The sequence below is a fragment of the Rhinatrema bivittatum genome, unplaced genomic scaffold, assembly GCF_901001135.1.
Source record: "Rhinatrema bivittatum unplaced genomic scaffold, aRhiBiv1.1, whole genome shotgun sequence".
Taxonomy (NCBI): Eukaryota; Metazoa; Chordata; class Amphibia; order Gymnophiona; family Rhinatrematidae; genus Rhinatrema; species Rhinatrema bivittatum.
Genome location: NW_021820804.1, coordinates 43651 through 174930, shown reverse-complemented (window position 1 = coordinate 174930; position 131280 = coordinate 43651). Strand labels below are relative to the sequence as shown.

The 131280-nt window shown below is 45.3% G+C and overlaps 1 protein-coding gene across 1 annotated transcript; it reads left to right on the top strand.

The window, feature by feature from the left end:
- Positions 1–10727: 10727 nt before the first annotated feature.
- LOC115082151 (proline-serine-threonine phosphatase-interacting protein 2-like) lies at positions 10728–100393 on the top strand (the record flags this gene model as incomplete). Its single annotated transcript, XM_029586411.1, has 13 exons — positions 10728–10805; positions 18640–18674; positions 20932–21038; positions 44111–44173; positions 45035–45133; positions 46499–46544; positions 56620–56699; positions 66459–66557; positions 72720–72816; positions 75573–75651; positions 78911–78945; positions 85911–85971; positions 100042–100393. Coding segments are annotated over 12 exons (868 nt in total), but the record flags the coding sequence as incomplete, so codon positions are not given.
- Between the last annotated feature and the right edge of the window lie 30887 nt (positions 100394–131280).

The following is a 131280-nucleotide window of genomic DNA, read 5'->3' as shown; positions in this document are numbered from 1 at the left end:
TGAGTCAGGGGCAGGCGGGAGATCAAGCAGAGTCAAGTACCAGGCAGGGAGTCAGGGCAGGTGGAGATCAAGCAGAGTCAAGTACCAGGCAGGGAGTCAGGGCAGGCGGAGATCAAGTAGAGCCAAGTACCAGGCAGGGAGTCAGGGCAGGCGGAGATCAAGCAGAGTCAGGTACCAGGCAGGGAGTCAGGGCAGGTGGAGATCAAGCAGAGTCAAGTACCAGGCAGGGAGTCAGGGCAGGTGGAGATCAAGCAGAGTCAAGTACCAGGCAAGGAGTCAGGGCAGGCGGAGATCAAGCAGAGTCAAGTACCAGGCAGGGAGTCAGGGCAGGCGGAGATCAAGCAGAGTCAAGTACCAGGCAGGGAGTCAGGGCAGGCGGAGATCAAGCAGAGTCAAATACCAGGCAGGGAGTCAGGGCAGGCGGAGATCAAGCAGAGTCAAGTACCAGGCAAGGAGTCAGGGCAGGCGGAGATCAAGCAGAGTCAAGTACCAGGCAGGGAGTCAGGGCAGGTGGAGATCAAGCAGAGCCAAGTACCAGGCAGGGAGTCAGGGCAGGTGGAGATCAAGCAGAGCCAAGTACCAGGCAGGGAGTCAGGGCAGGTGGAGATCAAGCAGAGCCAAGTACCAGGCAGGGAGTCAGGGCAGGTGGAGATCAAGCAGAGCCAAGTACCAGGCAGGGAGTCAGGGCAGGTGGAGATCAAGCAGAGGCAAGTACCAGGCAGGGTGTCAGGGCAGGCGGAGATCAAGCAGAGTCAAGTACCAGGCAGGGAGTCAGGGCAGGTGGAGATCAAGCAGAGCCAAGTACCAGGCAGGGAGTCAGGGCAGGAGGAGATCAAGCAGAGCCAAGTACCAGGCAAGGAGTCAGGGCAGGCGGAGATCAAGCAGAGCCAAGTACCAGGCAGGGAGTCAGGGCAGGCGGAGATCAAGCAGAGCCAAGTACCAGGCAAGGAGTCAGGGCAGGCGGAGATCAAGCAGAGTCAAGTACCAGGCAAGGAGTCAGGGCAGGTGGAGATCAAGGAGAGCCAAGTACCAGGCAGGGAGTCAGGGCAGGCGGAGATCAAGCAGAGCCAAGTACCAGGCAGGGAGTCAGGGCAGGTGGAGATCAAGCAGAGTCAAGTACCAGGCAAGGAGTGAGGGCAGGCGGAGATCAAGCAGAGTCAAATACCAGGCAGGGAGTCAGGGCAGGCGGAGATCAAGCAGAGTCAAGTACCAGGCAAGGAGTGAGGGCAGGCGGAGATCAAGCAGAGTCAAATACCAGGCAGGGAGTCAGGGCAGGCGGAGATCAAGCAGAGTCAAGTACCAGGCAAGGAGTCAGGGCAGGCGGAGATCAAGCAGAGTCAAGTACCAGGCAGGGAGTCCGGGCAGGCGGAGATCAAGCAGAGTCAAATACCAGGCAGGGAGTCAGGGCAGGCGGAGATCAAGCAACATCAAGTACCAGGCAGGGAGTCAGGGCAGGTGGAGATCAAGCAGAGTCAAATACCAGGCAGGGAGTCGGGGCAGGCGGAGATCAAGCAGAGTCAGGTACCAGGCAGGGAGTCAGGGCAGGTGGAGATCAAGCAGAGTCAAGTACCAGGCAGGGAGTCAGGGCAGGTGGAGATCAAGCAGAGTCAAATACCAGGCAGGGAGTCAGGGCAGGCGGAGATGAAGCAGAGTCAAGTACCAGGCAGGGAGTCAGGGCAGGTGGAGATCAAGCAGAGTCAAGTACCAGGCAAGGAGTCAGGGCAGGCGGAGATCAAGCAACATCAAGTACCAGGCAGGGAGTCAGGGCAGGTGGAGATCAAGCAGAGTCAAATACCAGGCAGGGAGTCAGGGCAGGCGGAGATCAAGCAACATCAAGTACCAGGCAGGGAGTCAGGGCAGGCGGAGATCAAGCAGAGTCAAATACCAGGCAGGGAGGCAGGACAGGCGGAGATCAAGCAACATCAAGTACCAGGCAGGGAGTCAGGGCAGGCGGAGATCAAGCAGAGTCAAATCCCAGGCAGGGAGTCAGGGCAGGCGGAGATCAAGCAGAGTCAAATCCCAGGCAGGGAGTCAGGGCAGGCGGAGATCAAGCAACATCAAGTACCAGGCAGGGAGTCAGGGCAGGCGGAGATCAAGCAGAGTCAAGTACCAGGCAGGGAGTCAGGGCAGGCGGAGATCAAGCAGAGTCAAGTACCAGGCAGGGAGTCAGGGCAGGCGGAGATCAAGCAGAGTCAAGTACCAGGCAAGGAGTCAGGGCAGGCGGAGATCAAGCAACATCAAGTACCAGGCAGGGAGTCAGGGCAGGTGGAGATCAAGCAGAGTCAAGTACCAGGCAGGGAGTCAGGGCAGGCGGAGATCAAGCAACATCAAGTACCAGGCAGGGAGTCAGGGCAGGCGGAGATCAAGCAGAGTCAAATACCAGGCAGGGAGTCAGGACAGGCGGAGATCAAGCAACATCAAGTACCAGGCAGGGAGTCAGGGCAGGCGGAGATCAAGCAGAGTCAAATCCCAGGCAGGGAGTCAGGGCAGGCGGAGATCAAGCAGAGTCAAATCCCAGGCAGGGAGTCAGGGCAGGCGGAGATCAAGCAACATCAAGTACCAGGCAGGGAGTCAGGGCAGGCGGAGATCAAGCAGAGTCAAGTACCAGGCAGGGAGTCAGGGCAGGCGGAGATCAAGCAGAGTCAAGTACCAGGCAGGGAGTCAGGGCAGGCGGAGATCAAGCAGAGTCAAGTACCAGGCAAGGAGTCAGGGCAGGCGGAGATCAAGCAACATCAAGTACCAGGCAGGGAGTCAGGGCAGGTGGAGATCAAGCAGAGTCAAGTACCAGGCAGGGAGTCAGGGCAGGCGGAGATCAAGCAACATCAAGTACTAGGCAGGGAGTCAGGGCAGGCGGAGATCAAGCAGAGTCAAATACCAGGCAGGGAGTCAGGGCAGGCGGAGATCAAGCAACATCAAGTACCAGGCAGGGAGTCAGGGCAGGCGGAGATCAAGCAGAGTCAAGTACCAGGCAGGGAGTCAGGGCAGGCGGAGATCAAGCAACATCAAGTACCAGGCAGGGAGTCAGGGCAGGCGGAGATCAAGCAGAGTCAAGTACCAGGCAGGGAGTCAGGGCAGGCGGAGATCAAGCAACATCAAGTACCAGGCAGGGAGTCAGGGCAGGCGGAGATCAAGCAGAGTCAAATACCAGGCAGGGAGTCAGGGCAGGCGGAGATCAAGCAGAGTCAAATACCAGGCAGGGAGTCGGGGCAGGCGGAGATCAAGCAGAGCCAAGTACCAGGCAGGGAGTCGGGGCAGGCGGAGATCAAGCAGAGCCAAGTACCAGGCAGGGAGTCGGGGCAGGCGGAGATCAAGCAGAGTCAAATACCAGGCAGGGAGTCGGGGCAGGCGGAGATCAAGCAGAGTCAAATACCAGGCAGGGAGTCGGGGCAGGCGGAGATCAAGCAGAGCCAAGTACCAGGCAGGGAGTCGGGGCAGGCGGAGATCAAGCAGAGTCAAATACCAGGCAGGGAGTCGGGGCAGGTGGAGATCAAGCAGAGTCAAATACCAGGCAGGGAGTTGGGGCAGGCGGAGATCAAGCAGAGTCAAATACCAGGCAGGGAGTCGGGGCAGGTGGAGATCAAGCAGAGTCAAATACCAGGCAGGGAGTCGGGGCAGGCGGAGATCAAGCAGAGTCAAATACCAGGCAGGGAGTCGGGGCAGGCGGAGATCAAGCAGAGTCAAATACCAGGCAGGGAGTCGGGGCAGGTGGAGATCAAGCAGAGTCAAATACCAGGCAGGGAGTCGGGGCAGGCGGAGATCAAGCAGAGTCAAATACCAGGCAGGGAGTCGGGGCAGGTGGAGATCAAGCAGAGTCAAGTACCAGGCAGGGAGTCGGGGCAGGTGGAGATCAAGCAGAGTCAAGTACCAGGCAAGGAGTCAGGGCAGGCGGAGATCAAGCAGAGTCAAATACCAGGCAGGGAGTCGGGGCAGGCGGAGATCAAGCAGAGTCAAATACCAGGCAGGGAGTCGGGGCAGGCGGAGATCAAGCAGAGTCAAATACCAGGCAGGGAGTCGGGGCAGGCGGAGATCAAGCAGAGTCAAATACCAGGCAGGGAGTCAGGGCAGGCGGAGATCAAGCAGAGTCAAGTACCAGGCAGGGAGTCAGGGCAGGTGGAGATCAAGCAGAGTCAAATACCCGGCAGGGAGTCGGGGCAGGCGGAGATCAAGCAGAGTCAAATACCAGGCAAGGACTCAGAACCGAGAAAGCAATCCAAGGGTCAAGGAGCAAGGCAGGAACCGGAGGCAAGGAACAGAAACACTGGAACCAGGGATCAGGAGCGAAGCCTAGGCTGAGTCAGGAACGCAGACAACTCACACTCTTCAGGACAGCAGGACCTGCTGCTGAGGCGAATTGGGAGCAGAGAGGCAGGGTTTAAATACCTGCCTAGCCAGACGTCATCAGCCCGGGCCGCGGGGAACTTTCCCGCCGCGGGCCCTTTAAATCCCGTGACTCGGCACACGCATGCGCCTAGAGCAGAGACCACGAGGAGCTGGAGTCAGCGGTGTTCGGGGCACTTCAACAGCAGGCCGGTGGGCAGAGTCCGTGGCCGGGAGTGGCGGCGGCAGAGCCAGCCTCTGGCTGGTGCAGGTCAGGGGACCCGGTTGCGGACCGGCACGGCCGGGGTTCCTAGCACTCACATACTTTTTCACCCACAAACAGCCCTGGGCTAGTTTAGCACAACCATTAAACCTGATTTTATATATGGAAATAACTTTGCAGCGTTACCCACTTAAGTATTTTTCCAATCTGTCTGCAAAATGCTAGAAATATAAAAGTGCTGTATTAAAACAAAAATATATGATACACACACATTCAGAGAACATACGGAATATGTATAAGATTTAACTTAAGCAAAGAAAATTTATTGATATATTTTTTAAATAACTTTAATTACAAAAAAGGCAACATGAAATAGTATACAAAGCATATTGGTCCTAATTGTGGCTAGAAATAGCCCCAAGCCCCAAATTTTTAATATTTTTAAATAGCTTTAATTATATTCCTTTCCAGGTCATTTATATATATATATTGAAAAACACCGGTCCAAGTACAGATCCCTGAGCCACTCCACTGTTTATCGTTTTCTACTGAGAAAATTGACCATTTAATCGTACTCTCTGTTTCCTGTCTTTAACCAGTTTGCAATTCACAAAAGGACATCACCTCCTATCCCATGACTTTTTAGTTTTCTTAGAAGCCTCTCATGTGGGACTTTGTCGAACGCCTTCTGGAAATCCAAATACACCACATCTACCGGTTCACCTTTGTCCACATGTTTATTAACCCGTTCAGAAAAATGTAGGAGATTTGTGAGGAAAAACTTCCCTTGGGTAAATCCATGCTGACTGTCCTATTAAACCATGTCTATCTAAATGTTCTGTGATTTTATTCTTTATTACAGTTTCCACAATTTTTCCCAGCATTGAAATCAGGCTCACTAGTCTATTGTTTCCCAGATCACCTCTGGAGCCCTTTTTAAATATCAGTGTTACACTGGCCACCTTCCAGTCTTCAGGTACAAAGAATGATTTTAATGATAGGTTACAAATTAATTGTATTAGGTCTTAAATTTCATTTTGGAGTTCTTTCAGAACTGATCCAGGTGATTTACTACTCTTCAATTTGTCAATCTGGCCTACTATATCTTCCAGGTTTACCATGATTTGGTTCAGTTCACCTGAATTGTCACTAGGGATGTGAATCGGGCTTTGGACGATTGAAAATATCGGATGATATTTTCAAAATAGTCAGAAATCGAGGGCTCCCCCAAAACGATAGGAAAACCCCACGATATTGATCGTGGGGGTTCTCTTATTGTTTTGGGGGGTGGGGGCGGGAAAAACGGCACACAAAAATAACCCCTAAACCCACCCCGACCCTTTTAAAACAATACTTTAGCTTCCCCCCCCCCAAAAAACCTTTTACAGGTACCTGGTGGTCCAGTGGGGGTTCCTGGAGCGATTTCCCGCTCCCGGGCCATCGGCTGCCACTAATCAAAATGGCGCTGCTGGCCCTTTGCCCTTACCATGTGACAGGGTATCCGTGCCATTGGCTGGACCCTGTCACATGGTAGGAGCACTGGATGGCCGGTGCCATCTTGTGCTCCTACCATGTGACAGGGGCTGACCAATGGCACCGGTAGCCCCTGTGACATAGTAAGGGCAAAGGCTATCGGCGCCATTTTGAATACTGGCAGCCGACGGTAGGAGGTCGCTCCCGGACCCCCGCTGGACTTTTGGCAAGTCTTGTGGGGGTCAGGAGGGTCCCCCAAGACTTGCCAAAAGCCCCTGGTGGGCGCCGATGGCCCTTTGCCCTTACTATGTCATAGGGGTTACTGGTGCCATTGGTCAGCGCGGGCCATCCAGTGCTCCTATCATGTGACAGGGTTAGTCTGTATGCGGTAACAGAGAAGGGCGACCAGGAAGGTGGAAGATCTTCATCGGATGACGTACGAGGAGAGATTGAAGAATCTAAATATGTACACCCTGGAGGAAAGGAGGAGCAGAGGCGATATGATACAGACTTTCAGATACTTGAAAGGTTTTAATGATCCAAAGACAACGACAAACCTTTTCCATAGGAAAAAAATCAGCAGAACCAGGGGTCACGATTTGAAGCTCCAGGGAGGAAGATTCAGAACCAATGTCAGGAAGTATTTCTTCACGGAGAGGGTGGTGGATGCCTGGAATGCCCTTCCGGAGGAAGTGGTGAAGACCAGAACTGTGAAGGACTTCAAAGGGGCGTGGGATAAACACTGTGGATCCATAAAGTCAAGAGGCCGCCAATGAAGAGTGGGTGACTCGCCAGAATGATGGCTACTGCCTGGAGACAATACCCTTGTTCAATAAACGTACACATGCTTACTGTGACTCCAACATCGTTCTAGCTTCAACAGCAAGAGGAAATGTGGAATAAAGAATTTGCACTCGCAAAGAGGGGAGTAGCTGGCTTGTTATGGTGGTTACTACCCCAAACCAAATAAGCCTGATACTTCAATTTCAATGCATATACAGCATAGTTCTCTGCTTCAACGGCAGGGGAGAAGAAAAACTGATACTACACACATCCAGCAGAGCTCTCTGCTTCAACGGCAGGGGAGAAGAAAAAAGGGTTCGCACTCACAAAGCGGGGAGTAGCTGGCTTGTTACGGCGGTTACTACCCCAAACCAAATAAGCCTGATACTTCACTTTCGATGCATATCCAGCATGGCTCTCTGCTTCAACAACATGGGAGAAGAAAAAACTGATACTTCAAGCATATCCAGCATAGCTCCCTGCTCCAACGGCAGGGGAGAAGAAAAACAACCAATAAGGGCTGTATAACATAGTCTGGGTAAAACAAATAAGCATGGGTGTAGCTTGCTTATTGTGGCGGCTACTACCCCTAACTAATCAAGCTAAATATTTCACTTGGATGCAGCTCCATCACTGCTCTCTACATTAATGGTGGGGGTGGAAGGGAAATAGAACCAAGAGCTAAGAGAAACAGATAAGTATGAGAGAAAAAATGTGTGAAGCTTGCTGGGCAGACTGGATGGGCCGTTTAGTCGTCTTCTGCCGTCATTTCTATGTTTCTATGTTTCTATGATACTGTGAAAATTGAGTGTGGATGCATTTGGGTGAATTTGTGGAGGAAACCTTTGAAGATCTGTGTATTATGCTCCCCTGAAGAAGCCTATTGAACCGCGAAACATTTTGGGAGTATGAATTTGTGAAATAGAACTACGAAAGAAATATAATACTGTAAAGAGGGAGTGGAACAACTGTATTGCAATATAGATTTTCTTAAAGGAATTTTTTTAATAGTATGACTGTGTATGAATGTGTTTTTATGGTGAACATTTGTTATTTACTCTATGTATCCAACGAGGAATGGAAATTAAATGTGTTTTGAAGATTTTTGATAAAATGTTTTGTGTACAATAATAAAAATGTTTCTAATGAACTTATATGTCACTATCAGGCCTATCCTGTAAAGTGCGGCCGCGTTTACCCTGCTCCTAAGCCGCTTTTAACTCACGTTCCGGCCGCGTTAGCCCTTCCTGCGATCCCGAATCCCCTTTAACCTACTCCTACCGCGTCCTAAATTCCCCGGGTAACCCCTTCCGCCCGCGGCATGTATATTGCATGCAAACGAGCGAATTAGCTCGATATTGCATGCAAACGAGCCAATTAGCTATTCCCCTAGCATCCCGTAACCCGCGCCCCGACTAACGCTACCTTTCCCTGCCGTTTTGTCGCGCGTTTAACCTGCAAACTTACCGCCTACCCTGACCCAGGCGGTAGAGGCATGGGTAAGGGTAGGTGGCAAGCTTTCCCCCAGCCCCCGCTCACCTGCCCCGGCCGCGATCATGGGTGCCGGTCTCCGTGGCAGCCCCAGTCCTCTCCCCTCCTCCCGAAGCCAAAAAAAAAAAAAGCTTTTTTTTTTTTGGCTTCGGGAGGAGGGGAGAGGACTGGGGCTGCCACGGAGACCGCTTTCCCCCGTGCAAGTAAGTTGTTTCGCCGCTTGTCTCTTCTCCCCCCTCCCGGAGCAGGGCGTGAAAAGCTGCCTTGCTCCGGGAGGGGGGGGGGGGGGAGAGATGACAGCGGCGAATCCAAAAAATAAGCGAAAAAAACTTAAAAGCTAAAAGTAAGTTGCTTCGCCACTGTCATCTCTTCTCCCCCCCTCTCGGAGCAGGGCGCGAAAAGCAGCCTTGCTCCGGGAGGGGGGGGGAGAGATGACAGCGGCGAATCCAAAAAATAAGCGAAAAAAACTTAAAAGCTAAAAGTAAGTTGCTTCGCCACTGTCATCTCTTCTCCCCCCCTCCCGGAGCAGGGCGCGAAAAGCAGCCTTGCTCCGGGAGGGGGGGAGAGAGATGACAGCGGCGAAGCTTTCCCCCAGCCCGGACGCCGGCAAAAAACTTACTTTTGTGCAGCCAGCCATGAGCAGGAACACGATCTGGCCTGCCTTAGCTCCTCCCGACAAGATGGCCGCCTGCACGGGGAAAGCGTGCAATTGGCCGCTCAAGACGTGATGTCGTGACGGCCCGGGCGGTCTGGGGGCGTGGCCGCGCCCTCCGTACCCGCCCCCAGGTCGCATCCCGGCGCGCAACAGGCCTGCTGGCGCGCGGGGATTTACTTCGGGAGGCGTAAATCCCCGGAGAAAGGTAAGGGGGGGTGTAGACAGGGCCGGGCGGGTGGGTTAGGTAGAGGAAGGGAGGGGAAGGTGAGGGGAGGGCGTTAGAGGATTCCCTCCAAGGCCGCTCCGATTTCGGAGCGGCCTTGGAGGGAACGGGGGTAGGCTGCGCGGCTTGGCGCGTGCCGGCTATACAGAATTCATAGCCTTGCGCGTGCCGATCCAGGATTTTAGTGGATACGCGCGGCTCCGCGCGTATCCACTAAAATCCAGCGTACTTTTGCTTGCGCCTGATGCGCCAGCAAAAGTACGCCTATTCGCGTTTTTTGAAAATCTACCCCAAAGAGTTAAAAAGATCCTTAATTAAAGTTGAATAGGAGCTAACACACCTGATATTGATATTGTTGTAAACAGATTAATGCATTTAATTGAATGTATTTAATTGAAAAATTATGTGAAACATTGTGCATATATATGTTTTTAAATGATGAATGTATGTGAATGTGGAGTAAATGTGCTAGTTCAGTTTTAATATGTTTATGTAGGGGAATTTGTTGTGAATTTCATTAAATGGTTACACATTAATTCATGATGTGATCTCTCTGTTGTGTGATATATTTATAGTACAATCAGAGAGTGTTTGAAAATTAATTACCCTCTGTAATATTTACCGGGTTCTGTCTGAAAGACAGGATGAAAACCAGGAAAAGACAGAACCGTCAGCTAGCCGGGTTAGAAGAATACTATGGCTTATGGTGTGAAAGGCTGAGCTTATATAGAGCAGTATCAACACATAAGAAATACCTGTGTGAAATCCTCTACGGATAGAGTCAGCATTTCTGTACGGTGATGACAGCGAAAACCAAACTGATTGGCAGGGCAGGGGCAGCGGGGAGGACTAGGACTTGCGGCAAGCCCCTCCACCCACCCTCTCTGGGTCTGACTTGGTCAGGATTGCTTCTCTTTCACAGCCACATAGGCAGTTCGGTCCTGCTGGATGAAGTTTCGCCTGAGAAAATTCAGATTTTTGTTTGTCATCCCTTAAGCGGGTGAAGGCCCTTAAACAGAACCAAGCCTATGTGCTGTAAGAGCAGGAAAAAGAAAATATCCCAGAATAACCTGGCCTTTCACAGGTCTCTGACTTGAAGGGCAGCTCTGCACCCATCTTCTCATGGAGAGGAGAGCCTTCTGTCCCCAAACCAGCGCTAAAAATATTTCTGAGCAATTACCTGAAAACTCAGGGCACGAACGTAAGGGCCCTGCAGCGTTGTGTCTACACTGGGGGAGCTCTCCACGGATGCCATTTTATGTTTTGGATTTTCTCTGATTGTCTTTCTGGGTCCTCTCTCTCCTCACCTTGGAGGCTTCCCTCTGGAGCCTCCCATCTCCTTCCCAGGGCCCACAATCTGCTTCTAACACAGGCCAGCTGTCAGGGTGGCCAGGGTGGGTTGCCAGAGGCGGCATTTCTGATAACGCAGTCTCTGCCCCTCCCCCCCCCTGTCTTTCACAACCCCCATCCACCTTTTTTTTTTTTTCCAAATTTCTATTTGAAAACAATAATAGTTCAATTTAAGAATCCTTTTTTTTTTTTTTTTGTCTGGAATCCCACAGGGCGGTTATAGAAGAGAGATACGGCAAAGACCTCATCAATTTAACGAAGAAGAAGCCCTGCGGACAGGGTGAACTGAAGTAAGTTCCCACTGATAGCGGTGTCTTGGTGTACGGTTCTTCGTGCTCCTGATTACGTGGAACGCAGTGAGCAGCGTGTGGCGTTCCCGAAACCGATGACTGGCCGGCTTGCTAATGACATCGTGTCTGGAAACAGCGGGTCGGGAGCACTGTAATTTGGTGCTGTGGAGGCGCAGTTGTGTGGGAAAATTAATTTTAACCTGAGAGCTGAGCAGGCAATTCGGGGGGAGGTTCCAGGGAAAGCAAATCAAATGAAAATTGCAATAGTTTGTTTATTTAAACATTTTTTATAATCTGCCTAGTTTGGAATCCATTTCTAAGCAAAGTGCTGAAAAACACAGACATCCAGCATATAAGCAAACAAAACAGATCAAATTAAACCAATATTAACAGTTAAAATACATTAAAAGTAACTAAAAACAGTCAAGAAAATCCTTTCCTAATCAAATGTGCCGTTTAATATTTCACAAAACAGTTTTTATAATCAGAAACAGCACAATGTTCCCGAGGAAAATCATGCTTTAGTATTGGACCTTTAATGGAGATTGCATGGCTCCGCATATTTTAAGGTCACAACTCTTTAAGGGGCCAATGCAATAAGGCCCGCGGCAAAACAGGCGCTCGTTATGTGGGCGGGCTTTCATCACTGCGCGCGGCTGAAGCTGCCACTTCCACGGGATGTATAAAAAAATAAATTATACAAAAGCGCGCAGAAATCCGCGCATGTTCGGAAAAATGTGCCTACCTAAGGCAGGGTAAGGGTCTATGTAATAAGCGGCCGCATCCGCGCTCAAAACCCGCACCGATAATCCATGCATAAAAGCGAGTGAGCGAGCGAAGGGGGTCTCCCTATTAAGTGAAAGTATAACCCTGGAAAGTGTTTTTAATATTTCCAATAACTGTGCTGCAGAAAACAGGGCAAATATTTTCATGAGTGATAATTCAGAACAATCTTGCCTCTCTTCTGGCTGTTTATCTGTCCACCCAGGGAAGCCGCCTACCTTGGACGCCATGAAAAGCTGGCCACTCGGAAGCTGAGATAAGCACTTAGCCGGGTGCATATCAGCCACAATCAGGTGCCCAGAAAGGCGCCTAGCTACCATTGCCACTTGGGTGCGACCAAATAAGTGCCTAGCTCAGTGCCTGAACGGCAATGATAGCTTGGCGCCTTTCTGGGTGCCCGACGGCATACATTTGCGACCCAGTAAAGCGCCTAGCTCTTCTGGGCGCCTAGCTACCGTTGCTGCTCGGGCGCTGAGCTAGGCGCTTACTTGGTCGCGAATCTATGTTCCGACGCCCAGAAAAGCACCTAGCTAAGCTGGCCACTCGGACACCGAGATAGATGCTCAGCTAGGTGGTTTTCAGGACGCTCAGACACCGACATAAGCCCCCTGAGTCGGTGCTGACACTTAACTCATGCCCTGACCATGGTGGTAAAAAAACCGCATTAAAAAACTAGCACTAGCGCCACTCCCTGCATTGCCTATGATTAGCTAATAGTCCCCTTTGTATGCCGTTAGAATGCATTCGCGCAGGAAAAACCGCGGGCCTGTGAGCGCGTTCATACACGCTTTTTTCCTGTGCACAAAACTCTTATTACATCCCCGTATAGGGCTTTGCGCGGGAAAACGCATACAAACCCGCGGCAGCTTCAGCGCACCTTATTACATCGGCCCCTAAATGATGGAACAGAGAGCAAATGATGGTGAGTGGAACGCAAGCAGCGAGATGGAGCATAATGGGAAACACGGTCCGCCAAATATGAGGGGCCCTCGCCTCGAAGCTGAAACTCCACATGCTGTTGCACTGGAAGCCAGTGTAATTGCTGCAAAACAGGAGACATATGCTCATTTACGGGGCAAGCCGTGACCAAACGAGCTGCTGCATTCTGCAGCAACTGCAAAGCTTGCAGAGAGCACTTCAGGAGGCCAGCATGCAATGAATTACAGTAATCAAGAGGAGTCAGGACAAAAGTCTGAATTACTGTGCAAAACTCATCCTTAGGCAATTTAGGAAATGTATATTTCAACTGATGAAGTAATATCAGCTTAAAAAAAAAACAAAAACAAACTTAATTACAGCATTTAGCTGAGCTGTAAAACTTGGTAGAGAATCAAAAATAAAACCTCAGTCATGAATCCCATCAACAAAGGGCAAAGAAAGACCAGCAATAATGAGATATATATATATATATATATATATATATATATATATATATAAAAGCTCTTTGGGGATAGGGGAGACAAGCAACCCACATAGATACTGTCGTTCCTCCAGACTCTCCATCTGATTCCAAGTTTCATACTTGTTGCTGGTATCAGAGGTTATCCCCACTTCTCATGTTGTGCCGGCCCCCAGAACCTAAGGGCTCAACCCAAGGGGAGGTGGTTGGCATAGGCAGAAGATGCCCAGAGTTCCTGCTTTCAGTGTCGTTGGCCTGGATTCACCTCTCCAGACATTAGGCCGCTCATTCCTGGGGCAGCCCATAGACGACGGCCATCACATCAAGCTCTGGCCGATATGGAATCCACTGAGCTGGCTGTGGTGTTAGGCAGTCCCAGGGTAAGTTCCTGGGGGAGTTGACCCAGTACTTGGGAGAGCTGAACCAATGCCTGATAAGTCTGCAGGACCAAGTTAATATGCTTGCTTGAAATCCTCTCCAGGGAGCCTCTGGATCACAGTCACAAGTGCCTCCTTCCTCCCCTACATCCCTTGCAGCTGTGGAGTGTACGCTTAAGGAGCCCCGGGTAGAAACTCTCCTGTACTATCCGGAGAACCTGCTGGGGCTTTCTGAATCAGTGCTTTATAGTCTTTACCCTGCAGGCCTTCCATTTTTCTGAATAGTAGTCAAGAGTGGCATACATAAAATTGCTACTGACTGGGTGGGGAGGCTTTAGTCTGGGCCTTCCCACTCTGGAAAAAACAGGACCCTTTGATTTCAGACTGTGGTGCTTTTGTCATGGCGCTTAAATGCATTTTTGATGATCCAAGCCGCTTGATTATAGCTTCTATCTCCCTTCTCTGCACGAAGCAAGGAACCCACATTGTGAAGTTCCACACGGTTGTGGCAGAGACAGGCTGAAATGAGTCCCTTGTTGCGGCCTTCTGAAATTGATGAGTGGATCAGATCAAGGATGAACTGACCTGCTGGGGGCTGCCTTTAGAGTTGGATGCCTTGATCCTCTTCTGATTATGCCTGTTTTTCTGCACGGCGCCCAGAGCTCATGCCTTCTGCTACGAGCCCTATGCCTCATGTAGTTCCATGGGCAAATCCTGTTCCACCACTTGAGAAGCCCTAATGAACTGGTGGACCATAATGGCACTCACTTTTCCCAAAAGGAGAAAGATCATAGGAAGAGGCTGGAGCTTTGCCTCTATTGTGCTGACCTTGGACACTTTAGTCAGAAATTGCCCATGTAAACCCGAGCTCTGTGAAACCAGTTTCACAGGAGCAGATTTCTTTGGACCTTGTTGAGCAATCTCTTGATCATGTGACCTAGCATCACATGATTGAGGGACTGAGGCCTGAGGGTGGCAGTTCCTCCTGGGCTGTGGAACATTGTGGTGGCTCCTCCCATTTCCAGTTCTGGCGCAGAGTAAGTGGCTCCCCACCTGGGCCTACCACAGCTAGCTGCTTCTCTCTCCAGCCCACCGAAGGAGCTGCATGCTGAGATGTCACTATGCTCTTGCAGCTCCCTGCCTTCTGAGCTTGCAGTACCTCCACAGCACCGAGACTCGACAATGTAGCCATTTTTTTTTGGTCCTGATTAGGCAGCCAGTGTGCCCGCTTTCAGGCTCGTTCACACCTTCCCTTGGAGGCTGCTCCCCATTCTGCTCACCCCTGAGCTGGACAGAGGAGAGTAGTTCTCACACTGGCCAATTTTTACCTGAGTAAATCGTTTTGAAATGTGCCCTCTATCAAGCTAATTTTGAAACGAACACGTGGGCGCCCATATGTATTGGTGCACAAGCAAAGAGCCGCTGGAAGTTTAAATCACATGTGCACATGCATGCATATGTTTCAAAATATTCCAACCGCACATAAGTATGCTCCTAATCTTGACAGGTTATTCGAGCACAGCTAGCATGCGTCTTCCAGAGGTCTTTGTTGACTTTTACACACATATAAAGACGGATTTTAAAAACATGCTTGTGCAAGGGACAACCCAGCTTTTCCAGTTAGTCCACCAGTTTGCCCCGTTAATATCGAGGTCTTCCAGACCCTTCTGGTTCTTCATCCTGCACGCCTGCCATTTGACCCAGACCCCTCACCCTGTCCTTTGGGCCCTAAAACTCGATCTCCAGACTCGCTCCTCATCTGGAGCAGCAGTAAAGTCATGCGGAGAACGAGCCGACATGCCGCAGTTTCTGTTTTTTAAAATACGGAGTTACATGCGTAACCATTGGTCCCCCACCCTAACCCAGAACCGCCCATGCCCTCCCCTTTTCCGCCCTCTTAGTTTTGGACACACGCAGCGGTAGGTCTGCGCGTGCTTCGTGGCTTTTTAAAATCTGCGCTGCTCGCACGCAGCCCACATGGGGCGGGTATGTGGGCGTTTTTGCACGAGCAACGCTTTTAAAATCTCTCTGAGTCTAGCGTTTAGAAAAAAAAAAAAAAAAACCCACAGGAGGATGAGGACGCATAAAAGTATCGGGAAGAAACAAAGGGGAGGCTAGAGAAGCAAAGCACTCAATATAAGGAAGAGAAGAAAAGCCTTCATTGGATGAAATGCCTGAACAGCGGAATAAAAATCAAATAAAATATAACTAAATAAGGCAGAGAGAATAATCCAAAGGGGAACAGTAAAGATTAAAAAGGAGAAAGTGGTGTTATTGAGGAATGACATCATTTTTGTTCTTGTTGTAATAAGCACTGAAAAATTCCTGATAAAAACGGAAAATGGAAAACGAAGGTCTCTCTATAGACAGAAGGGGAAAGTGATATGCCCAAGGCAGGATCCGGGGGGGAATAAAGGATTGTGAAATGATCACAAACTCATTGATGAGATTAGATAAGGCAATGGGACCTAGAGCTGTGAAAAAGCCGAAGGAAATGACAGCTGAACCCTCACAGCTCTGGGGGTGGTTTTTCAAGGGAGTAGAGAAGAGTTGATGTAGCTCCACTCCAAAGACTGTGGAAAGAAAGAGGGGTGGAGGCAGCTAGCTACACACCTATCAGTCTAACTTCAGTAACACAGCAGAAGGTGACCTGCTGGCTCGTCCAGTCTGCCCAGTTATTTTGGGCCACACTGCCAAGGGTATATTCCAGCTGCCAGTCACGGAATCTTGATTGCTAGTAAAGTATTGCTCGTTATTCAAGTCCGTTTTTGTCATCTTGGTTCTCTGCCACTCGGAAAATCTGCGGAAACCGTTTTAAAGAGGCTAGTGCTGGGGAAACAAGCAGACTGCATGGTTTCACAAGGCAGAGATCTCATGAAACAAACTCGCTTGAGGACCTTGATGAGGTGGCCAAAGTAGTGGATCAGAGATGAGCAAAGGATGTGACCTGGCTGGAAATCAGCAAAGGTTTTGACGCTGATCCACGTAGAAGATCAGTGAGCAAACTAGCCATTTATTAACTGGGTAAGGAACCGTTTCAGCAACAAAACTCAAGAGCTGTAGTCAATGGTTTACCACTGTAATGAGGATAAAGGGAGCAGGGGTGGATTTCAGGACTCAAACCTAGAGCAGGGCCTTTTCAACATTTTTTTGTTGGTGACATTTCAGAGGGGCTCGAGGTTTGGAAGCGACACATACATCTGTAACTGGGGAGACACCCTGGGAGATTGGAAGAAATGAAAGGGGATTTGAAAAACTGGAGGAATTAAAAGTTGTGCTTTTTGAAAAAGCGTGGAAATCCATTCATATGGGGCCAAAATTCTATTAACTAGAGCAGGGGTCAGGAACCTATGGCTCGTGAGCCAGATGTGGCTCTTTTGATAGCTGCATCTGGCTGGCAGACAAATCTTTAATAAAAAGTAAAAATCTTAACAAAACCCCCCACCCTCCTGATGCCCCCCCAAGACCTCCAAAATTAATTTACTACAACCCCCCACCCTCCTGACCCCCCCCCCCCAAGACCTGCCAAAAGTCCCTGGAGGTCCAGCGGGGGTCCAGGAGCGGTCTGGGAGCGATCTCCTGGACTTGGGCTGTCGGCTGCCAGTAGTCAAAACGGCGCCGACGGCCCTTTGTCCTCACTATGTCACTGGGGTTGACCAATGGCGGAGGTAGCCCCTGTGACATAGTAAGGGCAAAGGGCTGTCAGCTGCCAGTAATCAAAATGGCGTCGACGGCCCTTTGCCCTCACTATGTCACAGGGGTTACCGCCGCCATTGGTCGACCCCAGTGACATAGTGAGGACAAAGGGCCGTCGGCGCCGTTTTGACTACTGGCAGCCGACAGCCCAAGTCCAGGAGATCGCTCCTGGACCCCCGCTGGACCTCCAGGGACTTTTGGCAGGTCTTGTGGGGGCGTCAGGAGAGTAGGGGGTTGTAGTAAATTAATTTGGTAGGTCTTGAATGGCTCTCACGGAATTACATTTTAAAATATGTGGCGTTCATGGCTCTCTCAGCCAAAAAGGTTCCCGACCCCTGAACTAGAGCATGAACTGGCAACTACCAAACAGGAAAGAGAGCTAGGAGTAATCATCTTGGATGACTTGAAAATTGCCAGTAAGCATAGTGAGGCAGTAAGGAAAGCTAACAATGGGGCCCATTTTCAACTGCTGTCTAGCCAGATAAACGTATCCGGCTAACTTTGGAGTGCAACCACACCACTGAATATATCCAACTTTGTCAAAGTTAGCCATGGCTAACTTTAGGACTGCTTTTCGGCACAACCAGAGTTAGCCGGATAAATTATATGGCTAACTTAACTCTGCCCTGGAATGCCCCTACGTTATCGTGCTACAGTTTAGCTGGATAAGTGGCAGAAATATTCAAGAGTTGGCTTCTGACTGCATAACTCACAAGTTTGAATTGAGGAGATGCTTAAAGGACATTTTTCATCAGTAAAGCAGCACTGGCTGAAAATCTTAAGATGTTCTACTTTTGCAGTGTTTACTATGGGATAAATCTTCAAAGCTGCAAACTTGTAGAAAGGTTTGTCTGTGTGATGGTACCTGTGGATTTGTGGTTTTATTTATTTTTATTTATTTAACATTTTTCTATACCGGCATTCGTAGGACACATCACGTCGGTTTACAAGTAACTGAGAAAGGAAATTACAAAAAACAGGGAAGGGGGCTAACTGGATAATATATAAAAGTACAGATGAAGAGAGTCAAAGAGCAGAGTTACAACTGTTGTCATAGAAACCTAGAAATGAGGGCAGAAAAGGACCAGTGGTCCATCCGGTCTGCCCAGCAAGCTTGTGGTGGTACCTGCTGCACTGTGCAGGTCACCCCCCCCTGCTTATCAGTTTCCCAGACCGCAAAAGCCAGGGACCTTGTTGGTTGCTGACTGAATCCAATTCCCCGTTACTTCTTGCCGTTGAAGCGGAGAGCAATGTTGGAGTTGCATCAACAGTATGAAGGCTTGGTGAATAAGGGTAGTAAGTGCTGCACAGCAAGTTACCCCCATGCACTCTTTTCTTAATTTCCATCCTCCAGCCCTTAGGGATCCCTTACCCTTCAGTGTTCCCTGAACAGTGACCAATATTGTTTTACTCCTACTGGCCCAATGTCCAGAAACAGACTTTGGCAATCCCGGCTGCACTTTCATTTGGCGTGTGTGTGTGTGGGGGGGGAGATGTTAAAAAAAAAAAACGCAGAGAAGACCTTTTCTCAAGCTCACATGAACATTAATCATGTTTTTCCCTCTACGTTTTTCCTTAGCACACTGAAGAGGGCTCTCGACACCTTCAAACAGCGTAAGTACTCTCTCATGCTCTAGAGTTTGCATGAGATTATTCTGTGAGGCGTTTTGGGACATTGCGGTGAGGAGGAGAGAGATGTGGTGAAGCCCTGTTGAATGCGTTGGAATGGAAGAGTCTTTTTTTTTTCAGGGCAGGAGCAGGGCAAAGTGGTCAATGTTTAACCCACACAAGTGATCGCCCTTCCAAATGCAGGACCATTGGTCATTCTGCTTCCCTGTACGGTTGTGCCACTAGGGGAAAACCTGGGGGAATAGGATCAATTGTTTTAGCAACCTTATCCTTGTAATGAGAACCTTCTTGTTACAGAGAAGGAAATGAGTGATAGGAAAACTGGGATACAAGATGAGAAAACAAAATCCCTATAATTAGTACATTTAATAAATACCAAACTAAAACCCTTGAGGTAAAAATACTAAATGGACCCCCCCCCCCCCCCCGCCCCCCCTTCCACACACACAGTTGCCCATGGGCTGATATATGCCAGTTTTATACGGGATCAGGTCATTAGCTATGGACTTTGCGAGGTTTAAGTGAAACAAGACTTAATTCATTAGGGTCAAGTGTCTCCTGGTTGCTCAGCCCATGCCATCCTAACTATTCAGCGTTGTACCATTGCAGTGCCTCGTGCATCTGAAATTGTTCATTATTACCTTAAGCTCGTCCAGTGACGCTGCACAGTTCATTGATTCCTGTGTGCAGATTGGCTGCCAAGGTTAGCAGAGGATGACCTGGGCCTTCACCACCCATATCCTCTTTGAGACTGTAATGGCAATAAGTCCCTCCGGGAGTACATGATGTTGTTTTAGCATTTAAACAGAACCCTAAATCCAGGACACTTTACAACAAATGACTTACAGCAGGGCTTCCCAAACCTGTCCTGGGGACCCCACAGCCAGTCGGGCTTTCAGGATATTCACAATGAATATGCATGAGAGAAATTTGCATGTAGTATATGCAAATTTATCTCATGCATATTTATTGTGGATATCCTGAAATCCCAACTGGCTGTGGGGTCCCCAGGACAGGTTTGGGATGCCCTGACTTACAGGTACAATGAGTTCCTGCTCCAGAGAGTGTAGGATCCAAGTGAGCTCCTGAGGCAATGAGAGACAAAGTGACTTGTCCAAGGTTGCAAAGAGCATTGGTGGCAGAGGCAGAACTTGAACCTGCTCTTCTGGGTTCCTGACTACTATTCTAACCCCTAAACCAGTGGTTCCCAACCCTGTCTTGGGGACCCCCCCCCCCCCCCCCCGCCAGTCGGGTTTCCAGGATATCCACAATGAATATGCATGAGAGAAAATTTGCATATTCATTGCGGATATCCTGAAAGCCAGACTGGCTGGGGGGGGGGGGGGGTCCCAGGACAGGATTGGGAACCACTGCCTTAGACCACCTCATGCCTCATAATACACCAAAAGGATTCCTGGACCAGATCTCCATGCACACCCTGTCTCATGCTTTATTTGATGAGCTGTAAGCTTACTAGCGGGCCGAAACAGTAAAAATTGCAGGAGAGCGGGCGAGCACCCGCTCTCCTCTGCGCGCAATACAGTACTTTCATTTATTTAAATTAGGGCCGGCGGTAAAAGGAGGCACTAGGGATGCGCTATTGTCGGACAGGAACGGTGGCTGACAGCGGGTTTGACAGCCGATGCTCAATTTTGCTGGCGTCGGTTCTCAAGCCCGCTGACAGCCTCGTGTTCGGAAACCAGACGCCGGCAAAACTGAGTGTCCAGTTTTCAACCCGACAGCCGCCGGCCTATTTCAAATTTTTTTTTCTTTTTTTCTTTACTTTTTTTAACTTTCGGGACCTCCGACTTAATATCGCCATGATATTAAGTCGGAGGGTGCACAGAAAAGCAGTTTTTACTGCCTTTCTGTGCACTTCCCCGGCGCCGGCAGAAATTAACGCCAGCCTTTGGGTAGGCGCTAATTTCTTAAAGTAAAATGTGCGGCTTGGCTGCACATTTTACTTACTGAATCGCGGGAATTCCTAATAAGGCCATTTGCATGTTGTGGGTGCTATTAGGTTCGGGGGGGTTGGACGCGCGTTTTCGACGTGCTATTACCCCTTACTGAATAAGGGGTAAAGCTAGCGCGTCGAAAACGCGTGTCCAATCGCGGGTTAACAGTGCGCTCCGCCGGAGCGCATTGTACTGTATCGGCCTGTAGGATAGGGACATCGTTAGCACACAGAGAACTCTGTACAAACAGGGAACACTAGCAAATGTCTGTATTCTTTCAATTGCAGAGATAGAGAATGTGGGACAGTGTCATATCCAGCTGGCACAGATCCTACGAGACGAGGCCAGAAAAATGGAGGAGTTCAAGGAAAAACAGAAACTGCACAGGAAAAAGGTGAGAGAACATTTACCCAGTAAACACCTTTGAGTTTCCTGAAAAGGAGGTTGGGGGATGACCGGGTGGGCTTGAAGGCAGTGATGCACACCGCCACGCGACGGCTCCCCCAGTTCAGTTTCTGAATCGAGTCTTCTGCTCCCCAGGTCTGCGGGAGGAGGGGAGGGAGTGGTGTTCCTTGCTTAAGGGTGACGCTGGCTTAGCCAGATTTAAAACCTATGATAAAGGGATCCAGAAGGAGCCCCAGCCTCAGGACCATTGCAGCAGCGATCAGACTAGGAACCGTGGGAGGGAGGGTCCTATTATAATAAGGGAAAATTCCCCGAGTAGTTGAGAATGAAGGCTCGAGGTAACATGATCCTGACACTGGTATTGATGGAGCTTTATGTAAGATTTAGGTGCTACAACATTGAGCCCTAAGTAGGTATAAGAGGGGATGAGTTTTCTTGCATGGCTTGACTGGACCAACATTGATAGGACCACCAGCTTAAATTCAGGAATAAGTAGGTACTTTGCCGGGCTTACCAGTGCCTCGCACAACCAGGTGGTTGTCGGGGGGCCGTAGGTGTCCCCGCCTCTGATGAAGCAGCTGGCCGTCTCGACTGCCCCCTTCTGGCAGCCATGCAGGCAGGATTTCCCCTTAGGAATGGGGAAGATGATCCCCCCACCCCCCCCTCACTAGGCTGCAGCTGAAGGAGCGGACGGCTCAAACGCAACGTACGCGTTAGAGAGCTTCTTTACCTCTAGCTCACCAGCTGAAATCCAGCTCAGGCCCCGGCAGGGAAATGGTTCGGCAGTCCCAGGAGAGAGCTCTGTTGCGGAACAGCTCTTGCACTCACCCGCTTTGTGTGTTTGAGGATGGGAGTGTGGCGGCAATATTTGTGCAGGTGACGGAAAGTCCTCCAGCAGACTTCAGACCCCACCTGGTAGCCTAGGCGCTGACGAAGAAGTGGCGCACCGTGCACGGGAACGTGGGCAGCGAGTGGTTTCTGAGAACCGAGTGAATGGGTGGCTTTGTGAAAAGCGAGTCCCCCGGGGGGGTTCCCTGCACACCCCTGCTTTGTAGGATCTGCTCATTGTTCTGGGCCAGCTTGGATTGTTTTTGGCTTCTCAGTTACCGTGCTGTTCCCCCTCCCCCCCCCCCCCTCGAGAGCTTTCTTTCCCCTGTTCATGACAGCAGCAGACAATGGGCAGCCCAGCGAGAATCTCACCACCTATTTCAGCTGAACAGTAACTGGAGAGAGGGTAAGAGAGAGAACGATGCTGGCTGGCCGGCTGAGCATATGGTATAGCGGGACTTTTAGCAGTGCAAGGACACTTTAAAGATAGAATTTCCCGATGACACGAGATGGAGCAAGGACGTTTCACAAGTTAAAAACTCGGATGCCTAGGTGAAAGTTAAGAACTGGCTGAGCCATTCCTGCTCCCCCTCCCCTCCCCCCCCCCCGCCCCCTCTTTGATTGCCTGCATGGTTTTGTAGTGCTGTTTGTCTTAGGAAAGAGAGAATGGCAGATTCATGTGTACCATGAGCTAAAACCAGGGCGGACTCAGCCAGACATATAGAAATGGAAGTGGTAGGCGAGCCTAGCTGAGCTGAGCATCTCCTGCTCTTCTTCTTTCTTGCCTGCTCTACACCTGTGCTCTAGAATTGGGGGATCCTGGTCAACAAGTGACGACTCTAGGAGCCAAAGATGAGATGAGCTGAACTAGGTGGTGCATGGCATGCAAACAGGCAATCTCTGCCAAACTGCCATATTCTAAACTTTTTGTGACTATGGTTTGATTTGTCTTGCCTCTGCTTTTTTTCTTCTTTTATCAGTCTTCTTTCTACCTCTTCATTCCTTCTGTTTTCAAACTTTTTCTCATTTTTTGGTCTTCTGTTCATTTTTCCAGCTTCCTTTATTTGCCCCTTTCTTACCCTGCTAGATCAGTCCCACCGGGTGGGTTTATAACCATCCGACCAGCAGATGGAGACAAAGGAGAAAAACTTTTTCAGTGACATTCTCACTGGTATGGAGGATGGTATACTCCAGAAATTGCCAGTATTCTCTGTCTTGAGCAGATGGTTGCACATACTTGACTGGTGCAGCAGGATCCCCAGCTCCCAGGCTTCGGCCTATGGTCTCAGCTGATAAGAGTGAATTCGTTGCTCTGCTCTTAGGGCAAAAGTCTTGGCTGTTTCCCCTGTTTGAGCAGGATTCAGTTCCTAGGGCAACAGTTTGGCTCCCTAGTTCGGCAGTCAAAAGCCAGTTTGAGCTCAGAGAGTAGTAGGTTAGCTCAGGAACAGATCCTTTGAGCTAGGATCCCCTCTCTGGAGTTTTCTCCTCTTGAGACAACCCCTCCTCTCTCTCTCTCTGTATTTGGATCCTGTCTTTGCTTCCTTGTTAAAGTTATTTTAAGAAAAAAAATCTTGAGAGTGTGAAGCTAAAGCCAGGGCCTCAGAATCAGCAAGGAGGTGGGGGAAGGTCAGCTGGCAGCCAGCTGGCCTCTGGGATGTTGAGGCTGTCATCTGCTCTCCTGGTTGCTTTTGTTGGCTCAGGCTCGAGCACTGGTAAGTCTGATCCAGCACGGCAATTCTTATGAGTTGATAGAAAAATCCGAATGAACGCATGTCAAAGCCTACCGGAATTGCTAATTTAATAAATAGTAACACATTGCATCATTTTGAAAATGAATATTGCTACATCTGCAAGGCTAATGATGTATTCATTTATGAGCCACCCACAAATGCAGGCGCAGTGAGGAAGTCTGTTTCCATCTTTGGGCCAAGGATTATCTGAAAAAGAGAGAAACACTGTCGTGGCCCCCTGCAGGGAGCCTTAGTAAAAGAACTGTGACTCTGTCGAGAAGTAAACGTTGTTTCTTTACCAATAGGAAACGTTTTTTTCCCCTAATTGCTAAAAACGATTACTTGCATCTGTTCTTGTTCTGTTATTTCCTGTGTGCACAGCATGGAATGTCCTCCGGTCTGATCTGCAAAAGCATTCAACGCAGGCGATCTGTTTAAAAAAAAAAAGGTGTGAACACACAGTGCTAAGAGCCAAAAAATGACAGCTTGCAAAATTCAGTCTTTCCTTCCTTGTGCTGCTTGCAGGCTGTACTTCCCCAAAGTATCTGTGGCTTTTGCTGCCTGCCGTACAGCCGAATCGGCACGGAAGCAATTGTATTTGTTCACTGTTGGAAACAGCATGGGCAGATGGGATTTCTGTTCTTGAAGAACAAAAGCTCTAGGGATCTGTGTCAACATAAACTGAAAAAGACAGGGGTGTGTGTGTGTGTGTGAACAAATGTAACTCAGATTGTATTGCTAGGAAGCATTCGTAACTGTTCCAGTAAATTAATTCAGATAAGGCGGATCAGATGTTTTCATGGAGCCCTGGATCATGTTCAGTTTTCACTTCTGACAATTATCTGAAAAAGTATATTAATTAATTAATTAATTAATTAATTAATTAATTTGGAGCTTTTTTTATACCGGTATTAGTAGATACATCATACATAAATAAAAACTTCCTGCACACTTAGATTGCGAAGCCCTCTGGTGATAGGGAAATACTATACCTGAATGTAATTCACTGTATGCTACCAATGAAAATATTTGTCTCTATGTGCATCCCTTTGCTCTTGTCCACATTTCATCTGCTATTTAGGTACCCACTCTCCTAGTCCCACAGGGTCATTCTGCAGTTCCTCACAATCTGCTGTTGTTTAAAAACCTATGAATAATTTTGGGTCCTCTGCAGATCTGATCACCTCACTCATTGCCCCCTTTTAATATGTTAACAATGCAGGACCCTGAGGTACTCCACTATTTCTCAAATAGAAAACTGACCATTTAATCCTACCTCCATTCTCCGACAACTGTGAGAGAACAACCCTGTATGCCAAGTTGGAAAAGTGTCTTTTTGAGCAAAAGGAACCTCCCGTTCTTGGGGTAAATAATGTCTAGAGATGGATTCTGCATGTATCCTGCCAAAGTAAAGGCCATCAGAGACAATCCTCGCCCCAAAGGGCTCTGAGTGCTACAGAGATTCTTGGGATTTGCGAATTATCATCAATTTATCCCAAATTACTCCTCCATGGCAGCACCACTCACTACTCTTACCTGCAAGGGTGCCAACACCAAAGACTGGCCACTTGAAGCTTTAGAGGCCTTTCGGAAGTTAAACAATGCCTTAAATAATGAGCCATGCCTGTGACATACGGATCTTACATGGCCTTTTGTGCTGGAGGTCGATGCCTCATCGCTGGGCATAGGGGCTGTCCTTAGCCAGTACTCACCAGAGGGAATCCTCTGGCTAAACATTCTCCCCAGGAGAATGTAATTATAGTATCGGAGACCAAGAGCTTCTTGCTGTCAAACTAGCCCTTGAGGAATGGTGTCACCTACTCGAGGCAGCTCAACATCGAATTGCAACATACACAGATCACAAAAACTTCAAACACTTGCACCAAGCCCAGCAGCTCAATGCAAGACAAGCCTGATGGGCCCTGTTCTTTGACCGCTTTAATTTTGATCTGAGGTACCGACCTGCTCTCCAAAATCTGAGAGCAGATGTCCTCTCTCATACCTTCCAGACATAGGATGTTCCTGAAATTCCAAGACTCATCATCGATCCTGCCAACTACGGTGACCGTCCCTCCAGGAAGGACGGTTGTACCCTCCAAACTCCATGAGAAAGTGTTAAGATGGGCCCAAGACTCACATGTGACAGGCACGAATCCTTGAGCTGCTTCAGCGACACTGTTGGTGGGCGAAGATGAAGCAGGATATCAAGGCCCACATTGACTCATGTCATACCTGTGCATAGCAAAAAGCACTGTTTGGCTGATCCTGGGGGCTGATCCAGTCATTGTCAGATCCCAGGGAACCCTGGACTCACCTGCTCAGGGATTTCATTATGGACCTTCCACTCTCTAATGGCACCACCATGATTTGGGTGGTGGTAGACCAATTCTCTAAGATGCACACTTTGTTCCTCTACTGGGGCTTCCTTCTGCACCAGAACTGGCACGGCTCTTCACCCTCCATGTCTTTTATCTGCATGGCTTACCCAAGCATATTCTGTCTGACAGAAGAGTTCAGTTTAATGCATGCTATTGGCACTCTCTCTACAGGAAACTCGGCATTATGCTTGATTACACCATAGCCTGTCACCCGCAAGGGAATATACAAGGAGAGCATACCAATCACACCCTCAAAACCTTCCTTCGCTCATACGTTAACGAGTGCCAGGATAACTGGTCCTCCCTCCTGCCATGGGTCGAACATTTTCACAATTCCCATATCATCGCAGCCACCGGATCCTCTCCATTTCAGCTGCTCTATGGAAAGCAGCCTCTGTCTCCACTACCACTGCCTGTGATGGTGCCTTCACCAGCAGCTCACCTTTCCACCCAGAAATTGCATGGACTATGGGAATAGACCAAACGCTTGATTGGAAGAACCGCCGATCGAGCTAAAACGACTGCAGATGCCCATAGGAGACCAGCTCCTCAGTTCAAAATTGGAGAGAAGGTCTGGTTAAGCACACGGCATTTACATTTATGACACCTGGCCCCGCGCTACATCAGACCTTTTCCTACACTCCGGCAACTGGGACCAGTTACCGATCAACTAAGATTACCACTGACATAAAAAATTCAGAATGTCTTCCATGTATCACTCCTCAAACCAGTAGTGCCCTCTAGGGCACTACCCGAATCTCAAGATGAACCTGTCGACGGGGACACTATATAAGAAGTTTAAGTATTGGATTCCCATCGGAGGGGCAAGAGGATTGCATACCTCCTCTCATGGAAGAACTATGAACGGGAAGAAAACTCCTGAGAACCAGTTTCTAATATATTGGACAAGAGTCTTCTGAGAGTTACACCAACGCTATCCCATCCACTACAATGTCAGAAATATTGTCCCCGTTGACAAGCACCAGATCCAATATCCTTCCCTCCCATGTGGATTCCGTTACCAGTTGACAGAACTGTTCTTCTTGCAGAGAATCCAGGATCTCCCTGCTTGTAGAGGATACTGCAGTTGGGATGTACCAATCGGCATCTGGAAGATTAAAATCACCTAGCAGCAGCATCTCCCCTTTCACAGCAATCCTGTGAATATCCTCTATTATTCTCTATCCATCTCCTCTGTCTACATTACACCAACATAAATAAGTGTTCCATTCCTTTTTTCCAGATTAACTCACAGTGCCTCCTCCTTACCTTGTAAGCCCAGTAATGCTGTTGCTTTAATTCTGTTCTTTATATATAATGCCACTCCTTCTTCTTTCCTTCCTACCAGGACCTTCCTGAATAGATTGTAGATAGGTATAACTATATCCCAGTCATAGTTTTCCATGCACCAGGTCTCTGTGACAGCCACAATATCTAAATCAGCTTCTTCTATAACTGCCTCTATATCTGGATTTTTATTCCTTATACTATGAGCATTAGTGTTCATAGCTTTCCAAATATTGCCTTTTTTCCATATTTCCCATTTCTATGTGAGTATTTAATGTTTTACTTACCTTAGGGTTTTGGTTACTCATTTCCGATGATTCTAGTTTAAAGCCCTCCTCAGTAGGTTTGCCATTCTGTGTTGAAGGACTCTGTACCCTTTCTTCGACAAGTGGATCCCAACTCTGCTCAGCAATCCTTGAAATATCATCTCTTGATCCAGGAAGCCAAAATGCTCATGTCAACACCATTTACACAGCCATTCATTTATCTCCAGAATGCAAGATTCCCTGCCTGGGCCTTTATCCTTAACTGGGAGGATTGAGGAGAATACCACCTGTGCATCTATCTGCTTTACCCTCTCTCCCAGAGTCCTGAAGTGAATTTTTAAATCTTTTTTTTAATTTATTATTTTCCAAACAGACACCAACAATTACAATGTATCGTAATCTATTAACATTGGTTGAATAATACGTGCCCGCACCGCTCCCGGCTTCGGACGCCTTTCGCCTCCTCCTCCTCCTCCTCTGCCGGGGCTCCCTAAGCCCAATCGGGGCTTGAGCCCGCTCACGATCACGTGAGCTGCACAGAGGAGGAAACCAGAACAGCTAAGAACTAAAAGGGAAAACAAAAAAATCCCTACCTAAGACCAGACGGAAGTGCAGGAAATCGCAGGACACACGCGGTGAGTCAGCCGCGCCCCCCGGAGGCACTAGGCCTATCAGAGGGTGCCAAAAAAGGACTTTAAATCTCGGCACACCCTTCCAGCGTCGCACGCCGGGCGTCGCGCGTCCGAAGGGGCACGACTTAAGGGGCCTGCCCCTTAGTGAGCCCCTTTGTGAGACTCCGGTGAGGTGAGGTCAGGGTTAGACTACAAGAATAACCCTTTCCATTAATACTCAGCCTCGCCACACCTTCCAAAGCCTAGCACACCTATACCAGACAGTCAACCACCCTGCGCTCATCCTTCCACTCCAGCAATCATCCAGCGCTCACCCTTCCACTCCAGCAATCATCCAGCGCTCACCCTTCCACTCCAGCAATCATCCAGCGCTCATCCTTCCACCCAGCGCTCACCCTTCCACTCCAGCAATCATCCAGCGCTCATCCTTCCACCCAGCGCTCACCCTTCCACTCCAACAATCATCCAGCGCTCATCCTTCCACTCCAGCAATCATCCAGCGCTCATCCTTCCACCCAGCGCTCACCCTTCCACTCCAGCAGTCATCCAGCGCTCATCCTTCCACTCCAGCAATCATCCAGCGCTCACCCTTCCACCCAGCGCTCATCCTTCCACTCCAGCAATCATCCAGCGCTCACCCTTCCACTCCAGCAATCATCCAGCGCTCATCCTTCCACTCCAGCAATCATCCAGCGCTCATCCTTCCACCCAGCGCTCACCCTTCCACTCCAGCAATCATCCAGCGCTCATCCTTCCACTCCAGCAATCATCCAGCGCTCACCCTTCCACTCCAGCAATCATCCAGCGCTCATCCTTCCACCCAACGCTCATCCTTCCACTCCAGAAATCATCCAGCGCTCATCCCTCCACTCCAACACACATCCAGCGCTCATCCTTCCACTCCAGCAAGCATCCAGCGCCCACCCTTCCAAGCCTCAATGCATACTGGTCTCCCTATTCCAATTCTCCAACAAAGGTCATTTCTCATTAGAAACCCATCAGTGTTTTCACGGCCAACTACCTATAAATCACTCATTCCTATCATGATTTCCACCCTTACACAGACACTAGGCCTAGCTCTTTTCTCTCTGATTTTATTCAACGCTCAATCCCTTACCAAAAAAACACTAATACTTAATGACCTTCTACTGGACACCAAACCCGACATCTGCACAATTACGGAAACATGGCTTAAACAGACGGACACCGCACTAATAAACCAACTTCCAACGGAATCCCATGATTTCTTCTCTATTCCCAGACAGAAAAGAAAGGGTGGCGGTATTCTCCTTGCAGCCAAAAAAGAGCTGAGACTTACTCAATTCCCAATTCACTCTCCCACAAAAATTGAAGCCGGATTTTTCAAATCAGACCGGCTACAAATCATTCTAGTCTACGCCCCTCCGGGACTTCTGGAATCAGACGCCTCCCCCATTCTAGAAATAATAGCTACTAACCTAAATCTTGCGGTTCCAGCCATCATTTTGGGAGACTTCAACTTACATGTTGACGACCCCGCTCCATCTACAAACTGTGAAACTTTCCTAAATGCAATGACCGCCATGGGATTCAAGCAGATAATCAACAACCCTACTCACAGAGCAGGTCACACTTTGGATCTCATTTTTGTAAACTCAGGCATCTCGAACTCAGCACCCCCCATATGCAAATTAGTCCCCTGGTCAGACCATGCTTTAATTTCTACCACTTTTTCGCTGGCACAATCTAACATCAAACACGATCTTCAACCTCAATTTACTTACAGAAACCTATGTTCATCCGATGAACTTCACGAACACCTTGTCCTAGAACTCCTCCCACATAGACATCTCCACTCTCAACACGGCTCTCCACTCATGGTCCAACATCACAGAATCGGCAGCTAATAAACTCTGCCCACTGGCAACAAAAAAACCTAAACATAATGCCGCCAGAAGACAACCCTGGTTTAATGACCAACTACAAAAACTCAAGCTTTCCCTGAGACAAAAAGAAAATAAATGGCGTAAAGCACCATCACCGACCTCCCTCTCAGCTTACAAACTCGCTCTTCACATTTACAAGAGCTCCACACTAAAAACAAAAAGGGACTACTACGCTCACAAGATACATCACCTCATCTTCGATTCAAAAGCCCTCTTTACTTACGTCTCGAACTTAACTCAACCCAATTCTCCGGACATCCCACTCAACCAAGCGCACGAAAAAGCTGAGGAGCTGGCCATCTTCTTCAGTAACAAAATTTCCAGCCTGCAATCTCAACTAAAAACGAATACCCTAGCTCCACCCAGCACATTCCGCCATCACTGCAACGACATTGCTATACAAGCCTTCGAACCCATTGCAATATCAGAGACCAAGTTAGTATTGAAGAGAATGAAACCATCATCCCACACATTTGACCATATCCCTCCCAAACTACTGCTGCTAATACCAGATACCATCTCCAAAACCCTAACTGACATTATCAATTGTTCCTTAGCCCAAGGAATTTATCCTGACGACCTGAAAGTTGCTTCTATCAAACCCCTATTAAAAAAACCGAACCTTAATCCTAAAGATCCATCCAACTTCCGCCCAATATCCAACCTTCCTTTTATAGCCAAGGTTACAGAAAAATTAGTCAACACCAGATTATCAGAATACCTCGAAGACAACAACATATTATTCCCCACTCAATACGGCTTCCGAAAATCTTTAAGTACAGAATCACTCCTCATATCTCTGACAGATTACCTCATCATGGGCCTCGATAAAGGTCACGCCTACTTGCTGATACTCCTCGACCTATCGGCGGCCTTTGACACCGTGAATCACTCCCTTCTCCTAAATCAACTAGCGAACATCGGAATTACAGGCTCTGCTCTTGCCTGGTTCAAATCATTCTTGGGAAACAGAGGATATAAAGTCAAAATACATAACAAAGAATCACAGTTTTACCCTTCCTCGCTAGGTGTTCCACAGGGCTCCTCTCTCTCCCCCACGCTCTTTAACATTTACCTCCTACCCCTATGTCAACTATTAACCAATCTGAACCTCAAATACTTTCTATATGCAGATGACGTCCAGATTGTCATCCCTATCAAAGAATCCCTTACAAAAACTATCAAAATCTGGGAAAACTGTCTTCAAAATATTGACAACCTCCTCTCCAGTCTAAATCTAATCTTAAATTCCGCAAAAACCGAAGTCCTCATAATTTCCCCTGAAAACAGTAACCTCACCTCAAATCCACCAACCGGCTTTCAAACTTCACATGTAAGAGACCTAGGAGCCATTATCGACAATCGGCTAAATCTAAAATCTTTTATTAATCAAACCACGAAGGACTGCTTTTATAAATTACACGTCTTAAAAAGAATCAAACCACTTTTCCATTTCCACGATTACAGAACAGTTTTGCAATCAATAATCTTCTCTAAGTTAGATTATTGCAATTCTATTCTATTAGGTCTCCCGTCTTCTCATACTAAATCTCTTCAGATGGTTCAGAACACGGCGGCCAGAATTTTGACAAACACAAGAAGAAGAGACCACATATCTCCGATTCTCAAAGACTTACATTGGCTGCCAGTGCACTATAGAATCTTATATAAATCCATTACTACCTACAAAGCATTCCATCAACTCTCTCCGCTTAACCTCCAAATCCCATTTAAAAAACATACCTCCATCAGACCTATCAGAGTCCTACAGAGACTCATTACAGGTGCCTCCTGCAAAAACCTTTAACCATAGGACTCTCAGAGACAGGGCTTTCTCTACAGCAGGACCTACCTTGTGGAATTCCATCCCACCAGAACTGAGACAGGAACCTTGCCTCCCCACTTTCAGAAAAAGACTTAAAACCTGGCTATTCTTGAAAGCCTTTCCAGATACCAACTGAACCCACTCTCAACTCAAGCAACTAAGAACTCCCGTCAGGGTAATCAACAACCTTTGACAACTCAATAATGTTCTTTCTTTTTTAATTTGGCAGGTTTTATTTACCTTGGTTATTCTTTTGTTATCTCATTGTTAATCTCTCTTTTGCCTTCTCTACATTCCAAGTTGCATTTTATCCCTGTTTTATTGTAACTGCTACCTTATTCTTCTATCACATGTTAATGTTTTAAGTTATTAAGTATTTATTCTTTTGTCACACCTTGTTATTTGTAAACCGGCATGATGCGACTCCCATCGCGAATGCCGGTATATAAGAAATTTAAATAAATAAATAAATAAATACTGCAGATAGATTACACAATTGGCACAGCAGAAAAAAACAGGTCTCATCCAAATCGATTCACTCTGCTATCTATCTATACAAATAATACTTTCTAACTTCAGGAATCAATTACTTATTTCATCTCCATAGCAAGTCCAATATAGACCCCATATCTGATTATAAAATTCTGTCCTATTACGAAGCATGTAAGACAGTTTTTCAAGTATATGGCTATCTCAGTGAGTTTCATATCCCAGCAATGTCTTGAGGGGCCACATTTTCATTGATGAGCTATTGTAAATCGAGCAGCATGCAACATATTCTCAACCAGTTTCTTGCTTCCCCTCTTATCTCATTTATTTCCCCAGCAAATACAAAGTTACATTTACTGTTATCTGATGTTTGCATGTGCTTGAGATGCAGTCGGTAATTTCTAACCAAAAATTCTGCATTTCAACACATTCCCACCACATATGGAAATATGTTCCAGGTAGCTCACATCCCCTCCAGCATAACTAACTTACATTGCTGAATCTAGCAAAGAATACAGGTGTATGATACATTTGATGCAGTAATTTATAAAGCAGTTCTTGATCCTTATTACAAATAGAGATATTTCTTGCAGCTTTCTGTATGGATTTCCATTCTTGTTCATCTAAATCAGCATTTGGGTCAGTATTCCATTGCCGGATTAATTTAGCCACTGTTTCAGCTTCACAGAGCTCTTATCTAATAGTGATATACAAGACAGATATCTAATATTTTGTTCTTTTTTTGCAACATAACACCCTTTCTATGCCCTCACATTCTTCTAGATCTTCAAAATTAATTTTAGATTGTGACAGGTCTTTTCTCAACTGTAAATATAAATGCTGTGTTGAGCCCAGTATCTGAAACTCACTCATCAGTTCAGTGAAGGTTTTAAATCTACCATCCTCTATTAACTACCCAAGAAATCTAAGTCCTTATTCTTTCCACTTCTCCATATCTGGCGAAAAAATATGTTTTGAAAGATCAGGATTTCATGATGATGACATATAAGATCTCTGAACAGCCAATGTTGCAATACTCAATTGATCTCCACACTTGAAGTGTGTGGGCTAATATTAGTTGACCCCGTACAAGTTGGCAACTATTATTGGCTGTAGGCTGCATATGTAACAAAGAGCCTAAACTACAATCTCTCACCCCTCCTACATCTGTTGAAAGCCGACTCTGGGGGATCTATCCCCAGCCACCGTTCGCAAGCATGCAATCCTGCAAGGCCAATATTATCATTGAAAGTTTGGCAATTTGAGGCCTTCTATCTCTCTTGGTTTGACCATTTCATCATTTTTAAGCTGCAGTGGCTTACCCTTCCAAACAAAACTAGATATCTCTCCTCGGAGGCTTTCATGGGTACATCGCAAGGTAGATGCATAAAGGGATATATCAATCTTGGTAAAATGGCCATCTTTATCAAATTAACACAACCCAAAAGTGAAATTGGCAATGAGGACCAGTTCTATAACTTCACCTTTATCCTCTGAAATATTGATGGGTAGTTATCTTTATACAATTTCACATAAGTCTTAAGAGACCCAAATTCCCAGGTACTTGAACCCTTCATCAGATTCCCGAAAGTTATCTAGCTCTTGCTGATGTTTCCTAGTTGGGCCTACCATCAATAGCTCAGATTTAGAATTGATGACGTACCCTGAAATTTCACTAAACTGCTTTATGAGAACCATCAATGCTGGTAAAGATTTAGACAAATTAGTCAAATATATTAAGGTATCATCTGCATAGAGTGAAATCTTATGACTCATGTTATAAAATGAGAACCCCCTCTATATTTTTTAGACTTCCTTATAGCCTGTGCTAAGGGTTCTATAGCTAGATCAAATAGCAAGGGAGACATGGAACACCCCTGCCTTGTCCCTGTGCCTATCCGGAAGGAGGCAGAAAGCGTTCTATTTGATAGAACTCTGGCAGTGGGGATAGTATATAGTGCCTTTATCCAAGAGACATCTCTGGAAATCCAAAACATTTTAACACTACGAACAAGTATGACCACGAAACCCTGTCAAAAGCTTTATCACTATCCATGGATATAATTGTCCCTGCCACTTTCTTTTGAGAAGCAAAGTGCAAAACATTAAACAATTATCTTGTATTGTTGGTTGACAACCTTATGAAGTCACTTTTGATACGCTCTGTGTAGTACCTTGCACTATCATTCATGCCAACATGGATGAGCAGCATAGGATAGTGGTCAAAAACCTGAGGACAATCTCGGCAATCTCTCAGTAATGTCTTGGATTTTGGCACCTGGCAGACAGCACGCTTCTTGGGACAACGTGTCTGGTCGGCAGCTGGATGCCCCTCAGAAGCGAGTCACCAACAACCTCTACCCTCCGCCTCCTAGATGCAGTGGTTGCTGTGCCCGCAACTTTTGGGTTTGCATGTCCTGGTTCCTCCCCATCATGGGATGACATCACCTCCTCCTCTTATAGGGCTGCATACTGGTTCTTCAGTTCAAGGGAAATTGGAACTGTGGTGTAGCGTCCAGTAGCAGGTGGATCATAAGAACATAAGAAAATGCCACACTGGGTCAGACCAAGGGTCCATCAAGCCCAGCATCCTGTCTCCAACAGTGGCCAATCCAGGCCATAAGAACCTGGCAAGTACCCAAAAACTAAGTCTATTCCATGTAACCATTGCTAATGGCAGTGGCTATTCTCTAAGTGAACTTAATAGCAGGTAATGGACTTCTCCTCCAAGAACTTATCCAATCCTTTTTTAAACACAGCTATACTAACTGCACTAACCACATCCTCTGGCAACAAATTCCAGAGTTTAATTGTGCGTTGAGTAAAAAAGAACTTTCTCCGATTAGTTTTAAATGTGCCCCATGCTAACTTCATGGAGTGCTCCCTAGTCTTTCTACTATCCGAAAGAGTAAATAACCAATTCACATCTACCCGTTCTAGACCTCTCATGATTTTAAACACCTCTATCATATCCCCCCTCAGTCGTCTCTTCTCCAAGCTGAAAAGTCCTAACCTCTCTAGTCTTTCCTCATAGGGGAGTTGTTCCATTCCCCTTATCATTTTGGTAACCCTTCTCTGTACCTTCTCCATCGCAATTATATCTTTTTTTGAGATGCGGCAACCAGAATTGTACACAATATTCAAGGTGCGGTCTCACCATGGAGCGATACAGAGGCATTATGACATTTTCCGTTTTATTCACCATTCCCTTTCTAATAATTCCCAACATTCTGTTTGCTTTTTTGACTGCCGCAGCACACTGTACCGACGATTTCAATGTGTTATCCACTATGACACCTAGATCTCTTTCTTGGGTTGTAGCACCTAATATGGAACCCAACATTGTGTAATTATAGCATGGGTTATTTTTCCCTATATGCATCACCTTGCACTTATCCACATTAAATTTCATCTGCCATTTGGATGCCCAATTTTCCAGTCTCACAAGGTCTTCCTGCAATTTATCACAATCTGCTTGTGATTTAACTACTCTGAACAATTTTGTGTCATGTGCAAATTTGATTATCTCACTCATCGTATTGCTTTCCAGATCATTTATAAATATATTGAAAAGTAAGGGTCCCAATACAGATCCCTGAGGCACTCCACTGTCCACTCCCACTGAGAAAATTGCCCATTTAATCCTACTCTCTGTTTCCTGTCTTTTAGCCAGTTTGCAATCCACGAAAGGACATCGCCACCTATCCCATGACTTTTTACTTTTCCTAGAAACCTCTCATGAGGAACTTTGTCAAACGCCTTCTGAAAATCCAAGTATACTATATCTACCGGTTCACCTTTATCCACATGTTTATTAACTCCTTCAAAAAAGTGAAGCAGATTTGTGAGGCAAGACTTGCCCTGGGTAAAGCCATGCTGACTTTGTTCCATTAAACCATGTCTTTCTATATGTTCTGTGATTTTGATGTTTAGAACACTTTCCACTATTTCACCTTCCACTCTGCTTGAGTTTTCCATCTTAGATGACTTGATAAGCATGTCATCATTGTAGTCCTCATCCTACCGGATGCTTTTCAGTTTTCCTGTCTCCTCTTTGAGTTCTGCCACCTCTTTCCTGAGGGTTTCAATCTGCAGACATCTTTCACACTGAACCATTTCCTCATTGTGGCTCAGGAAATCTGACTGGATACAATTGACAAGCGGACCAACTACTTTTACTCCTTGCACAGGGCCTCTGCCCCAGTGAGATCTAAAGTAGTTCCCCTCACTTACTAAAGTTATGAGGACTTTGATGCACATCTTTTAGCAATACCCAATTCATGTCAGCTAAGCAATGTGTGTGGGGGTGGGAGGGAAGGGAGGGGTGGATGAAGTGAGGGAGTAAACTCAAAAAGCAAAATACCAAGGTGTTTATATGGTTGTTAATACTTTTATTTTGTAGGATTGTTTATGATTAACTCCAATAAAACTGTTTATACAAAAAAAAAAAAAAAGTAGTTCCCCTCCTCACTGTTTCCATGACCAGTTCCTGCATGAAGCAGTCATTTATAGCATTTAGAAACTTTATCTCCCTAGCATGTTCTGAATGGTTGTTTACCCAATAAATATTGGAATATTTGAAATTCCCATTAGTATTTTGTTGCCAATTGTATTAGCCTGTCTAATCTCTGTTAGCATTTTACAGTCTGTTTCCTCATTCTGGCAAAGTAGAGGGGGGGAGTAGTAAACCCCGCCCCCCCCCTTCCTCCACTGTATGCTTCCCAGTCACACTTGGAATTTTTACCCATAAGGATTCAAGAGTGAAGTTTGTTTCTTGTGGAACTTTTATCCTGCTTGACTCTGTATCGTCCTTAACATATAGTGCCAACCAGTTTGATTTGCCCTGGGATCACACTGTCCCATTGGTTATCCTTCTTCCACCAGGTATCTGAGATACTTGTGTTTATATCTTAATTTAATGCCATACATTCACTGTACAATCAAGAGAGGTAATTTTTAAAGGGGTTACACTTGTAAATGTGACATACTGTTGTAGCAATTTTCAAAAGCCATTTATTCGAGTAAAGTGCACTTATGCGAGTAAATCCTATGGACAATTCAATGGCATATACTGTAGCAATTTTCAAAAGCCCACTTCAGGAAAGTGCATTTACATGTGTAAAACCCAATTTTAAGCATGTAAATGCTTTTGAAAATCCGGTCCTTATCTTTTAGACTTCCGGTATTTACATATAGACAATTTAATACATTTTTTAAATTTGTAATTACAATCTGCTTATTTGTAGTTGATACAGGTAATTTGGAATCCATCATATTTGCCTACTCTTTATTGAATTCCACACGGGCAGCTTCATCCTTTACCACAACCTCTCTATCAGGATATTGTAACTTCTCTGTTGTGTATCATTAGATATCCTTCTCTGAAATATGCGACCGTCTGCTTTCCCCCTTGGTTTACTTTAAAAGCTGCCCTACCTCCTTTATAAACGTTAGTGCCAGCAGTTGGGTTTCACCTCGGATAAGGTGGTGCCCTTCCCATCTAAATAGGGCCCCTCACCATCCCCAAACTGTTCCTCAGGTCCTAACAAACCTAAAACCCTCTTCCCTGCTGCATCGTCTCATCCATGCGTTGAGACTCCGGAGCTCGGCTTGCCTCTGGGGTCCTGCGCATGGCACGGGGAGCATTTCTGAGAAGGCTCCCCTAGAGGTTCTGGATTTCAATTTTCTACCTAAAATCCTACATTTATCCTCCAGAATGTCCTTCTTGCACCTTCCTATGTTCAAACTTAGCCGGGGAAACCTTTTCAATGGAGACCTCTGTTGCTTTGAGCAAAGTACGTAAGCCGAGTCGTACTCCAAGTGCTCTCTGATGAATAAAGGGTAGTAGACAAGCTGCGGATGTGTACATTTGTAGGTTATATTTCTCAAGGAACAGAGTGAAGCCAAGCTCAGGATAGGTTGTTGAGTGCAGAGAGATTGTCAGGGCAGCGGAAAACAGGATATTCTGTAGCAATGTGGTTTGCAGTAGGAGGTGGCAGACAGGTCCTTCTGAAACAGGTTGGCTTAGAGAAACATAGCATATGACTGCAGATAAGAACCATAAATCACATCCAGTCTGCCCAGTTTTATTTCTGTTGCATTTTTTTAAATAGATTTTTCACCCATAAATTCCCAGGTTGGAAGGCACTGGAAGTGGGGCAGCTGCAGGGACCATGGCAACAGGCATAGCAAAATCGAAGCCTTTGACCTGGCGCAACCCCATGACCTAAGGTGACTGCCACTGCTTCTGCTGCCACTACTCCCCCCCCCCCTCCCCGATCCTGGCCACTCGCAGTGCTGACCTTGCAGCGCCTCTGTCAGTCTTCCTGCTCCACGGCTGCCGGCGCCTGAATAACGTCATCAGGTGCCGACAGCCATGGAGTAGGAAGAGACCCGAGGCCTTGCAAGGCCATGATCCTTTAGGAGGTGGGTGATGGCCTGGCAGCAGCACCTGGGGGGTGGGGGTGATTGGGAGAGAAGAGAGTGAGGGACGGGACTGTGCGAGGGAGGGAGTTAAGAGATTGTGGGGGTATGAGTGAAGGTGGGTGGGGGGATTCAGAATAATCAAATGAGGGGATTGTGAAAGTGTAAACGAGGGTGAGTGAGGGTAGGGAAAAGGGAGGTGGATACAAGGGGGAGAGAAAGTTTTGGGAGAGGATGGATGGGGCAGGGTTGAGTGTAAGTGGGTGTGGGATTAAGCGGAGAGAGGGTGGGCTGAAGGAGAAAAGGAGGTGGGAAGCTGGAAGAGATTGCTGGGGGCAAGAAGAAAGGGGGGCTGAGAAGAGAGGCTTGGTCATCGTTTTTGTTGGGGGGAGCTCCTCTACCTCCTCTCACTTCTGCTCTCTCCTTCTCCCACCCCCTCCTCTTGCTCTCACCTCCTTCCTTCTGCTACTCCTATCTGTACCCCTACCCCCCCACAAGAAAACCCACAAAGGCTCAATAGGCCCAACCTAGTACCATAAATTATGTTGAGGCTGCAGAGCCTTCATTGCTTTTCTCGGGGACAGACCTCTCTTCTTGGACCCCACACACCTCTTCTCTATTTCTCCTGCCTCCTCTTCAGACCTTCCTGTTTCTCTTTAGCAACCCACCTCTATCCCCATCCCCTCTCTCTTTAAGCATCTCAGCTCTCTCCATATCCCCACTCCTCCTTGTTCTCGCCCCTTCTCCCCCCTTCAGCATCTCCCCATCTCCATTTCTCTGTCCTCACTTTTCTGGTCAGCAGACTAAGCTCCAATATTCACCTGGAAGAATGAGTACATTTTTTTTCCCATTGATTTTTCTCCCGATTTTTATTCTTGTAAAAATAAACCCTGATAAATTCACAGGAAAAATAAAAACAGAAAATGAAGGTTCCTGTGCATTTTCTATAGGCTCCCAGTTGATGCCTGTCTTCCCTTTCAGTCCTTCTTGTCTAAGCAAAGTGCCCAGCTGAGAGGCAGGTAAGACAGATCTAGGGGACTCTATCAAGGCTGTAGCTGGAAGGTCTTGCAGAAAGTTACTGGCCGGGCTTTGGACACGAGCGACCTCAGGGGGTCTGCGCTCTCTTATATTTGGCTCAGGCCCCCCCACCCCAGAGCAGCAGGATCATATCCCATCTGAATCGCTCCCTTAAAGGTGCAGCAGTTAGAGGGCCTGGAGGCACTGGGATAACTGCCAGTCCATGATCCCCTGCACCTTTAAGGGAGCTAACTTGAATGGGGAATCACCATTGCCCTTGGGCTAGACATATCAAAAGGTCTGAGGCCATCAATGTCTTTGTTTACTTTTGACAGGTAAATATTTATCCCCCCTTCTCTCATGTCCTTCAAAGTTCAGGAATGCCTGGGCTGAGTGGAAGCCTATTTACATTATGGCTCTTCCGCAGCCTAAGAAATGAACACTTGTATAAAGCAGCTGCCTTAACTTCAGAGGGAGCGTGCAAAACAGCAGAGACACAGGGCAGGGGGAGAGTGCAGGGACAGGAGATACAGTGTGTTGCTAGAAACTTAAAGGGCTTTGTAGCCACTGCAATGAAGCCCCACATAAAATGGAGTAAGGGGCAGGTCTGTCTACAGTGCCCAACCACGTTAACCTTGGAGCCCCACCTCCCCAAAAAATATTAAGTTCTAGCCCTGCTTCTGGGTGTAGGTAATTGCCTAACACTTTTGTGACTGGCTTTCAAGCCTTTTATTCCCTTGGACAGAGTAACTACACGGCTTAATTCTGGATGGATAGCATTCGGCGATTGGCCTGGCCCCCTGTTTCTTTAAGGGCATCCTAGGAAGCTTTGCTGTAATCTGTGCTACATGTGATAACTGCATGGGAAGTAAACGTACAGTTAATAATAAATCAAGTTTAGACTGACTTGTTCAGCAGGAAAAAGAAATTGCCATAAGGCAAACCCGTAAATTTATTGTATTTTATTTTATCTTCTTGTTGACATTCCTACTTGCCTTTCCTCCATAGTCTCAAGGCGATTCACATAACATATAACAAATATTTACAATGCATTCATTTGACAAGGTGGACAAGCTGCATATCTAAGTGACTCTCCTAACACATATTTCCACATTTTAATCCATGGTAACACATGAGAGGGTGTCTAGGAGAGAAGAAATATGGAACAGGAGACATCTCTCCTGGGTGAAGAGGCTGCTGTTGTTTTCATGTTAAAGAAGCAGCACTAGCTAGAAGACACCTCAGAATGTTAGTCTGCCTCTTCTTGTTTTTAGATTGTATTTTTTTTTTGATCCAGCTGTTTCCTTCTGCTCCTTTGGGCTTTGACTTCAATTGGAACCTACCTCTATTGGGCCACAGTTCCATGAGCCTTCATTTGCAACTATCTGGGGTATTTCCCCTAATTTTCTAACCTTCTCTAGCTCAGCTGTTACAGTGATTATCTTTGGCTTGGCGCCACACACCATGAGTCCCTCCGGAACTGGAATGCATGAACCCTAGTTCCAGCAGTTAAGTGTTCCTGCTGAAAAATAAGTGGGACTCCCTCCCTCCCAGAGGCCATGAATGCTGTCTCCACAGTGTCCTCAGCCTCAGTTGGCCCAGGGAAGTGAAAGGCAGGTCTGGGAATCTAAGTTTTCTGAATAGCGGCGCAGAACACTACCGCCGAGCCACAGGGCCAGCCCAGTCTGCTTCTTTCCCTAGCTCTGTTACCTGCTCTTTTTCCTGGCTCTCGTTTTTGCCCCGGGAACATGCGCTGTGAAATCCTTTTAATCGGGCGGTGAAGGGCACTTTTCCGCTAAGTCACTTTACATGGGTAAATGGCTTTGAAAGTTGTGCTCATAATGTACACGGATTTACCACTTCCATTTCCTCCCTTCATTTCCCTTCCCTTACTTCTCTTTCCATCCAGTGCCTTCAGTTTGGGTTTTGAATCCCTCTTTCATTTCCTGCCCTTCCCACCCAGAGAAATACCCAGCTAAGAGACACATCGTTCAGTTCTGAAAACTCTTGCTTCATTTGTGGTAAAATGAAGCTTGAATTCCTAGGGACCAGTAATGTCTTGTGAGAGACATCTTGTTCGGACTCTTTTTCAATTTACAAGATATCTAAGCAGTCTTCCCCCAAACTCTAAACAGTTCCTATTGCCAAAGGACGTGAATAATTTGTCTTTGAAAGGTCACAAGATGAGTGTCGGCACGATATAAAAAATCGTGTGGTTTGTCCGGCAAGGAAGGCCAGTGACTTCGTGGAGACCTTTGGGGTTCTTGATCGTAGGCATATGCCACTCAGATCAAAGTTTTAGCTCAACTTATGTCCAGGAAAAATGTTTTGGTATGTGTTTTATGGAAGTCTGTTACCATCCAGTACTGTCTGTTAATAAATGCTGAATTATAATGTAGAACAGACAGATTAAAACTAATATATAACCACAAAAGTCAATCCAGGGGCAAAAACAGTGGTCTTACAAACTCAAATAATGAAACTTCAAGCACTCTTTTTTTTTTTCTGGATGTAAAAGTAGTATCATGCAAGTCGGGGGAAAGATAAGGTATCACAAATAAGATATGGGATACGAAATCCCTGATATTACAGTCCTGACTTCCCCATTTTAATATAATATTAATTCATATAAGTGAAGCTAGTGATAGTGCAGGTTCAGCAGACCCAGCCTCCACATTTAACAGTCATTACAGTCCAGTAATCAAAACCAGTCCACTACTATCTAAAGCCGACGTGTTTTGGTGAAAGCGCCGGTTTCATGGAGAAATCTGTAATTGTGAAGCACCATGGTGGTTGCAGATTTTCCATGAAACTGGCGCTTTGGCCAAAATGCAGACCATGTCAGCTTCAGAGAATATTTCCTGGCATGAAATTTTATGCTGGCTGCTGCTGTGACTGGGATGGACATCCCTTATTATAATATGTCCATCCCTTATTATAATATGTGATTATAATATCACATATTATAATAAGATAAATTTTCATTTTTCTTCTATTATGTTCCAAGTTTTTCCCCACGTATTCTGTCCCAAGTTTTATGCCCTGTTCTATGTAATTAGCATTCTCTCATGCTTGTTTTTCAGTTACAATGTAAACTGAGACGATATGCAAATTTTGCATGAATCCCGGTATATAAAAATGTTAAATAAAATAAATAAATAAATAAGTTTGCAAATGGGGGAAGTATTGGACTTCTTTTAATTAGGAGATTGTAATTACTGTTATTTGTGGAAGCTCGGTCCTGACATATGATACGCCATACATCCAAGAGGAAACAGTGCCTGAGGTTTTAGTATTTGAGTTGGTAGGACCTTTGCTTCTGCGTTTCTTGAAAACTGGTTTAATAGCTTGGAAAGGTTCTGGATGGACTGCAGTGAAGCTACTTGTGGCTGCTCGTGGCCTCTTGCTAGCTTTGACTGATTAGCAGTTTGACTGAGAATGTTTGTACCTTCCCAAGGGAGGACTTATCTGTGAAACTATGATAAATTACAATAATTAAGTTGCAGTAGCATATTAGCTTAGCAAACAGCACTCGTGTGTTTCCGCCTTCGATCTGGAGGTTGGATGTTGACTGAAATGAGGAAAACTAGCTGTGCAGTGAAGAACATTGGTTCTTTGTCCATCTCGGCAAGTCGCTTCTGCCTGTGCCCTTCTTCTCCTCTGCTAACTCCTGACTCTGCACGTTCCATCTCTCTGTGCCTTATGCCTGGAATATGACTTCCAGAGTCCATGTGTCAGGTTCCCTTTCTGGCCGTATTCAAATCCATTTTAAAAGCTCATCTTTTCCGAAGCTGCTTTTAAATCCTAAGAGGCTGATTTTAACAGTATTGCTTGCGCAAAAAAAAAAAATGCCCACACATGGATAAGTATTTCCGGCTAACTTTAGAACAGTCCTACGATGTGACCAGAGTTAGCTAACTCCAGCCCGCCCCCAAACACCTCCCACCCACCCCTGGACTGCCCCCAATTTATGCAGTTAAAATCTATGCGGCTAAAATTTAGCCGCATACAGCTTCAAATGTCTCCACTTTGCTGTTTAAATGGTTTCTGAATCTCTGCCTCCCAGGTGCTGAGGACATGGAATATTTTTGTTCCAGGATTTCCACTGATTGAAATTTGTTGCCTTCATTTTTCCTAAGAAACTAACTTCAGATTCTGAATCTGGATCCTCAAGAGCAACATTGCACTGCCCAGTCAGCCCCTCTGTCCCCTTTGGGGTCCTTGGCTCTGTGCATTAATATAGATCTTGTTCTTTTCCCAGACGGAGAGCATAATGGAGACCGTACAGAAGCAGAAATTAATGCAGTACAAGAAAACAATGGAAGTAAGTCATTAACTAAGCTAGGTGATGATCTTTTGTAGTGAGAGAGGCCTATTTATTTTGTAATTGCATTTTGTGAATATCATTTAGTTCATTTTGAAGGCATAGTAAGGAAAATCAACAAATGAAATCAAAATGGAAAAAAAAAAGTAAAATCACAGTCTGATCCTGAAGCTTGCGTCCAGCTCTCTAGGTTGGGGTGAGTGGGACAAGATCTTGTGATGTCAGCATCACCCTCCTGTAGCTTTGGGCAGAAATCTTGCTGTACAGTTACCTGCTTCAGAGGCAGCGCCCTCCCCTCAGCCTGGCTCAGAAGCCACAAGTTGAGCTGAGCTGCCTGAGGGCGGCGCAGGACCCATAGGTTCTGGTTTGGTCTGAGTTAGTGGCGCTGTGAAATCAGGGTGAAACTCTCCTGCTTTCTGCTTTGGAGGGGAAGGGGGGTGTTGGGGAAGACTTGGATCTCTCTTCCCCTCAGGCTGGGAGTTTTGTGCACAAGGATATCTCAAGGCCCTTTGTATGCACTCAACAGCCTGGCAGATGAGATTCTCTATGCTGTTGGTTTTGTATCCAAATTAATTCTACTTGCTAAGGTTAACAAATGCTTAAAGATGCAAATTTTTGAAACCACTAAGGGATCCTTTGGACATTGCCTGAGGAACTGACCTTGGTGGTGTCTAATTCTTTTGTGACTTTATCTATTTCAGTTTATAATCATGTTTTGCCACAAAATGTTCAAGCAGGGAACAACAATTATTAGTACAATTAAAATATCATTAAATCAAAATGTACAAAGATAAAAATCATGTAAAAAGCTCCGGGTTTTTTTTGTATCTACGTTGTATCATCTTCTTCCGAACTGTACAGGCAAAGAGAACCTACGGACAGAGGTGCAGAGAGAAAGATGAAGCCGAGCAGGCTGTGAGCCGCAATGCAAACATGGTGAATCAAAAGCAACAAGAAAAGGTACGGAGAAAGAAAGCAACAGCCACTTGACTCAGCCCGGAACATAATTTGTAGCTAGACCAAAAAGGACATTAGTGAGGGAATATGAGAGCGGCTTTCGTGCTCCTTTCTTTCTGTAAAAGCAGACCTGCAGATTGAACCGATAGCTGGGCTGGAATACCGCTCTCAGCGTGGCCCTGAGGAAAACACAAGCTCTGTGCATTTAACACCGCCTTTCCTCCCATTTGAGAAATGAGGGTGTACCTGTAACTACTGAGCTGAGGTGGGGGGAGAGGAGTGAGAGGGTCATCTGGGAAAGATAAAGGGTGGAAGGAGGGTGTGTCTGAAGATTTAAAGAGGGAGTGAGGGGCTGTCTTTGAAGCCTAGAGAGAGAGGGAGGTGTCTGTGGAGGGAGAGTAGAGAGAGAGAGAAGAGGCTGTCTGTGGAGGGAGAGTAGAGTGAGAGAGAGAAGAGGCTGACTGTGGAGGGAGAGTTAATGAAGTATGAAGAAAGAGGGAGAGGAAGGGCATGCCTGTCTGTGGCGGGAACGGGAAGGTCTGGATGGGTACACACTGAGGTGCAGGGATCCAAAATGCAAAGTTAATAATTAAATACTGAATTTCTTTGGGGATAGATACACTAGCGCAGTAAATTGGGAGAGCTTACTACGTGTTTCTTTTTGAGGGTAATTTTATAACAGCCCGAATGTTTACAGTGGACATCAGCGCGCAAGTCCTGCTTTGAAAACTGGCTGGTGCACGGCGGATCCCTGCATGGCCTACGCGCCCACACCTCCTCCTGCTGGGGAGCCGGCGTCTGTACATTTAGCTGCATACTTTCAAAAAGCAGAAGTGCACGGGTAAATGATTTCCCCGTCCCGCTTCCACAGGCACAACCCCCAGGACAATTTTCCAAGGGCCCTGCGGGTTCATCAAACCACATGCTATGCGTGCACATGGGAATTTTTATACATATTTTCGGGAAGTGCAATTTCTCAGACATAGTTTCTGCTAATTTTATCCAATTTTTTTTTTTCAGTTATACAAGTTTTTGTAATCATATTTGCTTTCCCCCTCTCTTTGGGATATGGAATGCCATTTAAATACTTCTGTGTCAAAAGAGCCACCGTTATGGGTTTAGATTAATATTTTCTGAACAGTGTCAAGGGAAAGAGACAGCCATATTTTGATGAAAATACCCAAGAAATCAGCTTCCTCACTACTGAGGCCTCGACCTCTTAGAAAGTTGGGAAGCTGTAGGAGTACCTTGTGTGAAGCGTGAATGTTAACCCTTGTAAAGGCTTTCGAGCGCAGAGCCACCAGGCATCCAAAGGGCTCAGACCCCGAGAGCCGTCAAAGAGTGACATTGTGTTCTCTCTGCTTTCAGCTGTTCACTAAGCTGGCTCAGGCGAAGGTGGCAGCAGAAGACTCCGGTGAGTATTAAGAGGACATCACGGCAGTCTTGAAGGGGTTACCAGCTTCGGCTTGTTGCCTTGCAATGAAATCGCTCTCCCTCTCTCCTTTTCGTCGATGCTGTATTCTGGAGGTTGTGCCATTCCTGCTGCCGCTTTTGTTATTTTCCTCCCGTGAACGGCCAATGGAAGATTTGTTTCCGGGCTTAGTGCAGCTGTCGGGGGGGGGGGGGGGGGGGGGGGGGGAAACACCTCTGAAACCATCCTCTGAACTGACCACAGCTGGTCAGTTGAGAGGTTGGTCGAGAGAGAAGCCAGCTATTGACACTCTGGGGGTTCGTACTGCCCTTCTCGTCCCTGGCGCAGCGTGAGGAACCGGGCTGGTCTATGCTGGGCTGTATCTGCCTCGTCCATGCATGGAAGACTTCGGTGTCAACTGGTCATCAAATTTAACACCACTTCCATTCCCCCCTTCCCCCCCCCCCCAAAGAGCAAAAAGCACATTAATATTAAATGGAAAAAATTGGCTTCATCAAGGGCCTGATTCATTTAAGTCTTTTCTTGTAGAGCCAGAATGGAAGAAAACCTTAGTGAATCAGCCCCTAAGACTCTTAGATCAATGGTTCCCACCCTGGGGTCCATGGAACCCTAGGGATCTCCGAGACCATCACGGGGGGGGGGGGGGGGCGGGCACCAGGCCAGAAGGGAGGCGACCAAAGTGCAACTGCTGAGAAAAAGCAGGCTGACCTCACCTCCGAGGAGCTCTGCTCTGAGGCTCCTGCTGCCTGATCCCAGGATCTCAGCGCCAAGAAGCCCGAGGAGGCAGGGAAGAGCGCAGCTGGTGACCAGCACAAGGAGTCTGCACTGAGAGAAGGGGAGCGCAGCTGATGACCAGCACAAGGAGTCTGCACTGAGAGAAGGGGAGTGCAGCTGATGACCAGCACAAGGAGTCTGCGCTGAGAGAAGGGGAGTGCAGCTGATGACCAGCACAAGGAGTCTGCGCTGAGAGAAGGGAGTGCAGCTGGTGACCAGCACAAGGAGTCTGCACTGAGAGAAGGGAGTGCAGCTGATGACCAGCACAAGGAGTCTGCGCTGAGAGAAGGGAGTGCAGCTGGTGACCAGCACAAGGAGTCTGCGCTGAGAGAAGGGAGTGCAGCTGATGACCAGCACAAGGAGTCTGCGCTGAGAGAAGGGAGTGCAGCTGGTGACCAGCACAAGGAGTCTGCGCTGAGAGAAGGGAGTGCAGCTGGTGACCAGCACAAGGAGTCTGCGCTGAGAGAAGGGAGTGCAGCTGGTGACCAGCACAAGGAGTCTGCGCTGAGAGAAGGGAGTGCAGCTGGTGACCAGCACAAGGAGTCTGCGCTGAGAGAAGGGGAGTGCAGCTGGTGACCAGCACAAGGAGTCTGCGCTGAGAGAAGGGAGTGCAGCTGGTGACCAGCACAAGGAGTCTGCGCTGAGAGAAGGGGAGCGCAGCTGGTGACCAGCACAAGGAGTCTGCGCTGAGAGAAGGGGAGCGCAGCTGGTGACCAGCACAAGGAGTCTGCGCTGAGAGAAGGGGAGCGCAGCTGGTGACCAGCACAAGGAGTCTGCGCTGAGAGAAGGGGAGCGCAGCTGGTGACCAGCACAAGGAGTCTGCGCTGAGAGAAGGGGAGCGCAGCTGGTGACCAGCACAAGGAGTCTGCGCTGAGAGAAGGGGAGCGCAGCTGGTGACCAGCACAAGGAGTCTGCGCTGAGAGAAGGGGAGCGCAGCTGGTGACCAGCACAAGGAGTCTGCGCTGAGAGAAGGGGAGCGCAGCTGGTGACCAGCACAAGGAGTCTGCGCTGAGAGAAGGGGAGCGCAGCTGGTGACCAGCACAAGGAGTCTGCGCTGAGAGAAGGGGAGCGCAGCTGGTGACCAGCACAAGGAGTCTGCGCTGAGAGAAGGGGAGCGCAGCTGGTGACCAGCACAAGGAGTCTGCGCTGAGAGAAGGGGAGCGCAGCTGGTGACCAGCACAAGGAGTCTGCGCTGAGAGAAGGGGAGCGCAGCTGGTGACCAGCACAAGGAGTCTGCGCTGAGAGAAGGGGAGCGCAGCTGGTGACCAGCACAAGGAGTCCTGCGCTGAGAGAAGGGGAGCGCAGCTGGTGACCAGCACAAGGAGTCTGCGCTGAGAGAAGGGGAGCGCAGCTGGTGACCAGCACAAGGAGTCTGCGCTGAGAGAAGGGGAGCGCAGCTGGTGACCAGCACAAGGAGTCTGCGCTGAGAGAAGGGGAGCGCAGCTGGTGACCAGCACAAGGAGTCTGCGCTGAGAGAAGGGGAGTGCAGCTGGTGACCAGCACAAGGAGTCTGCGCTGAGAGAGGGGAGTGCAGCTGGTGACCAGCACAAGGAGTCTGAAGCTGCGTGGAGAGAAGGGGGAGGCGTGCTGCTCCCAGCTCCACGTGAGCAGAGAGCACGTCTGGCCACTGCCAGCCGTGGCCCGTCCTGCTGGCCTGGCGGTGAGGGAGGGGGCGCACAGTTTGTGTCAGAAACCATTCCTTGTTTCATATTATGTTGTATACATTACAAATTGTTCTGGAGTGCATAGTAATGTTATTACATTAATCAGCTTTCCCTATGGCATTTAACTGCATGAAAAAATGAAAGAGACACAAATGTAGGGGGTCTGTGAAATTTTTGGACTGAGGTCCACACTCCCCAAAAGGTTGGGAACCCCTGTCTTAGAGGATTATGACACCTTGGATGGTGGTTCTTGCTTACGGCTAGAGATTTCATTTGAGCATTCAGCTGTTGTATTTGGCAGATCTCAGTCAGTCCAGTGTGGCAGCGATGAGCTGGCTGAGCAAAGCCCATTCTCCTTCAAGGCAAGACCGTTTGTGTGTGTTCATGTTCGTAAGTTGGGCATGGCAGAGTTAAAATGCCCAATGCCTGTTTGGCAGTGTTGGAAATTGCACTGGTCCTGTCATGGTTGAGCAACCTTGGGTTCTGATTCCCTGAGATCTTGGAGGCCTAAAGAGCCAGCCCAGGCTGTATATCTAGCATCCTGCATTCATTCTACAAGCACAAAGATATTTGGAACAGGATTGTTACTTTTTGCATTACTCTGTTTGTCTGTAGCTTGGATGCTGCATACAGTAATGCTTAAGATACTGTTATTGGCAGTAAAATACCTAAAGTATTTGGCACCCGCAGCAGATACGTCCTTTGGCACCCCATCCCATCCCCTATATATACTTTTAAAATTTCCTAAACATCATAAAATATTTCAAAACAGCAACGACATCAAATAACACCCAGTAATTAAAACGAATAAGGGTTTTAAAAATCTCCCACTCTCCATATCTATCATCCTAAGATTGTCGTAGACTGGGGACGTGTATGCACACATACACACACAATATGCTCCCTCTGACACACACATACATGCTGGATGAGAGAGAGAGGGAGTGTGTGTGATAAAGAGAGATAGAGGAAACGTGTGTGTGTGTGTGTGTGTGTGTGAGACGCACATACATACTTCCTCTGCGTTTCTTATAACACAGACACACTTCCTCTATCTCTCACCCACACACATGTTTCCTCTCTCTCTCACACATACTAACACACACACACACACACGCAGACAAAAACTGAATTGGAAACCATAACAAGCCAGATTCTGTATGCAGTGCAATAATGGAAAAGCAGAACATCACTATCCCTCAAAACAATACAATCAAGAAATATAAATCAATCAAAATAGTAAAACCATAATAAAAAAATATACATATCGAAACAGCTGAAGAATAGAATTATCAAACACTAATAAAATATTTCAAAAACAGACATCACATCTAATAATTAAAACTAACAAGGATAAAAAAAAATCTCTTGCTCGCCATACCTGGGAACTTTAGATTTCTAGTCATCCTGAGAGTGTCCTGGATTGGAGGAGAGCGCACAAACTTTCATCCCTCTCATACACATACACATATATACGGGCACGCTCTCAAACAGAAACCCACCCACACGTACACACCCACCCACCCTCTCATATATACACACACACACACAGGCACGCTCTCAAACAGAAACCGACACAGGCACTCACACACACACACAGAGGCACCCTCACACACACCCTCACCCTCTCATACAAACACCCACCCACACATACTCACACACACCTATACCCACATCCTTTCATATATACACACACACACAGGCACGCTCTCAAACAGAAACCGACACAGGCACTCACACACACACACAGAGGCACCCTCACACACACCCTCACCCTCTCATACAAACACCCACCCACACATACTCACACACACCTATACCCACATCCTTTCATATATACACACACACACAGGCACGCTCTCAAACAGAAACCAACAGAGGCACACTCACACACACCCTCACCCTCTCATACAAACACCCACCCACACATACTCACACACACCCATATCCACATCCTTTCATATACACACAGGCACGCTCTCAAACAGAAACCAACAGAGGCACCCTCACACACACCCTCACCCTCTCATACAAACACCCACCCACACATACTCACACACACACACACCCATATCCACATCCTTTCATATACACACAGGCACGCTCTCAAACAGAAACCAACAGAGGCACCCTCACACACACCCTCACCCTCTCATACAAATACCCACCCACACATACTCACACACACCCATATCCACATCCTTTCATATACTCACACACACACACAGGCACCCTCTTATACTCTCATATACACAAACACCTTCTCATACACAGGCACTCACCTCTCACAGGGCCAATCTCTTGCTCTCTCACAATCATTTTGGACCTTTTCTTCAGTGGCTGGCAGCACCGCGGGAGCTTCTTCATCTGCCGCCGGCTCCGGGGAAACACTGGCAGCACCGCAGGGCCTCTTCATCTGCCGCCGGTTCTGGGGAAACACTGGCAGCACCGCAGGGCCTCTTCATCTGCCGCCGGTTCTGGGGAAACACTGGCAGCACTGCAGGGCCTCTTCATCTGCCGCCGGTTCTGGGGAAACACTGGCAGCACTGCAGGGCCTCTTCATCTGCCGCCGGCTCTGGGGAAACACTGGCAGCACCGCAGGGCCTCTTCATCTGCCGCCGGTTCTGGGGAAACACTGGCAGCACCGCAGGGCCTCTTCATCTGCCGCCGGTTCTGGGGAAGGGCCGGTGGCACCGCAGGGCCTCTTCTTCTGCTGCCTAATTGGAGGAAACGCCGGCGGCACCGCGGGACATCTTCTTTGGCCACAGTACCTCATTTTTGCTGGTAGGGAGTAGGAACCCCACCAGCATATTACTCCTCCGCACCGCTGCGGGACCTTCGTATATGCTGGCGGTAATGGCGCCCCCCCCCCCTTAGTACACCACTGGTTATTGGTGATATTTGAAAAGAATATAATGGCACAGATGGTGCCATGATTGTGGGATGGTGATTGTAAGCCTTTCCGTGCCAGATTCTCGCGTTATGACCTGATTAGGTATGTTTGTTTAGTGATTTACATAAACGTAATGTTTTTGTATTGTGGTTTTCCTCCCTTCCTCCCATCTTATCTGTTTTTCTTGTATCGGGCTATTCCCACCTCCAGTACTGTAGCAGTTTAGTGCCTAAACACAGCAAGTTCAAAGCCGGGAGACCGTAATACACACAGCTGCTTCCTGCATCCTCACATTAATTCAGAACAGCCTTCAAGAACACCACTCGCAAGTTCTCAAAATGTTAATGTAAGTGCGGCCACCGCTACTCCCACCGTGCACCTCTGCTCCTCCCTTCCAGGACTCCTCATCTGATTACCCGATCTGTGTCCTGGAGAGATGTGCAGGGCGCTACCCTCGGCGGCAGCAGCAGCGGCTGCAACTTTCCATTAAATGCGGGACCGTGAAGCTGGCAGCGAAGCTTACGGTCCTAGTTGCAGGCCTGTGCACCTCTCCTCCCCCCCCCCAAGCCACGGGTTTCCTCTTTCCAAAGGGAAAAGACAAAACAGAGGTGAGCGGAGCTGCCGTAGGGCCTGCGCGCACGCGCTGGCTAACCCCGCCGCCTCTCTGAGCCCTGAGAGCAGCGCTCAGCCCTGTGGATCCTCTCAGCAGCGTGAGCAAAGTCAGTAGGTTTTTTTTTTTTAAATGTAATTTTTGAGAGTTGTTTCAGAATATCTGCAGTTAAGTGACCCCGGTGGCTAGAACTCGGAATGCTTACTATGGATCAGAAAGCAAAAAGGAAAGAAGAGAGTCAAAGCAGAAAGAATAGTAGTGGGGTGGAGTAAAGCAAGAGAAAAGGCACCTTTAGGAGGGAAAAGGACAAGCATAATGAGAGAGGGCATGAGAGAAGAGAGAAGAAAGAAAGAGGCATAGAAAATAAAAAAAAAAGGTAAAAACTGAAATGGAGAAAAGGAAAGAAAAAAGAGAATTAAATAATTTATCAAGATACATTAGGAAGGCTGCTAAACTAATTTTATAATGCAAACAATTATATTATATCATGTAAATCATATGTAAATTTTTGCAGATGCACCACAGAATTGCTGCAGACGTTTCTGACTCTTGCCGTGGAATCGAGCCCCGGAGCCACCGCAGGAAACGGGGGGCCTTGGCTGCGTGGCCAGCTAGCCAGGGCTTTCAGGCTTCATAGCTGCGTGCCTTAATCACTAAACTAAATTGGCAGCCCGATCTCTACGTGCAAGCACAAAGTACAAGCCTGCTGGCCCGGATCCAAGGCTCTCCTCGCTCTGTTTTACTGCCTCTTTCTGTTTCTGGTTTTTATGATTGTGGTGGCACAAGACAGAAAAAAAATCCAAATGCTCCAAAGATATAACTAGTACAGGAGAGGCAGGTGTTTTCCAGGAAAAAGGAAGTCATGATCAGGGCCGGTGCTAGGCGAATCTTCAGTCGTTTTATCTATTTCAAATCGTTTATATCTTGCACAATCCAATGAGTGTGGGAGGTTACAGAATGCACGTTCATGATAAAACAAAATGCCACCCCTCTTCCAACTTACCCTACCTTGGCGGTGGGAGCTGTGGCACAGCTCCCCTTTGGGCCTCACGCTGGCAGGATTTCCCTCCCCCCCCCCCCCCCCCCAATTTTGGTGCTCTAGACCAGTAGTTTTCAACCTTTCTTCTGTTGGGACGCACCTGATAGATGGTTCTCACATGCATGACACACTGAACACATGACAGTCAGAAGGCTACATGTAAATGTACCCTTTGCATCCACAGGAATCCCCGCCCAAGCCCCTCAACAATGGGTATAAAACAGAACTAGAACATTCCCCATACAAGTCATCGTACAAAAAGGATATTCTGGTGTTATCTCAATAACAGCAACACAAACTCCCTCTGCTGCAAGGCACAATAGCCCTACTTTAAAAAGACAGCAGTTCATCACCAATGCATGTCCTATTGAGAAAACACAACAAATAAGGTGAGGTAGTTTACTAAGCTACTTGCTAGTTAAATACCTCACCTCAGTCATTCACACAGAACTGACCTTCACCAAGTACAGAAAGACCACAGATTACAAAAATGGAGACAGAAACTGTAATGGAAACCCAAAAAAGGCCACTCTGCATGCAGTACAAAACTGGAGAAATGGAAAGAGAAATATAGCACCTAACATAGTACCAGGTTCTGCAATAATGCACACAAACTAATCCACACAAAGTTACACCTGCATTATGGAACTCACTCAACAGTAACAACTCCTATCTATGAAAAGGCAACACTACAAATATTTAATCAGGCCCTAAACACCAATACACCTCCAGTTAGAGAAACAAAACAAGCCAAGCTGCTATAGATCCCCACACAAAATAATTGTAAAATATACTAATAAATGTTTCAAAACAGCTGATGAACAGAACAACAACTAACAATTACAAACTCTTAAAAATATATTAAAAATTCTCTAAACACCAATAAAATATTTCAAAACTGCAGACGCATCACATAATAATAAAAATGGCAGTCAATGAAGAAGCAACAGTAGTTGCTGAAGCTGTCCTCACTGTCCTCTACCTTAGGGCCTAAATCATCACCCATAGGCTCTAAATCATCACACACATGCTCTCTCTATCTCACTTACACACAAGCTCTCAAACACACATATGCTCTCTCTTTCTCTCACTTACACACTTGCTGTCTCTCACTCCCACTCCCTCCCTCCCCCAAAGCACAAATGGTAGCTGCAGCAGCCTCCTCCTCCAACCTCCACGGCCCAAGAAAGAAGAATCCCATTGATCATGGGGGCCAACGCTGCGGTCTCCCTTGCTGATCGCCGGCTGCTTCTGATTTTGTTCCTGGCCTGAGCTGTTACTTGGGGCCGCTACTGCCGCTGCTTTTCAATGCAGCATGGCCTTTTCTTCCCACATGCTCCGCTACACATCACTTCCTCTTCCAGACCATGGGGGTGGGAAGAAGAAAAGGCCAAGGGTGCAGTTGCCGGCTTCAACGATTCCCACTGCCCTTCCCGTCCGGCCGGGTTTGAATGTTCTGGTAACAGCAGCGGTGGAAGAATGTCTGCCTCTCCCTTGGTGGAGGGAGAGGTGAGCAATGAGAGGCCAGGTAGTACGCGCCACGCATGACACACCGGTTGATGATCGCTGCTCTAGACGGCCGCCTGGTTTGCCTATTGGAAGCACCAGCCCCAGTCTTGATATAGGGCAGGGGTGGGGATCGAATTCAGGAATAAACTAAAATATTTTTTCTTCAAGAAAAGGCAGAGGACTCATGAAATGGCCTCTTAATGAAAGTGATGAGGGGAAAAATGGTATTGGCATTAAAGAAGGCCTGGGACAAGCCCAGAGGATTCGTAGTGGTGGGATGCCAGTGATAGGATGTGAGGTATTGTTGTAAGTAGGACAAGTGGGCAAACCACAAAGGCCTACCTGTCTTTATCTCCTATCAACTTCTCTTTTCTTTGTGCGTTTTATGGAGGTAGCTCACACGGAATTGATCTGTAGAGTTGCCAGTGATGAGGGAAACGTGAGAAAACGAGGAACTGCCTTTCTGGGTTGTGGAATTTGTCTGTCTAAAGTATCTTGATGGTCTTGGCTGACTGTAAGACATGGGTGTGTCTGCACTAGGCTCATAATTTAGAAAACAATTTTTTTTCTTTGTGAAAGATTTATTCCGATGACTTTTATTCATGCTCTAAAGGCCAGATTTAAGTTTCAGGAAAAGATGGGTCAACAAAGAGTGCCGAAAGCCTGCAAATCTATTTGCTTGCAAAATCTTGAAATAATAAGCAGATCTTTTGCCCAGGTTATGTAATTTCCTGCAGCTTCCGGAAAGAAAAATAAATTGCAGAGAAATAACTGTGCAACAAAAAATATTCAACCAGCCCCACTGCGTGACCTGGGCTTGTGCTTTGCGACCTGATCAGCTCCAGTGTTCCCATCTCGTGGAACATGTGATCCGTGAGGTCAGAAGAAAGGTTAAACCGAGTATGTAGTGATAGGGAAATTATCTCACTTTGCAAACGTTTGTACGACTGCATAGAACAAGTAATGTACCACTAGGTGCTTACCTACAGATTATAACCCAGGGCATTTCCTCATTTCTAAAGGCTGGCAACACCTGGTTTGATTACACTGCTTTCCTCATTCATTCTGTTCCTTTATTTAAAACACTTTATATGCCCTCCTTCCACAGCATTCACGGTGTCTTGCAGCTGTTACAGGGTAACCATAGGCAATGACAATAAGAGTTAGGAAATTAATCTTAACTAATTGGAACCAGCCAGAACATCTTCATGTTTCAAGTACTTATTATTTAAGGCCAGAGCCTCTTGGGGACTACTAATTTGGGGCATGGAATTAAGCAGCCATCACTGGAAGGGAAGAAGTGATGAACCAGTGCAGCAGCTGATCGCTTCTTAATGCCATTTGGCAGGGGGAAAGTGGATAGAACGGGAGTCCAAATGTCAAGGCGGAATTTGTTTCAGGTACTGTCTCTGGAAGAAAGCTTGGATCCCAGATTTGAAAAGTGAAAACTGTAGCCAGTGTTGTATGTTCACAATGTCTTTTTAAGATTATTCTTCCAGTCATGGGCTTTTCATGTGTGTTGGGTCAGGTCATTGATGAATGGAAACAAATAGCTGTTTTCATTATAGATAAAGCGTACCAGCTGAATATAAACGTGCTAGAGAAAATCCAAGAAGACTGGCAGAATGAGCACATCAAGGCCTGTGTGGTAAGGAGTTTATATCTTATTACAAAAGGGACAGTTTATAATCTGGGGAAAGAGAGACAATGACGGCTGAATGCCCCTTACCTCCCCAATGACGCCCTCTGGCCACAGGTTCCTCCAGCATAGCTCCTGCAACCATGCTGCATCCACTGGCTCAGACTAGAAGGCAGATCGTAATCCCCGAGCCTTTATAGGCCCTGCATCTGGAACTTCCTGTGGTGCTGGCTGATGACATCATCACTGCCTTGATATATAAGGAAGCTCAGTGCTCCTAGTCAGTGTCTCAACAAGTCCTTATCACTCCTGACTGTCTCCTCGGTTTCCTGCCTGCTCCTATCTCTGTACCAGTCCTTGTTTACCCGCCTTGCTCTGCTCCTGACTCCTCGCCTGTCCTGGTTCCTGCTAGCCCTGCGCTTCCTTTGCCTTTGGCCTGACATCTTGTTGCTGACCTAACCCTGGCCCTTTGACGATGCTTCACTTGCTGCTTGCCCTGACCTCAGTTTAGCTTCTCATTTCTCCCTGAACTCTGCCAGCCCTGACCTTAATCTGTTTTCCATCTCTGCCCTGACACTGGCTGTTCTGACTGTAGCCTGCGACACCTCAGCGGCTGCCTGTTGGGGCCTAGTCCATGTCTGCACGAACAGAGCTGCACCAATCTGACAGTGGTCCTAGGATTTACCTTCCTGAAATGTGACAATGGCTCATAATTTTTGCGATATGGAGACGATGGCTCAGAATCTGGGAAGAGGGAGGCAACAGTATCTGGACAACAGTACGACAATGACTTATTATAATCTGGTGACAGGGAGATGATGGCTTGAAATCTGGGGACAAGGAGGTGACAGCAGCTCACAGTCAGAAGATAGGGAAATAATAATGGGTTATAATCTGGAAATGGGTTACCTTTCCAGTATTTGCTCAGCCTTCAAACCAGTGTAAACGTCCGCCTATAGAAGGGGACCACATATTAACTCTACCTCTCAGCTGTATGATTTAGACTGGGCACGTGCAACATGCCTACACAATTAAAGGGTCTCCCAGGGATGGGGAGGAGAGGCTGGAGCAGAAAATAAAAGTAACATAAAATAAAATAAACGTGCAATATTATTGTTGTAAATAATGTAAGCAAAATCAGTACAATACACATGTACATAACACATTTAGATTCTTATTCTCTATAGCAGTGATGGCGAACTCCAGTCTTCGAGTGCCACAAACAGGTCAAGTTTTCAGGATATCTACAATGAATATGCATGAGAAAGATCTGCATCCAGTGCATGCTCGAACAGTGCCTGCAAATCTTTCTTGTGCATATAAATCAACTAGGAAAAATTCACCTGATTTCTGTCACGCAGTGTGAGCTTATAAACAACTCTGAACCTGCACAGGAGACATTTTGCTTGTTGTTGTGGGCAAACTGACGTCAAAGAAGCCCAGAGCTGTGCCGCCAAAGATTGGGCAGCAGATATGCAAAGAGCAAAACCCCCCAAAGCTCTCCTTGAGTAGCTCAGTACAGTTCTAAACCCTGACAAACCTTTACTGTATGAGGAAGGCGCTTATTATCTAGGGAAAAAATATGCAAACCTCCTGCATATCGGCTCAATAAAATAACAGGTTACAATAGGGAGCTGTGTAGAGTACGGATGCAATTCGAGAGAGGGTAAGAAAGTATGCTTCCACAATATTTCCCTCAAAGCTTTCATGATCATCATCATCATTGTTTATTTATATCGCACCTTTCCTGGCAGAGAGATCAGTGCATGTTACAAAGTTATGCTCACAGTGGTTGCAGCATGTTAGAGTTAGTTAAATTTATCTAGGAGATCAACATGGTATAGTTTTAGAGGGATTGCTTTCATGTGTAGGTGTTTTAGATTTGAACATTGAACTTCCATCACTGATTAATATTTGTATTTATCTGGCCATAAATAGTCACCCATTCTTGGCTGTTTGTGCTGTGGAGTTTTGCCAAAACACAATACAAGCAAAAACTCATAGCGTCACGCTGAAAAGGGATGTGAGCCCTTGGGCCACTGCTAGGTTAGCACAAACAAGGACCAGGCCCTAGCAGGCAGCAGCTGACACACCACGAGGCAAGGTTTTCTGCCTGGCTGGCTCCCTCCCCCTTGCACTGAGTCTGCAGGTTCTGGTGGCTGGCAGGACTTCTCTGGTGGGGTTGCAAGGATCATTGAGTCAGTCAGGACCGAGGCAGGCTGAGATCAGGGCCAGTGGAGATTAGACAGTGTTGAGAACAGGCAAGGGTCAAGGCTGGCAGAGAACTAGCAAGATCGGTGTCCAGGCAGAGGTCAAGGTAGGCAGAGAACAAGCAAGTTCAGAAGACAGTTCGGGTCAGCAACAGAACAGTCGGAGTAAAGGCTGACTGGAAGGCAGGGCAAGGCAAAACAGGGCAAGAGAACAAGGCAAGGCTGGACAAGTCAGGACCCCACGGCAAGGCAAAACTGTGACAACAGCAATGCAGCACTGGCAACTAGTGCAGTAGGACTTGTTGCTGAGGTGCTGGCTGGTTGCAAAGGATTTCCTTATACATCTAGACCGTATGTGGTGTCGTCAGCCTGTGCTCCAGGAAGTTCCACCTGCAGGGCCTATCAGAGGAGCTCCAGGTTGCAGGAAGTACCAAACATGGTCGTTGGATGCAGCACGGAGTAGGACACTCTGCCGGAAGTGCTTGGAGGCAAGGGGTATTACACATAGGGCCCTCTCAGTCTCCCATGTCCACCTTGGCTATATGCTGTTGTAACAATCAATCTTTGGAACATTTGAGCCACATTATAAGAACATCTTTACAAGAAGGGGTCTTCCCATCCGAGCTTAGGCAGGCATAGATTTGTCCAGCTTTTAAAAGGCCCTCCCTATCAGTGGATGAGACATTAAATTTCAGGCGAGTTTCAGATCTCCCCTTTTAGGAGAAAATTATTGAAAAATAAATCATTAAATATAAATCATTAAATAGCACAAAAATAAATCATTAAATAGCACAAATCATTAAATAGCACAAACTCTTATTCAATAACTGGACCAAATACAGTTCAACAAACCATAAATTGACACTCATCAATACCTGCTGAGCTTTTATCATACCATTGTCGTATTTATGCATCTGCTTATTTATGTACCGTTTCATAGTGATGTATCGCCACAGTTACTCACATATTCTTATTTACTCACTATGCTACTCTATTACATTAATAGGCCAAAATGTAAATATTGCTCTGTACAATTTCTCCCCTTTTCCAGTTCCAAGTTGATTTCCCTGATTTATTGTAACTTTCTCACATCCTTTATCTGATTCACTGTATTTAAAGTTCAAGGTTCTTATTGAGAACATTGTTTTACGTTATGTTATGCTTTACACACTCTGTTAATTGTAAACCGGGTTGATGTGATGCCTATCATGAAACTCGGTATAACAAAAACAATAAATAAATAAATAAATAAAATAATAAAAACTATTTATAGATCCACCATCCTCACCATGAAAAAATATTTCCTGACATTGTTCCTGAGTCTACCCACTTGGAGCTCCATATTATGACCCCTGGTTCTACAAACTAGGGATGTGCATTCATTTGCAATGAAATAGGAAATAAAGACGATATTGTTGCTTTTCAGGGGGCTAACAAAACGATAGGAAAACCCACGAAATTTCGTGTGGTTTTCTTATCATTTTTTTGGGTGGGGAGAAAGGGCACATTAAAAAACAAACAAACCCCAAACCCACCCCAACCCTTCAAATTTAATTAATTGCACCCCCTCCCTCCAAGACCTGCCGAAAGTCCCTGGTGGTCCATTGCTCCTACCATGTGACAGAGGCCAGCCAATGGCACCGATAGCCCCTGTCACATGGTAAGGGCAAAGAGCCATGGTGCCATTTTCATTACTGGCAGCCAATGGCCCGAGAGTGGGAGATTGCTCCAGGGACCCCCGCTGGACCACCAGGGACTTTCGGCAAGTTTTGGGGGGTTGGGAGGGTGGGTTTAATTAATTAAATTTGAAGGGTTGGGGTGGGTTTCGGGGCAGCTGAAAAAAATCGGCCCGAACCACGGGAAAACGAAATTTCCTGCAGTGGGCCGATAACAAAGGCCGAACCGAAAGGTTCAGCCGAATCACATCTCTACTACAAACTCCTTTCCATTGAAAAAGCTTTGCTTCTTTTGCATTAATACCTTACAGGTATTTACATGTCTATATCCTATTCCCCCCACCCCAGTTTTGATTCTCTTCTAAGTTATAGATATTAAGGTCCTTTACTCTCATCTTATAGAACTTTTGGTACAAACTGCTACACCATTTTCTCTGGACTGTCTCTAGTCTCTCTATTTGCTTTCTGAGATACAGCGTTCCAGAACTAAATATAGTATTCTTGCTGAGGTCTCTCCAATGACTTATAAGAGACATCACCTCTTTTTCAAACTCCTTATGCTTCTCCCTATGCACTTGAGCATCCTCTTAGCTCTGGTCATTGTCTTATCACACAGTTTCACTACCTTGAAATTATCTGACATTATCACCCTCATATCTCTCTCCTGGTCAGTGCACATTAGCTCTTTGCCAACTACTGCACACTGCTCCCGTTGATTTCTACACCTCAAGTGCGTATGACTTTACACTTTTTGGAATTAAATCTGAACTGGCATATACTTGACCACCCATCAAGATTTCTTAGATCCCTTTCCTTCTCATTTTCTCTATTCCCTCAAAGGTATCCACTCTGTTGTATATCTTTGTGTTACCTACAAAGAGGCAAACTTTTCCCTTTTTCTCCTCCGCCATATCGTTCACAAAGATATTGAACAGAACCAGTCCCAGGACCAATCCTTGCGACACTCCACGAATTTAACTCACCTTGAGCTACCAATGGAAAGGCGAGAGCTACATACACAGAGTACAGGGCGCTATAGTCCAAGAAGTATAAAATGTATGGCTGCCCTTTCTAGGAGACCAAACTGATCTGTGGCCACTCTTTCAAAAGAGGGTTCCTATAATGGGAAGAGGAAGATATAGATTAGGGGCTGCATGAGTTGAACATGCTTCCATCCATTATTTCTCTTTTCAAGTATGGCATTTCAGCACGTCATAGAAGAATTTTCATTAAGCTGCAGAAACATAGATGATATCAGAAGAAAATTTGGTCCAGCCACTCTGCCCATTTGTAACTACCTACTGTGCTGTCACAGCTCTTACGTAATCTGTGGTGTTCTCCCTCCCTCCGCCACTAAGGTGCCTTTGTGTCTATTCTAGAAATTGCATAAAAAAGGGACCTGCCAAACTCTGCACCTGCTTTTTTTGTATGGATGCTTTTTTCCAGGTAGATTTACCTGCATACTTTACAAATTTACAGCTATGTGCACACTTGCAAACCCTTCCCCACCCTGTCTCCAGGAAAGCCTCCTTCGTGGCAGGTGGACTTTCATACATAGCACTGATATGTGCAAACTATTGTCCACAGGTAGGGTGGGCCATTTCAAAGGGATTTGAAAATTTCCCTCTTAGTGTGTGCTAAATGGTTTTAGAGAGCGTTAAAAAAACATTTAATGTGCATTCAAAAGGGGAAGGCGAAATGAAAATAACAAACAAAAATGAAATGGAAAAAAAAATCCACCAACAAAATGAAAAAAACCAAACAAACCAAAAAACAACTCTGCACACCCCTATTGAGCTTACGTGTTCCCATACTTTATTTATTTAAAAGATTTATTACTTGCCACACTCTACAAAGAACAAAGCGAGGAATAATAATAATACATTTATAAAATTTCAAAACACAAAATAAATAGGGCACTATCATCAACTACATACGGGCCGATACAGAAAACGTCGCGGGAGAGCTGGCGAGCGCCCGCTCTCCCAATGCGTGCCCAGGCCACTCTCCTGGGCGCGCATGTATACCCCTTTCTGTATAAGGGGTAAAAATAGCGTGATAGTAAGAATCATAACACGAAAAGGAGCTGTTGATGTCATTCAACATTCGCCCTGCATCATGATGTATTATTCCTTTTGTGTACCGTTGAAAACCATAATAAAGATTTGATCATAAAAACCTAGAAAGAGAGAATAAGAGCCTGACTAATATTTAAAATCAATACAATATTCTTAAGAAGAAAATTGTTCTGTCAGGCCAAATCCCTCCTGGAAAAGTTGACTTGAGTGCTTTTTTTAAACAGCGATGTGCCTTGACATCAAGCAAAGGGATTCTGGGAGAGGGATCCAGACTATTGGGGCTGCAACAGAGAAGGCTTGATTACACGTTTCACTTTAATATGCGAGCTTTGGAGAGGGCACTTCCAGCAGTCCTTGATTAACAGATCTATGTGATAGTAACATGGTAATGTCTGCCGAAAAAGACCAAAATGGTCCATCTAGTCTGCCCAGCAAGCTTACCAAGGTAGTAACTGCCGCTCCGTACAGGTTACCCCCCTGTTTCTCTTAAGGGTAGTAACTGCCGCTCCATGCAGGTTACCCCCATGTTTCTCCTAAGGGTAGTAACTGCTGCTCCGTGCTGGTTTAGCTTTTTTTATTTATTCCCATTCTCTAGCCTTTTAGGGATCCACAGTGTTTATCCCATGCCCCTTTGAAATCCTTCACAGTTTTAGTCTTCAGCATTTCCTCCGGAAGGGCAGCTTCTAAATACGCAAAATAGTTAATCCATACTGGAGTTCCTGTATTCTTGTGTTAATGTATTCTGCCTTGAGGCGACTGTTTTAATGTATTTCCGCCCTGGAGGCGACTGTTCAGTTCCTTGTAAACCGGTGCAATATGTATTCTTTACAGGAACATCGGTATATAAAAATTAAAAATAAATAAAGAAATAAATATATCAATTGATGGATTGACATTGATATTTTAAATTTGACCCGGTATGGGACAGGCAATCAATGCAAGGCCAAGAGTACCAGTGATACGTTGCCGGACCAGGGTGCCGGTTAAGATGCGCTTGGCACAGTTTCACCCTGTTTGCAGAGCTCCCAATTTGCTGGCTGCAAATTGAAGGAAAAGAGAATTACAGTAATCCATTGTAGGTAAGATTAAGGCATGAAGAATGGTATGAAAATCGGAGAAATCAAGCAGTGATCATAACCTCTGTAGCATTCACAAATGACAAATGATGAGGGTAAGAGGTGGCAACTCTGGTGTAGTCACCCTCTACGGCGGCCCAAAGGAAGGCCATCTGCCAACGGATGTACCATGCCTCCAACGAAGACGGGGGCGCCCATACACATCAGATTCAAACCCAAGCGATTCTGGTGAGGGTGGTAATCATTGCCTGCACGGGTAGCCAGAGAACGATACCCTATACAGGCGAAGGAAGAGGATCGACTTCACAGATGGCCTCCAAGAAGCAGGGCTCGTCTGGCAGGAGATAGGAGCCTTCAAACTCTGAATAGCCACAGCTTGTGCAGGGATTCCACAGTAAATGGATGTGGTGACACCTTACTCCTGATAATGGGAATCTAGCACGCAGTGGCAGGATACCTCGTCAGGTGGGGGACCTAGTACACCTTGGTCACCAAAAGCAATAGGGAATCCAGGCTTCCCCCATCTGCCTACACAGGCTTTGCCTAGTATAAGATGTTTCCCTCTTCCCAGAGATGAAGAGACTACCATATACAACGAAGACCACTCAGAGGCGAAGTTTGAATAGGATCATAATACACTCAGGACCTCGATGGTCCACAGAGACTGTGGGACGCTTACCTGGTTTGTCCACCCATTAGGAAGCTAATGCCCATGGACGTACATGAGACTTGCTTTCAGGAAGGGTGCTCCTTCCTCCACCCAATGCGCTCCTGCTAGCATCCAACATTGGGGAAGTTGAAGGGCATATCAACATACCTGAACCTACCGATCCAGAAGCATAGCGTAAGGGGGTTTTCCAGTAAGTACCCTGCCTGAAGGACTATCATGGTAATTGCGCCAAGCACACAAGGTGGCATGGAGAACATAGATCAAACCTTCTCTGCTACCCAGGAAGTGGGTAGAAGATTTTCTTCCTCATGCCAAGCAAGAAGGGTGACGGCATTGAAAGGGCATGTCAGCACCATCGCAGCCTATCGTCTCCTCAGGATGACTCCCTGGTGTCATACCTAGTGTTGAACTCCAGATTGCCGAAGGATCCCTCGGCTACGCCAGCACTCAAGGAGAGTGGTCCTGTGAAACTCTAGCTTGAGCCTGACTCAACCCAGGTTTCTGCTATATGCATCGTCGGACACCTATCACCAGGGACATCGTGCCGGGGAGAAGTCTGCCTGGGTCGCCCTCAGTTCAGGAAAGAGAGTCAGTGAGCGATGGGTGCTTATCCACTGCTTTATCATATCTTGAATCTTGCAGCGACAGAGCAGCACTATGAACAAGCCCTCTCCTTCCTGGGGTTATCTCGGCTCTCCATCTTACTCAGGCGATAACTGTGCCAACCATCTCCCAGAGCCGCTTAAGGCAGATGCAGAAGGTGACTTCACACGTTGGATCCCAAATATGCCCAACCTACTATGACCGCTGCATACACTCAAAGTCTAGCACTTCCAACTGGGGTGTCCTTCAAGATGAAGTGCCTGGGCTCTGGGTCCTAGTGCATCCTGTCTTGCTCCAGCAAACAAAGCATTCTGATGCTACGCTGAGGCTACCAAGACAGAGCACTTGTGGCATCCATCACACTTCGAGGGATGCGCTCACCATGGACATTTGCGAGCCGCCATGTGACCGTTGTTGCATGCCTTACACATTACATCGCTGCTGGTCAGCAGGTGGCCACAGAGGGTATAGAGTATTGACCCATCCTCTGTCAAGGACAAGTGAGAGACTGTCCCCGACTATGGGTCAGGTTGATCGCATCATTGGAAACTGGAAGAGGTGGTACACTATCCCCAGGGGGCGCTGACACTCCAACCTTCCAGCTTGGGACTCTCCAAAACCATGGCATCTTGCTTATCTGGAGAAAAGAGCAAGTTTGCTTACCGTAAACGGTGTTTTCCCGTGGATAGCAGGATGAATTAGCCATGTAAATCCCACCCACCTCCCTGGACAGTCTCCTTTTGGACTCCATCCAGAGCTTGAATAACAGATTTAAGGCAGGATGGGAGTCACATGGGAGATACTCCCACAGGGAGTACAAAACTTGGCAGGGGACAGAGACGAGCAAGATTGCTTACTGTAAACAGTGTTTTCCGTGGATAGCAGGATGAATTAGCCATGACTTTGGGAACGTCCTCCGGTCCTCTAGGTGGCGGAGCTTTCTCAAAGCACAGCTCGTCTCTGTCCCCTGCCAAGCTTTGTAATAATGTAAACAGTTAGCAAAACTAGTTTGGCTACTGCCCAAAAACCTGGCCACCTAGATTTTGCTGGCCTTGCTGGAGATACCCTCTAATCATCAACCCACTGGGAGTTGGACTGACATAATCCACTGTCGTACATTAGTTTGCAGATTTCATGGGTCCCTAATTCAAAAGTTTGTCATTCAAACTAATTGGTTTTACTGTACAGAATGGTGGGGGGAGGGAGCAAAATTAAACTATTGTTCTAAGGTGGGCATTCCTACAGGAATAAGAGTGTTTCACAGAATACCAAGAAAGAGATTAATGATCACCTTGTTAGTGGCTACTTAGTACTTTCTGCAATTCTCAAAGTACAGTAAGGTAGAAATAAGTATGCTTAACTGCTGATCAAAGGCATATTTGATATAGCAAATGGGAAATTCTCAGGGACTATTTTACCTTTGTAAAATCATTTCAAATACATTTCTTTTTGCAGTTCTTTGAAGCTCAAGAGTGTGATAGAATAAACTACTTTAGAAACACAGTATGGACTCATCTGAATCAACTTTCTCAACAATGTGTCTCTAGTGATTGGGTAAGAATTGTACCTGTGTATGTCTACTGATGGGGTGAAAGCCCCAACCACATGTATTGAAGCATAGTGTATGAGCTTCAGTCATGGTTGTGTACCCCAACCATGGATCTCTACTGATGGAATAAGAGTTTCTAGTGATGGGATTGAATCTCAACTATGCGTTTCTAATGAAGAGCTAGGAACCTCAATCTTAGGACAACAGATCTCTAGAACAGGATATGAGCAAACATTTTCTCTAGCATCACTGCAGAAATAACTCCAATATCCTGTAGTTCAGTTTATCCATTATAGTGGTAACATATTCAGTAGTGTAGGAGTGCTGCTGAATTTCTCCAGCTATCTTAAAGTTAGCTGGATAGGTCTGGTCACCCCTTATCTGGTCAGAAAGCCTAACTTGAGTACTAAAGGGGTCTAAAAAAAAAAGGGCCAATAGCAAAGGGGATAATGGGCAGCCTTGTCTGGTTCCATGGCCAATTGCAAAGTAGTCCCCATATCCACCATTTACCTTTACCCTGGCTTCTGGAGAATTACATAGTTTTTCAACTCAACGCAGAAAAGAAAGAATCAAACTGCATTTTCCATAGAGTTTTAAATAAAAAGGACCAGTGCACCATTTCGAATGCCTTTTCGGCTTCAATAGACAGTAACGCTGTCAGTATTTTCTCCTTACAGGTCCACTATAACAAATCAACAGTCTTTCACACATTATCTGCTGCCGAGCTGTGTGGAATAAAGCCCACTTGATCATAGTGCAGTAATATCTTATTAAAGAGCTCCGCCAGAACTTTGGCTAGGATTTTGAGGTCCAGATTAATTAAAGAAATCGGATGGTACGAGCCACAGATGATAGGATCTCTGCCAGGCTTCATAAGGACAGAGATGCCTGCCACATTAGTTAGCTGCGAGTGATCCTCTAACTCTCAAAGAAATGAACATGTTTCTCAAAAGTAGAGATGTGAATCGGAAACGGAATCGGTTCCGGTTTCGGATTTGTGGACCATCGGGAAATTATTTTTCTCGCGGTCCAATTGTTTGTTTTTTTTTATCGGCTGTGCCGAGCCAATTACCCCAAAACACAGCCAGACCCTTTAAAATTAGTTCTTTAGTATCCCCCCACCCTCCGGACCCCTCCAACCCCCCTCCCAAAAAATTTTTTAAGTACCTGGTGGTCCAGTGGGGGTCCCGGGAGCATTCTTCCGCTCTCGGGCCATCGGCTGCCAGTAAACAAAATGGCGCCAATGGCCCTTTGCCCTTAGCATGTGACAGGGTATATGTGCCATTGGCCGGCCCCTGTCACATGGTAGGAGCAATGGACGGCCGGCGCCATCTTTAAAAATGGTGGGTCTGTAAGGGGACCCATTAGGGGAGGAGAAAAAAGTGTAAATTCGGGAGCATGGATGTCTTTGTCTCCAAATATCTGATACAAATTTGTTCAGATTAGTTAAATCACAAGCAGATTGTGATAAATTGCAGGAAGACCTTGTGAGACTGGAAAATTGGGCATCCAAATGGCAGATGAAATTTAATGTGGAGAAGTGCAAGGTGATGCATATAGGGAAAAATAACCCATGCTATAGTTACACAATGTTAGGTTCCATATTAGGAACTACCACCCAAGAAAGAGATCTAAGCTTCATAGTGGATAACACATTGAAATCGTCAGTTCAGTGTGCTGCGGCAGTCAAAAAAGCAAACTGAATGTTGGGAATTATTAGAAAGGGAATGGTGAATAAAACGGAAAATGTCATAATGCCTCTGTATCGCTCCATGGTGAGACCGCACCTTGAATACTGTGTACAATTCTGGTCGCAGCATCTCAAAAAAGATATAATTGCGATGGAGAAGGTACAGAGAAGGGCTACCAAAATGATAAAGGGAAAGGAACAGCTCCCCTATGAGGAAAGACTAAAGAGGTTAGGACTTTTCAGCTTGGAGAAGAGACGACTGAGGGGGGATATGATAGAGGTGTTTAAAATCATGAGAGGTCTAGAACAGGTTAATGTGAATCGGTTATTTACGCTTTCGGATAATAGAAAGACTAGGGGGCACTCCTTGAAGTTAGAATGTGGCACATTTATTTATTTATTTATTTAAACATTTTTCTATACAGTCATTCAGTGGGTACCGTCACAACGGTTTACATTAAGGCACATAAAAATGATGCTTAAAGTATATTAATTTACACAGGTGCCATTAAGGATCGGTAACATAGTTTATAAACAATATTAATTGGTAAGTGTAATGAATCATGTCCCTTTCTCATTGTATCGGTTTAGGATACGAGATTAGCTTTATCATTGTACTTTTATCCTTTATTGATGAGCTACAAATGAAACTTTAATTAACAAATATCATTATAATAATCACATATTGATTTTGGTTATGTGTTTGTTGTTCAATTGTTTGTACCTGCATTCCCCTGGGTACTATTCTGCTTTCTCTTTTGATAAGCTTGTTTAAAGAGCCAGGCTTTTACATTTTTTCTAAAGCTGTTGTTGTTACTTTGTAATCTTAACTCCAAGGGCATGGTGTTCTTTTTCACTCAACGCACAATTAAACTCTGGAATTTGTTGCCAGAGGATGTGGTTAGTGCAGTTAGTGTAGCTGTGTTTAAAAAAGGATTGGATAAGTTCTTGGAGGAGAAGTTCATTACCTGCTATTAATTAAGTTGACTTAGAAATTAGCCACTGCTATTATTAGCAACAGTAACATGGGATAGACTTAGTTTTTGGGTACTTGCCAGGTTTTTATGGCCTGGATTGGCCACTGTTGGAAACAGGATGCTGGGCTTGATGGACACTTGGTCTGACCCAGTATGGCATGTTCTTATGTTCTTAATATCCATAATGCTCCATTGAGAAATCACAGAACAGAGCAGTTTCCTTGCCCCCCTGTAGCTGCTTGCAAGTCTGGTGTGAGTTATCTATCGCTGGACTTTTGTTAAGATTAAAAAAAACCCCTGTAACCCAACAGCTCATCCATATGAGAGAGTAATACAATATCCAGCATTTTGTAAAAGGAAACCTGATCTGAATTAGGGGAATATAAGTTTACTAAAGCCAAGGTATCACTACCCACTCTGATTTTTACTAAAAGATATCTACCACCCGGATCTGAAAATTGAAAAATTACTTCATTGGTAAGGGAATTAGAAATTAGGATAGCCACATCAAAGTATTTAGTACCCATAGTGCTAGCTGCAAAGAATTGATGGGGATAATCTTTATGAGAGAGGAGACATTCATGTTTTTTTCATAAATGGGTCTCTTCAAGGAAAGCAATAGCTGCATTATGCTATGTGAGTTCTGCAAATAAGCGTTGGCATTTCCAAAACACATTAAGACCTTTTACATTCAAGGATAAGATCCTGGCCGTCATTCTAACTTACTAATACCGAGAGGCAGAATTTCATATACTGTAACCTGGTTCCACAGGCAAGTGGACGAAGCAGCCCTTTCAAAGGAAAATAAAATGTAAGTACCCTCCCAACAAGTTCCCAAAACTCTGAGTTTGATCTACCTCAGTAGATCCACCAACTCCTGGGGGACATAAATGACCAACCAACATTGAAGTAGAGCCTAGCCCCCCCCCCCCCCCCCCCCCGATCATCCAACCATAATATTGTGCAAGAAACAGCCAGCACTAAATTCCAACTTAAGGACTATAAAATTACAAAAAGAACTTTGCAACCTAATCACTGCACATTAAACTGTATGCAAAAGAAAGAGTCCAAGGTTTTAACAATTAGACTCAAAAGTAGTCCAAATAAGCTGTAAAAAAGAGAAATCTGTGATGCCTAACATCCCTGGTCAGACACAGTTGAGCAGGAGTTCTCCTACTGCCTGTGGAATCTCCTGTCCCCTTTTCCAGCATGCTGCCATTTCGGAAAGGTATCCATCTTTGTCGCTTCAACCGCCATCTTGTGGGCAGAAAAATTAAAGGAGATATTAGCTTGCTTGAAAGCATCTACCACATCTATTATTGTTTTCACCCAAAATGTCGTACCTTTAACCACAAAGAGCAATCCAAAGGGGAAAGTCCATCTATATCAAACGTGTGCATCTCGTAGCACACGTTTTTTTTTAAGCAAAACTAGCTAGGTAGCACTATATCTCTGACCCAGTTGTCAATTTTAGAGCCAAACGTTCTATGGGCTCTCTCAATCTTTACTTGAGAAGGATGGCTGTCGTCAGACATGGCTGTGTTTCCTTGTAAAGAAAGTATGTAGGTGCATATGTTTTTCACCACTGACGTCGCGTCTTTATAGTTATCAGATTCAGGGACTCCCCGAATCCTTAAGTTGGAACACCTGGAGTGGTTCTCAATGTCCTCCAACTTCTCTGTCAGTGCTGCCATTTCAGACTGAAGAATCTTCTGCTGCGCCATGAGATTATTTTTGGCGTCAGCATGGCCTTTGACCCGTACATCCATTTCAACCACGCAGTTGCCCAGGGCTGCTAACTCCTCCTGCACCTCAGAAACTGAGTCGAGAAGATCTTTTTTTGTGCTGTTTTAAATCTGTCCTGATTTCCAGGAACCAACCTTGTAGTTCATCCCCGGTTGGCAAATTGGTGAGGTCAGAGGCTGGGAGGAGTGCTGACGCTGTGTCTATCATGGATAGGCCTTCAGGGGAGTCTGTGGTTGGTGTGCTTTCAGGCCCAGAGAGATCAGCAGCTTGTCAGCTAAACGAGAACTGCTTTAAATCGGCAATTTTACGCTTGGACACCATCCGGAGAATGCAGCTAGGAATATTATCGCTGCAGATGAGAAATATGCAGGTAGTTAATAGGAGAGTTGGCTGGAAAATGTGATCGGGGTTGCAGAGTTCTTTGTTTAAACAGCCATCTTGGTTGATCGCCGAAGAGCACCCCCATACTGGTCTGTTTTTAAAAGAGAGGATTTGGTGGGCTGCTCCAGTGGTCTATTGCTGCCACCTGGGAGATCCAGGTTTGATCCCCACATGTAGCTCCTGCTGCTCTGCCTCTGCAATATCCCCAGCCCCTGAGAGGAATGACGTCTCTGCCACTGTGAAACAGCAACACTTGTCGGAATGCTTCAGATGACATTTGCAGCAGGTTCCGAAGGAAGCCACAGTCTGTGCCTCTCCGCTAAGAGCCATCCTTGCGACAGCTGGGTGGAGAGTTACAAGTCAGTGCCAAAATCTTGGGAAGTTGCATGTGACATTAGCTCTGTTAGGATAGGTGCTATTAAAGCTGAAATGAGCAATACTGAAAAGTATCTGGGCCCAGACCTTTGGAAATGTAAACTGCTTTAACATTTGGCTTACTATTTTGGAAGAAGGTGAGGTAGGAAAATCAGTCAGTATATGCTATACTGTGGAAATTTTACAAAATGGGAAAAAGAAAGCTAATAATGCTTAAGGTTCATCCTTTTTAGTATTAACCAATATTTGTCACAACATTAAGGTGTTAATTTGTAGCTGGAATTGATTACATTAATTTCCATTGTTTAAAATTTCTTAGGCATTCTCAAGATCTATGTTGGTCATATTCTCTTCCTCTGCCACTACCATTTATTCATTCTTTCAATCATTCAGTTTCCTCCCAATTCTCCAGGGTTCCAACTCAATCAGAACCAACCTCTGTTGGATTATGGCCTGAGGAACCTTCATTCACAACTACTCTCCTCCCTACTTTATATGCCCCCCCAACTCAGCCCAGTCATCATTGCAATAGTTATTGGCAGGGATCACAAACCACAGTTCCTTCTGGAGCCAAACTAACATGGACCCCCAAATATGGCCTCTAGGTGTCAGTGTTGCACAATGAGCGAGACTCCCTCCTGACAGGGGGTGTGAATACTCATTCTGCAGGATCCCTAACCCCAGCTGATTTGGGAAGCAAAAGATCTAACCTGGGAACAAACAAATCTTAGTCTAGAGGGAAGTGCCCAGCACTACCACTGACCCACCAAGCTGACCCCTGTGCTTCTTTATTGTCCTTGTAAAACCCGTTTTGCATTACTGTTTGAAAGGCACTGGGTTAAATAAAAATGTGTTGTAAGATCTGCTTTGTAGTAGAGAATCTTGCTTCTGAAATGCTATTCAGCACCTTATGCTTGAGAACTTGTTTACAGATTGGATGCAAAGCTAAAATGGAAGCATTTTGCCAGTGAATACTTTTTTTCCTCCCTTTTTCTTAGATGTACGAAGAAGTCCGTAAATCTTTAGAGCAGTGTAGCATTGAGAAGGATATTGACTATTTTGTAGAAAGACGAAAAACTGGAGACACCCCACCAGGTAATCTCTTAATAATGAGCTGTGATGATCAGATGCTAATGTCTATGCTGTCTGTTTATATCTCATTTATTTAGATTTAGCAGGAACTTCAAATTTTAATACTTTAGTTTTAATTTCTTTTGTAGCCTTTGAAAACAAAATGTGATTGGTAGTATTATCTAATTGTAATTGTAGGAGAGAGTGGGCTGAGAAAGTGGCAGTTCAACCCCCCTAACCCCAACCCACCTCCCGAAAACTCACCCAGAATAAAAGTGCCCCCTTACAATGGTCCATATATTGAATGTCAGGCTGAGCCTTATAAAGAGCCTTTCTCTCTCTCTCTCTTGATATGCGTGTAAAGCTGCTTGAATGGTATTTTATAACCTACGCGTATACTTTATAAAATAGCGCGTATCTTTGCATGCGGCAAGATACGTGTGTTTAAGGGCACATGTGCGGCCCTTTTAAAATCTACCCGTTAATTTTAAAGTGAAATAAATCCTAAGCTTGCTTGATCAAAGGTTCAGATGCAGTACAACAAACAATTTTATATGCAGGTGATACCTTTTCATTAGTGTAACATAATACATTTGAGACTAGCTCCTTTCATCAGGTCAGTGCAAAATAAGCTTAGGATGCTGATTTTTTAATATAAAAATGACCTGTAGGTAGGATTATGGGGAAAAAAACAATTTTCTGAATGACTGGGTATAGGAAGAGATGGATTCTGGGCTGGATATACCTGGTGTTCTGTTGTCATTCAGAGCAAGTGAGGAGAGGCAGAAGGTAGGGTCACACAGGTTTATTCACAGGTGAAGGCCTATATTTGGTACTTAGCCATAGAGTCAGAGAACTTGCAGCACAGAGGAGAAAGAGAGGTGCTGTTGGGTTTGTGGCATAGTGGACTCTTAGTCGCTGTGGAGATGACTCCTCCCTCCGGGGAGGGGCCCCGTGGGGAACCACAGCGATAGGCTAGACTCAGAGCAGACACTGGAGATGAAAAGCTTTATTGTACTGCTGTAGATAGATGGTAGAAATGCAGGAAGGAATGGCACTGAAGTCCAGCAAGGTGTCAATACGTTCAGACAGCCTCAGATGTAGAAGTCTCACCCAGATGTACAAGGTTGGTAGTGTTCCGCAGAGCAGGATAAGCCGAACCTGGTGGGTGGTATGGAGAGCTGGATCATAAAGGTACTCACTGAAGAGTAGTGCTGGAATCCTCCTGGTTGATGGTGAAGGCGAACCCAAGGTCCGTGATGCAGGTAATACTGAGCTGGATAGGCCCTCGAGGAGCGAGTACCTGGAAGAGCAGAATCCTGAAAAAGAAGAAAGACCCCCGTGGAGCGGTTGTCTAGTTTGTAGAAAACCCCGAAGGGTAGTGGGAAGCGAGAGGCCCCCGAGGAACGGGTGCCCAGAGCTTCTTCAGGAGCGAGATACCCCGGAGGATAGTGAGGAGTCTAAGCGTGCAGCTTAGAAGCGGTCAGAGTAGCTAAACCGAAGTCCTTGCTAACTCGTTTGTTGGAAGTGCAGCGGAGGCTTAAATACCCAGAGGTATTGACGTCATGCAGTGGGGACGCCCCCGAGGTTCTCGCCATGATGTGTAGAAAGCGTAGGCAGCGTGTGCGCGCATGCCCTAGGAGGCCACAGGAAGGATCATGGCGGACGGGGACGCCCATGAGGAGACACCGAGGGTTTTGCCACTCGGCACCGGAGGCAGCCATCTTACCCATGGAGGGAAAGGCAAAAAAGAGGTGAGGCAGAGCGGCCGCAGCCGTCTGCGACCGACGGACGCAACAGGTGCTCTCTGTGTGCCCTTGGCTGGCATGTGCTTGACTGCCACCTAGCTGCCAGAGCTAACATTCACATACTAGACAGAGTAGGTAACCTTCCAGCTTTACATTTCTCAAGATCTATTGGTTGGTTTGAGCGTGCAACAAATTTTGAAAGGTGAGACACCTGACAGAGAGGGAGGGAAGCTACAGAATTTGCAATTGAAGGAAAATTATGTGGGGTGACAAATAGGGGTGTTCCAAAATTTTAAACATGAATACATTTTTTAGGAATGAAATCAAATGTAGCTCTTCATAGTTCAGTTTTAACTCCCAGCTTTCATGCCTAAAAAGAACTGATGTATTGATAGCATTGTTTTAAACTGGAAGCCATTTTAAAACTTGGGAGGACTGCACGGTAATATGGTTTGAAGCCTTGACACTGGTGCTACTGCTTACTAGTTTCAGGTGGGTACTGATTCAACCATTTTCCAGATTCTTAGCATTATAAATCCGGAGGACTGTGCAAGCTACTAGGCAATATTTATGAGAAGTGATGCCCAGAAAGTAGGGTTTTCTGATGGCTCCATGTCATCCAGTACAGGCTGACACAGTTCTGGTTTTGCCCATCCGGCTTTGCTTAGAGAAATTGAAGCTACAGATTTCAACTGGGAAAACCAGTTCTGGTTTCCCTGCCCCTAATGACTTGGGGCCATCTGGTAAACCGTATCTGAACTATACACAGTAAGTAATCCTCTTGCTAATTGTTCCAGCTTAGAAAGTTCCAGAACAAGGAAACACTCTTCCCAGCACACCGTGTCCCCAGGGCAGTCAAATGGGTACCCTTTGTAGAAAACATCCAAAAATGTGTGTTGTGCATCGCCAGGACAGTAGTGGGTTATGGAGTGATTTGTTTTATTTTGTGTTTGTTATTGTCTATAATAGTTTTTGGCTTGTCAAGCATTTACATCACTGATATCAAACCTGCCAAATTTGTTTCTTCTTCAGCGCCAGTTCTATATGAAAACTACTACAACTCCCAAAAGAACTCGGTACAAGGAAGAAGTCACGCATTGGCTGCTCCAAGGTAAAACCTGAGGCCCCAGTCTCTTGCAAGCACAACATATGACGTACATGATGCAGGGGTGCAAGAAACACACTTCTGTACAGGAGAGCTGCTCTCTTAGCACCCCTGTGTGAGGTTTTTCAGTTCTGTTGCCTCTTTCCTTTTTTTTATAGCACTTTCTGCCAAATCTATTAATTGTGTTGCACCTAGTTCTGATACCAAGTTCGAGTATAATCAAAAACCTGCTTAGCAACCATTTCCCTGAACAGGTGCACCAGTAAGACACTGTTCTTTTTTTTTCCCAAATTGTAAAAGCCATTTCTGCAGGTAAAATGGACTTTTTATCTAGAGCATGAGGACGGATAAAGGCCATTCTGCCCATCCACATCTCCTGCTCAGCTTTATAGTCCCTTCCCCGCAGTGATTCACTGTGCTTGCCCCATGCTTCCTTTACTCCACCACTTCCACAGGGAGGCGATTCCATGTGTCCACCACCTTTTCTGTAAAGAAATATTTCCTTAGATTACTCCTGCACCTACCCCCTTGTACCTTCCTCCCATGACCCTTCATTCTTGAGCCTCCATTTCTTCCCTGGAGTATTTACATGTCTCTGCCCTATCTCCCTTTCCCTCTTTTCCTCCAGGGTGTACATGTTTAGATCCATACGCTTTATCAGGGGTGGGCAATTCCAGTCCTCGAGGGCCACAAACCTGCCGAGGTTTTAGGATATCCTAATGAATATGCATGACATAGATTTGCATACAACTGAGGCAGAGTGCATGCAAATCTCTCTCATGCATATTCATTAGGGATATCCTGAAAACCAGACTGGTTTGTGGCCCTCGAGGACCGGAATTGCCCACCCCTGCGCTTTATGATGAAGATTGCTGACCCTGAACCAAGACTATTTGGTTAATATCTTTTTGAAGGTGCGGTCTCTAGAATTGTACACAGTACTCCAAATGAGATCTCACCAGAGATTTATACCGAGACAACATCACCTCTTTTTTCCTTCTGGCTATTCCTCTCCCTATGCACTCATCATCTGGCTTTTGCCATCACCTTGTCCTACTTGTTTGGCCACCCTCAGATCCTGCTCTTGTTTTGTGCACAGAAAAAATTCACTCCTAAACTGTTCTGCTCCCTTGGGCTTTTCCAACCCAAGTGCATGATCCTGTACTTTTTTAACATTTAATCTTAGCTGCTAGACTCTAGCCCATTCTTTAAGCTTTACTAGATCCCTCCTCATGTTTTCCACAACTTCCAGGATGTCTAACCTGTTGCAGATTTTGGTATCATCTACAAAATATTGCTTACAAAAATATTGAATAGAATCGGACCGAGGATTGATTGCTGCACCACACCAGTGGTAACTCCCTTTCTGTGGTGTGAACTCTATTTACCACTATCCTTTGTGGCCTCCCACTCAGTCAGTTACTTTAGAGCCCACACCTAGGGTGCTCAGTTTGTTTTATAGGTGATCTATGCGGAACCAGGTCCAGGGCCTTGCTGAAATCAACACACCATATCTAGCTGCCTCCCCTAATCGAATACTCTGTTCACCCAGTCTCTCACACTGCTCATGTTAAACTTACTTCTTAACTATGTATACGCAGTGTATACCCAATGCACTCACTTCCTTTAACTACCTAATGTACCCTACTTCCTATTTACCTCATCTCTGTATATCATCCATTAGGGTACTTAGGCACTTAATCCCTTGATAGTTTGTATAATCTGCCTTGGACCTATAATTAGGAAAAGGTGGAATATCATAAGATCATAAGAAGTTGCCATAGTGGGTCAGACCATCAAGCCCAGCATCCTGTTTCCAACCTTGGCCAATCCAGGATACAAGAACCTGGCAAGTACCCAAACAAATAGATCCCATGCCACTAATGCCAGTAATAGCAGTGGCTATTCTCTAAATCATCTTGATTAATAGCAGTTTATGGACTTCTCCAGGAACTTATCCAAACCTTTTTTAAACCCAGCTACACTAACTGCCCTAACCATATCCTCTGGCAATGAATTCCAGAGCTTACATTTTCGTTGAGTGAAAAAGAATGCTTATACATAAATCGATTAGATTCATCTGACAAAACCTTTTGGTAAACCATGCTGCCCCAGATCCTGTATTCACTGAATTCCAGAAACTGCACTATCCTGTGTTTTAGCAGCGATTCCACTAATTTACTCAACACTGAGGTCAGTGAAAATTGTTTGAGGTATGCCTCTCTTCCATTCCTATTTGTGGCAGTCTTCTGTGCTGCAAGCCCTTCCTCAGTGAACAGAAATTCTATTTTCTCCTCATCAGCATTTACATATTCCCCCATCCCCTCTCACCCCCAGCTTTTGCACTATGTATGAGTACATGTGTGGCATATATGTGCATACTTTTACCTGTAGTGACAAGGGCTGGGTTTACACTTACATGTATAGTTTTGCTTTTTGAAAAGTATGCGTATGTTTTTTTTTCTGGAAACCTACCTGCACAAGATATCAGGTGCAAATGTTTGCGGAGAGATTTCCTGAGATAATTTTCAAAGTGGAAATGCACACATATTTGCATTTTGAACTACTTTTTAAAATCTGCAGATAAAAATTATCTGTGGTCTTTATAGCAATGTGGGCTGTTACAAAATTACCCCCTTAAAATACAATTTCCACAATGAACAACATACAGAGTATAAATAAACAATAGCAAAAGCAACAAAAACATGCAAAAATAAGTTATTTGATTACACACCTTTATGTCAGATGGTTAAAACATGGAACAGTGAATACCACTAAGACAATTTTATCATCAAGTCAATGTAACAGAATAAATTGCTAGAACACTAACATAATACAGTGATATAAAATGTAACAGTTAAAAAAACAGAAGTAAAAATGTATGTAACTTGGAAGTCAACCATCAGATCGGTTGATGCTGGAAGGGTATAGAAAGCATTAAGGCATCCCCCCAGTGTCTGATATAGATTCGAATACATAGAATATGGTGTCATGTAACTCACTCCTTTCATCCAATCACTTACAATGTTCTGTTGTGTGTGCAAAGGTTTCTTGATGGGTAAAACATAAGAATAGAGATGTAGGAAGATAATTGTAGGTGCGATAGTGACTTGCAATTACAATATGTGAGCTTTGCCTTCAAAATATTCTATAAAGTGCCAGCAGCTGTAGATGAAAAAATCATGGAAATGTCTTTGTAGGGGACAACAGCTAACAACATGTAACCGGTAATATAAGTGGTTTGATGTTTTGTTTTATTTTCCAGGAGAGGACCTATGCCAGTTCCCTCAAATGTATCATGTAAGTTCCATGAGGATTTTAAATAATTTCTTTCTTTCTTGAATTGTGTACTGGCAGCAAACTGGGTAATGCTCAAACTGAAGCTAGAGAGAACAACTTGTGTTATGGGTCCCCAGTCCAACACTCTAAGGGATAGCAGCTCAGGGCACAGACCCTCAGGATTGGCCACAGGACTGGCTGATCTTCAAACAAAATTACCTAGTCTTCCTGGAAGGGGCAGTCCATGTTCCTGGAAGCTCCCAATTGGATTAACCTTGGATGTGAGTCCTGATTGGAATCTATATATAAGGAGACCCTGCTGGACAAACCCTCGCTGGTCCAGTCTATTGAAGCCTTGCATGTGGAAATGTCCAACCGGTCCCTGATTCCTGATCTGCATCTAGGCCCAAAGCCTCAACCTACCTGCATCCTCAGGCACTCTGCAGACCATCAAGTCTCAACTGAGGCCTGCACCCATGGGCTCAAACTGGATGGTGATGTTGAATGAAGACACTGCCTGCGTGCTGGGCATGCGAGTTTACTTTCCAAGCCACTGCTTACCAAGACCCCTGGCCTCCTACGTCCTTGTCCTCCTTTGGAGAGAAGCCCCCTTGACAAAACCATTATGCACCATAGAATTTTGAAAACTGTAGAAAACCAAATGGTGGCGACGTAACTTCTGCTGCTAAGAGCTGAGAACATTACAGTATGGATCCCTCGGTCTAAACCTACTGGTAAAATGTTTTACCGGAGTGACACAAAACAGAGAACTTGAAAGCAAGTGAAGGTGGCTAGGCCCAAAACCTAACAAAAGATGTTGGTTGCCTGGAACAGACTCTCAAAGAAAATGGATGCAAAAATGATATTGGAAGAAATGCAGAGGGTAAATCTAGGGATCAAGCAGAGACTGGCAAGCCAAAGTAGTGGCATTACTCAAAGCTGGAAATGACACATTGAAGGCCAATAGTTTTCCCTCCTTACCACATGTGTAGGGACCTTAATTTTTAGTTTTTATTTTATTTTTCCTGGGAATTTAGTGGAAAACATATTTTTCCGCTGATTTTTTTCTCCTGTGTGATATAACTGATTATTTTATTTTTCCTGGGATAACAAAAAAATAATCATATCATACCACATGTTAAGAGGGTACCCTCAGAATAAGCAGGATTTCACCTGAGTAAATCATGCACGAGCTAGTTACTCAGTCTTACAATACATCCAAAAACATTTAATTACAGGAGATCTATTGGAAGCCTACAAGATTGTCAGTCATCAGGGGTTACTTGTCATATTGCTAGAGATGACTAAAGAGCTACATCTAATCAAACTTATTCAGACTCAATTCAAGAACCAACGATTCTTTGTAGAATTAGAAGGAAAGCAAAGTTACAGGTGCCAACAGAGGAATGACCTTCTACAAGTTAGCATGCTTACACTAATACTGTTTAATATTTACATCAATGACCAGCCAGTCCATCTAGACACCAAACGTTGTTTATGTGGATTGCCATTGCATCAAAATGACCCTGTTCCCTGTACTTACTCGGATCAGTCCAGATGCCTGGGTTTTACCTCCCCTCCAGCAGATGGAGACAGAGAAGTTTTGAACTGACTCTGCCCCATATCCTGAGGTGCCACCTAGAGTCATCAGTATTTCTGTCTCCAGCAGATGGTGGAGGTGCAAATCCCTTCAGTCTGGATTAGCTAGAATTGGTTACATTACTTAGTTAAATTAGTTAGATTAGTTTTGAGACTTAGTCGGCTAAAAAAAAAAAGAGCTAAAGGACTTTAAGCCTCACAGGGGGGTTGTCAGGTCCTGGTGGGACCATCCCCCCTGGTAATAGAGGCTGAGGAGCAGAGAGTTGAGAACCCTGTAACCTGCCCTCTTGGCAGCAACTGAAGGTGATACCGGGAAGCCCGGTTCACTCACATAGTCAGAACTTGTTTTTTGACTGAAAAAAAAACAAACAAACCGAGCTCCCATGCTAAATTTAGACTGCTCGTTATGCCACGTGGTGCCACCTGTTCATCTTGTGGGAGCGCGCGGGGCTCTCCAGAGCCGGTATTTGTTTGGAGTGCCTCCCCGAAGGGGAGGGCACCTCGGGGACGGCTGTAAATGATTTTTCCTGAGGTGGCGGTTCCCGAGTGCGCCGCGTGCCTGAGAGGCTCGATAATCAGCGTCAGCCCTCAGACCTGTTCCCATTCAGTGCGGGAACGGAAGCCATTTTACAGACATTCAGGGCACAAGATCAGGCTGCTTTAGGGGAAGAGAATTCCCCACCTCCACTTTCGCCGTGGCCTGAGGCCTCCGGGGGAGTGCGATTTACAAGCTGATCAGGAGACTTCATCAGGTGAGAGCCCTGGTGGGGCTTCTGATGATTCTTCTTCATTGTTCTCCTCAGAATTTGTTTTGCTGCTCCACAAGGCCTTTAAGGCCCGGAAAGCAGCTAGAAGGCATGGTAGCAGGGTCCCTCGTTCAGCCCCAGCGCCCTCGGTTGGGGGCAAGGGCGCCATCTCGACCCACAAGTGCCCCAAGTCCCTGGGGGGGGGGGGATCCACAAAGCCCAAACGTCCACCTCAGATCTATTTCTTGTCCAGCGGACAGTTCGTCTTCGGAGCATTCGGATGGAGAGGAGCCCCATTTTTTTGAAAGGGTTAATAAACATGTGGATAAAGGTGAACCAGTAGATGTAGTGTATTTGGATTTTCAGAAGGCGATTGACAAAGTCCCTCATGAGAGGCTTCTAAGAAAATTAAAAAAATCATAGGATAGGAGGCGATATCCTTTCGTGGATTACAAACTGGCTAAAAGACAAAAACAGAGAGTAGGATTAAATGGTCAATTTTCTCAGTGGAAAAGGGTAAACAGTGGAGTGCCTCAGGGTTCTGTACTTGGACCGGTGCTTTTCAATATATATATATATATATATATATATATATATATATATATATATATATAAATGATCTGGAAAGGAATATGACGAGTGAGGTTATCAAATTTGCGGACGATACAAAATTATTCAGAGTAGTTAAATTACAAGCAGATTGTGATACATTACAGGAGGAACTTGCAAGACTGGAAGATTGGGCATTCACATGGCAGATGAAATTTAATGTGGACAAGTGCAAGGTGTTGCATATAGGGAAAAATAACCCTTGCTGTAGTTACACGATGTTAGGTTCCATATTAGGAGCTATCACCCAGGAAAAGGATCTAGGCATCATAGTGGATAATACTTTAAAATCGGCTCAGTGTGCTGTAGCAGTCAAAAGAGCAAACAGAATGTTAGGAATTATTAGGAAGGGAATGGTTAATAAAACGGAAAATGTCATAATGCCTCTGTATAGCTCCCTGGTGAGACCACACCTTGAATACTGTGTACAATTCTGGTCACCGCATCTCAAAAAAGATATAGTTGCAATGGAGAAGGTACAGAGAAGGGCAACCAAAATGACAAAGGGGATGGAACAGCTCCCCTAAGAGGAAAGGCTGAAGAGGTTAGGGCTGTTCAGCTTGGAGAAGAGATGGCTGAGAGGGGATATGATAGAGGTCTTTAAGATCATGAGAGGTCTTTTACGAGTAGATGAGAATCGGTTATTTGTACTTTCGAATAATAGAAGGACTAGGGGGCATTCCATGAAGTTAGCAAGTAGCACCTTTAAGACTAATCGGAGAAAATTCTTTTTCACTCAACGTACAATAAAGCTCTGGAATTTGTTGCCAGAGGATGTGGTTAGTGCAGTTAGTGTAGCTGGGTTCAAAAAAGGTTTGGATAAGTTCTTGGAGGAGAAGTCTATTAACTGCTATTAATCAAGTTTACTTAGGGAATAGCCACTACTATTAATTGCATCAGTAGCATGGGATCTTCTTAGTGTTTGGGTAATTGCCAGGTTCTTGTGGCCTGGTTTGGCCTCTGTTGGAAACAGGATGCTGTGCTTGATGGACCCTTGGTCTGACCCAGCATGGCAATTTCTTATGTTCTTAATGTAGATGACCATTGCATCATATTGGCAGACAACAGAAGAATGATGGACAGCTGTGCAATACAGTTGTACCAAACCACATACCTAAGGTGTCGCTCTACCACTCTACATGCACATGCTTGCTACCCGTCAACTGAAATCATGTGGGAATTGTATTGCCGCTTAAAACTAGAAGCAAAGGAGAGATCCAAGATGGCTGACAGTTAAAGAGCAGGAGAGAGATGCTCCGTCATTTGTTTTTCTTATACTGCGAAATTTACCTCTTTACACCGCATACCATGCCACATACTAAGTGGAAGGCAAAACTCCGCGAACATTTACCTTCTTTGGGATCTGCGGGCTCTCTTCAAAAGAAAATCGACGGGTTTTCTCTCCTCCACGTTGAAACTACCATGAGCAAGGGCCGCTGAGGCGGTTGCTGAGGAGCGAGTGCCACTTCCTATGGCCGATGAGATCTCGGTGAGTCCCGGTGCGCCAGAAACACCGTCCCCACCTTGTGGTTCTTCGCTGGAGACCTCTTTGCCGTTTTCAATTTTTCCGCTGATGAATAGAGGAGATTGCTTAACAATGGGAGAACTGGCAAAGGACCCAAGCTTTGCTCTTTAGATGTGGCCTCCCCAAGTAAGCAGAGGGAGGATTTACATTTATTGGATGTCACATCAACCAATGCCTCAACCCCAGCACTGAGACAGAAAATATCTGAGAATGAAGGAGGTGTTGCATCTTTAATTACAGGTACTGCATTTACATTACATAAACCTGAAAAAGTGACTTTAGAAGCTGTTTGGTCGGCATTGATATCTATAGAATCCGCGATCACCCCATTGACCCAAGTTTTTATGGAGCGGGGGAAGATCATCAAGAATAAAGTTATTTTACATGAGGAAAAATTGGAGGAAATCGAAAAAAGAATTACCCAAGTGGAGAAAGTACAGCATAACTTGGTACAATCAGAGGCAATTGCAACTAAGAAACTATAAAATATGGAGAATGCACTGAGGTTTTTGAACTTAAGGAGTATACATTTTCCAGTAGTTTTTAAGTTACCCTTAGTGGATTTCTTTAAAAACTACCTGTTAAATATTCTTAAATTCCTGCTGAAGCAATGCCACTGATCACGAAAGCTTTCTATATGCCCCAAAGAGTTTCTCAGACGATGGAAAACGGAAATGAAGAACAACAATCCCTCAATATAACGGAAATATTAGAAATGACAAGAGACTGAGATATGGTAAAGAAGGACTTTAGTAGTATCGTTTGCATTTGAACAGGATCGTAATAATGTTGTGAAATTCTTCTTTAAATATAGAAATTCGCTATTCCATGGCCAGCGGCTATGCTTATATCCGGATATTACTAAGTCCACACAGCAGCGCAGGAACAAATTTCTTGCGATGAGACCAGATGTTGCTGCAATTGGGGCACAATGCATATTACGATATCCTTGTAAATGTATCTTAAAATTTCAAAATGTGAAGTATGTTTGTTTATTTTGACCCAATACAATTAAGAACATTCTTAGATGCGCACTCCTAAGTACATTCATGTTCTGGCTTGGATAAGGGTTTGGAGGGCTCCTTATTTCTTATTTTCTTTTCTTGATATTCGCTCAAATTACTTTGGATTTCTCTCCCAATTTACCTTTATAGAGGGGAGACTAAGGGGATATGTATTTCAGAATTTTGTACTATTGCCTATTTACAACTGGATTTGATCTTCCCTTTTCTGTAACAAGTTTGTGTTATATTCATTTGAAATTATAAAAGTAAAATAAAAAAAAAAAAAAGAAGCAAAAATGTGTTCCTGCTCTGTTACCTGACAGCAGAACATTCATATATACTAATACCCAACCAAGCCTAGGGAAGCAAATTTAATCCAAATATTTTTCTTTCTTTATTTGAATTTGTTATTCCTCCATGGCTCATGGTGGTGAACAATACATTCAGCAGTAATACTATATAACTTCACACTACCTAAAACATAAAATCACAAGCCTGTACAATATAGTGCTATGGTAGCTTTAATTGTCTATCCCCGGTTATGGCAAAACAAGGATTTTATATGCCAGATTTAAAATTCGGATTTACAAGCATAAATATTGGCCCCGCCCTGGAACATCCTGACACTCCCTGACTCCGTCCCCCCTTTTTTTTTACTCATGTATGTATGTATATATATATGTGCACGTAATTTGCAGCTTTTAAAATATGTGTAGATCACACGCGGCCCATATACTCTCATATATCAGCCTTTTAAAGCGAGCAACGCTTTTAAAATTCACCCAAAGTATTGGATATACAGAGATTTATTCTGTAACCTAATGCGCTGAACCACCTCAACCAATGGGCTTTGGTCATTTGAAACATCTTGGGTGATTGTAGATTGCCGGTCCGGTGATTTGGAATACATTGCCAGAAAAAATTTGTCTTTTGGGTAATTATGAAGAATTCAAAAAAGCACTGAAAACATGGTTTTTTAGTGAAATTTTTCAAGAATATTTGAGGGGGTGAAGATTGATTTTTTTTAAATAAATAACATTCTATGTGCTGAAGGAAGAACCCAGTGACATATTAGAACTGGAGTTTTGTTTTATTTTGTGTTATATTTATATAACATTATGATTGCTACTGTCTTTTTGTGATTGCCATTATGAATGTTTTAAATTTGCACACAGTTTTGATTTATTGATAAGTGGTATATAAACACAAAATAAAATAAATAATAAGTATCTAGATCAGTGTCTGCTTATATTCATTTGAAAGGAACTGGTTAATGTGGTTGGCTTATGTAAAGTGGATAAGTGGAAATATTTTTCCTGTGCTGTAACACAATTACATATTTAGTTTAAGTATAAATGCTGGCATTATTATAGTTATGCTGGATTTCTTTCCTGTTCAGTACCCATATGGAAGATGCTTGATGACTTAGTCCCTGTGACTTCTCCTGGAACATATTGTGCATTGATTACATATGTGACTCTTTTGGTTCTCTGTGTTTTATAGGTGACTCTGATTATGCTTCTGTTGAGGAGTATAGTATAATACATCACTAGGAGAAAAGCAGGTAAGTTTCTCTAAGTGTTCTGGCTTAAGTGACGTGTGATATTCCTTTTGAGAAAAATGTTGATAATATTAAGCTTTAGATCTGAATTGGGAAAAACCATGATCTCTGTGCACAGGATTCCATATCCAGTGCTCACAGAGACTGTTCCAGTAAGTGCACAAGGTTACTAGGGTTGATGTACAATAAAACTTTGGCTAAGTTCCCCCATGGCACCTGGACACATGAATAGCATTGTATAAAGGGATTGTGCCAGCTTTGAATCGGAGAATGACCGCTGGCATTAATAGCCCCCCCAGATATTAGAGCTCCGAGTCTGACAGCATCCCATTTTCCCCTGAGCTCCTCAGCATCTTCTTCTGAATTTTCATGGGACTGTGGCAGGAGTCAGCAGGAGATTACGGTAGGGGTGATACAAAGGCTCCTATTGCAGCTGCTGCTGAGCGGTGGCAAAAGATGAAGGAAGCGGCAGAAGCGGCAGCAGCTGCATTGGCAGTGGCGGGAAGTAGTGGCCGTGAGCAGGTAGCAGACACAGTTTCTTCTGCACTCATCTGGCTCCTGGCTTCTGTGGTGTTCTGTGCCTGCACCAAAAACCAAGCAGACATGGGAATAAGGACACAGAAATCAAGATAGTTCCCATTGGCTGATTATCTGCCTTCCCTGCCCTTGGATGGGTGATTAGCGTATGATTATTGGACACCTCAGAAAATGTATGCTGCCCTGCTCAAAGTTGGTTGGACAATGGTCCATGTTGGCCCACTGTGTTTTGATGTCTACGGGCTGAAATAAAGCTTGAAAGCACATTGAGGCCAATATTAGCACTGCTTAGATGAATAAGTTTGGATTTATTTATGCATTTAGATATTTATTATCCATAATAATATACATCTATGTGAACTGAACAATTCATTGTAAATCACCCACTTCCCTGCTTGGTAATTCTACCATTTTACGGGTTAATATACTATGTTAAAGTTACTATCTTCTCTTCTTCTTGCTCCTAGTTGTAAGCCTCCTTGTTTTATTGTAACTGCATCTATTGTATGTTTAGTACATATTATCTTGTTCTCTGTTCCGGTTATCACCCCACTGTTTATTGTAAACCGGCTTGATGTGATATTTTCACGAATGCCGGTATAGAAAAAATTTAAATAAATAAATAAAATAATATACAAAGTTATAAGCTGAGTGCAGGTAAAACAATCATAAAAATATAAAACAATTATAAGATACTAAAAATACACAAAAAACATACTCAAAACAAAGTAAAAATAACAACATTCAAAAGCCACTGCAGAAGATGAAAAGACAGTCAACCGAGTGCCAAACCAGAACTTTAGTTGGTATAGATGTTACTACCAATGCTAAATAGCCTTCAACCAGCAGACAACTTCAGGAAACAATTCCAAGAGCCAGAGGCCTGGGAATACAGAAATGCTTTCAGTTGTTTTTTTTAAAAACTGAAAAGATGACTCTGCACTTAAATTCTCTGCAAGCTTGTTCCACAAGGAAAGGCTGCAATGGAAATAGGCCTCTCCCATGTTTCCGGTTAAGTAGCGCCATTTCAGTATTTGGCCATGTTTAGTGACTGTCACTTACCTAAGTAACATTATATCCCATGTAAGTACCTTGGTACAACTGGTCATGAACTACTTCACTAAATGACTATGTCTATTGATATATTGTAACCGAACCTTTGATGGCACCTGTTAGAATGTACTATAGTACACTTTTACCTACATTAATTATGTGCCTACATATAAACCGTTGCGATGGTATTTAACGTAGCAACGGTATAGAAAAGTTTTAAAATAAATAAATAAATATCCAGCTAAAAGGTTATCTGGATAAGCGAGGAGTGGGATGGGGCGTTCCAGGGTGGAGCTACTTATCCATCTAACTTACCGACAGGTTCATTAAGCCGCGATAGGGCTCCAATGCATGTTAAACAGTGTACATTGTGCAATATATGCTGTTTATCATGTGATATAGCCCTATCGCGGCAATATAGTGCAATATATGCTATTATTTGCATGGTCCTGCCCAGATTTCCTCTCTTATTACAATGAACTGCTTTGCATGCGATTTACTTGCATGAATTTTGCAAATCTATGCAAAGCAACTTATTAATAGACAAATTTGATGTAAATAACTTATCAGAGCTGACTTAGAAAGTTATCCTCCCTGATAATAAATTAACAACACTTCCTTGAAATGATAATTAACACGGGAACCTTGGGACCCTAATGCAGGTCCCGAGGCTCCTGCATTAGATTAAAGGGCCATACAAATTAAACTAAAAGTCCCGCGCCAAAAAAGACTCAAGGCGGCCCCAACAACAAAAAGGAAAAAACAAAAATCAAATAGTCATGCCATGACCACAGCCCCTTTTCCATACAAATAAGCGCTACGGCTCCCCCCTCCTCACCCTAAAGGTCAAACAAAATTGTTGGGGTTATAGGGCCCCCCCCAATACCCAAAGTCTTGAAAACAATCATTGGTGTCAAGTGGCATCTTAATCCCCAAACCCTCTGACCCCCCCCCCCCCCGCACCCCAAAAGGTGAGGGAGGAATACCCCCTAGCCCTGGGCTCAGTCAGTGCTATTTTTTCAAAATGGCATCAACCTGACCTTGCCCCAATCATGTGAAAAATGGCACCAAACCTGGTCAGGGGCTAGGGCGTGCTCCGGCCCACATTGTGGGATTTCTTTCTCACTTGTAAGGTTTGGGGGTGCAGGGGGGGGGTGGGGGTGGTGGTGGAGGATTAAGGTGCCACTTGACACCGCTGATTATTTTGAAGCCTTGGAGGATGGGGGAAGGGGGAAGTATTGAAAGGGCCCTCTAACCCCAACGAATTGGTTTGACCATTGGGGTGGGGGGACATTTTATTTAATGCAGACAGAATTGGGTGGTTGGGGGTGGCATTGTTGGGCAACTACTTGTTGGTTTGGTTTTTTTACTTGCTCCACAACGGTTTGCCGTGAGACCAAACAATGCCGCGATACAGTTGCAATATTTTTGGGGGGGAGGGACCCACTATTCTGGGGAAGTGTCGCTGTGAAAGTGGGACCGCTCCCGCAAAAAAATATCACGGCTTAGTGGTTCTAGGCCTTAGCTGGATAAGTTCCGATATTCAGCCTTATTCAGTTTAGTTAAACCTGCTACTCAGCTGGTCTAAAGTTAGCCAGGTAAATGTATCCAGCTGTTAGACAGCTGAGTACATTCAGTGGCATAGCCGTGCTGCTGAGTATCTCGGCCAAGTTAGCTTGATAAATCTGTCCTGCTAACTTGCTCAGCTGGATAGCAGATGAATATGATCTCTAGGAGGTCCATATTCAGGCACAGTGCAGATAACAAATTTAGCCGGATAAACTTATCCAGCTAACTCTGGAGGCATAATAATCAATAGTACAGCTGCATTACTGAATACAGTCAGCTATCTTAAAATTAGCCGGCTAACGTTAGGGCAGCTCTTTGTCCCGATCAGACTTAACCAGCTACATCATCTAGCTAACTCTGAATTTTGGAGTTAGCTGGTTAACTTAGTTGACTAATTCAGCTCCTCCCAATTACACCTCTGAAATGCCTCTAATATATCCGGCTACAGTCTAGCCACTTAACTTTTCAGCCAGCTAAATGCTTTTGAGTATGGTCCTCTCTGTCTACAGAAGCAAAGAGGCAAATTCACCACCAGCCCCAGCCAACAGTTTATTGTTTCCACATCTATCAAAACGAACCAATGCTGAGTAGCAAAATACATACAAAAGAGCATCTAATGTACAAGGGTGAGCAGATTAAAATCTGCCTGGATTAATCACACTGCACATCAGAAAAGTGAAGAAAAGAACTGGTGAGATCCCGTTAAAAGTTGTCAACTCGTTAATAACACAGCCTTATAGGGTAGTGCACTATAATTATACTGCAGTTCAAGCCATTTTATGAGGCGTGCATAGAAGCAGCAAAATACATCAACAGTATTAAAGAGCAATGGCTTTGTGAAATTTAGTGTAACGTTAGATAAAAGTCAAGCTAGGCAAACTTCCATGTCCTATGAATTCTTCAAAAAGAATGAAAGATCAATGCTTGTGCGAACAAGCTGCGGAGTCCTTTGAAATATCAAAGGACAGTGTTTATTGTTATTGATGATAATATAAACAGCAAGTATAGGCTAACATAGAAACTTACCAAAAATGTTGTTTTGGCATTGTCTTATTTCCTGAAAGCTTAGGTAGCCCCTGCCAAAATACACGTCACTGTAACTGTTATTCAAAAATGAAATCCTTTACTGATGAACTTGGTGGCAGGAAACAAAAAAAAAATAAAAATTCAAAAGCAGTACTCTATAGCGTTAGTGCACCATTCAGAGCAGAAAAAGTAAAATCCAGTAGCACAAAAAAGAAATCCTCTCATACAGAATCAAGTGCTGCATATCCTTGCAGATAAGCTCTCTGGGGAAGGAACCCTCCCCTCTGAACTCTCCCCAGAACCTCTTTCTCTGGTTGCATTCTCTTTCTTGTTATCTATTTTCCTTTCTCTTCTAATAATAACGAGCAGTCTGGCTGATCCCCTTTCTTCAGTCAGCAACTCTTAGGTTCTTCCCTCTGAACTCCAACAAAGGCAAATCCTCTTTCCTGTTCATACCGAGATCAGTCCAGACAAGTGGGTTTTCCATCCCTACCAGCAGGTTGAGGCAGAGAACAAAAAACTTTGAGTGCCACCTGCAGTCCCCTCAGTATTTCTCTGTCTCCAGCAGATGGTAGAGGTGCAAACTTGCAGTTCTGTCTGAAAGTTAAATTTGGGAGATAGTGAACATTTTTTGTTTGTTTTGTTTTTGACTTCAAGAAGTTGGATTAGCTCCCCGAGGTGCTAGGTTCCTTTGTGGGCCATCCCTAAGGTTAAGCTGGGTGACCGGCGGGTTGGAAACTCCTGACTGGAGTAGCCCGTTACCTCCAGAGGCCTTGACAGCCAGGGGACTGGCTCCCTCGCTGCCTCTGAAGTCTCCTCCTGCTAGCCGCTGTCTCTGATCAGGGAAGTATCCTTTTGTTCTGGTAAATTAGGTTTAAAAAAAAAAAAAGTTAATAAGGACCTAGTGTTGGAGACTCGGTCTGCGGCTCAGTGACCGGGGCAATCGGCAAGCAGGAGCTGCTGGGGTCTGCAGGAGGGAAAGGTGGGAGAGTCTGTGGGTGATTTATTTTCCCTGGCAGGGACAGCTTCGGTGTTAGGCAAGGCCTGTTTGCACGTCGCTCGGATCGCCGCTATCAGCCGCGCACTGCTTGGGCCGATGCAATTGCATGACTCAGCGGGGCTGCTTCGTGGTGCAGCCTACCTTTGTGTCGGTGCGCTCAGGCCCCGTCGCGTTTGGATCCGTGTGACTCATGGCGCCTAAACCTCACATGGCCACTTGTAGTAGTTGTGGGCTTTGGTTGGCCCGGCTTAATTCCCGCTCCCTATGCACTGGTTGTGCATCGGGGGAGGAGGGGACCTCCACAGGAGGATCAAAAGAATGGAGGGCTGCGATTGTGGTCCGGGGGGGCCACCTTGGGGAGATCACCGTTTCAGCCGTACCCATGGGGGATTGCATCCAGGGGCCTCCACCCTGCCAGGTATCTGGTGATTCCCCACCTTCCCTCTCACCTGTGGTGCAGAAAGCTGAGGAGGATCAGGAATGGGGGAGCAGACTCGGAAGGCAGCCTCCTCATTCAGGGGGCTAAGGATCCGGAGGCGTTTCCTCCAGAGTTTGTCCTGCTGTTGCATAGAGCCTTCCTGGCTAGAAAGGGTGCAGGAAAGATGAGATCCAGAGAGAGGTGGCCAAGTGTCCCTTTTAAGCAGCCAAGGATGGCATTAGTAGGAGGTTCTGGAGATCTGCTGAAGTGCCTGGGGTTGCGACGTGCAGGTTCTGAGGGTGACCCCAGGGAACTAGATGACTCAGATTAGATGCAGGAGGATCCTGCCTCACCACAGGGGGTGGACCCAGATGGGGGTCAGAATCCTGATCTGATTCGAACAGGGATAATTTTGACCCTCAGGTGGTCCACCTCTTTAAAAAAGAGGAGCTGGGCCCTCTCATTCCTCAGGTGTTGGAAGAATTGGGGGTTAAGATGACTCAGGAAGAGTCTGACAATGGTAGGAGTGAATCTGGTTCTGGATGGACTGCTTGGTCTTCCCAGTGCCTTTCTGTTTCCTTAGAAGATTCAGAAGCTGATTAACCAGGAGTATGATTTCCCAAAAGCAGTCTTGAAGGTCGGTAGGGCTATGGTGAAGCTTTATCCTTTGACGGAAGAGAATCTGGATTGCCTAAAGATTCCTAAGGTGGATGCGGCAATCTCAGCAGTGACTAAGAAGACTACGAATCCAGTTGCGGGTTTGGCTGCTCTGAAGGATGTTAAGACTGCAAGTTGGAGATCCACGAGGTGTCTTCCTTAAGTCTGCGGGCCTCAATATGTGGCAGCATGATGCAGCGTGCCTGCTTGTGCTGGGTTAAGAAGGCACAAGAACAGGCATCTACTGGGATACTCAGCCCCATGCTTTCAGCACGTTTGGAAGCTGGGCATATGTGGCAAATGCGTTGTATGATTTGGTGCGTACTTCTGCCAGGAGCATGGTCTCGGCAGTGGCTACACGCAGGCTTTTGTGGTTGCACAATTGGTCGGCGGACATGTGGTCCAAGTCCCAGCTGTGTAATCTTCCCTTTAAAGGGAAGCTTCTATTTAGGAAGGATTTGGATCAGTTGATGAAGTCTTTAGAGGAATCCAAATGGAACAGATTGCCTGAGGATAAGAAGAGCAATAAGAAGGTTTTCCCATCCCGATCCTCTTTTCAGGATTCGCAGACTTTTCTGTTTCGGGGCCGAAACAGTCGTCGGGATTCAGCAGTCCTTTCAGGGTTCCCACGGATCTTCCAGGGTCGGTGCCAGTCAAGGAACCGGAGTAGGAAAGTCCTCGCAATTAAGCCAGGCTCACCCATTCCTCTGTGGAAGCGGTAGGGGTCAGATTGTCCCACTTTTATGAGGAGTGGGCCAAGATTAGCTTGGACCGGTGGGTTCTGGAGGTAGTAAGAGACGGCTATGCCTTAGAATTTTCGTACCCAGTCAGGGAAGCCTTTATAGAGTCCCACTGCTTGTCACGAAGCAAACGTGAAGCAGTGAAGGGGACTCTGCAGAGATTAGTAAGCTTAGGTGCGATAGTTCCTGAAATGCTGAGCGAGCAAGAACGGCGGAGGTACTCCATTTATTTTGTGGATCCAAAGAAGGAGGGTACCTTCTGTCCCATTCTGGATTTACAAAAGATAAACATAGTCTTGTGGGTTCTGCATTTTCGTAAGGAGACGTTGTGTACAGTGATAGCAGTGGTCTGCAAAGGAGAGTTCCTGGCATCTTTGGACCTGACTGAAACTTACCTCCATATTCCCATTCAAAAGGAGGATCAGACGTTTCTGCAGTTCATAGTGCTGGGTCATCACTTCCAGGTTCGAGCTCTCCCTTTTGGGTTGGCTATGGCTCCCCAAACTTTCACAGAGGTGATGGTGGTAGTGGCGGCAGCCTTGAGAAGAGAGGGGATTCTGGTCCATCCATATCTGGACAATTGGCTCATTCGGACAAAGACAGAGGAGGAGTGTGGGCTGTCCGTACAGTGGGTGATGGATACCCTGAGTTCTCTGGGTTGGGTGATTAATGGAGCAAAGTGTCATCTGGTTCTGTCTCAGTCATTGGAGAATCAAGGAGCCTGCTTCAATAACCAGAAAGGCAGGGTGTTTCTGACAGTGGACAGGTTGTTGAAGTTACAGGCGCAGGTGATGCATCTGAGCCTAGGTCTGTGATTACTTACAGGTGCTGGGTTCCATGGCCTCAACATTGGATTTGGTTCCATGGACTTTTTCTCAATGTGTCTGTTGCAAAAGGCACTTTTGTCTGGGTGGAATCCATTGTCGTTGGAGTATCATCTACCATTACCTCTTCTAGAAGAATCCAGGTCCATTCTTTGTGGTGGCTCTCGCAGCACAACCTGGAAAAGGGAGTGGATCTGGAGGCCCCAGACTGGGTGTGATGAACCACAGAAGCCAGCTTCAAGGGCTGGGGGGCGGTGTGCCTGGCTTGTTCTGCCCAGGGTCTTTGGTCTCCAGTGGAGGCATTCTGGTCTATCAATCATCTGGAGATGAGAGCAGTGTGCAGGGCCATGGAGGTGTTCCTGCCCTTGATTGAGGGGTGGATGGTCTGAGTGTTTTCAGACAATGCGATGATGGTGGCATAAATCAACTGCCAAGAAGGGACAAAGTTATGCAGTGGCTCGGGAGACTCAGCTATTGTTTGTGTGGGTGGAGCACCATCTCGAAGGGATTGCGGCATCGCATGTCACGGGAGTGGACATCATGTAGGCAAATTTCCTCAGCAGGCAACAATTAAATCCCGGGGAATGGGAACTGTCCCTAGAAGTCTGGAATCACATCTGTGCCAGGTGGGGTGTTCCTCATTTGGATCTCATGACGATGCGGGCCAGTGCAAAGATGGCAAGATTTTTCAGTTGTAGAAGGGAGTCCAGTTAGTTAGGGATGGATGCTCTGGTGTGCCCATGGATGGGTTCTTCTATATGTGTTTCCTCCTTGGCACTCATTGGTTGAGCTTTGCGGTGCATAGAGATGCACTCAGGGACAGTGGTGCTGGTGGTGCTGGAGTGGCCGCAACATCCATGGTTTGTGGATCTGGTGATACATGGGCCTCTTTGGTTGGCTCACCTGCCAGGATTTCTGTGACAAGGACCCATATTTTTGGATCGGGAGGATAGCTTTTGTCTCCAGCCTAGCTTTTGAAAGGCGGAAGTTGTGCCTAAATAGATATTCGGAGCCAGTAATCTCCACTCTGCTCCAGGCTAGGAGGTCTTCTATGTCTGTGGCATATATCAGGTTTTGGAAGGTGTTTGAATCCTGGTGTCTTCGATAGCGGCTGGACCCTCTGTTAGTGGGAGTTCCTCACATTTTGTCTTTTCTGCAACAGGGCTTGTCCAAGGGCCTAGCCTATAGTTCACTCCGTGTCCAGGTTTCAGCGTTGAGTTGTCTTAGGGAAAATTAGGGGCTTCTCATCTCAATGTAGCTCACTTTCTGAATGGGATTAGGCAATTGCGGCCTCAGGTTCAGAAAGTCTGTCCAGATTGGAACCTCAACTTAGTTTTGCGGGTTCTCTGTGGGGCGCCTTTTGAGCCTTTAAGACGAGCTTCTTTGAAGGACTTGATGTTGAAGACAGGTTTTCTGATTGCCATATATTCAGCTAAGTGGATTTCTGAGCTTCAGGCACTATCTTGTCAGGATCCTTTTTTTATGTATTGCGAATGACAGGGTGACCTTGTGTACGGTTCCCTCATTTTGCTGAAAGTTGTGTCTTCTTTCCATCTGAATCAGACAGTTGAGCTTCCGGCACTTCCGGAGTGGTCTAGAGTAGTGATCCCCAACCTTTTTTGCACCAGCTTCAAGCAAGACCATTTTTCCATGGCCCGGCAGGGCAGGGTGGGGGTGGAGTAGGGGCGGGGCTTTGGTCATATGGGGGTGGGATTATGGAGGGGGTTGGATTTTAGTGCACACTTATCATTTAATTATGACATTTATAATGTGAATGTGACTCAACTCACCATAGGTTCTCACATGCATGGCACACTGACCCATGATCGTCACGGGGCTAGATGTAAAAGTACAGTTTGTATCCACGGGAACTCCCCTGACCCACAATAATGGATGTAAAGCAGAATTATGACATTCCCCATACAACTCACCCTACAAAAAAGATATTCTGGTTCTGGTGACAGCTCAGTAACAGCAACTCAAACTCCTTCTACTTCCAGGCTCAATAGCCCTACTTATGAAAAGACAGCAGTTTACCACCAATGCATGTCCTCTGAGAAAACACAACAAATAAGACTGATACAAACGCTTACATGTTAGCAAAATATCTCATCTCGGTAACAGACACAGAACCGACCTAACATTCTCCCAGGATCTGTAGTAATGCACATAAACTAATCCACACACAGTTACACCTGTATTATGGAATACACTCAAACAGGAGCAACCCTATCTATGAAAAGGCAACACTACAAATATTAAATCAGGTCCTAAAAACCAATACACCTCTTATTAGGAAAACAGAACTAGCAAGCAGCTATAGATCCCCACACAGAAATAATTGTAAAACTATACTAATAAGCAGAATACATGTTTCAAAACAGCTATGAACAGAATAACATCCAACAATTAAAAACTCATAAAAACTATTAAACATTCTCCAAACACCAATAAAATATTTCAAAAAAGCAGACATCACACAATTAAAATGGCAGTCAAGAAAAATAAATTAAAAAAGCCACCTTTACTTACCCCCTCCAGCAGCTCTCCTACTCCTCTTCCCTGCAGGCCGTGGCACTCACCAGAAGCAGCAGTAGAAGCTAAGCTCTATACTTATGGTCCTCTTCCTTAGTGCCCATGTCTCTCACACACACACCATACCAGTCATGCCCCCATGACCAGTTTCTGTCTCTCACACACCAATCATCTCCCAAACAGTCTTTGGCACACACACACCAGTCACCTTCCTGAACAGTTTCTCTCATGCCATACACACACACAGGCTTCCCCCTCTCGTGTTCTACTTACATATATGGGCTTCTCACTCTCATAATCACTTTCTCTGTCTCTCTCTCTCACACACCCACACACTCACTCACCAGTCTCTCACTCCCATGCTTGTTCTCTCCACATGCACAGGCTTCTCATTCCCTGAATCACATTCTCTCACATTCACACACACCAGTCTTTTTCTCTCACACACACCGTCACCTTACCAAGCAGTCTCTCTCATGCATGCACACTCATCCAGGTTTCTCACTCCCATGCTTTCTTTCACCCCCACAACACCAGGCTTCTTACGCCCATGCTTTCCCACATACCCAGACTTCTCACTTCCATGCTTTTTCTCTCCTCTCACACACACACACATCAGTCACCTCCCTGACTAATGTCTCACACTCTCACATACACATCAGTCATCTCCTTGAGTAGTCACTTTCATTGTCTCTCACATACACACACACATCAGCTCTCTGACCAGTCAATCACACACAGGCTGGCTGGCTGCTTCTCTCTCTTTCTCTCACTCACTTCCTTTTCTTCCCCCCCCCCCCCCCCCCCCCGAGCACAAATGGGAGCTGCAGCAGCTCCCGCAGGCCAAGAAAGAAGAATCCCATCGGCCGCGGGAGGCTCATGCTGCTGTCTCCTTTCTCGATTACCGGCTGATTCTATTGCTTGGGGATCGACGCTGCAGCCGCCGCTGCTACTTTATCACGTGGCACGGCTCTTTCTCCTTCCAGCGCACCGCTCCGTGTATCACTTCCTGTTCCGGGTCACGGGAGGGGCAGACGCGGGAAGAAGAAAAGGCCAGCCGCGGGTGCCACAGCTTCTTCTAGCACCGCTGCCGTTCCCACTAGGCTTGAACGTGCTGACAGCCCGGTGGCAACGGCAGTGGGAGAGACCGGGAGCGCGCGACACACCTGCCGGTGCTTGGCGGCGCCGCGGACCGGCAAAAAACTCCCACGGCCCGGTCCCGGTCCGCGGACCGGTGGTTGGGGACCCCTGGTCTAGAGAGTCTCTGCAGGATAGAGATCTTAATCTTCTGGATGTGCATTGCACCTTGTTATGTTGTTTGAAGGTCACTAATGGCTTTCGGCGGTCGGATCATCTCTTTGTGTTATTCAGTGGAGGAAAAAAAGAAGAGAGAGCTTCTAAGGCTACAATTTCTAGGTGGCTGAAGGATACCATTTGCTCAGCTTATTTTTGTAAGGGTCACGAAATTCCGACGGGCCTCAAGGTGCATTTGACTAGAGCGCAAGCAGCCTCTTGGGTGGCATGTCAGTTGGTGTCTCCCCAAGTCATATGTAGGGCCGCAGTGTAGTCCTCACTTATTATTTTCACCAAACATTACCAGTTGGACATTGGGGTGCAGGAGGATGCAATCTTCGGTGAAAGTGTGTTAAGGGCGGGTCATTCGGGTTCCCGCCCAGTGAAGGGGTGCTTGGGTACATCCCCCTTGTCTGGAATGGAAAATTGGTTCTTACCTGCTAATTTTCATTCCTGTAATACCACAGATCAGTCCAGAAACTCGTCCCATTTGCTGCCGAAAGACTGAATTTCCAAGAGATTTTTTACACCATATATCCGAAATTTTCCAATCTATTTAGAAATTGTGAGTTTTTTTGAGTTAAGCATTTTGGATGTATGTGAGCCTCCAGCTCAGGGGTTTCCAACCCTGTGTTTCCAGTTGGCCCTGGAAGGGGGAATGGTATCTACTCTTTGACTTGGGTACAGGTCAATACTGAGGGACTGCAGGTGACACTCTTGGATATGTAGCAGTGCCTTAAAGTTTTTTGTTCTCTGCCTCCATCTGCAGGTAGGGATGCAAAACCCATTTGTCTGGACTGATCTATAGTATTACAGAATGAAAATTAGCAGGTAAGAACCAATTTTCCTTTCTCCAATCTCTGAAGAAATCACGCTTGACATGGATCTTCAGAAAACTTAGAAATCCTCAGCAAACTTTTTAGGAATTGCTCTGGGACAACCCTCACCTCCCCCCCCCAAAGCAGACCTCCCTAATCCTGAAGGCCTGGTTACCCTTAGCTTGGACCCCAGCTCCTTCCCTGAAAAGAAAACAGGAATGGCAATGCTGTGCCCTCGGAGAGAGCATCCTCCAAAGAGGTACCTCCTGAGGAACCATGAGGACACAGGAGCTTTTTTCACACTCATGACATCTCTCACTGGGGAGTGGCGAACGTCCTCTGCCACTCTATGCTGACATCACAGAACTCATGCAGTCGGTGCCTGTTGAGACATTGATGCTCTCTGGTAAGGGGCAGTTTTAGAACCCCCTTTAAACACCGGTGAAGCTTATAAAGTTAGTTCTAGTATTATTATTGATGTTGGAAAAAAACAAAAAATGGTTTGTAGGTTGTGATACGTGTGAGGTACCTCAAGCTTAAGTACCAGAACCTTTTTTTTTTTGATTGGTCCATTAGGTGTTAGCTTTCAGTAGCCCGCCCAGCTCAAAGTCCAGACCTACCCATGGACCTCCCAGACAATTTTCAAAAAAAAAGATTACCCACATTCGTTTTTCTTCCGAAAAGTTGCTTACGTGGGTACATGGGCAGAAAAGACCCTTGAAACTTTGTACCTCCTTTTCTGAACATTTGTTCCACTCTGTGTGTAGAATGTTCTCTCCTTTGGGCTCCCCCCTTTTAATGCCACTAAAAGTGTGCAGGCTGTGAAGCCCATGTATGCTTTTTAGCTGCTCTGAGAGGGGTAATTTTTCCGACAGGCAAATTTACATGGGTAAACTATTTTGAAAATTCACCTCTTTGGAGGGGAGGGGGGGGATGGATAATTCAGTAGCCGCATGCATTAGTATAAAATGTGTGGGCACTTCTTATCCATAGACTTCGCCTTAATTTTCAAAGGGAAAGTAGGCACGTTCTTTCCCCTTTGAAAATTATCCCACTGAAATTTCCTGCACACAATTACACCATCTAATTTTTGCATGGATTTTATTTGGGAGGGGGGAGGGGAAATACATTCAAACTTTTGAAATGCAAAAGTATGCGTGCAATTAATTCCAAACCCTGTGCCAGCCCTGCCCACAAGAGCGCTGCCTCAAACCACGGGCTTGGCCAGGCCCTGCGCCCTTACTTTTACCCATGTATCAGGTGGGCAGTGCTGTAAAAGCCCATTTCCACGAGCAAAGCACTGTTTTACTCGCAGAAATGGCTTTGAACATTTCCCTCTTAATGGCTCTCGCAACCTACTGAGACACCTCCTGAAAGCATCGTCTCATCCAATTATTTTATTCATTTTCTTTAACTAATTCTGTTTCTAGTGGGCTAACCCCTCTCCCCCATTATCTTTTGTAGCAACAAACATATCCATTAAATTTGCTGCAGATGCGTGGGCCGCATCTGGGAGAGAGTCTGTGAGATATGGTATATGGGAGCATGACCCTTGGATATCACTGACTTATCGCTGTTTCCTTTGTTGTTTTTATTTCTCCAGAGTCTGAAGTCTGCTTCTCCAAGGCCACCTTCCAGCACAAGAAACCCTTCAACCAGTCCTAGGGGTGTAGGCTTGAGCTGTTTCTACGTTTTTAATACTTGAAAAAAACCTTGGGGCCTAAGCACCTAAATGAACGTGCTGGGCACGTAGGCCCTAGCATGCATGCTATACCACACTCGGAAGACAAGCGCACACACAAAAATTAGCATCTCACCACATGTAAATGAAGAAATGTCACATGCAAACTGGGCTGTAGCGGACCCACGGCAAATATTGTGATATGCTCTGCTCCACACACAATTTAGTGTGTGCTCACCAAGCACTAAAAATTAAATCTCTGTCTTGGACCAGGTATTAACTTTGTAGCTCACATGCTACTTCGAGAGCTCAGCTGGCCAGCATGCATTATTGTGGCAGAAAGATGAAGGTGATATAATATTCCATAATGCAGAAGGCACTGTGTCTAATAATTCCACAAGGTCATAAGAGACCAGTATGTTTCTGATGATCATTGCTGTTACAGATCTGGTTAGTCTGGTCAAAGATGATTGCGGGTATTCTTAGTCTTGACCCTTAAGAGAAACATGGGGGTAACCTGCACGGAGCGGCAGTTACTATCTTGGGAAGCTTGCTGGGCAGACTGGATGGACCATTTTGGGTTTTTTCTGCCGTCGTTACTATGTATATATGTATGACCCAATATGAGGACAATGGGTACTTCGTTGAGGGCTGCAGCGCTCTCTCAGGCTGTCATCCTGCCATTCCCACTCCAAGCATGGCTGGCACCAGTTTGGGGACAACCTACCCCCACCCCCCAACCTGATCCTCTGTTCTCGTGGGACCTGCCCAACTTCTGCTCATACTGCTCACACAGGGCACCACTGGACCCCAAACACTACACGGTGCTTGTAGAGGGGGGACAGTCAGATGCTGGTGCACTTGACTCAGGATGGGCAGATTCCTCCCTGATTCACCCGCCTTCCTCCACCATTCTCTCACCAACCACGTTTTCTCACACTGTTCTTTCAAGACTCCTACTGACACAGAAGACGAGAAACACGTGCTAGTGTCTGATTTGTCCTTTCCTGGAACTCGCTTCTCACATTTTTTTTTTTACTCCTAGGGTGTAGTAGCTCTCTCACTTCTCCCCTCAGCACCAATAAGCAAACATGTGTGCCAGGCTTACTTTGATAGAGATTTGAAGCAGGGAGTGGTGTCATGGGAAAAAGAAGACTGCACATGCTCTATTTAGCACATATACACTATTTAGCACTATTTAGTGTATACACTATTTAGCATTCTACATGATAGTTAGTAAACAGGTGAAAAAAGCATTGAGAAAATATACATTTTTGGGTTGATACACCATGTACATGCTGTGGAGGCTATGGTTTCATACCTACATGCTATAATTTAGTGCACTGTCTGTTCAATAATATTTTAGCTTGCACATGAAGAGGCCAATATCCAGTTAACTTATACTCTAGATTTAGCGACACAACCCTGCCGCTGAAAATACATGGTTGTTGAGAAGTTAGCCAGATAAGTTTATCCGACTAACTTTAAGCAGGCTTTTAGGAAAGGCTGAAATTAGCTGGCTCTTTTAACTGAATAACACCAAATATTGGCATTTATCTAGCAAATTAATCAGATAAATGGCACCGCCCCTGAAACGGCTTTAGCTTACCCTGCTGAGTTTTAGCTGGCTAACTACTTAGCCAGATAAGTCGGAGGCGTTCAGTGGGGGGGGAATTTGAAACCCCAGCATTTGTCTGGCCAAATGCCAAACTTAGCCAGACAAATGTACTGAATATTGCCCCCCCAAAAATTTACTGCTGCACATACTTAACCTTTTTAATCCTAGCTTTTAGTGCATTAGCTCCCTTTGTGTTATTTAATGGTAGTCTGGTGCTAGAGATAGAGGGGAAGAGAGTGGAAAAGGAAACCTGTGAAAAAAGTACTTGCTATCCATCAATATGCTGTGTAGACCTTGAGTGACTTTTCATGTCACAGGTGCTGAATAACACTTTGAGGTTTTTTTGGGGAATACTGCTGATTCCAAAGGGCCATAAAAGAATTTTTTTCCGTGGGCTAATTCTTCTGTTTTTTTCCCCAACTCTTTTTTTTCCCCAACTCTTTTTTTTCCCCCAACTCTTTTTTTTCCCCCAACTCTTCTGTTTTTTTCCCCAACTCTTTTTTTCTCCCAGGGGGAGATTCTTTCTGTGGGGTTGAAGGATAACCTTTGTGGACCAGGCAAGGGAAACCATGTGATGTGTGGGTGTGAGAGAGAGAGAGAGAGAGAGAGAATGAATGAGAGAATGAATGGGAGTCTGCCTAGGGAGAATGAATGTGAGAATGAATGGGAGTCTGCCTGGGGTCTATGTGCACACGTGCACATAGAATGAATGTGAATGAATGTGAGAATGAATGTGAATGAATGTGAGAATGAATGAGAATGAATGGGAGTCTGCCTGGGGTCTATGTGCACACGTGCGTATGTGAGAGAGAATGAATGGGAATCTGCCTAGGGTCTATGTGCCCGTGTGTATGTGAGAAAGAATGAATGGGAGTCTGCCTGGGGTCTATGTGCACACGTGCGTATGTGAGAGAGAATGAATGGGAGTCTGCCTGGGGTCTATGTGCACACGTGCGTATGTGAGAGAGAACGAATGGGAGTCTGCCTAGGGTCTATGTGCCCGTGCGTATGTGAGAAAGAATGAATGGGAGTTTGCCTGGGGTCTATGTGCATGTGCGTATGTGAGAAGGAATGAATGGGAGTCTGCCTGGGGTCTATGTGCACGTGTGTATGTGAGAAAGAATGAATGGGAGTCTGCCTGGAGTCTATGTGTATGTGCGTATGTGAGAAAGAATGAATGGATGGATGCCTGTCTGGAGGCCCATGTGGGTGTGTGTGTCTCTGTCAAAACATGCAGGATTTGCTGGATGGGTGTTGAAAATAATATTTACTGCTATTGATTGGAGGAAAATCAATAAAATGTATAAATAAAATGTCCAATTGCATCCAGATACCCTGACTTTAGTATGGGACAAATTTAGCTGATATATCCCTCTGTGGTAGTGTCCCTTTTTACTGAAACTTGGAATTTGTAATCCATCCATGATGTGGAATGAATGCCTATTCCAAGCGGCTGGGGTAACCCAACCAGGGTGGATGTCCCTTTTCCCAACCGTACCTGACTCCAGAAGGCCCCTCCCTATCTTCACTTGCCAGTGTCCCTTGTCCCAGGGTGGAAACTCCAGTTGGGGGTCTCCTGACAGTTGTCTTCTCTAACTCTTCTTTGAAAGAATAGCTCACTGACCATTCTGAGGGAAGGGCTGATTCTGGAACAGATAATATTACAGTCCCGATCTGGGCAAGGAAGAGGGCAGCAGAAATACTTCCTTCCCAAAAGATGAAAATTCAGTATGGTAAAAATACTTAATCTAGTTCACAGGTCTCTGCAACCTCCTCTTGTAGGAATGAAAAGGTAGACAGATTCTCTCCTGCACCTCTGGAGTCTCCCAGAAGGTGCAGGTCAAAACAGAAAAAAAAGAATCCTAAACCTCAGAGAAGAAAAAATGGAAACACTCCTAATCCCTTCTTCCTTCCAGTCTATCACCTTCCTTTGCTAGACTGAGGGTATAACTATGGAGATCACATTGGAACACATCCCCCTTCCTCAAAATCAACACCAAACTGTCTCCTAGTCACCTGGTCTAACCTTCCCTGGTGCCTATTCCTGGAAGCCTCGGGGGGAGGGGCATAGTCTGCAATGCAGATGGACTAAAATTAAAGGCTGGGGACCAGGACCACTTGGTGGAGACCTCGTAGTCTCTACACCTGGAGCACAGTTAATTATTTGTACCAATGCCCAGTGTTGAATAATTAAGTTCACTTTTATGTGGATATCTCTGAAACTCTTCGGGCAGAAGAGGAAAGCTGAGCTATCCTGTGGGCCTATCCTCAGGAATCGGGTGTCTGACTGACACAGAGACGCCTTCTACATTAACTCTTAACATTAGGAAATCAAAAACTGTGAATACGTTAAAATTAAAACAAGTCTGAAGGATGAACTCCCATAGGCTGAACATATGTGGGAGGGGTAGGGGAGGGGTGTAAACAAGTCTGAAGGATGAACTCCCATAGGCTGAACATATGTGGAAGGGGTAGGGGAGGGGTGTAAACAAGTCTGAAGGATGAACTCCCATAGGCTGAACATATGTGGAAGGGGTAGGGTAGGGGTGTAAACAAGTCTGAAGGATGAACTCCCATAGGCTGAACATATGTGGAAGGGGTAGATTTGCATCCAGCGTACCCACCATCTCTTCCACCCAGCATGCAGTAAATGACTTTTCAGTCCACTAACAGGTTTTAACACTCACAGCAATGGAAGAGCCCACAATAAAAGCTGTTACTGCACCCAAAACAAAATAAATTACAATTCTCAGATTCCCAGCTCCTTGCTCCAGTAATCTGCAACATCAAGTCAGACTCTCCTCTGGTGCGGCTGTTGAAACGAAGTCACAGATGTTCGGACAGGGTCTAACCATTAGGCATTTGCTTGTTTGCTTTCTAAACAAATGCCTAATAACCATAATTGTTAATCTGCAACCACATTAAATTGAAGGGAAAAAAGAATGTGCTTTGTATTTTATTATCAGATGCTGCAGCTGTTCGGGGACAGGCAGAGGAGTGAGAGGGGAGGTGGGAAACTGAGTGACTAGCCCCATCTTTCTGAAAATTCTCTGTGTCCCAAAGTCCGAGTCCAGCTTTGCTAAAATGAATATTGTGTGGCCCCCTTTTCCATAGAGAAAAGCATCTCAGCCGTTCGTCCTCAGCTGTCATCCTTCCTTCTCCATTACACGAGCTGAGTCTTCTCCTTCCCGACACAGGCCTCGGTTTTAACTTTCTGGTGCCACTAGCAGCAGGGTCAGGCTCGGTGCTCTGTATATGGTAAATAGCCATCCGTTGACGTTGGTGTCCGATATAAAGTGCGAGATCAGCAGGATCACACAAGCTTGCTCAGGTCCCATTTGTTCTTACGGTTGACGTGTCTGCATTGGGAAGCCTTTCTAGACATTATAAAGTAAATCCATGTACGGTAACAGTGCCTCTGGCTGAATGTTAGCCTTATTTTTCTCAGCAGTCTTTATATCATTTTCAAAAATGACATTTTACAAAGCATTGCAACATATTCTCGCTTTTAACTTGATAGATTGTTCTTCAAGCCCACACTAACGTCTTAAAATATGCTGGGCCGGCAAGTTGCAGAACATGGCATGAAAATTACAGTCCAGTCCACAAGCTCTCCATGATGGGGGCAATTTTCAGACTGCCCGCTTGGAGACAGCCTACTCGCAGACTTTGCACCAGTTCTCAGAGGGAATGTAGATGCATGCTTTCTAGGGATGTGAATCGTTTTAGGACGATTAAAATTATCGTCCGATAATTTTAATATCGTCTTAAACCGTTATGGAACACAATACAATACAGATTCTAACGATTTATCGTTATAAATCGTTAGAATCGTGAGCCGGCACACTAAAACCCCCTAAAACCCACCCCCGACCCTTTAAATTAAATCCCCCACCCTCCCGAACCCCCCCCCCCAATAACTTAAATAACCTGCGGGTCCAGCGGCGGTCCGGAACGGCAGCGGTCCGGAACGGGCTCCTGCTCCTGAATCTTGTCGTCTTCAGCCGGCGCCATTTTCCAAAATGGCGCCGAAAAATGGCGGCGGCCATAGACGAAAAAGATTGGACGGCAGGAGGTCCTTCCGGACCCCCGCTGGACTTTTGGCAAGTCTCGTGGGGGTCAGGAGGCCCCCCACAAGCTGGCCAAAAGTTCCTGGAGGTCCAGCGGGGGTCAGGGAGCGATTTCCCGCCGCGAATCGTTTTTGTACGGAAAATGGCGCCGGCCATACGCGTATGGCCGGCGCCATTTTCCGTATGGAAAATGGCGCCGGCAGGAGATCGACTGCAGGAGGTCGTTCAGCGAGGGTTCCGGCGCCTCGCTGAACGACCTCCTGCAGTCGATCTCCTGCCGGCGCCATTTTCCGTACGAAAACGATTCGCGGCGGGAAATCGCTCCCTGACCCCCGCTGGACCTCCAGGAACTTTTGGCCAGCTTGTGGGGGGCCTCCTGACCCCCACGAGACTTGCCAAAAGTCCAGCGGGGGTCCGGAAGGACCTCCTGCCGTCCAATCTTTTTCGTCTATGGCCGCCGCCATTTTTCGGCGCCATTTTGGAAAATGGCGCCGGCTGAAGACGACAAGATTCAGGAGCAGGAGCCCGTTCCGGACCGCTGCCGTTCCGGACCGCCGCTGGACCCGCAGGTTATTTAAGTTATTTGGGGGGGGGGTTCGGGAGGGTGGGGGATTTAATTTAAAGGGTCGGGGGTGGGTTTTAGGGGGTTTTAATGTGCCGGTTTTTCGATTTTTAACGATTTTTAACGATTTTTCACGATATTTTACCCCCCCAAACGGCAACAATACGATTCCCTCCCCCTCCCAGCCGAAATCGATCGTTAAGACGATCGAGGACACGATTCACATCCCTAATGCTTTCCCTGGGAAGCCTCTTGCAGGCCTAAAGTACCTGCGGACGCTTGCTCCCGCTTTTCCTGTGGTTAATTTGGTTTTATTGGGAAATGATGGGCGTAGGTTGGAAAATGCCACCTAAGTGCATTGTTTTCCTCCCCACCTCCCCCCACCCAATCACACTCTCGGGGAACACCTCCCTGTGGTGAGCCTAAAAGTGCCACTGCGGTGGTACCTGGCATGTAATTTTGGCCAGTGCCGTCAGCCACAGAGATGGCTTTGAAAAGCGGCCTGAATAATTCTATATTCGGCTTGACTGTCAGGGGCCCTCCATATGTATTTTCACTTTCCTCTGGTGCTGTATCTTGCTTTTCATTCCCCGTGGAAGGAGGTGACCCGTTGCCATAAGATGGGTGACGGCGTGTTTTTTCAGTTCTGAATGATGAGGGTGGCTATCAAAAGGACAGTGCAGAAATGGCTCTTTTGAAACCCGTAGGGAAGATAGGTGCGTAATTTTAAGCGCACCGGGGAGAGGCATCCCAGGGGTGGAGTCAGGGCAGTGTTAACACACAGACGTTTCCCCCAAAACTTTCTCCGCATAAATTAGCAAGTTTAACTGTGCAGTAGTTTTCATGGGATGACTTTCAAAGCAAATGTACGTGCAGAATTTAGCTTTGAAAACTGGTGTAACTTAGGCATGTAACAGTCCAGAAATGGATGTGGGCTGCTATAAAATAGAGGAGGATCTAAATCTCACGCATTCCCTTTAGCAGATATCAGTACTGTATCCAGAAATGTAATTAGATGTAGAATGCAAAAGCCTTCTTATTAGGAATGTGCTTATTTGTTCCCCCTGTGCACCTAATTGGAGAATATCCAAATCAACAAAGACGAGGCTTGCTTCCTCATTTTGACTGGGTACTTCTGTAGGAATCACAGGCTCCCTTTCTGCTTATCCACTGAAAAGAAATTGCTTCAGGAACTGAGTAGAGGGCGGCGAGCCTCTGTGAGGAGCAACCCATAGCTGGTACTGTGATTCTGGAATCTGAAGGTGGAGGAGGATTGAGAGAACCATCCCATCCTTCCAGCCATTGAATGATGCCAGATCCTGCGGTCTGGGCCTAGTTATTCCTGCTGTTCAATAATTCATTTGACTTCATTGGGTGACCTGTGGATATCCCCTCGCCCTCCTGCTTGTGTTATGAGACACACTTGCCTGCCATTTCTCTCGCTTTGAGCTCAGGGGATCTGAACAAGAATATCGATCATGTCTGAGTGTTCGAGGTATTAAGGTTTTGCTCATCTTTCTGACTGGCTTTGCTAGTCTACTAATGTTCAAAGAGTGTTCATATGGTCTTTCCAAAACAAGGGTGCGCAAATCTTGTTAAAGGAGGTTTGATGAACCCATGAAACTCCGTGGTTTCATCAAACCAATCCTGAAAACTTCTTTTAAAGAGAAATTCACAGTTGCACCACAACTGTACAGCACTTAAGAGAAAATCTGCTGCTCATGTCATCAGATCTATTTTGGATTGTTTTGCATCCATTCCAGATTTGGATCCATATTGGAGGGATTTTCCTAGCAGACCTGGAGAAAGCCTGCATTTCCTGTAAAACTCGAATCAGGGCTAAGGATTGCCTTCCCAGTCCCTGGGAAGACAGAAGGAGTGCAAGGCAGGAGACGGCGGGGGTGGATCCCCTCCTTGAGATCCAAGGCAATGACCATGAAACCAGGGACTTACACGGGAGGAGTAAGCATAGGATAAGAGGATCCCTCCTCAGGATCCAGAAGAGAGGCAATCAGCATGGGCTGGGGAACCTCTTCCTTGCGTAGAGAGAGAGAGAATCAATGTGGGCCATGGAATTCCCTTCTTGGGGGGAGAAAGCCAGTCCGCATAGGGTGAAATTTAAAACAAAAAAATGTCTTTGCTTTTACACATTTTCCACTTGGAATATGCTGAAGATCAGTGTATTATTAACATAACAGTTTTGAACATGCTGACAAATCTTTTCCCTTATCACAAATGGCCCAGTCAAGCAATGCATAAGATGTACAACGTGCCTTACGTACAGATTGACTGACAGTAGGTGTATTATGTTGGCCAAGCCAAAGGATTCTCTGTACCAATGGTATCAGGGTGACTCCGAGTTTAAAGCTGACTTTTGTCCCAAAATCGATTCAGGACAGTGCAAACTGATTTTCAATCACCTTGCTTAGCAGAGTACACTGCCAAAGTGTATAGCAAGATTTTGTGCCTTGTCTAGCTGAGTCTGATGTGTTCACTGGTGTACAACACTGTTCGTGGAAGGTTGGGAAAAGATGGCTCGCTTCTGAGTAACCTAATTTTCAGTTTTGGTAAGGAAAGCTTAGGAAATTTTTATTTTTTTGTTTTTTGCAATGAGCTTGCTCTCTCTGTATATTATGTAAATACCAAAACATCAACAAAAACTGAATAGTTCAAAGTCCCCTTTATTTAACTGCCCTAAAAAGAAAATATTTATCTAATTCAAGTGAGTGATGTATTGTTCACGGATGTAAAATGTAATGAGTAAATGATGAGGGAATCCTGTTGTAAGAATTTAAAGTTTCAGAAGGGCTAATGTTTATTATTCTATGTATATTGCTGCAAGCATTTTGCTGATCTTTAATAAAATATTGCTTTTATGCTTATTAACTGAAAGCGTGTCATTTCATTATGCTGCCAGAAGACTTGCGTGCATTGTAGGACTGCATTTGAATGGGAAGCATAAGAAATAGGCGTGATGGATATGTTTATAGATCGTGCTTATGCCTCTGCTTATCATATGATACACGAAGAATAATGTAATGTAATGGAAATCTTAGGTTATAATTCTACTTCAAAGCACCCCAAATAATAATGATATATCGACCCAGAATTTGCATTTGCTGTTGAGATGAACTAGATTATGTATAAAATTGACCTAGAAAATATATTTACTAGAAAATGTATATGCTGTTATATTGACCTAGAGAATATGAGCACTGAAATAGAATGGGGATGTTGACCCAACAACCATATGCTGGTATCTGTTACTGTAAACCGCTGAGATCTGATTTTGGAATGACAGTATATAAAACGCCTACACAAATAAGTAAATAAATATAATGTGTACTGACCAAGTGATCTGTTTTGAGCTGCTGTCCCAGGGAAGCGTGTGCTGGCAGCCGGCCGGCAAGCGTAAATTACTTATGCTCCCAAGGAGCAGCAAGTAATGAAATAGGTTAGTTTTAGGAGGTGAGGAGAAGAGGGGAAGGAAGGTTAGACAGGGGGTAAGAGAAGATCCCTCCCAGTCCACTCCTTAATTGGAGAGGACTGGAAGGGAACTGGTGCGTGCATGTTATAAAATTGGCGCATCCATGTGTGCTCGCCGGGAACTGCGCGCACATGGACGAAGGCGCGCACGTCATAAAACCTACCCCCAAATCCTTTATATTGGTATGTGGCACAAACACGGATAGCCAAGGCTTTTCCTTCAAGTGCTTTTATTTACAGTGTTTAAAACAGAATTCCACATTTAAACTGTAGCTTCTTTCTTCCCCAACCATAAATTTAGGACATCTATTCTCAGGGGGCTGCCTAATCCCTCTGTACTCATGTTGTTTCAAGTCACTTCAGACATTTCACTTAAGTCAGCCATTTGCAGGAGCTGCCTTCTTCCGGAGTCCCGAGGGCCTTCCAGGCCCCTGGTTCTTATTCTCAGCTGTGGGATCCTCCCTGGGACTATAATCCCTTGCTACCAGATACCTAGAGCCAGTCCTTAAGATGGTCTGCAGCTCTTGAATATTCGCCCTACCTCTGACTTTTATTTTGCCTATTAATAGCTAAGTTAATTTTTATGTTTACATTATTTTTATTGAAAATTTTAACAAGAAAAACAAGCAAACATCATTACATTGAACATATTGGGTGCACTGGTGAGTTCTGGCCAGTGCCCCCCCCCCATACAGAAGGATCAGAATCCCCTTAAACAGCAGAAGCCTCCCCCCTTCCCCCTGCAGGGTTAGATCACCTCTAAACCATTTGCAAGTGGTATTACATATTCAGCTTGGTCCAGTCTCCAAGTCATTAAGAATTTTACTGCCGACGTTAGGCGGCAATGATTGTAGAGAAACTTCCCATATTTGGACGAATATTTTCCTTTTCCGAAATAAGCTGGTTTTTTCCAGCCTACTTTTAAAACGTACCCTTATGGACCAATTTAAAAAAAAGGCCATGCACGTAAAAAGTGGCAGTTGCGCACGTGGCCAGGCCGGGTGCGCGCCATGCGCATTTTAGAACGGGCCCAGCCACGCGCGTCACCCCCGTTATGTGCAGAAGAGCCGGACCCAAAGAAAGGGGCGGGGTGGGGGCATGGTCTGGGCAGGGAGGAGTGGGATGGGGCAGGCCGAGACAGCGCCATTCGACACTGTCTCAAGGAAGCGCGTGCCAGCACTCGGTCGGCATGTGAAGATTACTTACAGCTCTTCCCCTGGAGGGAGCCGGGGAAGCCCTACTCCCATCTCCGTGTGTGGGCTTTTTAAATTCCCCCCCCCCACCCCCCGCGCACGGAGGCCATCCGCCCACACATGCGCACATGGATATCATATTTTATAACGCGCGTGCTATAAAATAGCTGCCTCCATGTGTGCGTGCCGGGAACCGCGCACACGGGTCTTAAAATCGACCCCATCGTATATAACTGGATCCTCCACTGGGTTATTGTCAGTAGGTCCTCTCTCAACCAACACTGCAAAATGACTTTCCTTGCCAACAAGAAGGCTTTACGGTGCCAAGTTGTCAACAAGTAGCTCCGCAGTCTGAAAAGGAAGCTGTGTCTGTGTAAATTGTCGAATGTATGCAACAACTTGCCTCCAAAACCCAGCAATATATGGAAATGTCCAAAACTGATACCCTAATGTACCTGGAGCTACCTTACACTTAACACACATCTTGGACGTAGTAATCTTCATTTTACAAGCCATCTTCTGTGAAACGTAAAATCGCATTAAAAATTGATACTGCATCTCTCGCAATTCTAGATTGCAAGAAATTGAGCATATTTGCCTAAAATATTGTGCGCATTACTCAGTTGTAATTTGGCACTCAAGTTCATGCCTCCAGCTTAGCAGAATCGCCCCATCTTCTCTTAAACTCTTAGTTCCTACCAGTTTACGGTACAGGAAAGATATCGTATGGTGATCTTGATCTTCCACATCAAGTATGTCAGAGAGGAAATTCCCTGCTTTCCTATGTCCAATCCACCACCCCCAGATATTGCATGTAATGTTGCATTTGCAAATAAGCAAAGAAATGTTTATTTTCTAGATCAAATTCTGTGTGCATTACTTGGAAGGCCTTGATATGCCCTTCTTCATCTAAAAATTGAGAAATTATCTGCAACCCCTGCTCCACCCAACTTTTAAAAATAGAGACTGGGAACCTTTGTTACCCACCAGTGGCAGAAATTGGGAAGTAGAAGGTTTCAAATGAAGTAAAGAGCACACACCTCCATGGCTGGACAAGTGGAGTTACTAAAACACTATTAGGACTAAGGTTATCAGGCAAAGCAGCCAGAGAGGAATGTAAAACAGACCCTGGACTTAGTGGAGCAATCCATAGCTACAGAAGTTGCAGTCCGCCACATGCCTCAAACTGCATGCTATGCTGTAAAACCGGACCTCTGCCAGCACCAAACCCCCTTTGTTCCATTTACCTATTAAATCCTTAAGTGCAATTCTAGATTTCCCTTTTTCCAAAGAAATCCCCTTAGCATTTTCTCTAATTTTCCCATATCCTTTCGTGGCAAGAAACATGGGAATGTTTGGAATAAATATAGCAGTATGATCATCTGAAACAGACTGATTTTTCCCATATAGGGCTTAACGCGGAGGGCCAAATGAGCAAACGCGCACTGGCTAATTACACAGTTAACGGGGAAAAAAAAGTAAACATGCATAGGCTAATAACAGTTCCAGAAAAAAGTAAAGCCAGCTAGAGACGTGTACAGATGGGATCCCTGTCATAGCAGTAACACGACTTACAGAATAATAAAGACACATGCAAAAGAACACTCAATGAACACCTCCAAAGTGGAGCGAAGCTAGGAAGGGCCCAGCGCTGACACAGCAACTAAAATAAAACAATGTAACAACCTGAAGCAAGGGAACAAGATACAAGGGGGGTGGAAGTAAGATTACAAAAGAGAAAGACTGACCTTAAAGACAGTGATAATGACTTGAATCAATAGAAAGAACCTGGTGTGTTAGGCACAGAGCTCAGAAAGCCAGACAGCAAGTAGGGGGGGACATAGCATTGCATCAGGAATGAAACTGAGCAGATTAAAATGGGCCTTATGATCCTTGGCTTATAATGGCAGATACGTTTCTATGTCTGCAAGGTTGTCAGTGTAACATTGTGAGTACAAAAGAGATCTATCCTTGCCTCGCTGTGTGACCTCAAACAATTCAATAGACCTCCTATTGCTCAAATGTAGAGTGTAAGCTGTTTTGGTTAGGGAAAAAACACGAGAATGCAAATTAATGCCTTGAGTAGAACATGATATGTCAAGCGTGACATGCATGCCTCCTGCCATTCAGATCAGGTACTTTCAAAGTGTGCCGAGGAAGGAAGATTCAAAGCTGAAGACACCAGCATCAGATACTAATTAGTCTAAGAGGTAAGTGCTGCAAAACAAGTTTTACTAGCCTGGTTGCATTGCTTCTGCATGATAAGATAATGAATATGCGCATAAAGAACTTTTACAGTAGCGATTGGGTGGGTCCACCATGTTCTGCCTCGTGCTCTGGCTCGTAATAAGCTGACTCAGCCCACCGTTTGATCTGAGTTTCCTTGTTCACTTCCCTGTGAATATTATGACCAGCTGGCATACACAGGGGGATTATTATCTGCAAAAGGCATGTCAAGCACATTAGTAAGGAGAACAGACGATGGCTCAGCAAAGAAGTAGGAGGAAATGTAAGAGCAAAATGAACATTCAGAAAAAAAAATGGACACCAAAAGAGAACAGGCATGGTATTTTATTAATTTTATTTATTTAAGAGTTTTTATATACCGTCATTAAGTTATTCACCATCATAACGGTTTACAATAGGGCACCAGTAAAAAATATATTGGTCGTACATTACATAGGTGGTGCCAGTAGTATTCGGTAACAATAAGGGGTTTATTAGGGGGGTTTAAGTGTTTCATAGCAATGTGTCCTGAAGGTTGCCTACAGTTAAAAAAAATGTTGAAATAATTCAGTAAGGATTTATAAAATTAGGCATTCGGTGCTTTATGCCGCATAACTTTTACTTCATATCCCGCATCAGTTTTCTTTCTTGAAGGCTTGTAGGTAAAGCCAGGTTTTGAGCTGTGTTTTGAAAAGTTTATGATTTGCTCTGGAGTCTAAGGTCGAGGGGCATGGAGTTCCATAATATGGGGCCGGCCAGGGACAGAGCTCGCTCCCTCACTTGGGTCAGTCTTGCGGTTTTCACAGAAGGGATGGGAAGGAGGGCTCTGTTTGCTGACAGGCATGAAAAAGAGTTAGACTGAGAAAGGCTTAAATAAAGGAGTATATTTTCCATTCAGTATAGGCAGGGGCTAAAACTTTCTTTACATATATAAATGAAAAAAGGAAAATTAAAAGGGGAATAGTACAAGTTATGTTTTAATGTATTTATTTAATTTATTTCGATTTATATTCTGCTTTTTGCACCTTTTTTTTCAGCGCTTCAAAGTGGATTACATTCAGGTACTGGAGGTATTTCCCTATCCCCAGAGGGCTTACAATCAAAGTTTGTACCTGAGGTGGTAATGATTGAAGATAAAGGTCCCAAATCTTTACAAATGTTTTATTCTTCCACAAAAAATCAGCTGCTTCAATATATTTCTCTTAAATACCCATTATGTATCAAGTTACGCCATTGGGTTACAGTTGGTGCGTCAACTTTCATCCAACAGTTCAGGATTGCTTTTTTTTTTGTTAACAATAAAACTTTTCATAACCAGAGTTTCACACATTTCTGACCTGAGTCAGTACTGGATAGATGATCAAAAAGCAACACATTATGACATAGAAGAAGCCAAATCTTTTTCACTTTATGAATATAAGTAATAATTTGTCCCCACTACCCACTGATATACGAACACTGCCAAATGTAATGCCCAAAGTGTTGCACTGGAGGTGGACCCTTGGCTTGGTGCATGATTGGTACAGCCCTCTGGTCAGACCCAGAGAACGCCTACCACCAGGAGGCTGTGCACACAAAGAGACAGAGGCTAGCTGGAGCTTCACCAATAGCAATCCGGGGTTTCCGCAGGTTGAGCCCTTGGGTACCCAGACCGCCTGGACTTAGGTAGGCCTTGTAGGGTCTCCTGGAGAGGTAGCGGAGAGGTGTGCCCACCACGAGCAAAGGTGCACGGCTGGTGAAGAGTGGAGGCACTAGACCTGAACCAGGATCACTGGAGACTTCTGGAATGCAGCAGGAGATGAAGGTTCTCCGGGCAAGTTAGGCAGCGCCTATTGGTCTAGTGTGATGAAGGCCACAGGCCATGTCTGAGCAGGCAGGTCTGGTGGTCACAGGAGCAAACAGAGTATCCGAGTGTAGCGCAAGGGTCAAAGCCAGGGTATCAGTCCAAGGGTGGTCAGCCAAAGCAAGGGTGACTGTGTGCCGGACTGGCTCTTCTATATCAAATATCTCAGACATAAACTCCTGATTTTCATGGGTCCAGTCTTTTATTCCTAGTGCCTGCAAGTAATGCCTCACCTGTAGGTAAGAAAATAATGTTTATGATCTAGATCAAATTTGGTAAATAAGTCTTGAAAAGATTTTAATTGTCCTTTTTCATCTGCCAACTGTGCTATCATTCGCAGACCTCACACAGCCCAAGTATCAAATATTCTATTTTGTGCCCCTGGCAGAAAATGTGCATTGCCTAAAAACGGCAAAAATTGAGAAATGGAGAATTTCAAGCTCAAAGATTAACACATATATTGCAAGGTATGAACTAACAGTACAACAAAACTACTATGTCTAATATTTGCAGGCATTACTGCCAAAGAGGCAGGTAAAACAATCCCTGGGCTCAACGGAGCAAGAAATTTCCTCTCCAAAGCAATGAGTGTATATAATTGCATATTCAAGAGCCAATCCACCACATGATGCATGTTACAGGCAACATTAAATCACTTTAAATCCGCTAATCCTAAACTCCTAACATCCCTAGCAAGATTCTTGGTTTTCCATTTTTTCACAGATATCCTCTCAACAATTTATCAAATTATCTCAAATCTTTTTTCATGAAATAATATGGTAATGTTTGAAAAAAACATAGCCGTTTGGGTAGAATGATCATGAATAGTAAAATTTAAAAGGGAGAACAGGTTTAGGATGTAATAGCATAGTCAGCTAGAGATGCCAAGGGCAGCCGGAATGCTTATAAGGTGAGTCTGCTAGATTCCAACTAGAGCCAACCTAAGGGGAAGGTGGCATTGGCCACCTTCCCCTTAGGTTGAATCCTTAGGTGTTGGTAACTGGAAGAACTTAAACAAGAGGGCTTGAATTAGGTCCAAGCAGGAACACTCAGGTGGATATTGGAACTTGGGAAGACGAGAAGAAACAAATCCAAAGAGGCAATGAAGCAAGGAAGAAACTGGAATCTATGTAGTGGGATGAATGATGGAACAATAAGGCTGGATAATGAGAACCAAGCTCTAGCAATCTGCTGACTGGAAGCTTGGTAATATATATATATATCCGGACAGGAACAAGATGGCCGCCTGTTGGAAGCATGAGCCATAGAGCAGAAAGGACTAACCAGAAAGTCCCAGGAACTCATAACAGCCCCTGCTGATGGGAAGCCAAAACTACCTATTAGACCTCACAGTAACCCTCTTTCAGGGATGGCTTCTTGCCATCATTTAGGCTGTCTTGAAACAAAGTGCATGAAGATATTGTCAACCCAAGACCTTCCCTCATACCCATAGCTACTACTACTAATAAAAAAGTATCCAACAAGATACTTGAAATGGCCGAATTTTCAGCATGCATCTAAAAGTCAATAAATTTCCTGCCAGATGATTCTCTCTTAGTTGCATATTACTTAACTGGGGAATAACACAAGAAAACAACTATATCCATACTTTTCCTGTGCTAGTACTCTTTGGAGGAGGCATTTCTAGCCCAGTGTTTCCCAACTTTTTCAAGCCCAAGGCACAGCCGCCTCCACAGGGCAGGCAATGCGAACATAGAGAGGACTCATGGTCAAAAAAGCTAAGGAAGCAAAAGTGCCAAATTTTAAAACAAAGGGAGAAAGAGGGCAGACCCACACATGAACTCATCACGATGGACCGCCTCCCTGTATTTACAAGTACAGGAGAAGGGAGAAGTCGCTGTTATGTGGGCAACCGGCTCAGTTACTTACCTTGGCGGCCACATATGACTACCAAAGCTCCTTCACTGCTGCTGTTCCCAACACTCAGAGTGAGTCACATTCAGTGTTCATTCATCCTGGGGAAAATAGGCTGGAACAACGCAAAGGGGGAGAATGAGGTGGTGTTGTGTGTACACAAAATGAGGCCTGGCTATCCATACCCTGTATGCTGCCCATTAATTACCACACTCCAGGGTTCATGCTGTCGCTAGGAAGAGGAGGCATACACGATTACATATCTTCTCAGAAAAAAGCTCCCACTTGTTTAAGAACTACCTGAGGAGACTCTTGTTGCTGTGAGATGCTAAGAACAGAGCCCAGGTGCTGGTCTGTATCTGAGCATCAGGCAGTGGTGATTTTTTCATGGCACATCAGATCAGACCTGAAGGCACAATGGTTGGGAAACATTGCTCAAGGAGGTAGGGTTTGCATTTGTTTTCTAATAAACTGAAAAATCTTGTTTTATTTCATTAGAAACTGAAATGAAAAGAAAAAAATAAGAATATTTGTTGGGATTTTGTTTTGGAATAACAATGCTGCTGCCAATCCCTCCTCTCCTAGCACACAGAAATTAAAAACCAAAACGACTCCCTCCCAATCTCTTGACCTGACGTAGCTTACCCCATCTGTGGGGTTCTAGTAGTCCAGATGGGACTGGAGCGATTTCCAGTCATTTTCAAAATGGCCCCAGTTGGAACATAGTGAGGCAGGAGCAACTGGGGATCGCTCCTACTCCATTTCCACTGCCGGAACCCCAAGGATGGGGTAAGCTATGTTGAGAGGGATAATTCAATTTTTTTAAAGGGGGACGGGGAGCTTGGCGGTGGAGGCTGCAGTTTAATTTCTGCGATGAGGGGGAGGGTTTGTAGAGGATTGGGGGGGGGGGAACCTAGCCCCTCTTTTCCTTTTAATTTGTTTTGTTTTCTAGGTTATCTGTCCCTTTGATGTTTATTTAATTCGAAAAAAATTAGACTAACAAATAAACACCAAGAGGCCAATATTCAGTGGGCCATTTAGTTGAGAAGTTATCTGCCTAAAGATAGCAGATAACTTGTTCCCTATATTCAACTGGATAAATGTCCTGCTTACAGTTATCTGACTACAAGTAGCTGGATATCTTAAAAACCTAACTAGTTATGCTTGAATATAGCTGGTTAGGTTTCTAAGTTATCTGTCCTTCTGTGGCCAGATAACTTACTACTTATCCAGATATCTTTAAAAGGTCTACAAGTAAGAAGCACTGGGAAACTTGGACAACAACTGACGTACAGGGCCCTGAGGCCCGATTTCTTCCCACTCCTATCATCAGTTTTTACAGAGGCCATAGCGTCCTTGCACTCTTCACCTCACATCATTTTGATTTAATCAACCTTTGCCCGCTGCAGACCTTCTCCACCAAGTTGCAATGATGCCCACCACACCACCACCCTATCCCCTCCGAACCCTTAAAAGCCCTATCGGGAGCAAAGTCCAGCACAGTCTCTAGCATTGGAAGCATAAACTGAGTGTAGTTTATGCTTTCAGAGCAGCTTTGTCGGTGGCTGGGAGTGGGTCCGAGGGGGTTAGTTAATGAAGATGGTGGGGGAGGGGGAAGGTCCATAGCGGGCAAAGGTTGAATATATAAAGGTGACGTGTGGTGGAGAGTGTTAGACTGCTATGGCCTCTGTAAAAATTGATGATGGGGATGGGAGGAAATCAGGCCACAGGGCCCTGTACTTCAATTGTTGTCCAAGTTTCTCAGCGCTACTTACCCGTATATATTTTTTAAAGATATCTGGATAAGTAGCATGTTATCCAGCCATACAAGGCCAGATAACTTTAGCTACTGGATATATGCGATGTTCGGCTAAATTAGCCAGCTAACTCAGCCCCTCCCTGGAACGCCCTCGAAACGCCCCTTTTATATCCGGCTAAATTATAGCTGGATAAGTAGCTGAATATTCCTAATTTTCCATTTAGACAGATAACTTTTGAGTTATCTGTCTAATTGGCTTTTGAATATGGATGTCCAAATGAAATGAAACCCAAATAAACAAAATTAAATGTTTTTGCACACACATTCCTACTAGGAGGCCTTCAGTCGGAGAATTCAGTAATTGGTGTGGGACATACTTTATAAATGTTTTAATTAAATTCTGCAGGCCCAAACTTGTGCAAATTTAATAGCACTGGAAAAAAATGAGGTTTCTCAATTTACGTCCTGTAAGTAGGCAGGCTGCTGCACTTTGGACTCCCTTAAGTTTTCTTAATCTTTTCTTTGGCAAGACCAGGTAAAGCAAAATGCAGTAATGCAATCATGCTATGGCAATGTTGCGTGAATAATAGCCACAAAATGTTTTTGGTCAAAAAAGGTGTGCAATTGGTGATATTACCTAACATGAAAATGACAATTCTGCAGCACTGATGCAATATGTGGCTCCATCATCAGACCAGAGTTAATTTTGATCCCCAGACTTAGTCCCACATAGTAAACGTATGGCCTTCCAATGCAAAGACAGAGCTAAGGTAATTCATCTCAGTTTTCATTATGTACCTATAGAGCCTCTGTCTTTGATGGGTTAATCTGAGCTTGTTCAAAAGCATCCAGTTCAATACTTCAGTCAAGCATTGATTCAGTCTACGAAGAACCTCCTTGCAGTTGGGGCTTGGAGGGGAATATAGGTGATACCATCAGCAAAGAAATATATATATATATATATATATATATATATATATATATATATATATACTGTATTCTGTTTAAGATAAGAGGACAGTGACTTTAAGGCCCCTCTCTTGCCATCACTTCCGAAAAACATTTAATCCAAAGTTCATGATCAACGGTATAGAGCCAAATGCATTAGTGTGTCAATACTGTGTCCAAACCCTATCCAGTACCAGCCATGGATCATCTACAACAGAGACCAAAACTTACTCATTGCTATGATGGTGCCTAAAGCCAGCTTGGTAATCAACTAGAATACTGGCCTCTTCATAAATTCTTGAAGTTGGATCAATACAGCTTTCTCAAAAGCTTTTACAAGAAATGGAGGGTTAGACACAAGGCAATAGGTTTGCAGTTCTGCTCCATCTATTGTTTTATCAGCAGTGATTTAATTACTGCTTTCTTCAGAGAATGAAACCAATGACCTGTTCTCAACAAGGCACTGATCAGTGTAATGACTCCAAACAAAGAAGACAGGAGTAACGTGGCACCTTATATATCAACTAATTTATTAAAGCATGAACTTTCGAGGACAGAATCCACTTCCCTCCCCACCATGGCTATCAGGGGTGCTGATTATCCCAGTTACAGTCCTGCATATAAAGACTGTAAGGTCCATCTGTTCTCTCCATTTGCCCTTCCTGTTGCTGTACTGAAGTGGTTATCCTATCTCCAGCACTTCACTTCTCTCTAATTATCTTCTGAGTTTATACTACATTGGTTTTTATTCTGAAGCTGTTTTTGCCACACCATTGCCCCTGGCTGGCTGAATCATTTATCTACCACCTTTGTTATGAAAAAAATATTTCCTTATGTTGCTGCTCTTTCTACCCACTTGGAGTGCTTCAAATCATGACTTTCCTGTTTTAGAGTATCATTTCTCCTGAAAAACCCTTGAGATTGTCTCTACCATGTCTCCTCGACCCTCTTTCCTCTAGGATATGGCCACAGAGCACTCTGGAGTCCCTTCCCAACTGGTGGGCACCTGTAAAGGCCAAGCTTGTGGAAAATGGCAGTCTTTATTTGTGAAGAGATCTAGTGACACCTAGTGGCTAAGTGAGCACACTGACATGTTCTTTGAAGAAAGGAAACGTGATTTCCACTCAGCCTTTCAATGCAAGAAGCAGTGGAAGGAGAGGGAGGGCAGGGGAAAGTGGTAAAGATAAACAAACAGTTATTACTTTTTTTTTTGCAGTAGGTTAGCACTTCTTAAAACTTTATTGTTATACGCTAATATACAATTTCAAGCAGACAGTTTTATAAGGAGATAATGTGTGTAACCCTTACTTGCTGTTTGCATTGGTGCAGGGACACAGAGGGTTCTTGGGGTCATTATCTAAACTCCAATCTCTCTCATGCACAAGTCTCTATTACCCCAGGGCTGGTTTATTTTACCTAGGAGAGGTATATGTTCTCTTTCTCCTCTGAGGATGGGAGTGCTATTAACTACACAGGAGGCTCTGGGAGAGTGTCCAAAATTAAAACTTTACTAAAAGGGTTCTTAGATGAAAAGACTGGCACAGTGCACATCAGTTCTCGGCACAACAGATGGATATTACTGGGTTCAGTCTCTTCTCTATCTGTACAAGGGTCTCACTCTCTCCACCAAGGTCAGGGAAACACTTGCCCTTCAGGGCTTGGAAAAAGAGCGAGGAGGGATAAAATGGGACATTTGGGGGGGGGGGGGGGAAGGGCAGTGGGATGGTGAGGTTTTTTTTTAATCATGTTTGGATTACAGTCCGTAACAAGTGGTCAGTCGGTGTTGTGGAACACTACATAGGTCACAATTCTCCATGGGAGCCTCAGCTGGGAAGGCCCCCATTTAATGGATTTGACTTTTCTGGGAATACTCGATTCTGGTCAAGTAGATGACTGCTAGTATTGGTACTAGAGTCTTAACCTGGAACGTATTCGGAAGCAATTCCCCTATTAAGAGATCTAAAATCCTTAATCACTTAAAAAAAAAAGCTAGTTGACATTGCTCTCTTGCAAGAAACCCATCTGACGGATGCAGAACATATGAAGCTTTGTAAGGGCTGGGTAGGAGATGTCTACTTTGCCTCAGGTTCGACTAAATCAGCCAGGGTGGCAATATTATTTAATAAACAATTACCATTTCAGGTTTTAAAAGAGATATAAGACCCCCATGGCCGATATATCCTCTTAGTCACTCAGATATACAATTGTCAAATGGTAATTTGTAATGTGTATGTCCCTAACAATTATACCCCAACTTTCTTTCGTGACCTTCAGTGTCTGCTTCTTCCATATCTGGATGATTTCATAATTTTAGGGGGCAATTTCAATTCTATTAGACCCTAAATTGGATAAATCTAACGTCACTACCAAGGACAATGGGGCGAGCAGGGGGCTACAACAGCTAGATAAATCTTTACATTTAGTGGATGCATGGCGAATGCTTCACTCTACTGAGCGGGAGTTCACACACCTATCCCGTGCACATGATACATGGTCCCGGCTTGACTATTTATTTCTCAGTGCACATCAGTTTTTACAACTTGGAGATGCTTGCATAGGGGAGATACTATTATCGGATCATGCACCCATATGGATTGATCTGCAGCTTTTCCCCAGTGCAATCCCTATTCATATCTGGAGATACCCTTACTATTTAGCAGATGACCCTCAATTCCAAACGTACTTACGCTCCAAGTGGAAGGACTATGCTAGTCTAAACGGGGACCATGAGACCGACCCAATTCTCTTTTGGTACACAGCGAAGGTGGTACTACGAGGAGATATTATTTCGTATGTGGCCCACCGCCGCAAAACCATAGACAAGCGGCTTCTTGCCTTAAGCAGTCAATTGAAATCCGCGAGGGACCGTTTGACTTGCACAAGTCATCCTGCAGATAGAGATAGTTATAGGACTTTACAAGGAGCTAATAATTCCTTACTTCATCAAAGGGCTAAAAAGAGCCTTCTATATTACCAATTTCACCTTTATCAATATGGTAATAAAGCTGGGAAGCTAATGAATAACTTACTTAAAACACAACGTCGCTCCCGACATATTGCAGCCATTAGGACACCTGAGGGACGTATAGTCACGGACACTAAAGAGATTCTCTCACAGTTTCACCAGTTTTTCACCACACTTTATACATCCGAGGGCTGGGATTTAGAGGCTTGTGACAGGTTCTGTACTAAACTTTCTCTGCCTAGTCTTACCGTGGCACAGAAGACCTGGCTCAATAGACCACTGAGAGCTGAGGAGGTGCAATCTGCTATCCAACGGGCAAAAAGATTTAAGAACCCGGGCCCTGATGGATATACTGCAGATTTCTACAAATGCTTACACAATTTAGTAGGACCGATACTGGCCCGGATCTTTACAGACTTAATTGCTAATGGTGAATATCCTACACATGTAAATATGACTCATGTAACCCTTATTGCCAAACCCGGTAAGGATGCCTCTTCCTTGGCCTCCTATAGACCGTTTTCCCTTCTCAACGCTGATCAAAAGCTTCTGGCAAAAATTCTGACAGATCGCCTGGCGGAGGTGATTCCGTCCTTGATAGGCCAAAATCAGGTGGGCTTTGTTCGCCAGCGTTACGCACTCGCTAATATTCTGAAACTTCTGGCGGCCCAGGAAATGTGTCCATATCTTTTGATCAGCTTTGATGCAGAGAAAGCATTTGATTGGGTGGAATGGTACTACCTATTCTATACGTTGAAACTGCTGGGAATTGAAGGTATGTTCTATGATGCAATTCAATTTTTGTATAGCAATCCTATTGCTGTAATTTCAGCTAATATGTCACAATCTGAGGTATTTTCAATTTCCCGAGGTACCCGGCAAGGGTGTCCATTAACACCATTATTGTTTCTCCTACAGCTAGAACCCTTCCTTTTGTCTATTTTACACCCCCTGCAGTGAGAGGTATTAGGTTACGCTCGGAAGTGTTTAAATACGTGGCATTTGCCAATGATATTATGGTATTTTTGATGAACCCCCACCCTCATGATGCTACTTGGGGAGTTTGGACAATTTGTGGGCCTCCGAGTTAATTTGGCCAAATCTGAAGCCCTAGCTTTTCCGGACACTCTTAAAGAATGCTGGCCTGGAATCTTTCCCTTGCAGTGGGCTGAAGGATCCTTTCGATATCTAGAGGTTATTACCTCTAACTCACCCACTCAATTATATGCATTAAATGTAGCCCCTTTACTTCAGTGCTGCATAGAGATGCTACGCACTTGGAGAAAATTGCCTCTCTCACTGGGTGGCAGGGTTAACTTATATAAAATGCTGTTATTGCCTAAAGGGCTTTACTTACTGCAATACCTACCACTTTGGCTATGTCGCACCGACTTGCAAAAACTGGACAAGGAATTGCGTTGTTTCCTATGGAACGCTGGTAAACCCAGAATCTCCCTGGTGGGACTTCGGGAGTGGTGGGGAGAGGGAGGCTTGGGTGTCCCCGATTTAAGACTATATAATTTGGCGGGGAACCTTCGAATACTCCGGGATTGGGTAGTAGAAGGGTCTCATCATGTACAGGTCCAGGCTGAACAGGCCATAGTGGCTCCCCTAGCATTAACATATGTTATGCAGGTTCAATCCACCGCTCTCCCATCTTTTCTTATTCATTCTCCCTCAATTCGTCCCTTACGCCAGGCTTGGCGGACTGTGACCAAATTATTGCAAATACCTCAATTGTGTGCCTACTTGTTGCCCATTCAGGGGAATGGAGATTTCAGTCCTGGCTCCCATACGGCCGGGTTTCGTCAATGGAGGACCACTGGCATTAAGCACCTAGGCCACTTGCTAGATAGAGAGGGGCAACTGCTGCCTTGGTCAGAATTGAGGACCATTTACCACCTGGGGTCTGGGCAAGTGTTTTGTTACTTGCAAATTCAACACTATATCCAATCCTTGCCTGGAGACTCCAGATCTTCAGGGGTCTTTCTTTCTTTGGACAAGCTATTTTCGTTCGATAAACCACAATTTCCTACTTTATCCAAGTATTATAAACAACTCAGAGCCCTTGTTAGACAGGAGCCATATGCTGTTTTGGTTGATTGATGGAATGGAGATGGGGTGATTGTACTTACTGTAGCTGTTATCCGTGCATGTTTTAGGCGGGTGTCCCAACTTACAGTAAACATGTATTATCATGAAATGCAATTCAAATTTTTGAGACGGGCCTACATGTCTGTCCAGATTGCATGCCGTGCCAGTCTCTCCGAGTCGGCCCTTTGTGGTAAATGTCACAAGGTGATAGGTACCATGTCTCACTCCTTTTGGGCATGCCCACCCATTCGAAGGTTTTGGGGTCGCATCGCCAATTATCTTATGACGCTGCTGCAGATTTCTCTCACCATAACTCCCTTGATTTTCCTCTTTGGTTCCTGTCCCCGTATCCCGGTGAGAAGGGGCGCCCGCCTATTTATATTGAAAGCTTGCTTAGTTGGAAAGAAAGTGATTCTGATACATTGGCGGACCGCAGACAGTCCTTCCTTTTGGACCTGGCGCAACCATCTTCGTCACATGATGCGTATGGATGATCTGTGTTCGAGCGACCCCCCAGCTACGCAGGAAGTTTCTGGAGATTTGGGAACCATACCTGCAGGCCTTACCGCATCGTTCACGAAGCTTGATACTTAATGACTGAGTGGTGGTCTGCTGACCTGCTGCTTTAACACCTGGGTACTGTCCGGCTTGACTGTACGACATGGACTTGACTTCATAGGTGGGAGGGTGTTATTGAGAGGATTATAATGGTTTGATTACTTGTGGTTTTGTCTGGAAGGGGTTAAGAGTTCCAGCTCTCCCAGACCATTATCAATGGATGTATTATTAAGCCATAAAACTTAATAAAAACCGTTTAACAATAAAAACCCTGAAGGCGTCTGACGTCATCCCCAGGGCGGTGTTGTCTTTCCCGCACTGGTCCCTTTAAATTCTAAGCCCCTGTGTGCGCCTAGGGGACGGCGCCAGCTGGAGAGGGTCGGCGGCATCCTCCTCAAGGAGGGAACGCTGCGGTACACGGAGCAGCCCCGAGGTAGGAGGAGGGACCGACCGCGGACCTCCGCGGGTCGGGACCACAACAGTGTCGCTATTCCTCCACATCAAGGCCCAAGGCGCATCAAATCCACAGATGCCTACAGCACCTAAAGCTCTTACGGCATCAAGGTGGTCATGCACCTCTATGGTGTCAAGGGTGACCATGGCACTCAGTGGCAGTCCTGGTCCCTGACATGGTCCTGACACTGATGTGTAGATCAGCAGTGAACTGGTCACAGATGTACGCGGGTATGGCAAGGAAGGTGCAGCAGCAAACTGCTTGCGCAGGTTCCTGCTCACCCTCTCTCATAAGGAGACTGAATTGCCATCACAGGCAAGCAGGAGGAGAGGCAATGTCATTCAGGGCTCCTTCCCATGGAGACTAGTCCTTTCAATGTGGGGAGGATGAGTTCTCCCCTCCACAGGAATAGTGTGATCCTCAATCTCTTCACTGTCATAACCTCCATTGATACTGATCGATCAGTGAAACGACATGGAACTCCTGCCTAGGTAGAACTTAGGTGAGTCCCCAGGCTCCGCAAACTACATGGATCACCCACGGGCTGCATTCTTCAGTCCTGCCACAAAGGTACAAAAAACAGATAGAGCAAGGAGAGGAAACATATCAAAGTGCAGGTGCAGAATTTATTTAATAAGGGATGGTATTAGTCTCTGCCAGACTGCACAGTAACTAAGGCCTACCATGTGGCTGGAACAGTAGAAAGAAGAGGAAAAAAGGAAAAAAAAATAAAACTACCATAAAGTAAGGGAAAGTAAAACTGTTTCAGCTCTAGAAAATAATCACGTAGAAGAACTGTGAGGAGAGAGCAAAGCTGAATACTGCGACACACACAGCTCCCGTGACCACACGGCTCAGTGGAAAAAGAGAGACTGCGGGACTCTACCAGGGTTGCCAGGTAATCATGAAAGAACAAGCACTATTTGCTGAAAAAACAAGCCCAAAACAAGCCCTAAACACATGAGATTAAAATTACTTTTATTAGAATATATTTATACACAGAAAACACTTAAAAATACTTTTGTGAGTGTACTGGAGGAAATCCAGTTGCTTGCAGCAGATTTTTGTTGATTACATGACATTACACAGATTGTTCCAGAAAGTATGTGCTAAAAGTACATTTTCAAAGTCACAATTCATTATTTAGTAATGGCTTCTATCTAGCCACCCTCCCATGAAGGCCAATTGTATGGTTAACTAGTGCACCACCACTCCAGTCTCAACCACTGAACTCTGTAGCTCCTTCAAAGTGAAAAATAATAAAATACTAACCCCCTCTCACTCATTCCCCCCTCCCTACCCCCTCCAAGCACATCTCTGGCCCCCCCACACACTCATTCTCCCTCCAAGCACATCTCTGGCCCCCACACTCATTCCCCCATCAAGCACATCTCTGGCCCCCATACAGTCATTCCCTCTCCCTACCCCCTCTAAACACATCTCTGCCCCCCCCCCCCACACACTCATTCCCCCTCCCTACCCCTACAAGCACATCTCTGGCCCCCCCACACACTCATTCTCCCTCCAAGCACATCTCTGCCTCTCCCCACTCATACCCCCTCCAAGCATATCTCTGGTCCCCACACTCATAAGAACATAAGAAAATGCCATACTGGGTCAGACCAAGGGTCCATCAAGCCCAGCATCCTGTTTCCAACAGTGGCCAATCCAGGCCATAAGAACCTGGCAAGTACCCCAAAACTAAGTCTATTCCATGTAACCATTGCTAATGGCAGTGGCTATTCTCTAAGTGAACTTAATAGCAGGTAATGGACTTCTCCTCCAAGAACTTATCCAATCATTTTTTAAACACAGCTATACTAACTGCACGAACCACATTCTCTGGCAACAAATTCCAGAGTTTAATTGTGCGTTGAGTAAAAAAGAACTTTCTCCGATTAGTTTTAAATGTGCCCCATGCTAACTTCATGGAGTGCCCCCTAGTCTTTCTACTATCCGAAAGAGTAAATAACCGATTCACATCTACCCGTTCTAGACCTCTCATGATTTTAAACACCTCTATCATATCCCCCCTCAGTCGTCTCTTCTCCAAGCTGAAAAGTTCTAACCTCTTTAGTCTTTCCTCATAGGGGAGTTGTTCCATTTCCCTTATCATTTTGGTAGCCCTTCTCTGTACCTTCTCCATCACAATTATATCTTTTTTGAGATGCGGCAACCAGAATTGTACACAGTATTCAAGGTGCGGTCTCACCATGGAGCAATACAGAGGCATTATGACATTTTCCGTTTTATTCATCATTCCTTTTCTAATAATTCCCAACATTCTGTTTGCTTTTTTGACTGCCGCAGCACACTGCACCGACGATTTCAATGTGTTATCACTATGACACCTAGATTTTATTTATACGTCTTTTATAGATCTCTTTCTTGGGTTATAGCACCTAATATGGAACCCAACATTGTGTAATTATAGCATGGGTTATTTTTCCCTATATGCATCACCTTGCACTTATCCACATTAAATTTCATCTGCCATTTGGATGCCCAATTTTCCAGTCTCACAAGGTCTTCCTGCAATGTATCACAATCTGCTTGTGATTTAACTACTCTGAACAATTTTGTGTCATCTGCAAATTTGATTATCTCACTCGTCGTATTTCTTTCCAGATCATTTATAAATATATTGAACAGTAAGGGTCCCAATACAGATCCCTGAGGCACTCTACTGTCCACTCCCTTCCACTGAGAAAATTGCCCATTCAATCCTACTCTCTGTCTTTTAGCCAGTTTGCAATCCACGAAAGGACATCGCCACCTATCCCATGACTTTTTACTTTTACTAGAAGCCTCTCATGAGGAACTTTGTCAAACGCCTTCTGAAAATCCAAGTATATTATATCTACTGGTTCACCTTTATCCACATGTTTATTAACTCCTTCAAAAAAGTGAAGCAGATTTGTGAGGCAAGACTTGCCCTGGGTAAAGCCATGCTGACTTTGTTCCATTAAACCATGTCTTTCTATATGTTCTGTGATTTTGATGTTTAGAACACTTTCCACTATTTTTCCTGGCACTGAAGTCAGGCTAACCGGTCTGTAGTTTCCCGGATCGCCCCTGGAGCCCTTTTTAAATATTGGGGTTACATTTGCTATCCTCCAGTCTTCAGGTACAATGGATGATTTTAATGATAAGTTACAAATTTTTACTAATAGGTTGGAAATTTCATTTTTTAGTTCCTTCAGAACTCTGGGGTGTATACCATCCGGTCCAGGTGATTTACTACTCTTCAGTTTGTCAATCAGGCCTACCACATCTTCTAGGTTCACCGTGATTTGATTCAGTCTATCTGAATCATTACCCATGAAAACCTTCTCCATTACGGGTACCTCCCCAACATCCTCTTCAGTAAACACCGAAGCAAAGAAATCATTTAATCTTTCCGCAATGGCCTTATCTTCTCTAAGTGCCCCTTTAACCCCTCGATCATCTAACGGTCCAATTGACTCCCTCACAGGCTTTCTGCTTCGGATATATTTAAAAAGGTTTTTACTGTGAGTTTTTGCCTCTACAGCCAACTTCTTTTCAAATTCTCTCTTAGCCTGTCTTATCAATGTCTTACAATTAACTTGCCAATGTTTATGCTTTATCCTATTTTCTTCTGTTGGATCCTTCTTCCAATTTTTGAATGAAGATCTTTTTGCTAAAATAGCTTCTTTCACCTCCCCTTTTAACCATGCCGGTAATCGTTTTGCCTTCTTTTCACCTTTCTTAATGTGTGGAATACATCTGGACTGTGCTTCTAGAATGGTATTTTTTAACAATGACCACGCCTCTTGGACATTTTTTACTTTTGTAGCTGCTCCTTTCAGTTTTTTTCTAACAATTTTTCTCATTTTATCAAATTTTCCCTTTTTAAAGTTTAGCACGAGAGCCTTGGATTTGCACACTGTTCCTTTTCCAGTCATTAAATCAAATTTGATCATATTATGATCACTATTGCCAAGCGGCCCCACCACCGTTACCTCTCTCACCAAGTCCTGTGCTCCACTGAGAATTAGATCTAAAATTGCTCCCTCTCTCGTCGGTTCCTGAACCAATTGCTCCATAAAGCTATCATTTATTCCATCCAGGAACGTTATCTCTCTAGCGTGACCCGATGATACATTTACCCAGTCTATATTGGGGTAATTGAAGTCTCCCATTATTACTGCACTACCAATTTGGTTAGCTTCCCTAATTTCTCTTAGCATTTCACTGTCCATCTCACCATCTTGACCAGGTGGACGGTAGTATACCCCTATCACTGTAGTCTTCCCTGACACACAAGGGATTTCTACCCTGCTGATGAGGCCTGCTATGAGGCCTGCTATGGACAGGCCTCATCAGCAGCAGCAGCAGTCAATCACAGGGACAGCTGGGCACAAGTCCTGCCCACCAAGCCCAAAAAAGCACGATTGCCTGAAAAAAAACACCCAATAATAAGCAACCTGTGACTTGAAAGGAAAAAAAAGTGAATTGCTAGGAAAAAAAAGCCCAAACTCATGGGAAATAAGCAAGGTTGGCAACACTGGACTCTGCCCAGGGGGCAGGATGAAAACTACAGCTGCACATGCTCAGTAGGGCATGTTTGAAAGTTCTAGAATCTTTGAGATCAAAGTTCTTGACCAGGGCTCCATCCAATGTTATTTATTTATTTATTTAGCAATTTTTATATATAACATGTTACAAATCACCTCGGTTTACATAATAACCATAACCATTGCAAAGGAATTGCATTACATTAAACAAGGAAATAAAACTTGGATGCAAACGAGAAGGAATTGCATTACATTAAACAAGGAAGTAAAACTTGGATGCAAATGAAAATGCAAATGAAAATGTTGTCACCCCTGTTTGAGGACTAACATCCTGCTTATCCTTGGAGAATAATTAGAATAATCTATCAAGGTCGCAGTGGTTGGCTGACCATGCAACATCATAGTTTCCTTTTGCTGTTTGTGCACATATTCATTGCAGATAAAACAATTGCTGACAATTTTATTCTCACTTTGCATGTGAGTCCAGTATAGGGTATTGCATGCCTGCCTGTAAGATGCATTCTCCCCAGTGAAGTTGGAATGTATATGTTAGTATCTCTGATCACAGTGATTTGGGTATAATGCCCCTTGATCCTTTGTATAGAAAGTCATTTTATATAATGATTTCATTCCTGAATGATCAGTATTCCCTTATACTAGTTGGTACATTCTCCTTCTCTTCTGGCCTGCAATATCTCATTTCCTGCAGAGTGCTGTATGATCTGATGCAATCTTAGGTCCTTGACATTCATATAATCTGCTTTACTGATTTGCAAAATGTCCATTTGTTCCTGTTGCACCCAAAAAACCCTGAGATGTTCTGGCCCTGCCCTGGATTGCTGATTGTGTTCTGCTGTTGCTCTGCTAAGTGCATCACTGTATACATCTCACATCCTAACTTATAAACAACACCAAGGCTGAAATGCTCAATATAAGCAGCATGCTCTGAAGACACTTGGGAGCATACAATAG